Source organism: Muntiacus reevesi, unplaced genomic scaffold, assembly GCF_963930625.1.
Source record: "Muntiacus reevesi unplaced genomic scaffold, mMunRee1.1 SCAFFOLD_33, whole genome shotgun sequence".
NCBI lineage: Eukaryota > Metazoa > Chordata > Mammalia > Artiodactyla > Cervidae > Muntiacus > Muntiacus reevesi.
The window spans coordinates 2,294,114-2,438,292 of NW_027078014.1; the positions used below are offsets into that span (position 1 = coordinate 2,294,114).

General features: G+C 42.3%; 3 long non-coding RNA genes across 3 annotated transcripts; all 3 read right to left on the reverse strand.

The window, feature by feature from the left end:
• Positions 1 to 21,700: 21,700 nt before the first annotated feature.
• On the reverse strand, positions 21,701 to 29,809 carry LOC136155392 (uncharacterized). The gene is made up of 2 exons (XR_010660798.1): positions 29,509 to 29,809; positions 21,701 to 23,047 (listed from the first exon to the last, which is right to left on the reverse strand). It is a non-coding gene; the product is annotated as an uncharacterized lncRNA (long non-coding RNA).
• A 5,852-nt stretch (positions 29,810 to 35,661) lies between these two features.
• Positions 35,662 to 38,966, reverse strand: LOC136155398 (uncharacterized). The gene is made up of 3 exons (XR_010660804.1): positions 38,632 to 38,966; positions 37,276 to 37,329; positions 35,662 to 36,194 (listed from the first exon to the last, which is right to left on the reverse strand). It is a non-coding gene; the product is annotated as an uncharacterized lncRNA (long non-coding RNA).
• Positions 38,967 to 49,733: 10,767 nt separating this feature from the next.
• On the reverse strand, positions 49,734 to 73,557 carry LOC136155397 (uncharacterized). Its single transcript, XR_010660803.1, has 4 exons — positions 73,444 to 73,557; positions 57,802 to 57,880; positions 51,708 to 52,019; positions 49,734 to 49,865 (listed from the first exon to the last, which is right to left on the reverse strand). It is a non-coding gene; the product is annotated as an uncharacterized lncRNA (long non-coding RNA).
• Positions 73,558 to 144,179: the final 70,622 nt, after the last annotated feature.

The following is a 144,179-nucleotide window of genomic DNA, read 5'->3' on the forward strand; positions in this document are numbered from 1 at the left end:
CAGAGTGCGCGGCTTGCGGGAAACGCGGGCCTCCCTCGGTGAGGGAGAAGAGGCCAGGTGGCGAGAGTGCTTGCAAACCGGCATTTGGAATCTGCGGGTGAGGTTCTCCAACGGCACAATGCTGGTTCTGCTCAGAGCCCCAACAGGCCAGGGGCAGGTCCCAGCAAGGACCCTGCCCCAGGCCAGCCTTTCCCAGACCTTCCTGTCCTCCGGGGGTACTGCCCCACGAAGGGGCAGGTGGCAGGGAGTGTGATCAGACATGCCCAGTCCTCTCCCCAGTCTCAATCCATTAGCGCCTTCCCATGATTCCTAGACCTCATTTGAGTCCTACTAGGAGGGGAGGTTTCTGGCAGGGCCTCTCTCCACACTGCAGGGGACTGGAGCCCGGACGGCCTGGTCAGAGGGAAGAGGCCTGCACGGGGGTCGTTGTCCATGGCCTCTTCGTCCCAGCAGCTTCAGGGCAGCAGGGTAAGCAAGTTTCCCTCAGTGTCCCTAGGTCGGCCCTGCGCCATCACACGCAGGTGCTGTTGCTGGGTTTGCCCAGGAGCTGCCTGACAGACTCTGGCTCACCCAAGCTCTCTGACGTTGCAAGGGGCAAGAAGAGACATGTGCATGTGGTTCTGCCTTGGCCTGGGTGTGTGCAGCCGCTAGGTGTCTCCCAGGCTCAGGGGCAAAGGCCTGAGAAAGGAACACCCCGAAGCGCTTTTCTCCAAGTCTTGGGAGCAGAGTGCGCGGATTGCGGGAAACGCGGGTCTACCTCGGGGAAAGTGCTTGCAAACTGGCCTTTGGAGGCTGCTGGTGAGGTCTTCTATCGGCAGAGTGCTAGATTTGCTCTGTGGACCCACAGGCCAAGGGCAGGTCCCAGCATGGACCCTGCCCGAGGCCAGCCTTGCCCAGACATTCCTGGACTCCGGGGGTACTGCCCCACGAAGGAGCAGGCTGCGGGGTGTGTGTCCATACATGCCCAGGCGCCTCCCCAGGCTCATTCCATTAGCGCCTTTTCCCAGGTTCCTAGGCCTCATCTGAGGCCAAATTGGAGGGGAGGGTTCTGGCAGGGGCTCTGTCCACACTGCAAGGGTCTGGAGCATGGATGGCCTGGTCAGAAGGAAGAGGCCAGCAAGGGTATTGATGCCCAAGGCCTCTTCGGCCCAGCAGCCTGAGGGCAGCAGGAAGAGCAAGTGGCCCACTTTGCCCCTAGGCCAGCCCTGCCCCTTCACACACAGGCGCTCCTGCTGGTCTTGCCCAGGAGCTGCCTGACAGACTCTGGCTCACCCGAGCTCTCTGACAGTTCAGGGGGCAGGAAGACTTGTGTGCATGTGGTTGTGCCTTGGCCTGGGTTTGTGTAGCCACTCGCTGTCCCCCAGGCTCAGGGGCAATGCCCTGAGACGGGACCACCCAAGCGCTTTTCTCCTGGGCTTGTGAGTAGAATGCGTGGCTTGCGGGAATCGCGGGCCTCCCTCGGTGAAGGAGAGGTGGCCAGCCGGCGAGAGTGCTTGCAAACCGGCCTTTGGAGGCTGCCGGCGAGGTCTTCCATTGGCACAGTGCTGGTTCTGCTCAGAGACCCCACAGGACCGTGGCAGGTCCCAGCTCGGACCCTGCCCCAGGCCAGCCTTGACCTGACCTTCCTGGACTCCGTGGGTACTGCCTCACGAAGGGGCAGGCGGCGGGGTGTGTGTCCAGGCATGCCCAGGCACCTCCCCAGGTTCAATCCCTGAGCGCCTTTCCCATGGTTCCTAGGCCTCATTTGAGGGTACTTGTAGGGGAGGTTTCTGGCAGGACCTCTCTCCACACTGCAAGGGTCTGGAGCACGGACAGCCTGGTCAGAGGGAAAAGGCCAGCAAGGGGGTCGATGCCCAAGAGCTATTTTTCCCAGCAGTCTCAGGGCAGCAGGGTGAGCAAGCGGCCTTCAGTGCCCCTTGGTCAGCCCTGCCCCATCACACACAGGCACTGCTGCTGGCCTTTCCCAGGAGCTGCCTGACATACTCTGGCTCACGCAAGCTCTCTGACAGAGCAGGGGGCAATATAATACGTGTGCATGTGGCTCTGCATTGGCCTGGGTGTGTGGAGCCCCTAGCTGTCTCCCAGGCTCAGAGGCAAAGGACTGAGAGAGGAACACCCCGAAGCACATTTCTCCCAGGCTTGGGAGCAGAGTGCGCGGCTTGTGGGAAACGCGGGCTTCCCTCGGTGAGGGAGAGGCGGCCAGCCTGGGAGGTGTTTGCAAACCGGCCTTTGGGGGCTGCTGGTGAGGTCTTCCAACGGCACAGTGCTGGTTCTGCTCAGAGGCCCCACATGCCAGGGGCAGGTCCCAGCAAGGACCCTGCCCCAGGCCAGCCTTGAACAGACCTTCCTGGCCTCTTGGGTACTGCCCCACGAAGGGGCAGGTGGCAGGGAGTGTGTCCAGACTTGCCCAGGGGCCTCCCCATTCTCATTCACTTAGCGCCTTTCCCATGATTCCTAGGCCTCATTTGAGGCCTACTTGGAAGGGAGGTTTGGCCCACTGTGCCCCTAGGAAGCCCCTGCCCCTTCACACTCAGGCGCTGCTGCTGGGCTTGCCCAGGTGCTGCCTAACCGACTCTGGCTCACCTGAGCTCTCTGAAAATGCAGGGGGCAGGAAGACTCGTGTGCATGTGGCTCTGCCTTGGCCTGGGAGTTTGGAGCCCCTAGCTGTCCCCCAGGCTCAGGGGCAAGGCCCTTAGAATGGACAACCAAAGCGCTTTTCTCCTGGGCTTGGGAGCAAAGTGTGTGGCTTGCGTAAATCACGGGTGTTCCTAGGTGAGGGAGAGGTGCCTAGCCACCGAGAGTGCTTGCAAACCAGCCTTTGGAGGCTGCCAGTGAGGTCTTCCAGGGGCACACTGCTGGTTCTGCTCAGAAGCCCCACAGGCCAGGGGCAGATCCCAGCACCGACCCTGCCCCAGGCCAGCCTTGACCAGACCTTCCTGGCCTCCGGGGATACTGCTTCACGAAGGGGCAGGCGACGGGTAGTGTGTCCAGACATGCCCAGGGACCTCCCCAGGCTCATTCCCTGAGCGGCTTGCCCATGGTTCCTATGCCTCATTTGAGGCCTACTTGGAGGGGCGGATTCTGGCAGGGCCTCTCTGCACACTGAAAGGGACTGGAGCCGGACGGCCTGGTCAGAGGGAAGAGGCCAGCAAGGGGTTCGATGCCCAAGGCCTCTTTGTCCCAGCAGCTTCAGGGCAGCAGGGTGAGCAAGTGGCCTTCAGTGCCCCTAGGTCGGCCCTGCCACATCACACACAGGCGCTGCTTCTGGGCTTGCCCAGGAGCTGCCTGACAGACTCTGGCTCACCCGAGCTCTCTGACGGTGCAAAGGGCAGGAAAAGACGTGTGCATGTGGTTCTGCCTTGGCCTGGGAGTGTGGAGCCCCTAGCTGGCTCCCAGGCTCAGGGGCAAGGGCCCTGAGAGAGGACCACCCCAAAGCGCTTTTCTCCCGGGCTTGGGAGCAGTGTGCTCAGCTTGCGGGAATCGCGGGCCTTCCTCGGGGAGAGTGCTTGCAAACTGGCCTTTGGAGGCAGCCAGGGAGGTCTTCTAGCGGCAGAGTGCTGGATTTGCTCTGGGGCCCCACAGGACACGCGCAGGTTCCAGCATGGACCCTGCCCCAGGAGAGCCTTGCCCAGACCGTCCTGGCCTCCGAGGGTACTGCCCCACGAAGGAGCAGGCTGCGGAGGTGTGTCCAGTCATGCTCAGGCACCTTCCCAGGCTCATTCCATTAGCATTTTTTCCCTGGTGCCTAGGCCTCATTTGAGGCCTACTTGGAGGGGAGGTTTCTGGCATGGGCTATCTCCACACTGCAAGGGCCTGGAGCCCGGAGGGCTTGGTCAGAGGAAAGAGGCCAGCAAGGGGGACGATGCCCAAGGCCTCTTTGGCCCAGCAGCGTCATGGCAGCAGGATGAGCAAGTGGCCCAATGTGCCCCTTGGTCGGCCCTGCCCCTTCACACACAGGCACTGCTGCTGGGCTTGCCCAGGAGCTGCCTAACAGACTGTGCCTCACTCGAGCTCTCTGACGGTGCAGAGGGCCGGAAGAGACGTGTGCATGTGGATCTGCATTGGCCTGGGTGTGTGGATACCCTAGTTGTCTCCCAGGCTCAGGGGCAAACGCCTGAGAGAGGAACACCCCGAACTGCTATTCTCCTTGGCTTGGAAGCAGAGTGCGCGGCTTGCGGGAAACGCGGGCCTCCCTCGGTGAGGGAGAAGAGGCCAGGTGGCGAGAGTGCTTGCAAACCGGCATTTGGAATCTGCGGGTGAGGTTCTCCAACGGCACAATGCTGGTTCTGCTCAGAGCCCCAACAGGCCAGGGGCAGGTCCCAGCAAGGACCCTGCCCCAGGCCAGCCTTTCCCAGACCTTCCTGTCCTCCGGGGGTACTGCCCCACGAAGGGGCAGGTGGCAGGGAGTGTGATCAGACATGCCCAGTCCTCTCCCCAGTCTCAATCCATTAGCGCCTTCCCATGATTCCTAGACCTCATTTGAGTCCTACTAGGAGGGGAGGTTTCTGGCAGGGCCTCTCTCCACACTGCAGGGGACTGGAGCCCGGACGGCCTGGTCAGAGGGAAGAGGCCTGCACGGGGGTCGTTGTCCATGGCCTCTTCATCCCAGAAGCCTCAGGGCAGCAGGGTAAGCAAGTTTCCCTCAGTGCCCGTAGGTCGGCCCTGCGCCATCACACGCAGGCGCTGTTGCTGGGTTTGCCCAGGAGCTGCCTGACAGACTCTGGCTCACCCGAGCTCTCTGAGAGTTCAGGGGGCAGGAAGACTCGTGTGCATGTGGTTGTCCCTTGGCCTGGGTTTGTGTAGCCACTCGCTGTCCCCAAGGCTCAGGGGCAAGGCCCTGAGACGGGACCACCCAAGCGCTTTTCTCCTGGTCTTGTGAGTAGAGTGCGTGGCTTGCGGGAATCGCGGGCCTCCCTAGGTGAGGGAGAGGTGGCCAGCCGGCGAGAGTGCTTGCAAACCGGCCTTTGGAGGCTGCCGGCGAGGTCTTCCATTGGCACAGCGCTGGTTCTGCTCAGAGACCCCACAGGACCGTGGCAGGTCCCAGCTCGGACCCTGCCCCAGGCCAGCCTTGACCTGACTTTCCTGGACTCCGTGGGTACTGCCTCACGAAGGGGTAGGCTGCGGGGTGTGTGTCCAGACATGCCCAGGCGCCTCCCCAGGCTCTTTCCATTAGCGTCTTTCCCCTGGTGCCTAGGCCTCACTTGAGGCCTACTTGGAGGGGAGGTTTCTGGCAGGGGCTCTCTCCACACTGCAAGGGGCTGGAGCACGGGTTGCCTGGTCAGCGGGAAGACGCCAGCAAGGGGGTCTTTGCCCAGGGCCTTTTTGGCCCAACAACCTCAGGGCAGCAGTGAGAGAAAGTGGCCCACTGAGCCCCTAGGCCGGTCCTGCCCCTTCACAGACAGGCGCTGCTGCTGGGCTTGCCCAGGAGCTGCCTGACAAACTCTAGCTCAGCCGACGGTGCAGAGGGCCGGAAGAGATGTGTGCATGTGGTTCTGCCTTGGCCTGTGTGTGTGGATCCCCTAGCTGTCCCCCAGGATCAGGGGCAAAGGCCTAAGGGAGGAACACCCCGAAATGCTTTTCTCCACGGCTTGGGTACAGAGTGCGCGGATTGCGGGAAACTTGGGCCTCCCTCAGTGAGGGAGAGGTGGCCAGCTGGCGAGAGTGCTTGCAACCGGCCTTTGGAGGCAGCCTGGGAGGTCTTCCCGCGGCAGAATGCTGTTTCTTCTCAGAGGCCCCACAGGCTAGTGGCAGGTCCCAGCAAGGACTCTGCCCCAGGCCAGCCTTGCCCAGACCTTCTTGGACTCCGTGGGTACTGCCTCACGAAGGGGCAGGCGGCGGGGTGTGTGTCCAGGCATGCCCAGGCACCTCCCCAGGTTCAATCCCTGAGCGCCTTTCCCATGGTTCCTAGGCCTCATTTGAGGGTACTTGTAGGGGAGGTTTCTGGCAGGACCTCTCTCCACACTGCAAGGGTCTGGAGCACGGACGGCCTGGTCAGAGGAAAAAGGTCAGCAAGGGGGTCGATGCCCAAGAACTATTTTTCCCAGCAGTCTCAGGGCAGCAGGGTGAGCAAGCGGCCTTCAGTGCCCCTTGGTCAGCCCTGCCCCATCACACACAGGCACTGCTGCTGGGCTTTCCCAGGAGCTGCCTGACATACTCTGGCTCACGCAAGCTCTCTGACGGAGCAGGGGGCAATGTAATACGTGTGCATGTGGCTCTGCATTGGCCTGGGTGTGTGGAGCCCCTAGCTGTCTCCCAGGCTCAGGGGCAAAGGACTGAGAGAAGAACACCCCGAAGCACTTTTCTCCCAGGCTTGGGAGCAGAGTGTGCGGCTTGTGGGAAACGCGGGCTTCCCTCGGTGAGGGAGAGGCGGCCAGCCTGGGAGGTGCTTGCAAACCGGCCTTTGGGGGCTGCTGGTGAGGTCTTCCAACGGCACAGTGCTGGTTCTGCTCAGAGGCCCCACATGCCAGGGGCAGGTCCCAGCAAGGACCCTGCCCCAGGCCAGCCTTGAACAGACCTTCCTGGCCTCTTGGGTACTGCCCCACGAAGGGGCAGGTGGCAGGGAGTGTGTCCAGACTTGCCCAGGGGCCTCCCCATTCTCATTCACTTAGCGCCTTTCCCATGATTCCTAGGCCTCATTTGAGGCCTACTTGGAGGGGAGGTTTGGCCCACTGTGCCCCTAGGTCGCCCCTGCCCCTTCACACTCAGGCGCTGCTGCTGGGCTTGCCCAGGTGCTGCCTAACCGACTCTGGCTCACCTGAGCTCTCTGAAAATGCAGGGGGCAGGAAGACTCGTGTGCATGTGGCTCTGCCTTGGCCTGGGAGTTTGGAGCCCCTAGCTGTCCCCCAGGCTCAGGGGCAAGGCCCTTAGAATGGACAACCAAAGCGCTTTTCTCCTGGGCTTGGGAGCAAAGTGTGTGGCTTGCGTAAATCACGGGTGTTCCTAGGTGAGGGAGAGGTGCCTAGCCACCGAGAGTGCTTGCAAACCAGCCTTTGGAGGCTGCCAGTGAGGTCTTCCAGGGGCACACTGCTGGTTCTGCTCAGAAGCCCCACAGGCCAGGGGCAGATCCCAGCACCGACCCTGCCCCAGGCCAGCCTTGACCAGACCTTCCTGGCCTCCGGGGATACTGCTTCACGAAGGGGCAGGCGACGGGTAGTGTGTCCAGACATGCCCAGGGACCTCCCCAGGCTCATTCCCTGAGCGGCTTGCCCATGGTTCCTATGCCTCATTTGAGGCCTACTTGGAGGGGCGGATTCTGGCAGGGCCTCTCTGCACACTGAAAGGGACTGGAGCCGGACGGCCTGGTCAGAGGGAAGAGGCCAGCAAGGGGTTCGATGCCCAAGGCCTCTTTGTCCCAGCAGCTTCAGGGCAGCAGGGTGAGCAAGTGGCCTTCAGTGCCCCTAGGTCGGCCCTGCCACATCACACACAGGCGCTGCTTCTGGGCTTGCCCAGGAGCTGCCTGACAGACTCTGGCTCACCCGAGCTCTCTGACGGTGCAAAGGGCAGGAAAAGACGTGTGCATGTGGTTCTGCCTTGGCCTGGGAGTGTGGAGCCCCTAGCTGGCTCCCAGGCTCAGGGGCAAGGGCCCTGAGAGAGGACCACCCCAAAGCGCTTTTCTCCCGGGCTTGGGAGCAGTGTGCTCAGCTTGCGGGAATCGCGGGCCTTCCTCGGGGAGAGTGCTTGCAAACTGGCCTTTGGATGCAGCCAGGGAGGTCTTCTAGCGGCAGAGTGCTGGATTTGCTCTGGGGCCCCACAGGACACGCGCAGGTTCCAGCATGGACCCTGCCCCAGGAGAGCCTTGCCCAGACCGTCCTGGCCTCCGAGGGTACTGCCCCACGAAGGAGCAGGCTGCGGAGGTGTGTCCAGTCATGCTCAGGCACCTTCCCAGGCTCATTCCATTAGCGTTTTTTCCCTGGTGCCTAGGCCTCATTTGAGGCCTACTTGGAGGGGAGGTTTCTGGCATGGGCTATCTCCACACTGCAAGGGCCTGGAGCCCGGAGGGCTTGGTCAGAGGAAAGAGGCCAGCAAGGGGGACGATGCCCAAGGCCTCTTTGGCCCAGCAGCGTCATGGCAGCAGGATGAGCAAGTGGCCCAATGTGCCCCTTGGTCGGCCCTGCCCCTTCACACACAGGCACTGCTGCTGGGCTTGCCCAGGAGCTGCCTAACAGACTGTGCCTCACTCGAGCTCTCTGACGGTGCAGAGGGCCGGTAGAGACGTGTGCATGTGGTTCTGCATTGGCCTGGGTGTGTGGATACCCTAGTTGTCTCCCAGGCTCAGGGGCAAACGCCTGAGAGAGGAACACCCCGAACTGCTATTCTCCTTGGCTTGGAAGCAGAGTGCGCGGCTTGCGGGAAACGCGGGCCTCCCTCGGTGAGGGAGAAGAGGCCAGGTGGCGAGAGTGCTTGCAAACCGGCATTTGGAATCTGCGGGTGAGGTTCCCCAACGGCACAATGCTGGTTCTGCTCAGAGCCCCAACAGGCCAGGGGCAGGTCCCAGCAAGGACCCTGCCCCAGGCCAGCCTTTCCCAGACCTTCCTGTCCTCCGGGAGTACTGCCCCACGAAGGGGCAGGTGGCAGGGAGTGTGATCAGACATGCCCAGACCTCTCCCCAGTCTCAATCCATTAGCGCCTTCCCATGATTCCTAGACCTCATTTGAGTCCTACTAGGAGGGGAGGTTTCTGGCAGGGCCTCTCTCCACAGTGCAGGGGACTGGAGCCCGGACGGCCTGGTCAGAGGGAAGAGGCCTGCACGGGGGTCGTTGTCCATGGCCTCTTCGTCCCAGCAGCCTCAGGGCAGCAGGGTAAGCAAGTTTCCCTCAGTGCCCCTAGGTCGGCCCTGCGCCATCACACGCAGGCGCTGTTGCTGGGTTTGCCCAGGAGCTGCCTGACAGACTCTGGCTCACCCAAGCTCTCTGACGTTGCAAGGGGCAAGAAGAGACATGTGCATGTGGTTCTGCCTTGGCCTGGGTGTGTGCAGCCGCTAGGTGTCTCCCAGGCTCAGGGGCAAAGGCCTGAGAAAGGAACACCCCGAAGCGCTTTTCTCCAAGTCTTGGGAGCAGAGTGCGCGGATTGCGGGAAACTCGGGTCTACCTCGGGGAAAGTGCTTGCAAACCGGCCTTTGGACGCTGCTGGTGAGGTCTTCTATCGGCAGAGTGCGAGATTTGCTCTGTGGACCCACAGGCCAAGGGCAGGTCCCAGCATGGACCCTGCCCGAGGCCAGCCTTGCCCAGACATTCCTGGACTCCGGGGGTACTGCCCCACGAAGGAGCAGGCTGCGGGGTGTGTGTCCATACATGCCCAGGCGCCTCCCCAGGCTCATTCCATTAGCGCCTTTTCCCAGGTTCCTAGGCCTCATCTGAGGCCAAATTGGAGGGGAGGGTTCTGGCAGGGGCTCTGTCCACACTGCAAGGGTCTGGAGCATGGATGGCCTGGTCAGAAGGAAGAGGCCAGCAAGGGTATTGATGCCCAAGGCCTCTTCGGCCCAGCAGCCTGAGGGCAGCAGGAAGAGCAAGTGGCCCACTTTGCCCCTAGGCCAGCCCTGCCCCTTCACACACAGGCGCTCCTGCTGGTCTTGCCCAGGAGCTGCCTGACAGACTCTGGCTCACCCGAGCTCTCTGACAGTTCAGGGGGCAGGAAGACTCGTGTGCATGTGGTTGTGACTTGGCCTGGGTTTGTGTAGCCACTCGCTGTCCCCAAGGCTCAGGGGCAAGGCCCTGAGACGGGACCACCCAAGCGCTTTTCTCCTGGGCTTGTGAGTAGAGTGCGTGGCTTGCGGGAATCGCGGGCCTCCCTAGGTGAGGGAGAGGTGGCCAGCCGGCGAGAGTGCTTGCAAACCGGCCTTTGGAGGCTGCCGGCGAGGTCTTCCATTGGCACAGTGCTGGTTCTGCTCAGAGACCCCACAGGACCGTGGCAGGTCCCAGCTCGGACCCTGCCCCAGGTCAGCCTTGACCTGACCTTCCTGGACTCCGTGGGTACTGCCTCACGAAGGTGCAGGCGGCGGGGTGTGTGTCCAGGCAAGCCCAGGCACCTCCCCAGGTTCAATCCCTGAGCGCCTTTCCCATGGTTCCTAGGCCTCATTTGAGGGTACTTGTAGGGGAGGTTTCTGGCAGGACCTCTCTCCACACTGCAAGGGTCTGGAGCACGGACGGCCTGGTCAGAGGGAAAAGGCCAGCAAGGGGGTCGATGCCCAAGAACTATTTTTCCCAGCAGTCTCAGGGCAGCACGGTGAGCAAGCGGCCTTCAGTGTCCCTTGGTCAGCCCTGCCCCATCACACACAGGCACTGCTGCTGGGCTTTCCCAGGAGCTGCCTGACATACTCTGGCTCACGCAAGCTCTCTGACGGAGCAGGGGGCAATGTAATACTTGTGCATGTGGCTCTGCATTGGCCTGGGTGTGTGGAGCCCCTTGCTGTCTCCCAGGCTCAGGGGCACAGGACTGAGAGAAGAACACCCCGAAGCACTTTTCTCCCAGGCTTGGGAGCAGAGTGTGCGGCTTGTGGGAAACGCGGGCTTCCCTCGGTGAGGGAGAGGCGGCCAGCCTGGGAGGTGCTTGCAAACCGGCCTTTGGGGGCTGCTGGTGAGGTCTTCCAACGGCACAGTGCTGGTTCTGCTCAGAGGCCCCACATGCCAGGGGCAGGTCCCAGCAAGGACCCTGCCCCAGGCCAGCCTTGAACAGACCTTCCTGGCCTCTTGGGTACTGCCCCACGAAGGGGCAGGTGGCAGGGAGTGTGTCCAGACTTGCCCAGGGGCCTCCCCATTCTCATTCACTTAGCGCCTTTCCCATGATTCCTAGGCCTCATTTGAGGCCTACTTGGAGGGGAGGTTTGGCCCACTGTGCCCCTAGGTCGCCCCTGCCCCTTCACACTCAGGCGCTGCTGCTGGGCTTGCCCAGGTGCTGCCTAACCGACTCTGGCTCACCTGAGCTCTCTGAAAATGCAGGGGGCAGGAAGACTCGTGTGCATGTGGCTCTGCCTTGGCCTGGGAGTTTGGAGCCCCTAGCTGTCCCCCAGGCTCAGGGGCAAGGCCCTTAGAATGGACAACCAAAGCGCTTTTCTCCTGGGCTTGGGAGCAAAGTGTGTGGCTTGCGTAAATCACGGGTGTTCCTAGGTGAGGGAGAGGTGCCTAGCCACCGAGAGTGCTTGCAAACCAGCCTTTGGAGGCTGCCAGTGAGGTCTTCCAGGGGCACACTGCTGGTTCTGCTCAGAAGCCCCACAGGCCAGGGGCAGATCCCAGCACCGACCCTGCCCCAGGCCAGCCTTGACCAGACCTTCCTGGCCTCCGGGGATACTGCTTCACGAAGGGGCAGGCGACGGGTAGTGTGTCCAGACATGCCCAGGGACCTCCCCAGGCTCATTCCCTGAGCGGCTTGCCCATGGTTCCTATGCCTCATTTGAGGCCTACTTGGAGGGGCGGATTCTGGCAGGGCCTCTCTGCACACTGAAAGGGACTGGAGCCGGACAGCCTGGTCAGAGGGAAGAGGCCAGCAAGGGGTTCGATGCCCAAGGCCTCTTTGTCCCAGCAGCTTCAGGGCAGCAGGGTGAGCAAGTGGCCTTCAGTGCCCCTAGGTCGGCCCTGCCACATCACACACAGGCGCTGCTTCTGGGCTTGCCCAGGAGCTGCCTGACAGACTCTGGCTCACCCGAGCTCTCTGACGGTGCAAAGGGCAGGAAAAGACGTGTGCATGTGGTTCTGCCTTGGCCTGGGAGTGTGGAGCCCCTAGCTGGCTCCCAGGCTCAGGGGCAAGGGCCCTGAGAGAGGACCACCCCGAAGCGCTTTTCTCCCGGGCTTGGGAGCAGTGTGCTCAGCTTGCGGGAATCGCGGGCCTTCCTCGGGGAGAGTGCTTGCAAACTGGCCTTTGGATGCAGCCAGGGAGGTCTTCTAGCGGCAGAGTGCTGGATTTGCTCTGGGGCCCCACAGGACACGCGCAGGTTCCAGCATGGACCCTGCCCCAGGAGAGCCTTGCCCAGACCGTCCTGGCCTCCGAGGGTACTGCCCCACGAAGGAGCAGGCTGCAGAGGTGTGTCCAGTCATGCTCAGGCACCTTCCCAGGCTCATTCCATTAGCGTTTTTTCCCTGGTGCCTAGGCCTCATTTGAGGCCTACTTGGAGGGGAGGTTTCTGGCATGGGCTATCTCCACACTGCAAGGGCCTGGAGCCCGGACGGCTTGGTCAGAGGAAAGAGGCCAGCAAGGGGGACGATGCCCAAGGCCTCTTTGGCCCAGCAGCGTCATGGCAGCAGGATGAGCAAGTGGCCCAATGTGCCCCTTGGTCGGCCCTGCCCCTTCACACACAGGCACTGCTGCTGGGCTTGCCCAGGAGCTGCCTAACAGACTGTGCCTCACTCGAGCTCTCTGACGGTGCAGAGGGCCGGAAGTGACGTGTGCATGTGGTTCTGCATTGGCCTGGGTGTGTGGATACCCTAGTTGTCTCCCAGGCTCAGGGGCAAACGCCTGAGAGAGGAACACCCCGAACTGCTATTCTCCTTGGCTTGGAAGCAGAGTGCGTGGCTTGCGGGAAACGCGGGCCTCCCTCGGTGAGGGAGAAGAGGCCAGGTGGCGAGAGTGCTTGCAAACCGGCATTTGGAATCTGCGGGTGAGGTTCTCCAACGGCACAATGCTGGTTCTGCTCAGAGCCCCATCAGGCCAGGGGCAGGTCCCAGCTCGGACCCTGCCCCAGGCCAGCCTTGACCTGACCTTTCTGGACTCCGTGGGTACTGCCTCACAAAGGGGCAGGCTGCGGGGTGTGTGTCCAGACATGCCCAGGCGCCTCCCCAGGCTCTTTCCATTCGCGTCTTTCCCCTGGTGCCTAGGCCTCACTTGAGGCCTACTTGGAGGGGAGGTTTCTGGCAGGGGTTCTCTCCACACTGCAAGGGGCTGGAGCACGGATTGCCTGGTCAGCGGGAAGAGGCCAGCAAGGGGGTCTTTGCCCAGGGCCTTTTTGGCCCAACAACCTCAGGGCAGCAGTGAGAGAAAGTGGCCCACTGAGCCCCTAGGCCGGTCCTGCCCCTTCACAGACAGGCGCTGCTGCTGGGCTTGCCCAGGAGCTGCCTGACAAACTCTAGCTCAGCCGACGGTGCAGAGGGCCGGAAGAGACGTGTGCATGTGGTTCTGCCTTGGCCTGTGTGTGTGGATCCCCTAGCTGTCCCCCAGGATCAGGGGCAAAGGCCTAAGGGAGGAACACCCCGAAATACTTTTCTCCACGGCTTGGGTACAGAGTGCGCGGATTGCGGGAAACGTGGGCCTCCCTCAGTGAGGGAGAGGTGGCCAGCCGGCGAGAGTGCTTGCAACCGGCCTTTGGAGGCAGCCTGGGAGGTCTTCCAGCGGCAGAATGCTGTTTCTTCTCAGAGGCCCCACAGGCTAGTGGCAGGTCCCAGCAAGGACTCTGCCCCAGGCCAGCCTTGCCCAGACCTTCCTGGCCTCCGGGGCTACTGCCCCACGAAGGAGCACACTGCAGGGAGTGTGTCCAGACATGCACAGGCGCCTCTCCAGGTGCAGCACTCACTCCCTGAGCGCCTTTCCCCTGGTGCCTAGGCCTCATTTGAGGCCTTCGTGGAGGGGAGGTCTCTGGCAGGGGCTCTCTCCACACTGCAAGGGACTTGAGCCAGGAAGGCCTGGTCAGAGGGAAGAGGCCAGCAATGGGTGCGATGCCCAAGGCCTCTTTGGCCCAGCAGCCTCAGGGCAGCAGGGTGAGCACGTGGCCCACCATGCCGCTAGGTTGGCCCAGCCCAATCACACACAGGCGCTCCTGCTGTGCTTGCCCAGGAGCTGCCTGACAGACTCTGTCTCACCTAAGCTCTCTGACAGTGCAGGGGGCAGGAAGAGATGTGTGCATGTGGTTCTGCCTTGACCTGGTGTGTGGAGGCCCTAGCTGTCCCCCAGGGTCTGTGGCAAGGGCCTGAGAGAGGACCACTCCGATGCGCTATTGTCTTGGACTTGGGTACAGAGTGCGTGGCTTGCCAGATTTGTGGGTCTCCCTTGGGAAGAGATCTTGCAAACCGGCCTTTGGAGGCACCTGGGGAGGTCTTCCAGCGGCAGAGTGCTAGCTCTGCTCAGAGGTCCCACAGGCCAGGGTCAGGTTCCAGCTTTGACCCTGCCCCAGGCCAGCCTTGCCCAGACCTTCCTGGCCTCCGGGGGTACTGCCCCATGAAGGGGCAGGCTGTGGGGAGTGTGTCCAGGCATACCAAGGCATCTCCCCAGGCTCACTCCCTGAGCGCCTTTCCCCTGGTGCCTAGGCCTCATTTGAGTCCTACTTGGAGGTGAGGTTTCTGGCAGGGTCTCTCTCCACACTGCAAGGGCCTGGAGCCCGGACGGCCTGGTCAGAGGGAAGAGGCCACAAAGGGGGTCGATGCCCAAGGCCTCTTTGGCCACAGCCTCAGGGCAGCAGGGAGAGCAAGTGGCCCAATATGCCCCTAGGTCGGCCCTGCCCCTTCACACATAGGCGCTGCTGTTGGGCTTGCCCAGGAGCTGCCTGACAGACTGTGGCTCACCCGAGCTCTCTGACGGTGCAGAGGGTCGGAAGAGACGTGGGCATGTGGTTCTGCCTTGGCCTGGGTGTTGGAGCCCCTAGCTGTTCCTCAGGCTCAGGGGCAAAGGCCTGAGAGAGGCACACTCTGAAGTGCTTTTCTCCCAGCCTTGGGAGCAGAGTGCACGGCTTGCGGGAAACGCGGGCCTCCCTCAGTGACGGCGAGGCGGCCAGCCGGTGAGAGTGCTTGCAAACAGGCCTTTGGAGGCAGCCGGGGAGGTCTTCTAGCGGCAGAGTTTTGGTTTTGCTCAGATTACCCAAAGGACAGGGGCAGGTCCCAGCATGGACCCTGCCCCAGTCCAGCCTTGCCCAGACCTTCCTGGCCTCTGGGGGTACTGCCCCACGACGGGGCAGGCTGCGGGGAGTGTTTCCAGACATACCCAAGCACCTCCCCAGGCTCATCCCCTCAGCGCCTTTTCCCTGGTGCCTAGGCCTCATTTGAGGCCTACTTGGAGGGGAGGTTTCTGGCAGGGGCTCTCTCTCCACAATTCAAGGGTCTGGAGCACGGATCGCCTGGTCAGCGGGACGAGGCCAGCAAGGGGGTCTATGCTCAAGGCATCTTTGGCCCAGCAGCCTCATGGCAGCAGGGAGAGCAAGTGGCCCACTGTGCCCCTTGGTCAGCCCTGCCCCTTCACACACAGGTGCTGCTGCTGGGCTTGCCCAGGAGCTGTCTGACAGGCTGTGGCTCACCAGAGCTCTATGATGGTGCAGAGTGCCGGAAGAGACGTGGGCATGTGGTTCTGCCTTGGCCTGGGTGTGTGGATCCCCTAGCTGTCCCCCAGGCTCAGGGGCAAAGGCCTGAGAGAGCAACACCCTGAAGTGCTTTTCTCCCGGGCTTGGGAGCAGAGTGCGCAGCTTGCTGGAAACACGGGCCTCCCTTGGTGAGGGAGAGGTGGCCAGCCAGCGAGAGTGCTTGCAACTGGCCTTTAGAATCAGCCTGGGAGGTCTTCCAGCGGCAGAATGCTGGTTCTTCTCAGAGTCCCCACAGGCTAGGGCCAGGTCCCAGCATGGACCCTGCCAGAGGCCAGCCTTGACCAGACCTTCCTGGACTCCGGGGGTACTGCCACACGAAGGAGCATGCTGCAGCGAGTGTGTCCAGACATGCCCAGGCGCCTCCCCAGGCTCACTCCCTGAGTGCCTTTCCCCTGGTGCCTAGGCCTCATTTGAGGCCTACTTGGAGGGGAGGTCTCTGGCAGGGGCTCTCTCCACACTGCAAGGGACTGGAGCCCGGACGGCCTTGTCAGAGGGAAGAGGCCAGCAAGGGGGTCGATTCCCAAGGCCTCTTTGTTCCAGCAGTCTCAGGGCCGCAGGGTGAGCAAGTGGCCCACAGTGCCACTAGGTCGGCCCTGCCCCATCGCACACAGACGCTGATCCTGGGCTTGCCCAGGAGCTGCCTGACAGACTCTGGCTCACCCGAGCTCTCTGACGGTGCAGGGGGCAGGCAGAGATGTGCGCATGTGGTTCTGCCTTGACCTGGGTGTGTGGAGCCCCTAGCTGTCCCCCAGGGTCTGGGGTAAGCACCTGAGAGAGGACCACCCCTATGCGCTATTGTCCTGGGCTTGAGTGCAGAGTGCGTGGCTTGCCGGAAACGCGGGTCTCCCTCGGGAAGAGATCTTGCAAACCGGCCTTCGGAGGCACCCGGGGAGGTCTTCCAGCGGCAGAATGCTGGTTCTGCTCAGAGGCCCCACAGGCCACGGGCAGGTCCCAGCATGGACCTTGCCCCAGGCCAGCCTTGCACCGACCTTCCTGGCCTCCGGGGGTACTGCCCCAAGAAGTGGCAGGCTGCGGAGATGTGTCCAGACATGCCCAGGCACCTCCCCAGTCTCATTCCCTTAGCGCCTTTCCCATGGTTCCTATGCCTCATTTGAGGTCTACTTTGAGGGGTGGTTTCCGGCAGGGGCTCTCTCCACACTACAATTGTCTGGAGCCCGGACGGCCTGGTCAGATGAAGAGGATAGCAAGGGGGTCTATGCTCAAGGCATCTTTGGCTCAGCAGCCTCATGGCAGCAGGGAGAGCAAGTGGCCCACTGCACCCCTAGGTCGGCCCTGCGCGTTCACACACAGGCGCTGCTGCTGGGCTTGCCCAGTAGATGCCTGACAGACTCTGGCTCACCCGAGTTGTCTGATGGTTCAGACGGCAGTAAGACTCGTGTGCATGTGGCTCTGACATGGCCTGGGAGTTTGGAGCCACTCGCTGACCCCCAGGCTCAGGAACAAGGCCCTGAGTGAGGACCACCCAAGCGCAGTTCTCCCGGGCTTGGGATCAGAATGCGCGGCTTGCGGAAAACACGGGCCTCCGTCGGGGAGGGAGCGGCGGCCAGCTGGCAAGAGTGCTTGCAAACTGGCCTTTGGATGCAGCCGGGGAGGTCGTCCAGCGGCAGAGTGTTGGTCCTGCTCAGAGGACCCACAGGCCACGGGTAGGTCCCAACATGGACCCTGACGCAGGCCAGCCTTGCCCAGTCCTTCCTGGCCTCCGGGGGTACTGCCCCACGAAGGAGCAGGTCGCAGGGAGTGTGTCCAGACATGCCCATGCACCTCCCCAGGCTCATTCCGTTAGCGCCTTTTCCCTGGTGCCTAGGCCTCATTTGAGGCCTACTTGGCGGGGAGGTTTCTGGCAGGGGCTTTCTCCACACTGCAAGGGTCTGGAGCACAGACCGCCTGGTCAGAGGGAAGAGGCCAGCAAGAGGGTCTATGCTCAAGGCCTCTTTGGCCCAGCAGCCTCAGGGCAGCAGGGGGAACAAGTGGCCCACTGTGCCCCTAGGTCGGCCCTGCCCCTTCACAGGCAGGCGCTGCTGCAGGGCTTGCCCAGGAGCTGCCTGACAGACTCTGGCTCAGCCGAGCTCTCTGACAGTGCAGAGGGCAGGAAGAGACGTGTTCATGTGGTTCTGCATTGGCCTGAGTGTGTGGATCCCCTAGCTGTCCCCCAGGCTCAGGGGCAAAGGCCTGAGAGAGGAACACCCCGAAGTGCATTTCTCCCAGGCTTGGGAGCAGAGTTCATGGCTTTAGGGAAACGCGGGCCTCACTCGGTGAGGGAGAGGCGGGCAGCTGGTGAGAGTGCTTGCAAACCGGCCTTTGGAGGCTGCCGGGGAGGTTTTCCAGCGGCACAGTGCTGGTACTGCTCAGAGGACCCACAGGCCAGGGGTAGGTCCCAGCAAGGACACTGCCCCAGGCCAGCCTTGACCATAACTTCCTGGCCTCCGGGGGAACTGCCCAACAAAGGGGCTTGCGGCGTGTAGTGTATCCAGACATGCCCAGACGCCTCCCCAGTCTCATTCCCTTAGCGCCTTTCCCATGGTTCCTAGGGCTCATTTGAGGCCTACATGGAGGGGAGGTTTCTGGCAGGGCCTCTCTCCACACTGGAAGGGACTGGAGCCCGGACGGCCTAGTTACAGGACAGAGGCCAACATGGGGGTCGATGCCCAAGGCCTCTTTGTCCCAGCATCCTCAGGGCAGCAGGGTGAGCAAGTGGCCCACAGTGCCTCTAGGTCGGCCCTGCCCCATCACACACAGGCGCTGCTGCTGGGCTTGCCCAGGAGCTGCCTGACAGACTCTGGCTCACCCAAGCTCTCTGACGGTGCAGGGGGCAGGAAAAGACGTGTGCATGTGGTTCTGCCTTGGCCTGGGAGTGTGAAGCCCCTAGCTGGCCCCCGGCTCAGGGGCAAGGGCCCTGAGAGAGGACCACCACTAATCATATTTCTCCCGTGCTTGGAAGCAGAGTGCGCGGCTTGCGGGAAACGTGGGCTTTCCTCGGGTATAGTGCTTGCAAACATGCCCTCAGGTGTCGGCCGGGGACGTCTTCTAGCGGCAGAGTGCTGGATTTGCTCTGTGGCCCCACAGGCCAGGGGCAGGTCCCAGCATGGACCCTGCTCCAGGCCTGCCTTGTCCAGACCTTCCTGGCCTCCTGGGGTACTGCCCCACGACGGGTCAGGCTGTGGGGAGTGTGTCTCGACATGCCCAGGCGCCTCCCCAGGCTCATTCCCTTAGTGCCTTTACCCTGGTGCCTAGGCCTCATTTGAGGCCTACTTGCAGGGGAGGTTTCTGGCAGGGGCTCTCTCCACACTGTAAGGGCCTGGAGTCCAGACATCCTGGTTAGAGGGAAGAGGCCAGCAAGGGGGTTGATGTCCAAGGCCTCTTTGGCCCAGCAGCCTCAGGGCAGCAGGGAGAGCAAGAGGCCCACTGTGCCCCTAGGTCGGCCCTGCCCCTTCCCACACAGGTGCTGCTGCTGTGCTTGCCCAGGAGCTGCCTGACAGACTCTTGCTCACCCGAGTTCTCTGACGTTGCAGGGGGCAAGAACAGACGTGTCCATTTGATTCTGCCTTGGCCTGGGATTGTGGAGCCTATACCTGTCCCCCAGGCTGTGGGACAAGGGCCCTGAGAGAGGATCACCCCGAAGCACTTTTCTCCCTGGCTTGGGAGCAGAGTTCGTGGCTTATGGGAAACGCGGGCCTCCCTCGGGGAGGGAGCGGCGGCCAGCCAGCGAGAGTGCTTGCAAACCGGCCTTTGGAGGCATCCGGGGAGGTCTTCCAGCGGCGAGGGCCGGTTCTGCTCAGAGGCCCCACAGGCCAGGGGCAGGTCCCAGCATGGACCCTGCCCCAGGCCAGCCTTGTCCAGACGTTCCTGGCCTCCGGGGGTACTGCCCCACAAGGAGGCAGGCTGCGGGAAGTGTGTCCAGGCATGCCCAGATGCCTCCCCAGGCTCATTCCCTTAGCGCCTTTCCCCTGTTGCCTAGGCCTCAGTTGAGGCCTAATTGAAGGGGAGGTTTCTGGCAGGGGCTCTCTCCACACTGCAAGGGCCTGGAGCCTGGACGGCCTGGTCAGAGGGAAGAGGCCAGGAAGGGGGTCGAGGCCCAAGGCCTCTTTGGCCCAGCAGCCTCAGGGCAGCAGGGAGAGCAAGAGGCCCACTGTGCCCCTAGGTCGGCCCTGCCTCTTCACACAGAGGCTGCCGGGGTCCAGCCTCGACATGATCCAGGGGGTACCTCAGGATGAACCGCGTTGGCGAGAGAGAAAGAGACGTGAGACTAGACTTGATAGGCCCAAGTCTGTGTTTTACTTTCTGATAACTGGGTTTATACCCTTTCACAGAATGTTTTTAAGGTACAAGATGTTTACTCATGATTTCACAGGATTAGCATACATCATTTTGATTTTTAGGAAAAGCAGGATTTTTTTGCTTTCTAATTCTATAGTAGTTTTTAGCACATGATCTTCTGGCCTTGAGGCTATTAACATTTTATGCAGGTCAAGTGATTGTAAACCTATTTTCCGTTTTTATGGTGACCTTAACTGAAAGGTAACAGGGTCATAGGGAAACAGTACAGAGTAGAATTATATTCTTGTTAATACAAAAATTAATCTTACCGCAAAAGTTGTCAGTTGCGTTTATCTAAGAAGTTTACCCCATACAGACTCTGCGGCTTCAGTGAGGCAGCTTCTGCCCTAGTACTCCTGACTGACAATTAACAACCGTCTCATTGGTACCACACTAGGGCTAAGTTCTTATTTGTCTAGATCTTTAACTATATTAACAATGGTTTTTATAACACAACCTTAGCACATTAAAGGCAAAAATACAGCAAGCAAAACACAGCAAGCAAATCACAACCCAATAACCACCTATAGAATAATTTTCTTATGTTTTCTAATAGGACTCCTTTACCCCTTAAAAGGGCTCTATGTCTATTAGGGCTTTTATAGAATCAGGTTCTTCATGCTATTTTATGATTAGGATATTATAAGCAATCATGCATATTAGTACCAAGCGCATAAATGCATTTGGCTAACAAAACTACCAGCAGAGGTGTTTGAATTAAAACACTCCTTTCACCCTGAATAATCTCATAAAAAACTACCACCTGGGAAACTTATTGATTAAAGTTCTAAATTGATTCTTATTTGGGAAGAGATCGGGGAAGGCCTTCCTGTCTGTGTCAGAGAAATTAGGGAGTAGTTCATTGAGGCAGGCATCAGAAAGACAGATATCATCTTTAAGGTTAGAGCCGGGGGCAGCTTTTCAAAATCCCTGAAAACCTGATCTGCCTTGCCTGTCAGGCTTTCTCCTCGTGACCTTGTCATGGGTGGGATCTCGTGAGCTAGCCTTTTCAAAAACCCCTGAAAACCTGATTCGTCTTGCCCGTCAGGTTTTCTCCCTTACGGCCTTGTTAGGGGTAGGGTTTCGTGAGCTGACTTTTTCGAAACCCCTGAAAACCTGATTCACCTTGCCTGTCAGGTTATCTCCCTTACGGGCCTTGTTAGGGGTAGGGTTTCGTGAGCTGACTTTTTCGAAACCCCTGAAAACCTGATTCGCCTTGCCCATCAGGTTTTCTCCCCTATGGCCTTTTTAGGGGTAGGGTCTCATGTGTTGGCTCCCGGCATCTCGCCCTTTTTTTACTTTTTAAGACAGCCAGATGGATCTGAGTCGCAAGCTTTTGAGTGCTCTGCCGGAGAGTTCTGACGATGCAAGGAAGGATTATAATGAATAGTAAAACTAGTGCTGCTACAGCTGCATAACTGAAAATAGTTGATAGGATATTTTTTTCAGTAATAAAGTTAGAAAAGTTATGAAAAATATCGTTAGCAGCTCCTGTAGTAATAAAGTCCAGGCGGGAATGTTCTAATGTTTTTATCTGACCGTGAAGCTCTCCAAGATCTAAAGTAATGCTGGAGTTATTCCATATACCCGAAATATGATTTTTAATCTTTTCTCCATTGTAATCCATATCATTTACTTTTGGGGGGCATTACACAGATCTACCGATAATCAGCGTGACAGGATAACGCTAACTTTACCCTTAAAGCCTGTAACTCAGTTCCAATATGCATGACTGCTTCTTCCAGGGCATCTATTTTTACTTCTAATTTCCTATCTATAATCTCTTGCATAGCTAGAGTTAAGGAAACATTTTTTGAAATATCATTGACATATTGAGTGGTATGTACTTGTTGAGTCAAGGATATCGCTGCCACAGTGACAGAGGTAATTGCTGTTATCAAAGCTGAAATCCCTAGAATAAGTAGTCCTACAAACCATTGGGAACACATTAAATCTTGTAGGTGTTGCAGAACGGCTAAACCACAATTGTCATACCAATAGGCGTTCACTCTGACAGGCACCATAAGATAAGGTGGACGTTGCAGTACCACAAAAGAACAAATATTACATTGAGGGGTTAAACAGGATGAAAGCATGCATTGTTCACAGTAGACTATATTTGGTCCACCTGAATGATTCATTTGTATATGAAGTCTTTTTGAATCATTAGTAAACAAAAAAACCTAAGGGGAGGGTAAACAAGCCAGCACAGAATAGGTGGAATTGTTTTCTGGTCGAGTTAAAGTAACAATGGAGGTGGCAGCAAGGGCTCTCCAAATTTCTGGCTGTCAAAAAGTTTTACCCTTAGTTGTATAGGACAACATGGGGGGAACAAATTGATTATAATGCCATCTGCTGGGCACCAATGGCCAAGGGAGGGAATCATTATTTTAATTGCTAAGCCTACTGACAGCTCCTAGATTCTGACTTGGATTTGGATTGCTCCAGTCTTGTACCGAATAGTTTCCACCTCCCGGTATTCTATAATCTATGTTTGAATTATAAGTACAAGATTTCCATACTGGGTATCCCAGGCGGTTGTCTATAGTTTTCCATATGACATCTGACGGAGCAACATCAATACAATTTGGATATTTTGGTGGAGCATTAAGGAACAAAGATTTATAGGGGTCAAGGACCCCAGGCATATGAGCCTGTAATATCCAAACCAGCCGATCTCCTGTATTGTCTGAAAATTTTGATGCTGGAGAATCTGTCAGAATTGTTTTGGAGGCTCCAACACGTCCCTCCTTAGAGGGAGTGATGAGATCACTTGTATGACTATGGGGGAAGTTAAAGCAAAGGGGAAGGTCATCTGTTAATCCCCTAAAAGTATAGTTAAAATTGATGGGATAATGATCTTTATCATAAGAACTATAGGATCCTCCCAAGAGATGAGGCTGGTCTGTGTTGACCCGTATAGGGTCGCTGTTCCAAGTAACTACTTGGAAGGTCAGGGGACCAGGGAAATATGCCCAGTATTTTTCTGAAGTAGAGGAGGTAGCACTTGCCTGACAAGACAGTAAAGCAAGCATAGCAATAAAAACCCTTTCGGGAGAGGCTGAAGATCCCTGCAGGGAAGCTATTCCCTGTGCTTGATGACAGAGTGACTTAATTTGTCCCCATGTGGGTATGGAGGCTTGTTGAGTTGTCCGCGCAGGACGTCCTGGTGGTCTTCTGCGACGTGAAGGAGTAGGAGGTTGGGCGCCATCTTTCATGCAAAGCCATGACATCTGTTTAGTGGGTGGATCCGCCGTTGGTTCCTCCGGGATCTCTGTTGCCGGTCATTTCCAAGTCTGCTGGACTTCCCGGGTGAGTGACCGAGGCGAGGGCAGAGGAGTGCTCTTCCTCTTTTGTGGCTGAGGCTGCGAGGGAACCGGAGGTCTGGGGGACTTCGACATGGCAAATCAGTCTGTCTGGGATCTAAATTGGCGAGTCAGCACCCTGTGGGAAAATACAAGCATACCCTCGCCCACTGGTTAGCAAGGGATCAGGTCCCTTCCATAGTCCGGAAAGGAGGTCTTTCCACTTTACTAAAGGTTTCATATCTTTTTGTTCTGGGTTCCAGTGACGGAACATAGCTGTTAAACCGGCTTGATCAGCGTTAAGGTTATTGAGCACAAAGAGGGCGTGCTGCAAAACGTGGTGTGGAGAACTGTATTTGAACTGCCCTTCTTGTAATTTAGAAATTTGTGTTTTAAGTGTCTGATGTGCCCTTTCTACAATTGCTTGTCCCTGGGGATTGTAAGGAATTCCTGTAGAGTGGGATATACCGAATTGGGCACAGAAATTTTTAAAGGACTTAGATGTATAAACTGGAGCATTGTCTGTCTTAATTGATTTTGGCATTCCTAAATAGGAAAAACAGGCAAAAAGATGTTGAACTACATCTTTATAGGCTTCTCCCATTCTGGCAGTAGCCACAATGACATGGGAGAAGGTATCTACAGTAACATACACAAAGGATAGTTTTCCAAAAGAAGGAACATGTGTTACATCCATCTGCCAAAGCACATTAGGTAGTAAGCCACGGGGATTTACCCCAAAAAGCAAAGCGGGAACTGAAGTAGGGCAAAGTTGACATGTTCTAACAATCTCGAGTGCAGATTCCCTAGGAATGTGGAACTGGTATTGAAGGGCAGTTGCATTTTGATGATGCATAGCATGTGAGGCTTTAGCATCTTCAAAATCACTGGCCACTATGGTTCGGGTTAGCAAATCTGCCTCTTGGTTAAACGTATGGAGGGGTCCAGGTAAATTAGAATGAGCTCTTATATGTCCAACATAGAATTGTTTTGACCTTTTCCAAATTTGCTGTTGAAGGGTAGATAACAATATAAAAATTGTGGTTTTATTTTCCGGTAAAACAGCCGTTTCAATTTGAGGGAACAACCTAACTACATACTGTGAGTCAGAAAATAAATTAAAAGCCTGGTCTAAAAACTCTTTGAACGCCTCTATCACGGCTGTTAATTCTGCTTTCTGGGCTGATGTTTCCCCAGTATTTAAAACCCTTTTTGAAGTCTGGGTGACAATAGCAGCCTTTCCATTAGAAGACCCATCTGTAAACACCAACATTGCCCCCTCGATAGGGGAAACTTGACACCTTTCTTGAAATATCACCGGATGTCGTGAGAGGAAATTTAATAAAGGACTAGCAAGTAAATGGTGTAAAATCTGTCCTGGATAATTACCAATGACAATCGGCCAGTCTTCATTTAATGATAGAAGGGCATTTAGTTGCTCTTTATTATAAGGCACTATGATTTCAGATGGTTCTTTTCCAAACATTTCAATGCTTCTATGTCTCCCTTTAATTATTAAAGTAGCCACTAGTCCTGGATAACAGGCCACAACCTTTTTGGCCGTGACAGGTAAATGCAACCATTCTAGGGGACCCTCTTGCCAAAGCACCCCTGTAGGGGCCACAGCTGTGGGCAACACTATAAATTGCCATGCCATACTATAATCAAGTCTCTTAATATAATTTTTATCTAAAGCTTCTTCTACCTTCATTAAGGCTTCCCTGGCTGCAGGTGTCAGCATTCTAGCAGAGGTGGGGTCTGGATCCCCTTGAAGAATGTCAAAGAAAGGCTTAAGATCAGAAGTAGTCAACTTTAAAAAGGGCCGAATCCAATTTATATCCCCTAACAACTTTTGATAATCATCTAAAGTAACCAAATTATCTTTTCTAAGCTGCAAAGGTACATGAGTAACTGTTTCATTATTTAGGATTCTTCTCACATATGTTATAGGCATATTCACTTGGATTTTTTCAGGGGCCACCTTTAGGCCCCAGCGATTCAAAGTCTCTTGCAATTTAATCAAAACTTACTGTAAATAAACCCTATCCGGGTGTGCTAGCAATATATCATCCATATAGTGGACTAGATAGACATCCCGATGTTTCTCCCTGATACCTTGTAGGGCAGCGTCCACAAACTTTTGACACAATGTGGGACTATTTTTCATACCCTGGGGAAGAACCTTCCATTGAAATCTCTGATGAGGTTGTCTAAAATTTTCTGAGGGAAGACTAAAGGCAAATCTCTTTTTATCTTGAGGGTCTAAGGGAATAGTAAAGAAGCAATCTTGAAGATCAATCACTATAACATTGTAGCCTTGGGGAACAGCCACAGGGGAGGGAAGGCCAGGCTGTAAGGCTCCCATATCTTACATAGTGGCATTTATTGCTCTTAGATCTTGCAAGAGTCTCCATTTCCCCGATTTTTTTTTTATTACAAAAACTGGCATGTTCCATGGACTATTTGAAGACTCTATATGTCCAGCCTTTAATTGTTCTCTCACTAACTGTCGTGCTGCTGAAAGTTTTTCTGAATTTAAGGGCCATTGTTCCACCCACACCGGATCAGGAGATTTCCAGACTATGGGGTCAGCAGCGAGAACAATGGCCTCTCTTATAAATTTGGATATCTTAAGCCTTGTCTCTCTCTTCTTATTTTTGGGACAACTGGCTCAATTTGTCTCTCTTGATCTTTACTCAGACCCATAAAAGGATTATAACTTATCTGCGACATCTGTGCAGCCACCTCTTCATCTGGGCAATACAGCAAAACTCCCATCTGAGCAAAAATCTCTCTCCCAATGAAGGAATTACATAAGGTTGAAAATGTCCCTGGCAGTCTTTACCTACATACCAAAGTAAAATTTGTGAGCTCTTTGTCACTGAAGGTGCTCTACCAATGCCAACCAACTCATTAGCTGTGGTTTGAGTTGGCCAAGCACTGGGCCAGTCACTGCCCGCAATACAGGAAACGTCTGCTCCCGTGTCTAGCAGGCCAGTCACCTTTTTACCATTAACTAGAATTGTCTTCATAGGTCTTTTTTGAGTAACTTGTGTAACCCAAAAGGCATAATCACTTGAATCAGACCCCCTGTCCCAACACTTGGCAGCTGAAGCTGCTTTTCTTGTGTCAGCATGACAAGGTAGCATCAGCAACTGAGCTATTTTCTGTCCTTTATAGATTTGAATAGTCTTAGTGGGGGGAGACACCATTATTTGAATTTCACCAGTATAGTCTGAGTCTATGACTTCTGGAATCACTGTGATCCCATGTAAGGATGTGGGGCTCCTGCCTATTAATAGTCCCATCGTTTCTCTAGGCAAAGGGCCATGAGCACCAGTGGGAACTTTCACAGCGGTGGAGTCAGGTGTTAGTATTGTTGTGACGGTGGAACAGAGGTCCAGTCCTGCACTGCTTGGGGTTGCTCTGATGAGTTCTGTGACGGGACGAAGGGTATGAATGGGTTTAATGTCGTTGCCCCAATATTCAAGCTTGAAAAGGTTTAGAAGTGTAAGCAGGGGCGTTGTCAGTTTTAAGACATTAAGATAGCACAAGTCTAACAGTGAGGGGTTATTTTTGGTAGAAGCAGAATGAGCTTTTATATGTACCATAATCTTAAATAACACTTATTTATTGAAAGATTCATTCTAAGAAAACTTTTTTCTCTTAACATAGAGAGTAGACTAAATTCCAGTCTGTTACCAATTTACTGGATAGCAAACAAACAAATTGTTTTAGTTAATCTTAGAAAAGTCTTTTTATAAATCTTGAAGAACTAGCAGTATTTTTTTAAAAGGCATGAGAGTGAAACCATACAAGGCATGTTTAAAATCTAATTAAATTGTAGCCTGGTCATTGCTGTGACTTCTAACACTTTAACGTGATAGCTAAAATTATAACTGACAATATTTTACCAGGACATATCAGATTTTCATGAATTTCACATAATTTCTAGGATATCTATATAAGTAACATCAACCATACAATATAACCTGAAGATTTATCACTCCTCCAACAGTAATTCCCATGCAATTTAACAGGTCAAATGAACTCAGGTAGTTTAATAGCTCTTTGGGATGTCTCAGGGGCCCTCTGAAGCATCCCAAAGTCAGCTAGAAGTCAAGTTATTTAGGCAGTTTTGTCAATAAATATCAAAAGGGTTTATAGTACTCTGTCAGGTAGAATCATATAGATCACTGTGAAATAATATATTTACTTAGCCAAAGTAAAAAAGATTTTAAAGGTAAACATAGAACAGACCACTTTAGAGGTAAAGAAACTTAAAATCCATTATCAAAGGCAGTTCAACGTCTCAAGAAAACTTGTATTTATGCACAAAACTCTTCCCTTGGAGTGTACTTTCCATCAAGCCTTCTTAACACTTTTTGTACCCATTACTTTGTTCTCCCATCCTGAAACAGCCACCTGTAAGTCAGACTTACTTTCTTTTCCCTTCATAAAATGTAACTTTATTTTTTATACCTTTTTTTACTGAACACACACATCCTACTTTCTTTAAGCAACCAAGAATTTACCTTTATATTAGCACTCTATAGATTGGTGAACATAAATACCAATGATAATTTCTAAAAAATTTCTAATGAACATCTCAGGATGGCATCAAACATTATTTATTAATAGTCTAAAATCTTTAGTTTCTCTGTAAGTTAGTATTCAGTAATGAATGTTTCAGAATCTTATTTTATTTGGAAATGACCAAGCTATTTAATAAACTTCTGCTATTAGTTTAGCACAACTTTAGAAATTTAGGTTACCAAAACCTAGAGAAACTGTTTTAGACAGATATTTTTAATCTTAATAAAGTTTAAAAGCTCATATCTCACTTACCTTCTTTTTTTTTAAGTTTCTTACTTGAGGTACTTTCCTTGCTGACAAACTTGTAACAGATATTACAGTATAACAACATTTAACTTATAATAAACCTAGGCATAATGAAAATATTTTACTAGATGTTAATTACTCTAAGACATGTCTATATTAGATAGGTCAACAAACAAACATTAATATCAGGTATTTAATATTGAATATTTTTTAGTTTACCTGAACCTGGAATTTATTGTTTAATTTAGAATTATTTGATTTGTAAGCACTTACCTTTTTTTTTTAAGCCAATTAAATAGAGCTCTTTTACAAATTAACCTAAAAAATACTACCCAAAGACAAAGATATACCAAGACATATTTAGACAGACACAGTGCGAGATCTAGCTTCATATTTTAAGTTTGGTGATGAATTAGATATTATAATATAAAATTTACTAGTTTATAAAAAAGTTGAAATAAATAAAAATTTTTAAAGGCTTTTCCCCTTTTTCTCTCAGTCTCAGGAGTTAGAGATGGTCTAGATAAGTGTTCCCTGGTCTCAAGGCACAGGGAAAGAAAATCAAGTTCTAACAAAAAGCAAAATAGCCATCATAAATCACAACACAGAACACAGAGTTAAAACACACACATATAAACCTGGCAGTCCTCATCAGACACTCCCTTAAATACAAGAATACAGTCTCTCAGAAAACCTTCTAGATAGACACAGAACTTCAGATGTCTTCAAAGATTTTAAGGAGGAAAGGAAAAGGAGAAGGAGGAGGAGGCGGGAAAGGGGGAGGGGAAAAAAGGGTGGCCTTACAGACGTCTCCTGCCACCTGCAGGTACCCAGGCATCCAGAGAAGGGAGGACTGGAACTCGGCCCTACCGGAATTCGAGTTCTCTGCCAAGAGGAGGTGATCAGTCTCCAATCCTCAGCTCAAGCTGAGGCCCTTCGACCAAATTACTGGGGGATTAGAAAAACGGGAGGGATAGGAAGGGCTAAGGAGAGGACAGAGAGAGGGAAGGGGAAAGAGGTCAATAAAGTCTCTTGTTCCTTACTAGTCAGGGCACTCTGGCCAGTTGTCTGTGTCAGGAGGAGACCAGGGACAAAAGGGTCCCAGTTGCGGCTGCTGGGTCTGGTCCATTGGCAGGCAAGCTGGCCTCTGAGTACCCTGAGTGGTCAGGATGTCAGTCTCAGGGAAGAAGAGTTCCCACCAGTTGCAGGAAGGGGACCCCTTCTAGGGCCCGTAACTGAGCTCTTATAAATGAATTGTCGGAGGAGACACATGTGCTGAGAAAGCAAGAGATCTCATTGGAAAGAGCACCGGGGTGGAGGGCAGGAGGGTAAGGGAACCCAGGAGAACTGCTGTCTTCTGGAAAACAAGGACATTGCTCTTGGACAAAGGGGGAAAAGGACTGAACACTGGTCTTTTTAACTTTAATTCCTCTGTAGTTAAGAAGTTGCATTATGATTCCAATAAAAAGTTGTCTTTCTTTTAACTCACTGTTACCCATTTTTGTTGCTAATTAGAAGAAGAAAAAAAGAGAAAAAAGGAAGAGGCTTAATTTAGAGAAGAAGGAAACTGAAAGGTACCCACTTTTCTTACCCTACCTTTCTTATGTAGGGGGGCCTGTAGCGCCCTAGTAGGGTTTTAAAGAAGAAACCTAAAGCCTACCCACTTTCCTCACCCTACCTATCTTATGCAGGGGGCCCTGCAGCACCCTAGTGGGGTCCTAGCCGTCCTGAAAACTGAACAATGGGGGGGGGGCTTACCTTCGGGTTCCCTGTTCGTGGTGCCACTTGCCGGGATCCAGCCTCGACATGATCCAGTGGGTACCCTCAGGATGAACGGCGTCGGCGAGAGAGAGAGAGAGACGTGAGACTAGCCTTGATAGGCCCAAGTCTGTGTTTTACTTTCTGACAACCGGTTTTATACCCTTTCACAGAATGTTTTTAAGGTACAAGATGTTTACTCATGATTTCACAGGATTAGCATTACATCATTTTGAATTTTAGGAAAAGCAGGAATTTTTTGCTTTCTAATGCTATAGTAATTTTTAGCACATGATCTTCTGGCCTTGAGGCTATTAACATTTTATGCAGGTCAAGTGATTGTAAACCTATTTTCCGTTTTTATGGTGACCTTAACTGAAAGGTAACAGGGTCATAGGGAAACAGTACAGAGTAGAATTATATTCTTGTTAATACAAAAATTAATCTTACTGCAAAAGTTGTCAGTTGCGTTTATCTAAGAAGTTTACCCCATACAGACTCTGCGGCTTCAGTGAGGCAGCTTCTGCCTAGTATTCCTGGCTAACAATTAACAACCGTCTCATTGTTACCACACTAGGGCTAAGTTCTTATTTGTCTAGATCTTTAACTATATTAACAATGGTTTTTATAACACAACCTTAGCACATTAAAGGCAAAAATACAGCAAGCAAAACACAGCAAGCAAATCACAACCCAATAACCACCTATAGAATAATTTTCTTATGTTTTCTAATAGGACTCCTTTACCCCTTAAAAGGGCTCTATGTCTATTAGGGCTTTTATAGAATCAGGTTCTTCATGCTATTTTATGATTAGGATATTATAAGCAATCATGCATATTAGTACCAAGCGCATAAATGCATTTGGCTAACAAAACTACCAGCAGAGGTGTTTGAATTAAAACACTCCTTTCACCCTGAATAATCTCATAAAAAACTACCACCTGGGAAACTTATTGATTAAAGTTCTAAATTGATTCTTATTTGGGAAGAGATCGGGGAAGGCCTTCCTGTCTGTGTCAGAGAAATTAGGGAGTAGTCCATTGAGGCAGGCATCAGAAAGACAGATATCATCTTTAAGGTTAGAGCCGGGGGTAGCTTTTCAAAATTCCTGAAAACCTGATCTGCCTTGCCTGTCAGGCTTTCTCCTCGTGACCTTGTCATGGGTGGGATCTTGTGAACTAGCCTTTTCGAAAACCCCTGAAAACCTGATTCGTCTTGCCCGTCAGGTTTTCTCCCTCATGGCCTTGTTAGGGGTAGGGTTTCGTGAGCTGACTTTTTCGAAACCCCTGAAAACCTGATTCGCCTTGCCTGTCAGGATTTCTCCCCTATGGCCTTTTTAGGGGTAGGGTCTCATGTGTTGGCTCCCGGCAACAGGCGGTGCTGCTGGGCTTGCCCAGGAGCTGCCTGACAGACTCTGGCTCACCCGAGCTCTCTGACGGTGCAGGGGGCAGGAACAGACGTGTGCATGTGGTTCTGCCTTGGCCTGGGAGTGTGGAGCCCCTCGCTGGCCCCCAGGCTCAGGGGCAAGGACCCTGAGAGAGGACCACCCTGAGGCGTTTTTTCTTAATAGAAAAATACTGCAAAAATTGTTTAAAGTATCTAGAAATATAGGCAGGGCCAGTGTCTGTTTTAACAGAACTAGGAGTTTATGGTGGAGGTTTCTGTATCTAGGAATACAAAAACTCAATATTTAGAATCAGAGACTATATTAATGGGGTAAGGATATAGGCAAATAACTTGAATAAGAGCATATAATTTATTTCATTGAGCAGAATGAAATTTAGTGTAAAAGACTTGTATTTTTCAACAGACCAGAAAGAAGCTTCGGCGTTTTTTAGTCCCATTTATATAAAAATCCTCAGCTTGTGGTATAGGCTGTGAGTTGATAATGCGAGAAATAATAAATCTAGTGTTTTTGAAGAAATTTCACAGCTTACCAGAAGGATAATGATATGAAATTTTTCTACAGTATTTTAGAAAAGTTATTTGGAAACCAGTATATGTTGGTAATGTGTTCTCAAATCGAGACTTATTCGTAATAAGGTTTTATTAAAGTATAAAGGAGATAGAGAAAGCCTCTGACATAGGCATCAGAAGGGGGCGGAAAGAGTGTCCCCATGCTAGTCTTTGGCCAGATGTCATATAACTACCAGCAGTCTGTTAATTAGAGAAAGGAAATGTCTCAAAACTGAAGAGAATAGCACCAGGCCCCTCACCTACAACATGTACTCTGCGAAAACCTAAGCACTGGGTGAGTTGTCTCTGGCCACAAAATGATTGACATGAATCTTGAAGAAAGGCAGGTTTTCTAGCAAATACACTTTCATTCACATAACTTAAGAGAACATTTGCATGAGTAAACATACCAGTTTGTCAAGTCTGAATATGAGTCTTAGGCAGAACCAACTTGAAGACAGAGTCTGGGGTAAATGTATAGCACATTAACACAGTATTTTAAGAGAAACCTCTTTGCAAATTCATAGAGAGAAGAAGAAAAATTATACATACATACATACATATATATATATATATATATATATATATATACACTTACTACAACTGACTTCCAGTTAGCTGTGGTAGAACAGGAAAAAGAATATCCAACTCTGTATTCTTAACATTATGAAAATATTATTCGTTTTATTGTTTACAGTCATCCAATTCTAACTTTCTGAAGTAAGCATTCAGAAAAATCAAAAAACTGTCTAACTACTAGGCGGTCTCCCATCCAAGTACTAACCAGGCCCGAACCTGCTCAGCTTCCCAGATCAGAGGAGACAGGGCACGTTCAGGGTGGTATGTCCTTAGAGCGAGGCAGCTGCCAGGCGCCCTAAGAGCCCTGCATTGCACCTCCCTTTTTGTTCTGACCTGCTGGTCGGGCCTTGAACCGCAGCTCTCCACGGGGGGCGCGCGCTGCACTTGAGCCAGCCGCACAACCCGTGACTGGACTCCGGCCGGCCAGGCCCTGCAGCTCGGAGAGCAGCCGACGCCGCCCCAGCCCCGCACACCGCCACCCCCAGCCAGCACCCGCCTGGCCCGGCCTGGGGCGCTTCTGGGAACCTGAGCGGCCTTGCGAGCCTGCGGGAGCTGGGTGGGGCAGCGAGCGGCGCCGCACCGCTCCCCCCCCACCGCCCCCCACCATCCCGTTTGCTACTCAGGGTTCACGTGGCTCCGGAGGTGTGTCGCTTTGGCCCGGGGCCGCGGTCCTCGGAGCCTACTGCGGGACACCTTTTCGGGATGGGTAGAAGCATTTTCCACTACAGACAAAAGAGCCCACACAGTGGCCCAAATCCTCCTCACAGAAATTATCCCCAGGTTTGGCCTGCCTTCATCCCTACAGTCTGATAATGGCCCAGAATTTACATCCAAGGGCACCCAACAACTTCCTCAATTCTTACAGACACCCTGGAAATTTCACATTCCATACCCTCCCCGGTCCTCAGGAAAGGTAGAAAGGATGAGTAGAACAATCAAAAAAACCCTTACCAAACTAACCCTCGAGGTACATCTGAATTGGAGTAAACTTTTACCAATTGTTTTCCTCAGAATACAGGCTTTGCCCAGAAAGCCCCTGGGGCTGAGCCCCTTTGAGGTGATGTATGGAAGGCCCATGCTCCCTCCTGGACTCCCCCCTGAGCCTCCTCCCATACCAAGCTTCCTACACTCCCCCCTCTGCTGACGCAACTCCGCAATGCCCTCTGGAAATACATCAGTCACAATCTGCCTGCCCCTGACCCCCAAGCCTCCCTGCCCCCTTTACAAATTGGGGACATGGTCTATCTGTCTGATCATCCCCAGGGTGACCTAACCCCACAGTGGCAGGGACCATTCAAAGTCATCCTCCTTGCCCCAACTGCAGCTAAACTCAAAAAGGTCGCCTCCTGGGTACACCTCTCTCGTCTAAAATGGGTCACCTCCAATCCTGCGCTGCCCTCCTTAAATGACACCTATCAGGTCTCCCGCACAGCACCCACCTCCTTAAAATTCACCCAGCGACAACCCCTGCCAACTATCGGAGAGGACACTGAATGACCTGGACTCTCTTCAACCTACAACTGCTCCTGACCCAACTACTACAAGACCTCTGGATCAGCGCCCCAACAGGAACTTCCTTCAAAGACCTGACTGCACTGGTGTCTCAACTGTGGCTCCAGGGAACCTTCTACAACCTGACTCCAGACGAAATTGATTTCTTTACTCTCATTCTCTACATCATTCTACATCCTAATGAGCACTGTTCCTCCTCAGATTCAAATCACCACCAACTTGGGGCCTTCTGCCCCTCACCCTGACTGACCTCTCCCTGTCTCTCTAACTATAGCTGCACTCCTAATCTTAATCCTTGCTGTAGGCCTAGTAACTGTCTCCCCTCAGGACTGGCCACCTATTCTTCATCTTTCCGTGGGTATCACCTACATTGCTAGCTGGGTTCTACTCCTAGGGTGCTATTTCCTCTGTACTGTCTAACTAACAGCCCCATGACTCCCCTGCTCCTTATCCTTGCTGCACTCCCCAGCCTCCTGGCTACTCCCTGCCCCTGCTCAGACATTTATTCCTACCTACATTCCTCATGTTACAATACAGCTCCAAAACCATGCACCATGACATGAACCTCAGGGGCGGGAAGTCCAAATCCCTACTCACTGTCAAAGTACAAAAGAGAGGGAGTTTCATGAGTACCTGCCATAAGCCAAATGGAAGAAACATATGTTTCTATCCCATTACCCACTGGGGGTACTCAGACGGGGGTGGGGTACTAGATCAAAATCGGGAAAAGAAACAAGAACAAGTTACAAAGAACATAATTTCCCGGTTACAGTTGACCCCTGAGCCTTACAAACACCTAGACCTCCTTTCCCAATTACGGCCTCTCCTAAAACCTACCTCTGGCAACCAACACCTTCCCCGCCTTCTCAACTCTTCCTTTCAATTCTTCCAGTACACACCACACACATCCCAGTGTTGGATATGCATGTCACTGTCTCCCTCACCACACAGAGCCATTCCCTTACCCTCAACCTGGCTGTCACAGGGCAACTGTACTTCCCCTTCCCAACAGAAAACTACACAACTCATTGGGCCAGTCTCTGACAATGTCCTTACTCTCAGCCTCTTCAAACCTAACCTGTATTGACTACTCTAGTCCCAACTGCACTGGTCTTACAAACTCCACTCCCTCCTTCTGTTCCACTTGGGTTCTCTGGAACAGCACAAATAATTGCACCAATCCAGGAATCTTCATTCTCTGTGGGACCTATGCATATTCATGCCTCCCCTTAGACCCCCCTGGACCCTGCATCTTGGTCTTCCTGACCCCAGGCCTAACATTCCTCGAAGAGGGAGAGCTAGAACAAAGAGTTTACCCCCCAAGGGGAACTTTCCCACAGAAAAAGATGAGCTGTCATCGCCCCCCCCCCTCCTGGTTGGGACTGGCATAGATAGCAGCAGCCCTAAGGCACCGGGATGGGAGGCATCTCGACCTCTGCCCATTTCTATTACAAGCTGTCCCAAGAACTTAATGAAGACATGGAGCAGGTAGTAGAGTCCTTCGTTTCAATCCCAAAACAAATTAACTCATTGGCTTCTGTGGCCCTACAAAATAGGCGAGCCCTGGACCTTCTCACTGCAGAAAAGGGAGGGACCTGCCTTTTCCTAGGAGAGGACTGCTGCTATTTTGCTAATGAAACGGGGATAGTCCAGGGTCGAGTCAGAGAACTTAGAGACAGAATTGAATGCCGCAGAAAGAGTTAGAAAACCTTTACATTCCCCAAAACCTGTTCCCACAGATCCTCCCTTGGCTGCTCCCTTTCTGGGGCCATTAGTATTTATCATTCTATTCCTCTTATCTGGACCCTGTCTCTTTAATCTCTTTCAAAGGTTTCTCCAAGAACGGATTCGGGCCATCTCTTGAGATCAGGTCAAGACTGTTTTCTTCTTCTCGAGAGCCTCACCTCAAGCTCAGAAAAAAGGAGACTGTGGGCCCTAGGACGATCCTCCATTCCAGACCCAAAACCGTCGCACCATCCGGCAGGAAGTAGCCAGAGAGATAAGGCGCCCTTCTCCCCCCCCCCCTTTTTTTTTTTTATGATTTCAGGGTCTGGAATGAAGGAGTCTTTTCGGCCTAGAAAAGAGAGCACCAGTCTCAAAGGCCCCTTGCTGAATCATCTAACTTTGGAGAAAACAAAGCATAATTTTAGTTCCATCCTGATGCTCCAGGCCAGTTGCATCTATCTGGGACTTATCACCCCCTGTCCGGAAACCTACCACCCCCTACACCCGCCCAGAAGACTTATCACCCTCTGCCCAACTATAGAGTGTCATCTCAACAAAAGAATACTTAAAATATCCCGCCTGATTGACGTTTCCCTTATTGCTTCCACAAACCTCCCTATAAGTATGAAGCCTCCCTGATCCCTCTCGGTGCTCAGCCTTGTCGTTAGGCCGACTGTCGCCCCTCCTTGCCTGAACAAAGGCAACCTACTTCTGTTGAGGTCGGCTCTCCTTTTCTGCCTGGCCGGAACTATGCCTTACAGATGTCACTGAGGGTGGTGCTTTCTGGAGATCTTTAGCGCAGCCATGGCCTGTATTGGAACGTCTTCCTCTTGGAGCTTTTGTTGTTTCCATTTTGAATGTCGGGGGCCCCCTTGGGTCGAATTTTCCGAGGAAAAAGTTTGTTGGATCCACCTGGGGAAATACAAGCATATCCTTTTCCCTGTAAGATTAGTTTCCCAGATTTCCATTGTTTCATTAACCCGTCTTGGTACCAAATGGGCAGGGGAAGAGACGTGTCCTTCAGTTCCTCGAAATGCCTTTCTGCCCTGGTTAAAATATTTCCCTGTGGCAGGTTTAAAAACTTTAAAACGAATAAAGCTGTATTAACAATAGTGATGGGTTGAGAAAATATCTTATGTTGGAATCTAGTAAAGTCTGCTCTGGATAAGGAAGACAGCAGTGTTCCTGTGTATTCCCCTTTCTTTAAGTTCTTTTTATTTGTAACTTTAGTGTGTGAGGTGCTCGTTCGACTATGTCTCGTGTCTGTGGATTATAAGGAACACTTATAATATGTTTAATAGAAAAAGATTGTAAAAATTGTTTAAAGTATCTAGAAATATAGGCAGGGCCAGTGTCTGTTTTAATAGAACTAGGAGTTTATGGTGGAGGTTTCTGTATCTAGTAAAACAAAAACTGAATATTTAGCACCAGAGACTCTATTAATCGGGTAAGGATATAAGCAAATAACTTGAATAAGAGCATATAATTTATTTTGTTGAGCAGAATGAAATTTAGTGTAAAAGACTTTGTATTTTTTAAGAGGCCAGAAAGAGAGAAGCTTTGGCATTTTTAGTCCCATAAGAATCACCTGGGCCACTTACTGGATTTCATTTTGTTATCTAGTGCCTAGCACAGTTTCTAGGACAGAGTTGGAAATTAATAAATGTGTACATTCCTGGTATTATAGTCTAAAACTTGCAACACTAATAGTTGCAAACTTAAATGACCCTAATGGTTGTAGAATTTTCTTGCATCTACAAAAGACAGTCCTAGCTGACTGGGCTTAGGAATTTTTCTTCATCTACTTGGGACTTCTTTCCTCCTATCCCTCACTGTCAGATCCCTTGTGCTACCTGACTGCATCTATCCACAGTCTACACACCTAGTTTCTTCTTTGGCTCCAACGCAAAGTCAGAGGCTAGGAGTGAGAAGGTAATCCCCTGTGGCTACATCCCCACAGTAACACCCCCATAGGCCCCATCCTGCTCCTCACCTGAAAGCCCCTGCCATAGCTCCTGGGATGAAATGCCCCGGGTAGCCTTCCTACCTGAAGAAGGAAGAGGAACAAATACTGAGTCTAGATTTCACTTGGAAATTCAGATGATTAATGTGGGTCAGTCCTAGTCTACAGTTCATTGGAACACAGGGACATTTAGAGAAAACATTTGTGGGAGCTTAAAACTGGATTAGTTTTCCTGTTTGTTCATTATTTTTCTCATTATTATGAGTGTTAAAAAAAACCAAAAAAACCACCCAAACTTGAAATTTCACCAATGCTGGATTGTATTGAGGAGGGGAGAACTCACAAGTGCATACTCAATTTCACAGGAACCTGGGGAGCAAGGGAAGAGAATCAAGTGGGCTAGGGCCTGTGGGGAGAAACGTGCAGCTGGGGGCCGGCGGAGACCAAGTACACACAGCCTCCCAAAATGACGGTCTCAAGGGGACAGCACTCATTCTCAGCCGTTCAGGTTCTCTGCGTCTTAAGAAACTCACAACTTTGTCACTTTTAAGATAAATGATGAATGAAAATGGTAAGGGTGGCAGAGATGCAAAGCGGGGCCTGGAATGAAAGGTAACATAAACAGCACAGAAAGCAAGGGCACAGCTACACCAAGATGGAGACTCAGTGCGTGCTTCTTGCTTGTGGCACGACTACAGCTATCCAGGTTCACATGAGATGGCTCAGCATGATGCAACTTACAAATACCACATGTGCAAAATGAACCTAGAAACCAAAGAGAAACCATCACATGAAAAATGGGGGCCACAGAGGCAGGTTCTGTAAGGTTCAGAGTATGTGAGAATACATACTGAGAGTAATCCTTCCAAAATTAATGGAATGCTTTCTAACATAAATTAGAGAATAATGCTTTTTCCATTATTGACGAGTTTCAGAGATACCAAACACACTGCTTATCATGAAAATCCAGTAAAGTACGGATGACCATGAAGATAAATGAGAATCTTAATAATAATTCCTTCCTGTGTCCATCAGAAGTGACTGAGTTCAAAAATAATTACAAAGCTCCACATCATCACATCTCAAAACGATTCAAATTACCCTCCCACCAACTGTCACCCAGAGTCTACCTTGACAATATTGGCAGGAGTGGCCCATTTATTTAATTATTTTCACCCATCTCTGGCTAAGATTTTAAAAACCCAAGTTAGGCTATAAAAGGGTAGCAGTTTCTGTCACTTAGGACATTGTCTTCTCTTGAAACCAGTCACTTGCTACAAGGAAGAAACAGATGGTAATAGAAGTTAGTGACCTTATATCCTAATTCAACAATGACAAAAAATCTTCAGGATTCTTCTATGGCATTAAGAAACATTTTTATCTTACCGAGTTCATTCATTGCATGTCTATGCTCTTCATCAAATGAAAGTTTCATTAGAACACACACAGCAGGACAGATCTGATGTTCAACAGGAGCTGGCACTGAAAAATAAAGTTGACATAAACCATAATGCTTTGTTTTCTCAAAGTAGTGATGTTTATTATACCTAAAAAATACTGAGTTTGCAGATATACTTCTCATGCATGGTAGCTTAGTGAATCAACAAGTATTTGCTGAAGAGATGAATAACTACTATACACATGGAAAGGAAAATACAGGTAAAGGGCTTTCCTTGGTTCTGTAAAAATGTTTACCCCTCACCAGCCTTTCACCAAGTCTGCTGGACTAACTCCCATGTAGGTTTATGCTATAATTCAACTAATAACTTAAAAATTATACTGGTTATTTGAAATAATAAAAACATTTTGGTATAAAACTATTTATTTATAATTTATATTTTCAAAGCTGAAAGGCACATGGCTGTATAGAAATGTATAGAGAAACCTAGTGCAACTCTAGTAGAGAAAGTTTATTATATAGACACCAGATAGTAAATAAAAATTTAAAGGAAAAGTGACTAAGAAAATGTACTTACACATTTAGTGCTATACATAAAGTTTCAAAACTGTTACTTGAAATAAAAATTGAAACACCAAGTCTATTTTTCAGAAGTAATAGTATTTATTCTATTTAACTTGTCTGAGAACAGGTATTAAGAGCACACAATACAAGTCATTACATAATTGTGGACAGCCAAAGAAAACAATCCAGAAAGATAATGTTCTCCCAGTAAAGCAACTTATTAATTCTCCCTAGCCCTAGGACAAACAGAAAGGACATTTCTGCTATATTCTTACTGTTGAAAATATTTTAATTTTAAATAAATTCACCTTTATACCTAACCCTAAGAGAAATCTACTAAATCTTTATAGATCAAGTTCTCATCATCAGTCTTTCTCCTGCTCCCCCAATCAAGATACTGACTCGATAGTCCTTTGCTGTGTGTATGTCTATGTGTGGGTTCTTACCAGGTGAAAGGAGGTCTTCCCTTATATACTTACTGCTTTTGGTTCTTCCTATAGGAATGAAGTAACTTATCTCCTCAAGGGTCCCAACTCCCATGATCCCTGCTCCTGGGGGAGAGGGTTTCTCCCTGAGAAAAGAGCTGGGTGGCTGATCACCCCAGCAGCTGGGGCCCCAAGGCCTGAAGACAGGCAGTGAAGTGGGAAGGACACTGGGCTGAGGGTCAGGGGGTCTGGCCTCTGGCTCTGGATCCCCCACCCACTACCTGTGAAGCCACAGGCAAGTCTTTTGGCCTCTCTGAACCTCAGTCTCTTCATCTGTAAAATGAAGATGATAATATCTTCTCTTCCTACTTCACAAGGCTGTTCTAAGGATCAAATAACAGATATAACACAGCTCTGCATCCACTGAGTAAAGCGATATGCAAATATAAGAGAATGGCTTGGTCACTCACAGCTGAAGGAACTTACGTAAAGTCACTTTCCTGAGCTTAATCTCAAGAGAAGGAGAACATAATCGCTCAAGTTCTTTCTAGATCAACTATGCTATGACTGTTTAAGTCTACTTTGATTTTCTGTTATTTTCTGGTTGTACTGTAGTGCACACAACATTTCCCTTTGCTAACTTTTTTTCCTAGGGAAATAGAGAAATTAAGCTTTAAACTATGTGAGCGGTGCAGGTGGCTAATATGAATTTCCCACTCTGATTCATAAAGACACCGTCCTAATTAAAAAACTTTTCATTTCAAAAACTTTTACATTTGCTTTGTCACATGCACCATATGGAACATACTTGGATTTTTGTCCTGGTCCATGCCTTGTTCATGGGCTTCTTGCCACTCCCAACAGGTTTCACAGTAAGCTCGTATCTGTTCCAAAAGATGAAGGACTCGGATTTCACGCCTGCCTCTCTTGTCATCAGGCTGTGAGTGAATGATGTTGTGGAGTGCTGCACTGGCCCTGGCCAGAGCCTCTTTACCGCCCCAGGAATTGCTCAACAACACAGAGTCTTTGTCATTGCCATGTAAAAGCTGGATGAGGAGAGGAAGACATCCAGACTGTCGCATGGATATACAGCTGTCTTGGGAGCTAGACATAGCTAGCAAAGTTCATGACATATCATCCTTATCATGAGTACCAAGCATTGACAACAATGAATACACCATTTCCACCTGTGGGCCAAATGAGTTTAGAAACAAAATTATGACTTTAATAGCCAGAAGCCAACACCAATGAAGTGATGAATGGGATATTAGCTGTAACTCAAACAAAAACAGAAACAAAAACAAAAATCTCTTTCCAGGATGAAGTAATGAGCGTTATTTCAAAATCCATATTGCTATAATCATTATCACCATCTTCTTTATGAGTAAATATTAGTAGTGGTAGTATATAGTCATAAGGAGACAGTAGGTTCTTGCATACCTAAACTGCTATTATCTGGATCAGTGGGTGAAAATCTGTTATCATAATGAAAGACAATCAACTGATTTTTCTCTTTCTCACATCTCCCCCACCCACCACACACACACACACCTACCAACACATACAGAGCAAGAAATGTGGTTTATCTAAAATTCTTTACACAATTAAAAATTTTACTTTTTAAAATCTACAACCATAATCAGTAAAGAGAAAATGTTTTTTAGCAATTACTATTTACTAAGTACTGGTTCTAAGCAATTGCTAACCGTCACCAGATTATAATATTGTTAAAATTATGATATCTCCCTTATACATGTAAAAGTATTTTGTCATAAAGGGATCATATAGGGATGATCCCTGATCATATAGAGATACAAAGTCAATATTCTTATTTAATTTTTTTTTAAGCAGCTGGTAAGCATCATTACTCCCTTCCTGTAAATTCCAAGAATTTACTCAGAAGCAGATCAGAAACAGGAAATAGCACCCAGTCATCCTGTCCTGTGATCAACCGCATTTTTTAAAAGCAAGAGCTACTGTGTGAAAGTTGAGGCTATTATAGAAATGCATCATATCTATAAATTAGTGGTTCCAAACCAGGGGCAACTTTAGCCACCTTGAGACTCTTCTGGTAATGTCCTACTATTTGCAAGTGAGCTGTGTGACACAAGCAAGTTACCAGAGTTCTCTGAGGTCCAGCTGTCTCAGCTGCCAAACGGAGTAATTTACCTAATAGGGTTTTCTTTGTGAAGATTAACTAAAGTCACACATGTATACAGGACAGTAGCTGGCATTCAAAAATGTAGTAAGGTCTTAATATTATCATGCAAAAATCACTCCAAAAGGAAATGGTATTCAAGCTGCCAGTTTTCAAGCAATAGTATTCTTATATATTAAAGGTTTTCTTTACAGTAAAAACTACTCATGTTGGACAGACTGGGGTGGAATTCTAATTTAATTACCATCTTTTTGGCTTTAGTATTCTCACTTAAAAGAGGGGCAAGAATAATACATTCAAAGGGTTTTGGAAAAGATCAGAGATAGTTTACGTACAAGTCTTAGCAGTTACTGGCATATTAGTGATCCCAAGTAGTAACTATTGTGAGTTACTAAAAGGATTAAGTTTTATATTAATAATATCACTGCTACTCTAAAATTCATTTCTTATATCGACATTAGTTATGTAATGCTTTTCCTCAGAGCCATTATATTACTAAAGTAAAGAAAGAGTATGTAGAATATGCTATGAAAACAAGGAAGTATTTAGATGTAATGGAAAATATACTGTTTAAAAAATAGTCCCCGTGCTCCAAATGTAGTGCTTCAAAGGAGGCAGACACAGACTGCATGGGCAGGCGCGAGGGCCCTGGGTCAGAAAACGCTCTGTAAAGAAGGAAAGCCCAAGAAGAGCTCTGCAGGCTGGCGAGGACCCTGAGGGTCACTGTGCAGCAGGGTGGGAAGTGGAGGGCTGCACCACTGCAGCCAGGGCAGCCAGGCAGAAAGTCACGGGGAGGGGAGAGCTCAGGGGGGCGAGCCAGCTGTGGGCTGCACCTCAGGATGCTTGCAGAGACCTGGCTGTCATTTCTTTAAGAGACTGCGATGATGGAAACAAAAGAATACTTAAGCCAAAATTAAAAGAAGCATGAAGAATGTTTTAGTAGAGCACTCAGAGTTCTAGCGACAAGACTCTATAATCCGTTACCTTGGTTCCCAGATGACTGGTCAGCCTTCAAGGAGCTTAATGTGTGCTACTAGAGCTCAAAACACTGGCTGTTTCATGATCTATTCGTGTACTTGACCCCTAGAAATTAAGCAAATTATAGACAGTATAATTTAGATTATAGATAAATATAGCTAGCTTCATGCTAAGATACTCCAAATGAACTGTCTTTAGGGTAAATAGCTAAATATACCATTAAAGTGTGAACATTTATAACTGCTCAAAATGAGTATTTTTATCTATAAACTTGAGTAGAATTTTAGAAAGACTGAAGGAGGAAAAAAAAAAACTGTTGTAAAAGACAAAGTACAATGTAGAAGAAACCAAACACTGAAGACATTCTAAGAGTAATATTCTTTCCCAAATCAAAAGGCATGAAACCATATTCAGCTAAATATACACTGGCTGGAAGAAAGCCCCATTGAGTGATGAAATGCTTCCCAAGGCCCACTAGACTTCACACTCCAGGATGTCTGGCTCTAGGTGAGTGACCACACCATCGTGGTCATCTAGGTCATGAAGGTCTTTTTTGTGCACTTCTTCTGTGTATTCTTGCCACCTCTTCTTAGCATCTTCTGCTTGTTATGTCCATACCATTTCTGTCCTTTCTTGGTGCAATGCTAGTCTGTAGGAATGTAAGTGAGTAAGACACCCCCACCCTCGCTGCATATGGAGCCTGGACAGGTTGCTCAACATGTAAACACACAGTGCCGTGACGAGCGCAGGTGTGCAGACAGGAGTGGCGGGCACTCAGCTCGGGATTGTAGAGTAAAGGGCTGTCTGACTGTGAACGACAGAGAGGTGTCTCCTTAAAAAAGAGGAGGGTCAGCCACACAGCAGCTCAGATGAGGCAGAGGCCCTAAGCACAGGTCACAAAGAATGTGTACGTGTGTGTGTGCCTGTGAGAGAGAGAGAGAGAGAGAGAGAAAGACACACACACACAGAGAAACTGACTCACTTGGAGATTAAGAGCTTCTTCTGATTGCAATAAGGAGGATGGAGTTGAGGGACCAAGACTCAAGATAAAGAGAGCAGGTGGGAGACTTTTAAGGAAATTTTGGCAAAGGGCTGCTTTTGATCTACAGGAGGAAATGAATGACTCCTTATGCTGAAGCAAGCATACTGTCTTTAAGGATATCTAAATACTTTGACTGTTTCTGGTAGTGAGGATGTAACACAACCCGTAAGGAGCCTTGTCTTCTAGAATTCACCACCTTGTGAACTACTCCTGTGGTTAAGTGTAGGCCAGATTTTGTGTAAGGCTTTTAGCGAACAGACTGCTATAGATATGATGAGAAGTCACTCTCAAGATAAGTTTACAAAAACTGTGGCTTCCATCCTGGACACCCTCTCTTGTTCTTCTCTGAGGGATTGCCAGATACTACACTATGAACTGCTCTTTGCAGAGGCCTTGGTGGCAAGAAATGATACCACTGGCCGACAGCCTGGACATCTCAGGCCTGCTAACAGTCATATGGTGAGTTTAGAAGCAGATCCTCCCATCATCAAATCTTGAAATGACTGTGGCCCCAGCCAACATGGCGACTGCAGCCTATGAGAGACCCTGAACCAGAGGCACTCAGCTAAGCTGCACCAGGATTCCTGACCTACAAAGACAATAAATGGTTGCTGATTTAAGCTGCTAAATTTGTCAGGCAGCAATAGATAACTAACATATTGTTTGAAACAGAAGAGAAACAAGAGGTTACATTACAAAGCAAGGAAAAACCCATGTCTACGATGAAACATGCTCTGACATTCATTTCAGTGTAGACATCAATCACCTTTAAGCTTCAGACTTAGTATCTTTCTATATAGATTCTTGATTTTGGGACACTCTCCACTCTGCTCTCCCAAACTCTCTAGCTAGAAACCTAGATGGATTTATTATAAGGAGATTCCAAGAGAACATTCCCATACCCATACTACCTATAAGCCAGAACTTGAGTCTTGAGAATCTTTCCTGGGCCTTTTTATTATGATTAAGTCTGCACCAACATCCTTCAGAGGGACCAGAGAAGCAGTAACCTGTAAGAAATGGTTATCATTGTTCGGTCGCTAAGCCAAGTCTGACTCTCTGTGACCCCATGGACTGCAGCATGCCAAGCTGTCCTTCACTATCTCCTGGAGTTTACTCAAACTCATGTCCTTTGAGTTGGTGATGCCATCCAACAATCTCATCCTCCTTTGCCCCCTTCTCCTCTTGCGCTCAATCTTTCCCAGCATCAGGGTCTTTTTCAATGACTTGCCTCTTTGCATCAGGTGGCCAAAGTACTGGAGCTTCCGGATCAGTTCTTCCAATGAATATTCAGGGTTGATTTCATTTACTATTGACTGGTTTGATCTCCCTGTAGTCCATGGGACTCTCAAGAGTCCTCTCCAACACCACAGTTCAAAAGCATCAATTCTTCACTGCTCAGCCTTCTTTACAGTCCAAATCTCTCATCCATATATGACTACTAGAAAAACCATAGCTTTGACTATATGAACCTTTGTCAGCAAAGTGACGCCTCTGCTTTTTAATATGCTGTCTAGGTTGGTCATAGCTTTTCACCCAAGGAGCAAGTGTCTTTTAATTTCATGGCTGCAGTCACCATTCGCAGTGATTCTGGAACCCAAGAAAATAACATCTGCCACTGTTCCCACTTTTCCCATCGACTTGCCATGAAATGATAAGACAGGATGCCATGATCTTCATTCTTTGAATGTTGAATTTTAAGCCAGCCTTTTCACTCTCCTCTTTCACCCTCATCAAGCGGTTCTTTAGTTCCTCTTCACTTTCAGCCATTAGAGTGGTATCATCTGCATATCTGAGGTTGCTGATATTCCTTCCAACAATCCTGATTCCAGCTTGTGAGTCTCCTAGCCTGGCATTTCTCATGATGTACTCTGCATATAAGTTAAATAAGCAGGGTGACAATATACAGCCTTGATGTACTCTTTTCTAGATTTTTAACCAGTCTGTTGTTTCATGTCTGGTTCTAACTGTTGCTTCTGACCTGCATCTCCTTTTCAACACACATTAGAATCAAGCACTTCTCTATCTTCTGGTCCTCCTTTATCCACCTTTCAATATCCACTGCCATCAGAGGCACTCAAATGTGTGCCGAGGGGCCCAAGAAGGACTATGCCTGGCAGTTCAATCAGTACAGCTGGGACACAGTCAATTTCAACTACACTTGCTGGGTACAAATCCCTCTTCTATTATCTACTTGCTCACTTTAGGAAGGGACTCAAAAAACAGTATTTTTCTGAGAAAACAAAACAAAACAAAGTGACTCTAAGAAGTTCACCATAAAGGTAGCAACAGTCTCCAACTCTCTGTGAAACTGTGTAAGAGGGAGAAGAAGCAAAAGAAGCAAGCACCCTCCTCACCTTGCCTTTTTTCATACAGATGGTACACGGAAGTGGCCCAACAGTAGATGAGAAGTTTCTCTTTATTAAAGTACTACAGCTAATTCTACAACCCTTAGTGAATTAATAAAGGTAGACATTAAGTATAAATGCTGTGAATATCACAAAAAGATGTTATGTGCTTTCTGGTGGAAGACCACTATGCTACCTATGAAAGTCTCAGGCATAGAATGAGGGCCTGAGACCAAATCTGATCACATTGCTAGACCCAATACCAATTTACAGGGAATACAGAAGACAGAGAGATAGGTCAAACTTCACCATGCAGATGTTCCTAGCAAAATTCAGACTATGGAAAACTTGAGAAGACAAATAACTTTGGTTAGTCAACAAATATACAGCAAAAATCTAAGAGACAAAGAAGAAATCTATAGATTAAAAGAAACTTCAAAGACACACTAACCAATCTCTGTGCATGAACTTTATCTGGCCCTTGTGTCAAATAAATTTAAAAATTATGACATTTACAAAGCAACTGCAAATTTGAAATCTGATGCTATCGAGGAACTACTGTTAGTTTCTTTGGGAGTGTAATAATGGCATAATAGTTATGTATTCTAGGTGTCCTCTGGCTGCAGGACTGCTTTAGCAATTCTGGGCCTTTTGTAGTTCCATAGAAATTTTAGTATTATTTGTTCTAGTTCTGTGAAAAATGTCATAGGCATCTTGACAGGAATTGCATTAAATCTGCAGAGTGCTTTGGGACTTCGGACAATACTACCAAGCTACAGTAATCAAAACAGCATGGCATTTGTACAGAAACATGACAGATAGACACACAGACCAAAAGAACAGGATAGAGAACCCAGAAGTAAACCCACATACCTACAGTCAGTTAATCCTTGACAAAGGAGATAAGAACACACAACGGAGAAGAGACGGTCTTTTCAGCCAGTGACACTAGGAAAGCTGGAAAGCTACATGTAAATCAGTGAAGTCAGCACACACCCTCACACCATAAACAAACAAGCCCCCAAAATCCCTCAAATTGTTTTAAAGACATAAGTATAAGACATGATACCATAAAACATCTGGAAGAAAACATAGGCAAAATAGTCTCATAGTCTCAAATTATAGCAATATTTTCTTAGATCAGTCTCCCAAGGGAAAACAAATAAAAGCAAAAATAAATAAACGGGACCTAGTCAAACTTAAAAGATTTTTTTCCAGTAAAGAAAACTATCAACAAAACAGAAACACAGCCTACAGACTGGGAGAAAATATTTGATTGACAGTCAATATCCAAAATGTACAAACAGCTCATACAACTCAGTATCAAAAAAATAAAAATAAAAAATAAAAGCAACAAAAATCAAAGGATGGACAGAAGACCTAAACAGACATTCCTTCAAAAGGCATACAGATAGCCAACAAATCATGAAAAGATGCTCAACATCACTGATTACTGAGAAATTCAAATTAAAAATGGCCACCATCAAAGCAAAAAGTCTGGAGAGCATGTGGAGAAAAGGAAATCCTTCTACACTGTTCGTGGGAATATAAATTGGTACAGCCACAATGAAAACCGGTATGGAGGTTTCTTAAAAAACTAAAAATAGAGTTACCACATGATCCAGCAATCTCACTCCTGGGCATAAATCCAAAAAACATGAAAACTCTAATCTGAAAAGATAAATGCACCCAAATGTTCACAGCAACACTATTTATATTAACCAAGACATGGAAAGAACCCAAGTACCCATCAACAGATGATGGTTTTAAGAAGATACAATGGTTTAAGAAGTCACAAAAAAGAATGAAATACTGCCACTTGCAGCACCATGGATGGAGCTAGAGAATGCCATACTAAGTGAGGGAGTCAGACAAAGACAGACATTATATGAGATCACTTATATGTACAGTCTAAAAAATAATACAAATATATCTACACACAAAACAGAAATAGACTCACAGACACAGAAAACAAACTTACGGTTACCACAGATGACAGAGAAGGACAAATTAAAGGTATGGGATCAACAGATATAAATAATCCAAAAAATATGTATATGTTACTGAATCACTTTGCTGTAGAGCTAAAACTAACACAATAATGTAAATCAACTGTATTTTCAATTTAAAAGAAAGTATTCTTAGACACAGAAAACAAACTTATAGTTATCAAAGGGGAAATGGGAGGAGGGATAAATTAGGAGTATGGGATTAACAGATACATACACTTTGATATATATAAAATAAACAAGGATTTACTTTATAGTATGTGCATGTGTGCATGCTAAGTCGCTTCAGTCACATCCAACTCTTTGTGACCCTATGGACCATAGCCCGCCAGGCTCCTCTGTCCGTGGGATTCTCTAAGCAACAACACTGAAGTGGGTTGCCATGCCCAACCCAGGGATCAAACCCGCAGCTCTTTTGTCTCCTGCACTGGCAGGCAAGTTCTTTACCACTAGCACCACCTGGGAAGCCCTAGGGAATTTTATTCAATATCTTGTAATAACCTAAAATGGAAAAGAATTGGAAAAATACAATATAACTGAATCACTTTGCTGTATACCTGAAACTAACAATGTTAGGAATCAACTACATTTCAATTAAAAAAATGTTATATTCTGTAAATACACAGTGAAGTATTTAATATTTAAGCAAAAAATGATGATGTCTGGGATCTTTTCCAAAAATAAAATCAGAGGACAAAGTATATAGGGTACCTGCAGATTACTCTATTACTCTGTTTGCCTCTGTATATATTTGAAATTTTCCATAATAACAGGTTTAATAACATATTATTGGCAGTGGAAAAGGTTCTCCTACCATTTCATCTCTTTCCCAGTCTTGTTTGAACTTCATCACTACTTACTGGTTGTCTCACTAGAGATCTGGTTCTAAACATTAAATGGAAAAGCTGAGATCGATTCATAAATGAATTACACATAAAGTTATATACTAAGCAAGTAGGGATCTAGCCCATATAATTTATTTCTAGCTTTCTCTTTTCATTTAACATTCAAGGGAGATTAATCACAGATCAAAAATCCCTCTTTCTAGAAGGGATGTTAGTTATCCCTTCCAACCTACATATATTCATTGCTATTATCTACTATTTATTTATCAGGGACTGTGGGGATATAAAAATGAATAAAACTGGAAAGAATCTTTGTCTTTCTGGAGCTTACAATTTAGTAGGGAGAACAGAAATAACCACATAAATAAATATAAAACTGCAAATGTGGTCTTCAAGGTGAGAAGAACAAGCGAGGACAGCCTGTAATGGGATGTGAACAGTTCAAGCCTCTTGAGAGAAATCACGCTAAAGTTCAGACACACACAAACTGCTGTTAACTGAGTGAAGTGGGATGAGAAGGCACAAGAGGGAACGGGCAGATGGTGTGCAGGCTGCAGCAGAGGAAGCCGTCAAGGGGAAGTCCTGAAGGGCCAGTGTGGCAGGCGTGCTGAGAGCAAAGGGTGACAGACCGCTGGTAAGTTTAGGCAGGAGCCAGGTTATACAGGTCGTAGTAAGGCTTGTCTTTTTCTGAGAATCAATGGATGCCAACAAAGGATTTTACCAAGAGGGTGATTTACTCGTGAAAGATCATTCTGGCAGAGTGGCTGTGGGCAGGAAACCAGGTGAGGTACAATGAACTTCCTTCCCCAAGGGCACTAGGGCAGGAGCTTGATGGATCATATTACTGTGATTCTGAGAAAGTCAAAGAGATTATTTTCAGTTTTGTTAGTGTCAACTGTTATGTCTCTGGAGCAAATAACAAAAGAAATGAACAAACCCCAAGCGTCTGACAGGTAAAGGGATTTTGGCATAACTGGATCACAGTCTCACAGACACACCTCTTATCTACATTAAGATCTGGAAGTAGCTGTAGCGTCATTAATGTGATTTTGGTTTTTGTCTTGTAAGTTTGTTATGATTTTATCGCACACTAAAGTCTTACATTTTTAAATGAAGCCTATGGTTCTTTTATGGTTTCCTACTCACTTCATGATTATAAAAACTCTATGCTCATTTCCTTAACTTTTAATATTTCTAACAGTTTTCATTTGGGGGACTTCCCTGGTGATTCAGTGATTAAGAATCTGCCTTCTAATGCAGGGGATGCGAGTTTGACCCCTGGTCTGGGAACTAAGATCCCACATACTGCAAGGCAACTAAGTCCGAGGGCCACGACTTCTGGGCCTGCACGGCGTAACAGAAGATCCCGCATGCCGCAGGGAAGAAGATCTCACATGCCACGACTAAGACACAACATAGGTAAATAAGTAAACTGTTTTTAAAGTTTTCATCTTTGACATTAAATCTAATATATTCAGAGTTAAATTCTGATATAAGAAATGAGATAAGAATTCAATTAAAAAAATAAATATTGAGCTTATTGGCTAGGTGAGGCTTTAAAGGATATAATAATTGAAATATGACCCCAAAGTATTAATAGTGGGTCTTAATCCTAAAGCAAAAAAAAAAGATTTTTGTCAAGAAGACAGAACTTCTTTCTACATATGTGTAGGAACACATGATATTCCCAGAGAACTCCCTAAGTAGTAGACAAAGAACCCAAATGTACTATTGGAATATAATTTTTTTTGCCCTAATTTACCATCTGTAGAGTATTATCCAGTACAATGTGGACCAGTAATATTAAAATGAAGTATATTTTTGTTTAAATGTGGTAAATTTAAATATTTAAATTAAGTATGAGACATTTTAAGCTTTAAATTTTAATGAACTAATAGAACAAATAAATAGTATCATTAAAAGTAATCTATAGGCACTAAAGGAATATTTTATATCAACAGTAAGAAAATTTCCTTAAAATCAACTTAGTTGAAACTGTATTTTAAAAAATCATTCATTTAAAACATAAAATATTGCTTGAAAAAATGTGGAGAATACAGAACACTCCAAAGAAAAATACTCATTAGGATACATTCCAATCAAACTCTAATAGAAAACTGATGGCAGCACAACAAGATAATGTTCTACATTTTAAAAAATTGTCTTCCATAATTTTGCTAAAGATGATAATAGTAAATATGACTAGGGTATTTATTTACTTTTATTTTAATGGGCATTAGAATTGTTTATTTAAATGCTAGGTTTCTATAATCCTGGAATACAACTGAAGATGAAAATATTAACTCTTTATGATTTTTTAAAAAAACACAAAAATATCTTAGAATGCCACAGAGAAAGAGCAAATCTATTCAATGCAAGCAGTAATAACTAGGTCAAATCACATATGACCAAAATGCAGCTTAGTATTTATTTTTCAAAGAAACTCTACTCACATTAATCATTTTAGGCTAAAACAGAGACACATACTTTAGAGCTATAAAATATACTTGGAAATTTGAAAGCTTCATAGTTAAATATAATAAAGAAAAATGACATAGCATTTTAGTACTGAATTCTTCTGGAGATATCCATTTAGGAAGGAAACAGGTCATGTGAGAATCATCTCACTCAGTATTTCTTTTAAAATATTTAAATAGTTAACTAGAAAAGAAATTAATAAAATAATCTATTTACCTGACTGCTACCCGCAGTTGCCATGTTGATTTCTGCCACTCCTTGACCTTCATTCTGCCGTTCGGCTTCATGTGAGCCAGCTTCATGCTTGCTCTGAGATGACCTCTGTTAATATGGAGTTAACATCAATACATACAAAAACGGTGCATGCTTTCTCAGCCCACAGCTTTCCTTCTTTCTTGCTCTAAAGCTCTGAAGGCCTCAATGACACAGGTTCACAAAAGCACGGAGCTGCACTCCATAGCCTCCAGCGGGCTGTCAGCTGCCTGTCTCGGTCACAGCAAAGTGAAGTGTGTCCCTCGAACACTAGGGCTGCACAAGACAAAGGGTTTTCTGAGACCCACAGAAACACCATCCTCCACCAGCTGTGCTCACATCACTATCGGGGACATAACCCAACTAGAGCAAATAACTGTCTTTTCCGCAAGGTCACATGGTCCTGGTATTTAATAGAGCTGCAAATATAGCAGTTACTATAGCTTATAAATACCTTCTATGTGAGTATATTTATACTTACACACACATATATTTTTATATACATCTGCTAATAAAAGTAATATGAAACCAACAGATAAGCTCTTAGATTCTAATATGAATAAAACCAAAACCTTTTCTAATGTAACCACCATCTGTTAGGTAAAGTGAAAGGGCAAGATTATATCCAGTAAAAGCAGTAATTTCAAGACAGATTATATCTAGTACAAAGCAGTCACTTTGAAAACTATCACCACAGAATCAAAGAAAGAAAATAATCAAGTATCTTTTATAGAAACAATTACCAGTGTGCCTCCTCTAGGAACATTATAGGCAAAATTAAAAATTACACATTAAAAATTGTGACATAATAATGGAAAACTATGTTACAAAATGGCTTCCACTGGAATTTATTTAAACATAAAGCTTTCCTAGACCATTTAAAATGTGACTTTAAAATAATTTACATATACTATTTCCATCAATAAACAAGTGTAAGTTATACATAGGCAAAAGAGAAGTAGTCCCAATAATTCAGAAACAAGAAAAAACAGTACCTTGGGAAAGTGATACCATAAAATTCAACAAAATCATCTAAAGCAGAGAATACAAAGTCAGTGAAGAGAAAAAATGAATCAACGAGCACTAAATCTACAAAGATTTGACACTGACATCACTGAAGATGTCAATATAAAAGTAATTATTGAGTATGTGCTATGTCAGTTACTTGCAATAGGGCTGGAGAACACAGTACTGACAAACCCAGGCATCGTTCAACGCACTCTTCCAGATTTAGTCTAGTCAGGGATGCTATCAAATAATGAAAGAAACAACAGTAAAGTTAAACACTTCGACAAGCACTCTGAAAAAAGAGCACAAGTTGCTTATAAGGATATATAACAGAGGGACATCAGACATTGTGGGAGTCGGGGGAAGTGCTCTCTTAGGAAGTATTGTTTGGACTGAGATCTAAAATATAAACAGGAGTTCTAGGAAACGGGATATGGCAGAGGATGAAGGAAACAGAGACCACATGCAAAAATTTAGGGAAATAGAGACCATATGCAAAGGAGCTGTGATGGGAGAAACGTGGTTTGCTCTAGGATATCAAAGAATTACAGTGTGAAGAGTAGAACAGAGAGATGGTTAAAAAAAGGAACTTAATGATTTTGTTGAATTTTAGTGTGATTCTCAGATGGCACTCATGCCCCCACATAACCAATACTCTAAAGGAAAAAGGTGCATGTATTCTGATCGTTTAAACTCAAATTTTGAATGGTCTAAGAAGATGGGAAACACAAGAGATCAACTTGCAGACTAAATATTAAAGTAAGTGGGAGATGACAGTCCTTTACACCCAGGGAAGCACTGATGCTTGGAGACAGAGGTCAACCTGAAGGACTGCACGACAGACTGGATACAGTGAGTGGAAGAAGAGATCTGGGGTCACAAACTACTCTTCTGTTTCTTAGCTCACACAGCTGAATAATGGTGGTACCATTCATGGAGACAGATAATACTAAAGGAGAAGGAGGATTTGGAGGATGTGGGGGTCACAAGGAGGACTTAGGAGGAGACCATCATTAGTTGTGCTTTGGTTACGTTGGATTTAAAATGCCTTTAAGACAATTCACCCACTTTAAGTGTACAACTCAATGACATTGAATAAACTTACCAAGAATCACTATATTTCAGTTTTAGACCATTTTCATCATTCTAAAAAGATCCTTCATGCTCATTTACAGGTAATCCCCATTCCCACTCACAGCTCCAAGTAACTATGACTCTGCTCTGTAAACTCGTCTTTTCTGTACGTTTATTGTAAATGGAATATACGGACTTACATGTCTAGCTACTTTTACTCAGTATAATGTTTTTGAGGTTCACCTCAGTTATAGTGTGTGTCAACAATTTGTTCCTTTTAATTGCCGAGTAGTATTACATTGTAACGGTATACATTTTATTTATTGATTTACCAGTTGATACACTTTTGCATTTTTCTACTTTTGGGCTACTGTGAATAATACTTCCATGAATATTCAAATTAAAGTCTCTGTGTGGACATATGTGCTCATTTCTCTTAGATAGCTAGAAGTGGAATTGCTGGGTCATATGGTAACTATACCTTTAATACTTTAGATAACTGCCAAACTTTTCCAAGTGGCTGAACCATTTTACATTCCCATCAGCAACATATGACAGCTTCTATTTATCCACATCCGTACCAATGCTTATTGTTTTCCTCATGATTACAGCCATCCTAGTGAGTATAGAGTGATATAGCATTGTGGTTTTCACTTGACTTCCTTAACATCCAATGATGTCGAGCCTATTTTCATGTGCTTATTAGCCATTCCTATGAATTTTTCTGGTGAAATGTGTATTCAAATCTTTAGCCCATTTGTAAGTTGGGTTGTCTCTTTATTAATGAGTTATAAGAGTACTCTGCATGGGATTTTAAAAACTATTTCTCATTGGCTATTTTCTAGAGACTATTAAATCATGCCACAATTTTCCTTATAGCTCCCATCTTTTGGGGCCCCTCCCCCCCAAATGGTATACAGTTGTCAGTAAATAACCTATAGAATACAAAAGAAAGTGGTAGGACTGGTTGCCTCATGTACCCTCTTGGAACTTCTGAGATTTGAATCAAGTGCAATAGTTATATCATCTGAGTTATATCCTGCATCTAGATCTTAAACCAGAATTGTTAGCAGGTAGGGCAAAGATAGTGTTATAAGATGCTTCATGGTGGAGAAATGATTTGGCAGACATCTTTTCTTCTCAGTACTGTATGTGAACTAATTTATGAGTATCTGATCCCCAGTTTTCTCCATTTTCTAGCTTCTCCTTCTGATAGTAATAAAGAAACAGCAAACAGTAAAATTAAAAACCTTTCTTTCTTAAATAAGACATGATACCTTCTTTTAGTTTATATTCACTGAATAAATGTAACGACTTAAGGCTATGAAAAATATGGCCATTTTTATAACAAAAAGAAACAAGAATAGACTAGGTTATGGTGGTAGACAGTTGGTCCCAAATCCAATGATATAAATGAAATCTTGAACAGATAAAAAAACACAAACAAGCCCCCAACCTGCAATAAACTTATAATTGTACTGATAATGAGAACTATTATTAACAAATGACAATTTTTCTTAGGAATTTCTAGAGGCCAGAATGTTGGTAACGTTTGGAAATGTACTGACAGTGAGTATATTATACCAGGCAAATGATGACTAAAAGAAGCCCCGTGCAGCAATACTAACAGCAAAGAAGGCTATTTAACACACATGAAAGAGTCAATCAAGTAGAAAAAATAAGTGTAAATATTGATTTAGAAATTAAAAAAAAAAACAACCCTGTTGATGCAGCCAAACAGTAAAAATCATAATACAAGAAAGATGGTGAATAAAAGCTGACTATAACTAAAGAAGCTAGAAAAACAACAGCAAACACTCAAAGCAGAAAAAATATATATAAAAAGAAAATATAAATGCAGTGCTGCTCAATAAAAAACAAAAGTTGCCTCTCTAAAAACAGTTTTAAAAATAGAGTATAGTAATTTTGATCAAGGGGAAAAAAAAACAAAACACCACAGATAAACTACCCTGGAAACCCAAAGGGGCCATAATAACCAGAATGCCACATACAGCAATGCCAATGACATTGAAAAAGGAGTAAAGAGATAGTTTTGTTTTATTTTGGAAAGAAAAAAACAGTACTGAAGAGTTAATATTGCAAAAAGGACACAGTCTGTATATTACAAATATTTGGTTCATACTGACTTAAAACATCCAGATTAAACTACTTTTAGCAATATGACTATTACACTGAACTTGACTACTTAGCAAGTACATGTTTCTACATATTTCAAATTCAAATGTACTGAAGCCAAAGCTTCTAAGAGATTTAAAAAGCAAGGCATGCATGACCAGAGTCTTAAAAGACACTGTTTTCAAAATTATACTTTTTGACATTAGAATTAGTTGTCTTCTCTGTGTGTAAATGGGCTTGCACTAAGTTTCTGCCTCCAAACAGAACTGTTCATTATCCGGTCAGATTCTCGGGGCTGGCAGTAAGTGCTGTTGCTGTGGTTTACTTGCCAAGTCATGTCCGACTCTTTTGCAACCCCATGGACAGTAGTCCACCAGGTGTCTCTTTCTACTGGATTTACTAGGGAAGACTACTGGGGTGGGTTGCCATTTCGTTCTCCAGGGAATCTTCCCGACCCAGTGATAGAACCTGCGTCTCCTGGGCTGGCAGGCGGATTCTTTACCATCGAGCTACTTGGGAAGCATGCTGGTGATGAAAGGACACGTCAGATTTGTTTCGCATACAAAAGTTTTCTCTCACTCTAAAAGCTGTGCAGCTACTATAAAAACATTACAAAACTGGCCAAACTAAGAAAACAAGGAGGTATTAGCAGTGGTTACCTGCCTTTTCATATTATTTCTGAAAGACTGTTTGTGCATATTAAAAAATGGGATCAAAGTGTACATACTATTTTGTATCTCATAAACATTTTAAAATATCAACAGGAACTTCATCATGTTTTTAGTAATTACAGTTAGAAAAAAGCACTAGGTTGATATTTCATTCTTTGCATTCTCTTCTTTTTTCCTGTATGATCTGGAATGTGAGTCTCAATCTGGCTGCATATTAGAAACTTTGCATTGGTATATCCCCAAATACTGAGCCAATTTTTCCTAGCAACAATTCTGTATTGTTCAATGAGGACTTTTATTCAACACTTTTTGCTCTTATTGCAGAGAGACAGGTCATCCTGTAGTTGACTTAAGAAGAAATACTTTATTTTCTCTGAGCCTCCCACATGCTATTTTTCCTTATTCAGCAATAGTTCATTTAAGTTCCATGTAGGTTTTCTTTCTATTTACCCATAAACAAAGTGACAAGTGCCCAAATTCAGGGGCTATAAACAGATAGCTGAAGGGATGGTTTTTTATACCCCATCCTTCTGTGTAGTGATCAAAACCAAATTTCAGCTGAAGAGCTGACAAATATGGTTTTAACCCCCTTTTTAATCCTCATTTCCAGAAGTACCTAGTGTAACCAACTCTGGAAACTTTCAGGACTCCACAGTGTAAAATGAGTTGCTTTGTGACCTCCTACTGCTCACTCTGGGGTCAGCTCTCTACCATAATCTAGAAGAATTATTTGTTTATCTGCTTTGCAGTTCTCCAAATTTTATTGTCACCTTCCCTGGTATTTGTGCTTTTTCATTTTACCCTTTTACTGTCATTTTAATGAAGTTTGTAAAGTAAGCACAGATAAATGTATATGATCAACTTTTACTATGGATTACACAAGGAGATAGCTTATTTACAAACTGTTAGTAGCCAAATTATATGTAAACAGATAACTGAAGTAAGGTATCTATTTATGGCTCTATAAGCTTTAATTGCATAAAAGTTATGAAGAAATCATACTAGTATAGATTTTTGAAATCTATACTTAATTTAATGAAAAAGCTTATCAAGTGTCTCAATTCTCTAGAGCATCTATTTCAATGACGCCATGCTAATTATACATATTTTCTTTTCTTAGAACAACCACCTATCATTATAACTACAAACAAAAGAGACAATTCACTAACCTTCGGTTGCTTGGGACTGTAAAAGCTGTCGTATACGAAGTATGTCCTTTTCTATTTGTTGAATTCTGGTTATTCTTCGCTAAAATAAAATAAGTAACCAAGTTAGATCTATTTTTATTAAAAAAAAACATTAGTTTTTAATATTAATTTAACATTAACCATTCTATGGTTACCATTTAAAAGTAGGATTATATCAAATCATTCTTTTTTCTATGCCAAGTCATTCTTATGTGAGAATTAGATACATATACATATACATATTCATATACTGAGGACATCAGTGCATCAGTTCAACTTTTTAACATATCTAACTTTATAAAACAGATCCCTAAATTTAGGAAAACTGCACAAATGCAAGTTATGTATCTACTTGGACCATAAAGAAAGGTGAGGGCTGAAGAACTGATGCTTCTGAACTGTGGTGTTGGAGAAGACTCTTGAGAGTCCAGTGGACCGCAAGGAGATCCAACCAGCCCATCCTAAAGTCCTGAATATTCACTGGAAGGACTAATGCTGAAACTGAAGCTCCAATACTGTGGCCACCTGATGCGAAGAGCCAACTCACTGGAAAAGATCTTGATGCTGAGAAACATTGAAGGCAGAAGGAGAAGGGGACAACAGAGGATAAGATGGTTAGATGGTATCATGGATTTCAATGGACATGAGTTTGAGCAAACTCAGGGAGACAGTGAAGGACAGGAAAGCCTGGCAATGCTGCAGTTCACAGAGTAGCAAAGACCTGGACATGACTGAGCAACTGAACAACACATGATACATAACAGTGTGAAACTGGTATATAAAAGCTGTTCTCAAAAACTTTCAAAAAGAAAATTACATCTGAATTTAAACTTTTATATTAATTCAGATGTCAGTACAGTATAATGAGTTTATGTAAAGTATGGCATCCTGTAAAGAGAAAGAGCATCTGATTTTTTTTTAAGAAGCACCAGTACGTAAACAATAAGAACAATCTTCCCTAAAGTTATTCCTATTACAGGTCAGCAGTACCTTTCAGAGTTAGCTTTCCCAAATACTTCAGCTAAACATTACTCCAAACACTAAAGATCACAATGATGGTAGGAGTTATTGCTTCCCCCATATACTGAGATCTTCAAGTGAACACAAAGCAGTAACTACAGATCAAACAATGTGGAAGTGAAAAATGTGGGAAATGTTTTAAAAATAAGTACTGCCAATATTTTATCATCAACTGCCAGAATTCCATAGTTGACACTGTAACATTGGTATAAGAAACTCTATTGTAAGAGTAATTGTTTCAATGAGGAAAAAGTGTCAGAAAATAGATGGAGTGATTTGCAAACTTTTTATGATTATGCACCCATCAATGAAAGATTTTTGAGCATGTATACTTCAATAGATAATTAAAGTATTATAACGAATAGCTTTAAGTATATACAGCTAAAAAGCTTACATACAAAACTTACCCTTGAATCATACATAGTTTTGTTTAAATACAATGTCCTTATGATTTTATTGCCATAGTAGGAATCATTATTGTTGCTGTTTTTTGGAAAAGTTCAAAACAGATGTGCTCACCAAAAAAGAAAACTTCCTCTCTCAGTCCCTCAGTTGTATCACTACAACTATGCTAATTCTCTATCACAATTCTGAAAATAGTGAACTTAAGGTAAATAATCACACTCCTCTCTCACGCTAGTAAAGTAATGCTCAAAATTCTCCAAGCCAGGCTTCAGTAATACATAAACTGTGAACTTCCAGATGTTCCAGCTGGTTTCAGAAAAGGCAGAGGAACCAGAGATCAACCTGCCAACATCCGCTGGAACATCGAGAAAGCAAGAGAGTTCCAGAAAAACATCTATTTCTGCTTTATTGACTATGCCAAAGCCTCTGACCGTGTGGATCACAAAAAACTGTGGAAAATTCTGAAACAGATGGTCACACCAGGCCACCTGACCCACCTCTTGAGAAACCTATATGTAGGTCAGGAAACAACAGTTAGAACTGAACATGGAACAACAGACTGGCTCCAAATAGGAAAAGGAGTACATCAAGGCTGTATATTGTCACTGTGCTTATTTAACTTATATGAAGAGTACATCATGAGAAATGCTGGGCTTGAAGAATCACAAGCGGGAATCCAGATTGCTGGGAGAAATATCAATAACCTCAGACACGGAGATGACACCACCCTTACGGCAGAAAGTGAAGAACTAAAGAGCCTCTTGATGAAAGTGGAAGAGGAGAGTGAAAAAGTTGGCTTAAAGCTCAACATTCAGAAAACTAAGATCATGGCATCTGGTCCCATTACTTCATGGCAAATAGATGGGGAAACAGTGAAAACAGTGGCTGACTTTATTTTCCTGGGCTCCAAAATCACTGCAGATGGTGATTGCAGCCATGAAATTAAAAGACGCTCACTCCTTGGAAGGAAAGTTATGACCAACCTAGATAGCATATTAAAAAGCAGAGACATTACTTTGTCAACAAAGGTCCGTCTAGTCAAGCTTATGGTTTTTCCAGTGGTCGTGTATGGATGTGAGAGTTGAACTGTGAAGAAAGCTGAGCACCGAAGAATTGATGCTTTTGAACTGTGGTACTGGAGCAGACTCGAGAGTCCCTTGGACTGCAAGGAGATCCAACCAGTCCATCCTAAAGGAGATCAGTCCTGAATATTCATTGAAGGACTGATGCTGAAGCTGAAACTCCAATACTTTTGCCACCTCATGCGAAGAGTTGACTCACTGGAAAAGACCCTGATGTTGGGAGGAATTGGGGGCAGGAGGAGAAGGGGATGACAGAGGATGAGATGGCTGGATGGCATCACCGACTCGCTGGACATGAATGTGGGTAAACTCCGGGAGCTGGTGATGGACAGGAAGGCCTGGTGATCTGTGATTCATGGGGTCGCAAAGAGTTGGACATGACTGAGCGACTGAACTGAACTGAAGGTAAATAATATTTTCTATTTAAGACATTTTACCATGTCCAATTTTCACCATGAAAACATGCTGAAGAAGAAATACTTTTAGTAGCTCTCTAAAGATTCTGCAGAGATGAGTGATTACTTCTACATCAGACACCAAATACATCCTGGCATTACAGAAACAACAAAACTATCTACACTTATTAGTTTCATAATATTTCATTGTTTTCCTCTCTCTATATAACCAGCTCCCCCTCACCAATAAAGTCCCAAGTCAAAATTTTTAATATTTAGAGGGTGAAAACAGGAAAATATACCTAACATTCCTCTTCACAGAACTGTATTTCTGTATTGCTATTAGGTCACTAGACCCTGTAATCAAGTCTGCACCTTGATGACTGCTTCCACAATAACATTTGTGCTTTCGTTACTCAACATAAAATGGAAGAAGTCAGTAGCACTTCTTTCCATTCTCTGTATGACAATCTTGAATATTTATGAAATTAAATAAAATGCAACATGCTTAATTGTTCAGGCATATAGACATGGTATGACTTTTGAAAAACTGATATAAAAATTATTTAGTAATATAGTTTGATATATATATTGAAATACCATGTAGAATCAAACCCCATACTCGCCAGAGACACTCAGAGGGCTCAAACAAACTTTATGTGCACCAGGACCCAGAGACTCCACAGAGACGGAGACAGAACTGTGTTTGGGTGTCTCCTGTGAACATGTGGGTCAGCAGTGGACTGCTGCAGAGGCAGGGGCTCTGAGTACAGTAGACCTGAGTATGGCATAAGCTGTCTCAGAGGAGGTCACCATTAACCCAACATAGAGCTGCCAGAACTCACACAGGACTGGGGAAACAGACTCTGGGAGGGCACAAATAGAACCTCGTGTGCACTAGGACCCAGGAGAAAGGAGCAGTGACCCCACAAGAGACTGACCCAGACTTGCCCATGAGTGTCCAGGAGTCTCTGGCAGAGGCAGGGGTCGGCGGTGGCCTGCTGCAGGGTCAGGGGCACTGGATGTAGCAGTGCAGGCATGTGACCTTTTGAGGGAGGTCGCCATTATCTTCACTACCTCCACCATACTTTGGCCTCAGATAAATAACAGGGAGGGAACATAGCCCTGCCCTTCAACAGAGGATTGGATTAAAGGTTCACAGAGCATGGCCCCGCCAAACAGAACAAGACCCAGTTTCCCCCTCAGTCAGTCTCTCCCATCAGGAAGCTTCATAAGCCTCTTATCCTGATCCATCAGAGGGCAAACAGACTCAAAACCACAATCACAGAAAACTAACCAAACTGATCACATGGACCACAGCCTTGTCTAACTCAATCTAACTATGAGCATGCCTTGTAGGGTCAACCAAGATGGATGGGTCATGGTGGAGAGTTCTGACAAAACATGGCCCATTGGAGAAGGGAAAGGCAAACCACTTCACTATTCTTGCCTTGAGAACCCCAACAACAACATGAAAATGCAAAAAGACAGGGCACTGAAAGATGCACTCCCTGGGTTGGTAGGTGCCCACTATGCTCCTGGAAATAACTCCACAAAGACTGACGAGATGGAGCCAAGCAAAAACAACATTCAGTTGTGGATGTGATGGTGACGGAAGCAAAGTCCAATGCTGATAGAGCAATACTGCATAGGAATGCTAGGTCCATGAATCAAGGCAAACTGGAAGTGGTCAAACAGGAGATGGCAAGAGTGAACGTCAATATTTTAGGAATCAGCAAACTAAAATGGATTGGAATGGGTGAATTTCATTCAGATGACCATTATTACTACTGTGGGAAAGAATCCCTTAGAAGAAATGTCATAAGTCAACAAAAGCACTCGAAATGCTTGGGTGCAGTCTCAAAAATGACAGAATGATCTCTGTTCATTTCCAAGGCAAACCATTCAGTATCATGGTAATCCAAGCTTGTGCCCCGACCGGTAATGCTGAGGAAGCTGAAGTTGAACGGTTCTGTGAAGACCTACAAGACCTTCTAGAACTAACACCCAAAAAAAGATGTCCTTTTCATTACATGGGACTAGAATGCAAAGTAGGAAGTCAAGAAACACCTGGAGTAACAGGCAAACTTGGCCTTGGAGTACAGAATGAAGCAGGGCAAAGGCTAATAGAGTTTTGCCAAGAGAACACACTGGTCATAGCAAACACCCTCTTCCAGTAACACAAGAGAAGACTCTACACATGGTTTTCACCAGACGGTCCACACTGAAATCAGACTAATTATATTCTTTGCATCCAAAGATGGAGAAGCTCTATAGAGTCAGCAAAAACAAGACCGGAAGCTGACTGTGGCTTAGATCATGAACTCCTTATTGCCAAATTCAGACTTAAACTGAAGAAAGTAGGGAAAAACTACCAGACCAATCAGATATGACCTAAATCAAATCCCTTATGACGATGCAGTGGAAGTGAGAAATAGATTCAAGAGATTAGATCTGATAGACAAGACTGCCTGAGGAACTATGGACGGAGGTTCGTGACATTATACAGGAGACAGGGAGCAAGACCATCCCCAAGAAAAAGAAATGCAAAAAGGCAAAATGGTTGTCTGAGAAGGCCTTACAAATAGCTGTGAAGAGAAGTGAAAGGCAAAGGAGAAAAGGAAAGATACACTCATTTGAATGCAGAGTGACCAATGCAAAGAAATAGAGGAAAACAACAGAAAGGGAAAGATGAGATTTCGTCAAGAAAATTAGAGATACCAAGGGAATATTTCATGCAAAGATGGGCACAATAAAGGACAGAAATGGTATGGACCAACAGAGGCAGAATGTATTAAGAAGAGGTGGCAAGAATACACAGAAGAACTGTACAAAAAGATCTTCACAAACCAGATGATCAAAATGATATGATCACTCACCTAGAGCAGACATCCTGGAATGCGAAGTCAAGTGGGCCCTAGGAAGCATCATTACGAACAAAGCTAGTGGAGGTGATGGAATTCCAGTTAAGCTATTTCAAATCCTCAAAGACGATGCTATGCAAGTGTTGCACTCAATATGGTAGCAAATTTGGAAAACTCAGCAATGACTGCAGGACTGGAAAGGGTCAGTTTTCATTCCAATCCCAAAGAAAGGCAATGCTGAAGAATGCTCAAACTACCACACAATTGCACTCATCTCACATGCTAGCAAGGTAATGCTCAAAATTCTCCAAACCAGACTTCAACAGTATGTGAACCATGAACTTCCAGATGTTCAAACTGGATTTAGAAAAGGCAGAGGAACCAGAGATCAAATTGCCAACGCCTGCTGACTCATCAAAAAAGCAAGAGAGTTCCAGAAAAAAAACATTTATTTCTGCTTTATTGACTATGCCAAAGCCTTTGACTGTGTGGATCACAACAAACTGTGGAAAATTCTGAGAGACGGGAATACCAGACCACCTGATCTGCCTCTTGAGAAATCTGTATACAGGTCAGGAAGCAACAGTTAGAACTGGACATGGAACAACAGACTGGTTCCAAATAGGAAAAGGAGTACGTCAAGGCTGTATATTGTCACCCTGCTTATTTAACTAATGTGCAGTGTACATCATGAGAAATGCTGGGCTGGATGAAGCACAAGCTGGAATCAAGACTGCTGGGAGAAATATCAATAACCTCAGATATGCAGATGACACCACCCTTATGGCACAAAGTGAAGAAGAACTAAAAAGCCTGTTAATAAAAGTGAAAGAGGAGAGCGAGACAGTTGGCTTTAAACTCAACATCAAAATTAAGATCATGGCATCTGGTCCCATCACTTCATGGCAAATAGATGGGGGAAACAATGGAAACAGTGACAGACTTTATTTTTTGGGACTCCAAAATCACTGCAGATGGTGACTGCAGCCGTGAAAGGAAAGACGCTTGCTCCTTGGAAGAAAATTTATGACCCACCTAGACAGCACATTAAAAAGCAGAAACATCACTTTTCCAACAAAGGCCCGTCTAGTCAAAGCTATGGCTTTTCCAGTAGTCATGCATGGATATGAGAGTAGGACTTAAAGAAAGCTGAGTGCCGAAGCATAGATGCTTTTGAACTGTGGTGTTGGAGAAGACTCTTGAGAGTCCCTTGGACTGCAAGGAGATCCAACCAGTCCATCCTAAAGGAAATCAGTCCTGAATATTCATTGGAAGGACTGACGCTGAAGATTCAACTCCAAGACTTTGGCCACCTGATGCGAAGAACTGACTCATTTAAAGACCCTGATGCTGGAAAGACTGAAGGCGGGAGGAGAAGGGGACGGCAGAGGATGAGATGGTTGGATGGCAACACTGACTTAATGGACATGAGCTTGAGTAAACTCCGGGAGCTGGTGATGGACAGGGAGGCCTGGTGTGCTGCAGTCCATGGGGTTGCAGAGTCCGACATAACTGAGCCACTGAACAGAAGTGAACTGAATAGTTCAGTATGAATTCAGGACAGCTCTCAAGAAATTAGGAATAGAAGGTAAATTCCTTAACGTGATAAATGGTATCAAAAACCTTAAGTAAACAGCATACTTAATCGTGAAATTTCAGAATTCTCTTTAAAGCCAAGGTGAGATGAAGAAGACCAATTATCATTGCTTTATTCAAAGATGTATTACATTTCTTATATAATACAAAGAGGGAAAAAAGGACTGGAAAAGACAAAACTGTCATTACTTGGAGACAATTTAACATCTAAATGAAAAAATCCAAGAAAATCTTAAACTACTGAGACAATCTAACAAAAGAGTTCAGGAAGACTCCTGGATACATCAAATTTAGTAATGTAAACTAGAGAAAATTCCATTCACAATAGCAACAAAAACTAAGATATCTAGGAATAAATGAAAAAAAAAAAAAGATGTGTAAGAGGATCATGAAGAATATGGACTACAGAGAATGAGATGTTTGGATAGCATCACAGACTCACTGGACATGAATTTGAGCAAACTGTGGGAGAAAGTGAAGGACAGGGAAGTCTGGTATGCTGTAGACCATGAGGCTGTAAAGAGTTGGACATGACTTAACAATTGAACAACAAGGGTTTTATGAAGAATGTTATAAAGCTTTTCTGAAGGGCATAGAATAAGACCCAAATGAATGAGATACAAAACGAGTAACAGTACCTAATATTTACTTGGAATTTGCTAAACTCCAAGGGTTTTATGCATATTAACTCATTTAATCCTTACATTTTTTACAGGGAATCATTTTCTACATTTTACCAATGAGAAAACTGAGGCAGAGTTTAAACAAGATCACTGTGCTGATAAGTGACACGGAATTAGAATCCAGAGACCAATCTTTCAACCAAGATCCAATCTTCATACTGTAAAGATATAAATTCTCCTGAAATTAATTTATAAATTCAATGTATAACTAATCAAAAGTCAATAAGGTTTTTCCTTGAAGAAAATAAGCTGATAACTAAATTTCAAATAAAAGAGTAATGAAACAGAATATAAACACATTTTTACAGACGTAAATAAGTAGGACTCATACTACAAGACTTAAGATTAATAAAATTATAGCAAATAAAACAAGTGTGGTATCCAGAGAAGCTAAAACAGACTAATGGAACAGAGTTCACAAATATTCAGCAAATACAACTTCTCAAATGCCCAAAACAGCATTACTAATCCATGGGGAAACAGAGATGCATCCAATAAATGTTAATGGAAAATTCTGTTAACAACATAAATATATATCTATCTGTGTGTATCTGTATGTCGGTATATATCACTAATTATATAATTATTGAATAGAAATTATACTGCATATAACATATACTATATACACACATTTAAAAATCATATGCATGAGTGTTTATATATATATATATACATAAAATTAGATTCCTACCTCTAAAACTAAAAGATGATGCTATGAAAGTGCTGCACTCAATATGTCAGCAAATCTGGAAAACTCAGCAGTGGCCATCGGACTGGAAAAGGTCAGTTTTCATTCCAATCCCAAAGAAAGGCAATGCCAAAGAATGCTCAAACTACCTCACAATTGCACTCATCTCAAACGTTGGTAAAGTAATGCTCAAAATTCTCCAAGCCAGGCTTCAACAATACATAAACTGTGAACTTCCAGATGTTCAAGCTGGTTTTAGAAAAGGCAGAGGAACCAGAGATCAAATCGCCAACATCCGCTGGAACATCGAGAAAGCAAGAGAGTTCCAGAAAATCATCTATTTCTGCTTTATTGACTATGCCAAAGCCTCTGACTGTGTAGATCACCACAAACTGAGGAAAATTCTGAAAGAGATGGGAATACCAGACCACCTGACCTGCCTCTTGAGAAACCTGTATACAGGTCAGGAAACAACAGTTAGAACTGAACATGGAACAACACACTGGTTCCAAATAGGAAAAGGAGTACGTCAAGGCTGTATATTGTCACCCTACTTATTTAACTAAAGTGCAGTGCTCGCTTTGGCAGCACATATGCTAAAATTAACTAATGTGCAGAGTACATCATGAGAAACGCTGGGCTGGATGAAGCACAAGCTGGAATCAAGACTGCCAGGAGAAATATCAATAACCTCAGATATGCAGATGACAGCACCCTTATGGCAGAAAGTGAAGAACTAAAGAGCCTCTTGATGAAAGTGAAAGAGGGCAGTGAAAAAGTTGGCTTAAAGCTTAACATTCAGAAAACTTAAGATCATGGCAACTGGTCCCATCACTTCATGGAAAATAGTTGGGGAAACAGTGGCTGAGTTTATTTTTTTGGGCTCCAAAATCACTGCAGATGGTGATTGCAGCCATGAAATTAAAAGACACTTACTCCTTAGAAGGAAAGTTATGACCAACCTAGACAGCATATTAAAAAGCAGAGACATTACTTTGCCAACAAACATCCGTCTAGTCAAGGCTATGGTTTTTCCAATGGTCATGTATGGATTGTTGGATTATAAAGAAAGTTGAGTGCCGAAGAATTGATGCTTTTGAACTGTGGTGTTCAAAAGAGAAGACTCTTTTTTTTTTTTTTTATTCCCCATCCCGATCCCCTCTCCCACCTCCCTGGAGAAGACTCTTGAGAGTCCCTTGGACTGCAAGGAGATCCAACCAGTCCATCCTAAAGGAGAGCAGTCCTGTGTATTCATTGGAAGGACTGATATTGAAGCTGAAACTCCAATACTTTGGCCACCTGATGTGAAGAAATGAGTCATTTGAAATGACCCTGATGCTGGGAAAGATTGAGGGCGGGAGGAGAAGGGGATGACAGAGGATGAGATGGCTGGATGGCATCACCGACTCAATGGACATGGGTTTGGGTGGACTCCGGGAGTTGGTGATGGACAGGGAGGCCTGGCGTGCTGCGGTTCATGGGGTCGCAAAGAGTCGGACATCACTGAGCAACTGAACTGACTTACTGACCTCTAAAACATATATAATAGCAAATCTGAGATGAATTAACGATCTAATTGAAAAATAAAACATTAGACTTACTAGAAAAAAATAGGGTATATTTAAAGATAGGAAAAGATGTAAAAATAGGTTGAAGAAAGCACAAATACGACAATATAACTAATTTAGCATTACAATAAAAAATAATTTTTTGTTATCATTAAGCAAAAGTAGGTAACAGATTTGGCAGGGAACAGTTATGAAATACATCATGTATAACAGATGGGTATTAAGAGTATATTAAAATATCTCTCAAATATAAATGAATAAGACATCTAACAATATGAAAAAAACAGCAAAAAGAAAATCTTAAAAGTCTAATACATATATGAAAAGATATTCAACTTCAGTAGTACTCATGAAAGTATAAACTAAATGACAAGATAATGTTTCATATGCTCATTGATTGTTAATTATAAAGTTTGACTCACAATTTCTGAAGGAAAAAAAGAAAACAAGAGTCAAAGGAAACAGAATTCTCATATACTCCTGGGAGAAACGCAAACTGATAAAATCATTTTGAGGGCAATCTGGCCAACACTATTCAGAACACTCCTACCTTAGGACCAGCAATTATGCTTTCAGGTATGTGTACCAGCAAGTTAAGGCTTGCCAGTCATCTGTTTATGAATCATGTTTTACTGAAACACAGTCATGCTCATTTGCTCATATACTGTTGTCTATGGTTGCTTTCTTGCTACAAAGGCAGAGTTGAGTAGTTGCAACAGACCACATGGCTGACAAAGTCTAAGCTACTTACCATACAGCCCTCTAAGAAAAAGACTCTTGACCTAGAAAAACTTTTGTGCACGTTTATAGGATATGGATAAGTATGTTTATCAGAGTTGTTTCAACAGTGAGAAATTATAAATCACCTAAATATATGTCAAGCAGAAAACAGGTAAAGCTACACAGAACTATGTCATCCATGTATTTATAAAACATTACAGCAGCACAGAAGGATAAGTAACTTTCGTTCTACCAATCCCCAACTCCCAGAAAAAGCTCTTATGAATAAGCTGATGTACATTTATCCAACCTTTTCTTACACGCATAGAGGAGAGTAGGGAGCACCATACTATGAGCCCAAATTTGTGTTGAACAAATAAAGAAACAAATAAATAAATAACCAAACTGTTAATGGAGACAGGCAGAGACTAATTCAAATAGGCATGGGCAAGAGTGGATTTTGTTTCAATTTCCCCAAAACTGTTCCACAGTCATTTGTATGTGTTTTATTGGTCATCTGCATTTTCTTTTCAATAAACTGAATGATTACATCCTCTGCCCATATAAAAAGTTGTCTTTTTCTTCTTAGTTTGTAGAATTCTTACAGTACAGGGATATTAAACCTTTCCCCCTTGATGTGTCACAAATAGTTTCCCGTATTTTTTTTTCCTGCAGGATGAATGCTTTAAAATTTTACAAAATAAATCCTGTCCCCTCCTATTGCTTTTGAGTTTCCATTCTTAATTAAGATCTCTCTTGTCCTATATTTTCTTCTATTAATTTTATTTTTTACATTTAGATATTTAACTCACCTGTAACTCTTCATGTACAAGATGTGAGGTAGGGATCTAATTTAATTTCTCTACTACTAGATAGGGCTTCCTTGGTGGCTCAGTGGTAAAGAATCTGCCTGCCAATGAAGGAGATGTGGGTTCAATCCCTGGGTCAGGAAGATCCCCTGGAGAAGGAAATGGCGACCCATTCCAGTATTCTTGCCTGAGAAATCCCATGGACAGAGAAGGCTGACGGCCTACAGTTCACAGGGTCACGAAAGAATCGGACACGACTTAGTGACTAAAAAACAACCACCACCAGAAAGGTTCCCAGTTATCATCTATGTTCTCACTGAGTTATTTACCATTCCTCCCCACCCAAACTTGCAACTTCTATCATTAAAAGATTCCAGATTTTCTTACATCTTTTTCTAGTCTCTATTCTGTTCTATTTGCCTATGTCTATTCCTGTGCTATTAATATCATACTGTGATTACTGCAACACCTTTACAGCAAATTTTACCAAATGGTAAGGCAAATCCTCACTCACTATAATTTTCTTAAATACTTTTGGAAATTCTTACTTTACAAACTTAAAAATCATTTTTCTGGGCTCTAAAAAAATTAAGATTATGACTAGAATCATATTATATTTCTATATCAACTTTTTAAAGAAAGACATTATTAGGATATTAAAATCTTCTCACCCAGGGATCTTATTTATTTTTAGCAACAGAGACATCAGTGGTTTAATGGAAGGGGGATCTTACACACCTGAAACAAAGTCCTGGAGTGATACCCTACCATGTGTGACGGATGGCAGGCAGGACACGCAGCAGGCTTCCCTCTTGGGTGGAAGGGGAGAGTGCCAGTTACACAGTGATGTCAGGCTGGCTCATCAGTTACCAGGGAAAGCCACAGAGGAGGAATGCCCTTCACTGCCCCAGTGATCAGCACAGACAATAGCTGGGGCCAGGGGCAAGTGTGTGGGAAGGTCAGGCTTGTATGCAGGGTGCAGGGGAAGCAGGCATTCACAGGATGTACAGACAGCAAGAGTGGTCTGACTACTCACTTCACTCCTCCATACCCTGCAGGACCTTACAATCTTAGTTGGCCCCTCTTCTGTGATATCCCTGGCATCGCTGCAACCAGATAACACAAATACAATGCAGAGAGCCACACAGGCTTTTCTACTTCTAGGGCCCCATAGTGTGTCCTTTAGCAATTTTATATTTTTCTTCATGTGGTCTGTGTTTGGTATTTTAAAATTTCCTGTCATTATGAAGAGATCATTCTACCCAATTTCCATTTCCAAATGGTAGTCATTGCTAATAGAGAAACCCTAATGTATCTTAACTCCAGCCACCCTACTGAGTTCTCTCATTAGCTGAAAAACTTTTTGGCTCTTCACCATGGTTTTTCTAGGTAGACAACAATGTAGTTTACAAATGACAATTATTTGCTCTCTTCCCTTCTAGTTGGAAAATAGTGCAGTAGTTAAACAATTTGCTTTCTTTCTACCTGAATTAGTGGAACCTCCAAACAAAGTTAAGTAATAGTGATGAGAGCAAGCGGCAAACCATGTTAATGACTGCAAAGGTAATAATCTAATTATTTCTCTATTTTCTCAATCTAATATAATGTTGGCTTCTGTTTCTGGTACATAATTGTTTTTTAAAAAAACTTTCACTCTATTTTTATTTTACTTGGAATTTTTATCCATCTTTTCCTTGCAAAGGAGGTAACACATTTTTTTCTCATGGCCTCAGGCCTTCTTGGAATTCACTTTCATGTTCGTTAGCTGACCATTCTAGTCTTACGTGCTGAGTCACTCAAGCAGAGTTATGAGGGAGAGAATTACTATGGACAATTATTTTCATTATTCCCATTACCTAATTATTAGTGTTTGTAAGAGTTGCATACTACTAATGTAATAATTTAATAACTACCCAAATGGTGGACACTGCAATCGTCTCTCTCTCTCTGTCTTACAGTGTTGTGATGAATAGCATAAAATCCATACTTATATTCTTGCTGCTTTAACTCGACATTCCTGGAGGACATATTCTGAGAGTCTTACAGAATTACTATGTCAGAGGGTACAAACATTTTAACTTTGACAGGTAGTGCTACAGAGTCCTTCAGGACTGTACTAGTTTATTCTTACAACAGGCAGACAACGATGCTTCATATTACAATCTCTCAAAATCTCACCAGTATTACATGACACTAAACTTTAAAGCTTTTGCCAGCCTGATAGGCAGAAAATTAACCAACCAAACAAGAAACCACCACCACAAACAAAAAACAACATTATTGTATGTTACTTTTCCCTGATAACTAGTGACGTTTAAGTATATTTTAACAATGATTTATTAACCACTTGTACTTTTGTGATGGGACTACTCATACCTTCTGATTATTTTCCTCTTTGGTTGTCTTGTTTTCAATTGATTTGTCGGTGCTCCCTGTATATTAGGGATAGTAACTCCTCATATGTACTGCAAATACTTCCATTTTTGCTTTGTGTACAATATCTCTTTAGCCCTAAGCTTAATATATTTCCAGAATAAATGAATGTTTGCTATATTTATAAAATATGGACTAAAAATTCCTTAGAATATTAACTAGCAAAAGAACACTATATTCCAGAACAAAATTAAAATGAATACATCTGCACATATCTGGACAAAATGGCCAAGAAAGAACTCAAGTTAACCTGTTCTAGAGTAAGCTGTCTGGAATATACTTATTTATATTTATACATTAACACAGACATTTTCATATCAACATCTCATTTCTTAAGAACCTCTAAAAGCAAACACATTAACAGATATAGAAAAACATGTATACAGTATTCCATAAATTCACATTCTAAAAACGTAAATTCATATAAACCAGAGTAAAATTTCTCATAGTTTTTCTATCAACAAACAAAATCTGCCTGGTATTTTAAAATAATTTCATGAAAACACCAACTGTTACAAATACTAAATCTGTATTAATTGTATCATATAATTTAAAGTATCTTTGGAAATTCATTATATATTCTTGATTCCATACCACTTATATGGTGATAAATACCTTCTCCCAATATGTAACTTATCTTTTCACCTTTTTATTTTCTTCTTTTGGCCGTGCCATTTTGGCTTGCGGGATCTTAGTTCTCTGACCACAGACTGAACTCAGGGCCTGGCAGTAACAGCACTGAGTCCAAACAAATGGACAGACAGGGAATTCCCAAACATGCTTTTTCCCCTTTTCATTTTCTTTAAGGTACCTAATATAAGATAAATTCTTAATTTTAAAATAGTAGAATTTTACCAGTCTTTATAATTAGTCTAATGTCTTAAGAAATCCTTTCTTATGCCAATATTCTTTCTTTACATAGTTGAGGGTAGAAACATGAGAATGTTCTCCATTCAATTTGTTTCTCTTCCCAAGGTTCTTTTTATATGTTTCTCTCCTCGAATGAGACTTTCCTTTTTTCATTACACAAACACAGAAGTAAAAATCTCAAAGGATAACTGAAGTTAGCTAGCAACTAATAAGATGACCAGAATTGAATTCTTCTTCCCTCTTATAATTCCAAGGCATAGCAGAACAGTATCCGAGAATTGAAATATGAAGGCAGAATTATGTGAATACTGGTTATGCTTCCCAGCAGCCATAGTAAACTATTCTTATTTTGAACTAGTGCCAAAGTAAAGATAGACTTTAAAAAATCTTTAAGAATAAAACTTAACCAAAGTTAACAGAGCTGTAATTCATTAGATTCTTCATAGAAATCTACCTACTACTGTTTCATAGTTTAATAATAAATATGTTACCTGTGCTCGTTTTTCCATATCCTGGCAACTACCTAGTTGTTCTTCCATTGCAACTCTGATTTGCCTTGCCTCGTATTCCAACTGCCTTCTGGTCATATCTGTTTGTAAGGAAAACTAAAACCACAAGTAAAATGGAAATGTTAATATCTTGTGTTTATCAGTAAAAATAAAAAAGCATATAAGTATCCATAAAGAAAATGAATAAACAAATACATAAGTTATCATAAGAAAGTTATTTTTTACTCTAAGAAGTCCTAAAACTTGATGATCACTGCTAGGCTCAGCCTGGCTTTCTGATGTGAAGTCAAGAGTTGAAACACTTTTACTGCCCCACAGTCACAAATAGTTTTAATTAAATTGTACTAGCTCTTTAAAATATATATATTTATCCAGTTAAGGTAAGCCTATTTTCAGTTACCTTACAATTCTTCTGCCCTGAAGAAGCACTACTTTGAACTGTTAAAAATTAGAATATTAATGTGGACAAAATAGAAAAATCAAGGATCAGGTCCATCATCCTTAAGTTTATACCTCACTTCAGGATTCTTATGTACATGGAGACTAAATAGAGAGAACTTTCCCACATGTAAAGTAAAGAAGACAGAATAAAGAAAAGCTTTTATATAAAAATAAATTGCAAGATAGCACAAACTTTTTGGTAAAAATATAAATATGAACCAAAGTTGAAACAAACCAAAAAAAGTACTTCTTCATGGAGTGGGTGTTAGTGCATTCAAAACTTTATTAGCCCTCTTAACTACAATTCCAGATGTTGTGGTAACTGCTAGGTATAAAAAATGAAAAAAGGAGAAGGCAAAGAAACTTACAAAGACATGCTCCAAGGCTAAAAGAACAGCTGGACAAAATAATGAGTGACAGTTATAACAGACCACGAAGGGAATAAGGAAGTGCTGTAGATTCTTCATGCTCTGTAAGTCCAATAAAAAGCTGCATGTGGGCAATTCCCTGGAGGTCCAGGGGTTAGGACTCCACACACTCACTGTCAAGGGTGAAGGTCTGATCCCTGATCAGAAACTAAGATCCTACATACACACACACACACACACACACACACACACACACACACAGACAGACAAAAGCTGCATGTGTATGTGTCTGACTCAGAATAGCATTCTGTAGGCCTAAGAATCCCAAAATGTGTTGTCAGGTTAAGTTAGAGAAGCTTTCACCCTTTCCCCTTGCAATATACAGACGACATATGCAGGATGCGTTCCTATAGGCATATCCACATTATGTGTTGCAACACAGTTGAAATAGTCTCCATGCTGTGAGTCATGTTATAACTACACTTATTTGTCCTCCACTTCCAAAAATCCCTTGCGCAAAAGGTTGAAGATGACACATTATATTACAATAACGTGGTTTATATTTGATGTTTTAAGCAATGCCTGGTAACCTGATAAGTATTTCTATATGAAAGCATTCTTAACCTGCCTTCCCAATATAAAATAAAAATTTTGTGAATTTAAAAATATTTATGAAATATAAGCAATTTACATTTGCTAATGTTGCCTAATGGTCTATAATGTCTTACATATCCTCTTAAATAAATGTGACTGACTATTTGGTAAATTAATATGGGAATGAGCTGACAACTGATCTTTGTTTCAGGTATTAACCAATTGCTCTTGAACTGTTTCATACACAACTGCATGCAGACAGCTAGACTCTAAATACTGTACATTTTAATTACCAAAGTGAATGTTAAGCAAAACAGTGCTTTAATATTAAGAGCAACGATCCCTTCAAACCCTACTGAGTTCCTAATCCTCATACGTCCACACTCTCTATGAACTGTTCTTTCACTTGTGGTGTCTCCTTAGCTCCCAAAATGATGTTAACGACATTGTCAGGAAGGGAGATTCTTTCCCTCTCACAACCTGGATAAGTTTGTGCTCAGGAGGCTGACCACTGAAGTTTCTAGTTCTAGCTCCCGCCAGACAATGCCCACCCACGCAGGAATGTGATTAACTGCGTGTTCTGGAAAAGGTTTTTCCTTCATTGTCACTTCTTCTTTTATAATGTCCTCTCAAAACTATTAGAAAATGAAAAATCTAAGCTAAGAGTTGAAGATTAATTTTAACTGGCCTATTTCTAAAAAATTGTTTTAAAATTTATGGGTAACAGTTAAAATAAAGTCTTATTTAAAATTATTAATGTATTTCAGAAATGTTCTTATACGTGTCACCCCATGAATAGAACAGTTGACTTGGAGAGCTTGGGTGGGGAGGGAGAGGCTGACAGAATTAAGTTATTTTTTACATAGTTATATTAGCAAAACAAACAACTTTTAGTGCTTGCAAAAAGCTCTAACATCTGTGCCAACAGCTACTGTCATTTACAATAACTAGAATAGGACTCAGGTTATCTCAAAGATACTTTCACTGCAAAAACCATCTGGCACAAGTCCTGTAATATAGTTCAAAAAACAGACAGATGGTAGTAAACATTTCTACAGAGTATCTTTGGTAATTCAACACGTCAAATAATAAAACACCTAGTTGAATCCTGAATCTTTTAGTTTTATCATCTCTACATACAAAATTCATTGACTATATATTTATGTTGAAGTTGGATAAAACATATTACAGTTTACAAATAACTATATAGTTATAAACTTATATACACTTTCAGATATAAAAATAAGTTATTTTGTCAAGTTACTTACATTTTCAGTTAAAGGAAGGCTATCTGTTCTTTTAGTGAGATTCTGAAGTTGAGCATAATACCAGTCTTTTTCCTTTTCTTCTTTGTCAAGGTCAGCAAGAAGCAATGATCTGTTTTTCAAAAAAAAGTTAAGTTTACACAATGCTAATATGGAGCACATAACAGCAACTCTCATAAGCTATAACTGTAATGTTTTCTATTTAAAGTAATATAATAAATAAGTGAGAATTTGACTAATTTTAGATTTCTGAAGGTGGGACTTAGATTACAGTCATTAAAATTTGAATATTAAAAGTTTTAAACTTTTTCAGCTAAATAAGATGGCAACCATTCTTCCTAGAATATTTACATTTCAACCAAATGCTTTCTTCACATTTAGAGTCTACGAATTTGATGTTGGTATACAGTTAAAAGTATAGATTTAATAAAACTCAAATATAAGAATAAAAAGTATAATAAAGGAGCAAAGAAAAGCAGTAATTATGCAAAAAATAAATTTAGAGTATAGGGAACTATTGCACGTAGCTTTCAGCTTCTTATTAGTCAAAATAAGAAATATATTATCACTGTGTGGTAACAGGAGGTTGTTCTGAGGGAGAGAGACATTTTCTTAGGCTTGGAATCTGAAGATGAACTTGTTACATAATTTCTGACAACCCAATCGATGATGTCCTCAATAACAACCTATATCAATATTCTATATCAATACTCCGTATCTGATCAATATAAACATAAATGCAAAATAAAGGGTTAAGAGGAAAAAATCAGTAGGTACAAGAAGTATATGATCTATGTCCTTTTTTGTGACTCCTTCCCTAAGCGACCACTATTATTCTCTTATATTTATTTCCAGAGACATTCTATAAAAATGAAAGAATATATGTGTACATATGTACATGTACATTTTAAAACATAAATAATAGCATATTATTATCTGTGCTGTCTTACAACTTTTTACCACTTAAAAGTCTATCTTGGAGATCATTCTTGTACCAGAATATAAAAAGGTCCTATGTGGTTTTTTGCTAGCTGCAAAGATATTTATGAATCCATAAAAGAATAAATAATAACTGGTTCTATGTTAGAGGGCATTTAGGGTCTTTCTAATCTTTTGCTATTATAAACAGTGCTTCATTGAATATACTTATATATAACTTCATTGTACAAATATGCAAGCATGTGTAGATGACAAATTCCTAGGATATGTAAACTTTTAACTTACTGTCCTTACTAGATATTGTACCAATTTATGCTTCTGCCACCTTTGACAATATAAATGCTTCATCAAACCTTTTAGATTCTTTTACATTTCTAGGGTTTAAAAAATGGTATATCATTATGGACTTCCTTGTTTTCAGCCACACTGCACAGCTTGTGGGATCTTAGTTTCCAGACCATGGATGGAACCCCAGCTCATGGCATTAGAAGTGCGGAGTCCTAACCACTGGACCAAAAGGGAATTCCCTATCACTATGGGTTTGTTTGTTGTTGTTTTTTTTTTTCACTATGGTTTTAATTTGATTTCTTTTAGTATAGGTAAGTGTAAGCATTTTTCCAAGTTTAAAACCCATTTTTATTTCCTTTTCTGTGACTTTTTCTTATTTATAGGACCTCTTCTGTATTAAGAATGATAGTACTCTGTCAGTTATAAATATATTTTCTCAGTGACTCACTTGAATATGAGGATATTTTTTATTACAGCTTCTGGGCTTCACTCTTACCGAGTCATTCCCCACTCTGACTCTGTTATTAATACTTTAAAATTCTATTTGATTGTATTTTCTTGATGAATAAGTATGCATGTATGTGGAAGGTTCTACTCTTGCTAAACTTTCCATTCTTTACTGAGAAGCAACTTAAAAAATAAGAATAAGCCTTCACTTTTTGCTGCGGCAACCTCAGTAGTGGGGGAATTCATGGGAAGAAGCCAGCTCCTGGTTACGATGTGCCAACCTGGGGCAGAGGTGCTGACCAATGAGAAGCTGCCCTCTCCCTTCCATTTTTGACAACAGGAGCAGGAGAAAGCAGTGCAGAAACCCTGAACCCCTTCCACAGGCTGGGTATTACCACTAGCAAAAACATGAGATCTGATCCTATTTTTTTAATGATCCCTGGTGAGCACCTGCAGGACCCACCAGGACCAAGGCAAGGGAACAAGGGACAGAGGGAGATGCTATTTCTTCTGATTAATCTTCAATAAATTGGCCTATTTAATCAAGATCTGGTGCTAAAAGTGCTCAAATGAATAATTTTAGTGATGGTACTGGAGTGAGAAAAACGTTAAGGAGAATAGGGCCAAGTTGTTGCTATCAAGTTTTAAGACTGAACTCTGGCAAAATACTCTTGGGAAGCCAAAGTCAAGAGCCAACATGGTAACAAGTGGCTAACTGATAGGAACTGATCTTATAACTCAAATCACTGTATTTAAGGCTCAAAACTGAAACAAGGCACAGACTCAGAAGCTGGTGGGTCTTTGTTGTTTAGCATATTGAAGGCGTATTTAGTGACTGTCAACAGTCTTCTTTAAAATGTAAATGTTAGCTAGGAAGTTAGACATAAACAAGGGGAGGCCTGGCTGAAAGGGATGCAAACTGATCTCTGACCTCCATCCCAGACACACCCATGAGAGCTCACAGATGCTACAAAATAACCACAGAGACTTTTCAACACATGGGCCCTGGGCACACAGTGGACAGAAAACCACCATAGGGACTTCTCCAAGTAACTTTAGGCAGTTAGGGGACCATTAAGGGCTCATGAATATTCTACATCTAATTATAAGATGGCATTAGGCGAAGACACATGGGAAGGCATAAACAACACAGCCTGCTGTTATATAACTTGAAACTGTCAATCGGCCTTGAATGTTTGACCATTTGCATTCCTCTCATTGATTGGTGGCGGGTACAAGCCCTACTCTGCACCAGGCATGTCCAAAAGGAGGAGACTGGACACATAAAAGAGGACCAAGAGGGATCCACAGGGAAGATGAGGAGGGCTCCTTTGGGAGTATCTTACTAATAAAAGGTCTGTCCGCTTGAGCTGAACTGAGCTGTAACTTGCCTGATGTTCTATACCTTTTGGTCCATTGCTCCAAATTTTTGCTGCAATGAGACAAGAACCAAGGAAGATAAATAAACTCATCTGACATAAATTTCATGTCTTCTTAGTCCTCTAGCTAACTCAGGATCATCTAGAAGAACATGGCACATGTATCAGGCATTTAAATATTTGTTAAAAAGTATTACTGGCTAATGTGACAATAACTATTTGGGTGTATCAGACAAGAGTACTAAGGAGTTTTTAAAAAATATCTAATTTCATCCTCACAACATCTTTTAACTGGAAAACTGAGGTTCAAAAAGGTCATGGAGCTTCCCTGGCTGCAGAGCGGTTAAGAATCCTCCTGCCAGCGCAGGGACTCAGGTCTGACCCCTGGTCCTGGAAGATCCCACATGCCCAGAGGGTAACTAAGCCCACGCGTCACAACCACTGAAGCCTGTGCTCCCTAGAGCCCGTGTGGCAGAACAAGACCCCATTCTCTGCAACTAGAGAAAGCACCTGTGCAGCAAGGAATACCCAACACAGTCAAAAACAAAAATAAATTAAGAAAAAAAAAAAGGGTATGCATCTGGGCTTGAGTTCTGGCTTGAGTGTTTTCTAACACTTACGTCACTTAAACTTACTGTGTCTATAGGTAATACAGAGAACAAGGAAAAAAAGATACAGAGATAGTTCTCTGACTTAAGGGATGTCTAGAAAGAAAGAACAGAAAAACAGAGGGGGTAAAATCATCAAAGAAATAACAGAATTTTCAAAAGTTGAAGAAAATAAATTTCCAGATCAAAAGGGCACAGTGAGTAGTATCCAGTATGATGAATCAAGAAAACACATATCAAGGTACTCTAAAAACTTCAGAAAAATGACTTCCTGCAAAGGAACGTGAATTAAGACTGATATGCAATTTCTCATCAGTGACACTGATTATAAAGAAGGAAAATGAGTTTGAGCCTAGACCTAGCCAAACTATCATTCAAGTACAAGAGCAAAACACAGATTTTGTCCCATAAACAAGGGCTAAATCTACCTTCAAACAACAGTGGGAGCCAGGAGGACACAGGGTATTGACAACTACATACACACACACTCTTTGTGAATAAAATTAGGCCTTTATCACATAAAGCAAAGTAAGTTCTTAGGAAAACTGGCATGCTCACATGCCTCTTGACAGAGTTCAAAGGGGACAAAGCGATGGAAGAATGTACACTCCAATTAGCTTCTGGTTTTTCAGGACACTGTTTCCTAGACTCTCAGAAAGAGTCCTGGTTCAAGATATGAAACAGAGATTCACTGAAACTCAAGAGATTAAAGAAAGCTTAACACTATTTCTGGCCCATGATTATTGTTATTTTTAGAGATGTACACATCTAAAACCAGAGAGAAAGTAGTAAAAGGTCTTTTGACTCTCAATGAGATATGCTGGGTATTTTCCATATGTTAATATCCATTGTTCATAACTCCACAAGGTAGAACCATATTCCTATTTTACAGAAGGAAATGACACAAAAATTTAAAGACTTGACCAAGATCCCAGAGAATTTATACATTTGGACATTTATGCAAATTAACATTTATACATTTGAGTATTTCTTGAAAGTCTAATAGAACTTTTAGGAATATCAATATAATATGGTATTAATCATGCAAAAGGAATTTATAATCTCATAGGACGTACAAAAATACTTGACCAAGTGCTTGGTAACTATATATTCTGATACTTGTAGTGTGATGATTTTAACTTCAAGAAGAAAAGAATTAACACACTAGCTCTTAGAAAGGAGAACTGATTCTCTATCAGGCAACATTTTTTTAAGAAACCAAAACTGATAAACTGCTTCATTTGTGACTCCTTGAAATAGGTCTTTAATAATGGAAACCAGTCACCTTATACTGAATCTGGTAGTCATTTAATTCATTTGAAAAGATAACCAAAAAGTCAATCAAAACGCATTACATATTTTAGCCACTGTGATTATGCATACTATTCGTACATTATTCACTGTACAGAGCATCTGAGCACTGGAGTCCCAAGAAGCTGCCTCCTTCACGTTTTCAGGTGTAAGGTAAGGACGCCCAGTAATTCATCACTCTGAGACAATGAATGGAAAATGCTCTCTAAGTGCTGCTTGTGATCCTCCAACACACGCTTCATAACTCCTATTCTGTATTGCCACAAAACGACAAAATCTAGCAAAAATTGGAGCATAAAAGTTTACTACTTAATGAAGAAATGTTACCTCTCTTTTTCAAGTTCTTCTAAATAACCGGTATTTTCTCTGCTTCCATTTACAAACCCTCTTCATGGAAATGAACCCATAGGAACGGGACTGCACTCTCCTGAGCGACTAGATACAGATCCTTCTCGGCTTCTGTAAGAATGGAGGGACATTTTTGGACCGTAGTTTCACTCCAGGGAAATTACTGCTATCTAAGTTAAGTTCTAAATAAAATACAGACAAGTTTTTATAAAACAACTGCTTTAAGTGATCTAAAATATTGCTAATGTATTATATTATCTTTTAATAATGAAACCTTAGGTTCACATTTAGCCCTCAAATTTTAAACCATTTTATAATTGAAATACATTATATATATATCACATAAAGTATGCAGGAGTACTAAATTATTGCAGTTATTGAGCAGCAGATCTATACAGGGACAGAAGAAATCCTTATCTCAAATGCTGATGACCAGAAAAATTCACTGACTACTGGTTCTAAAACAGAAACGTCCTGGAAAAAAAAAAAAAAAAAACACCAGGTCAAAGCACTTATAAAAGGGTACATTTGTGGTGGTGACCATCTTGCAATATACACAAATATTGGGTCATTAAAAAATAAAAAGTGTTCACCTTTTGGTTTAGAGGCCTGCAACTATAGATTTCTATCAGAGAAAGCCACAAATGTATATGAGTGAATGAACAATTATTTATGAACAGAATAGCTAAACTTTCCCTCCAAGATAGCTTGAGTCAGTCTGGTGGGGAAAAAGTATGTTAAAGAAAAATTAGACAGAATGTGCTTTCTTAGATTCCTACTAAGTAATAATATATTTGGGGATCCAAAAGTAATTTCTCTGCCCATCTTCAATTACAATTAAAACTTACTGATTTGACATTTGAATTTTTAAGTGATAAAACAAGAAAGACATTCTTTTAAAATTCTATTTAAAATGGCTTAAAATCAGTGTTGTGTGTATATAAGTGCAAAGATAAAGCACTTCTATTCTGAATGGAACAAAGAAGGGCACTGACTCCTTCAAATGAAGCAATGGGTCCAGTCTATAGCATAAAGCTTAATAAAGGCCTACTTAATGACTGGCAAAAGAGCAATGCGTTTTAGAAAGAGCTGAAAATTGTCAAGAAAGGTATCTAAAATAGTTTATTTAAAGGCAGTTAAATGTTATAACTGAAAAAATGACAAGCAAATAGACTTTTTACGTATTTGTACTTTAAAAATTACATCCTAATGCATGAGGCTAAGAAAATCCAACACCAACATTCTAATCAAGAGAAGCTGTATTTGGACACACACACCTAAAGCTGACAACTGGAGCTTAAAAAAATTACTTTAAAACACTTTTTAAAAATTTACCTTTAAGACGCTCTAATAAATCAATCTGTCCAGAAGAAGCCATAGCTTCATCTTCAATACTTCCTTGTAGTTGTTTAAGTACTTCCTGTAAAAAAGAACACAGTATCTCAATATGACGAAATTCTAAATGACTTTTTGAAGATATGATTTTAACTTTCTTGGCATTTAGGTCTGCTGGGGGAAAAAAGTTATTTCAGATCTATCTGAAAACATATAAAATGCAAAGTACTTTACATATATTACCTATTACTAATTATAAATAATAAATTACAGCCCAACAACAACAGTGATACTTTGTGGTGATGGTGATTACAAATAGTCTCCATACAGTATACACGGAATAGTTAAGATATTTGTAACTTCTGAAATAACATAACAAGGTGGATTACTCTCATTTTTCAGACAGACCAACTGAGACTCAAAAGATTTGCTGAAGACAGAAAAACTAAGCTTGTACCAACATGGCCATGAAAGACAGCAAATTAACACATTTAACACCCCAATAAATACCAAGCAGTTATATACTAAATTTATATACATTCTACTACATTGATTTATACTCAGCAGTTAAGTGACTGTATGCTGTCTCCTGACTTTTGGTCCATTGCTTCCTTTCCCATCTAAAGCCTTCTCTCAACAAATTTTTGTCAGAGGAGGTCAAAAACTTTCACTTTCTACTAGTTTTTCTGTATATTCCTTAACAATAATTTATACATATTTTTACATTTTACATATTCTGAGGCATCCCACTCTAGTTCACAGCAAAATCTTTGCTGGCCAAGTAGGATTCCAAATGCAAAACAATGTATTTGAACAGTTACAATCCTATAGCTATGGGCAGTGTTCCTCTATGTGAAAAAGGATCCATAAATAGATTGAAAAGAAAATCTGTCAAAAAGAGTAAATATAGTAAAGACTATGTCAGTGGTTTACCTTGATAGTGACATTAGAAGCATTAAGAAAAGAATTCCTATGTTAACAATAAGAAATAGCCTGTGACCTTAATGATCTGACCTTCAAATAAAGACCATGTTGGAAGTTAAAAGGCTTAGATAAGTAGATGTGGGAACGTGGAGGTGACTGTTATTTATAGTCAGAAATTGTGTCAGTGTATCACAACTGTGGGATAGGAAATAAATTTGCACAGGGATGTCTTTCTTGAATGAATGTAGATTACTATAAACATCAGGACACAATTCTCTTCCACAAAGTTTGAGAATTACCACTGAAAACTACCTGCAGTTTTCAGGATCCTGGGTCTCCTTCCATCCACTGCAGCTTGTAATTCAAAGATCTTTTAATCTTATCCTATTTCTTACAATTCGCAGGCTCACAATTCAACAGCTACCTTTCTCAAGGAACTATCAGTGGTATGCATTCTAGGCTTAATATCTCTTATTAGCCATCTCTTCTCTATTTTTATGTCATTATCCTGACTATTGACCCCACCAAAACTACTAAAATAATCTCCTAAATGGTCCTACCTTGCATAGAACTAACAGATTAATAAGACTTTTAAAGCACAGCTCTGATCAGGTCTTTCTTTATAGATGATCCTTCTCTACAGCCTATCATCAAGGTGTTAACAGTGAGTATTCTATAGAAGTTGGGATTACAAGCAATTTTTGGTTTTGGTTTCCTCATTTTAAAACAACAGATATTATCAAAACAAATACTGTTTTCAGAAAAAGTACAAGCATTTAAGAATTCAAAAGCAACAATTAAAAGAAATCCCTGTATATGTCATAGGACATATACTTAATTTTTGAAAATTATATGTCATAGTATATATGTCATAGGACATATACTTAATTTTTGAAAATTAATGGCACATTATTGGTTTTTAAAAAACATATTAAAAAGAAGGAAAAATTAAAATAACACCAACAACAGAAATGAAAAGGCGATGTACAACAATAAAGGATTAAATAAATTTATGGCATTAGCCGAACAACGGCATATTATACATCTGTGAAAATACTATAAAATACTTAATGACATGAAATGATAGCTATATTAAATTAAAAAGCATGCTGCAAAATATGATCCCATTGAATGCATGCTTGCATAAAATGCAGAGAGAAAAATATACACATTATCAAAGGTTACCAACATTAAAAAAATGTTTTTAAATGGGTGAGCTTGATCTCTTTCTGTCTGTATTTCCTAAATTTTAAAGATAGTGAATATACATAACTTGTAAGTTTTAAGTTTCTGTGCATATGGCTAGAAGTCTATTGATAAAAGCAATTACCATAAAGTAAATAAAATTATGGAAATTTATAAAGTTTAGAAAATTAAAATTTCAAAGCATCTATCTTGGAAAAGCTACTTATTCCAATGTGTTCTCTTAAATTATTCTTGTAAATTCTGAGTTATGAATCTCAAAAATACGCAGTTAATTTATAGATCCAGTTACTTTGTCTCAAGATGACACCACCCAGCATGACTACATTACTATTTTCTTGTGAACAGTTTGTGTCTATTCCATAATAAAAATTAAGCTCACTTCTTTTCTGTTTTACTGAGACAGAACATACATGTGAAAAGCACGCCAATCTTAAATTTCTTATATAATCCAAGTATCCATGTAATTGCCACCCAGGGAAGACACAAAACATTTCCAGTATCACAGAAGGTTCCCTTTTGCCCCTTATCAATCAGTATTCATTCTCCAGAAGTAATCAGTACTCTGATTTTTGTTATCAGTTAGTTGGCCTCCTTGTGAATTGCATATAAATGAAATTATACAGTATACAGCCTTTTGTGTCTCGTGGTTTTTGCTCATCAAAATCTCTATGACACTCATCCATGCTGTTGTATGTATCAGTTATTTAATACTGTGTAGTTGTCCACTGTATGAATAGATCTCCACTGATACATCCCTTATCCTTTTGATGGGCATTTGGGTTGTTGCCAGTTTGGAGGCTATTGTGAAGAATGCTACCATGTACGTTCTTGCACTTATCTCCAGGTGGACACACGTACTCACTTCTCTTGAATATATATCTGGAGGTTTAAACCCTGAGTCACAGTGATTAAAAGAAACTGCTGAGTGGTTTTTCAAAGTGTTTGTGCCATTTTATACTCCTACCAGCAAGGTTTAAGTTTGAGTCTTCTTAATTATAGGTTCCAATTCTCTGTTGAGATTTTCTGACTCTTTATCCACTTAATCCATCATTTTTATCAAAACATTTAAAATAATTATGTTAAAATCCTTGACTGTTACTTGCTTACAACATGTGGATCATCTTGGGATTTGCTTCTATTAACTATTTGTTCTGTTGGTTATCAGTCATTTTCCTATTTCTTTGTATTTCTTGTAACTTTTAACCGTATGCCAGTCATTATACATACAAGAGCAGGAAAGACTTGAGATTAGAGTTTCCCTTACAGAGTTTGCCCTTTCCACCACTGGGGTCTGATTTCCTTCAACCAATAACTGAAAATGGGTTGCAGATGCAGTTTAAGTGAAATTCATATGAGATTCCCTAATAGCTCAGTTGGTGAAGAATCTGCCTGCAATGTGGGAGACCTGGGTTCGATCCCTGGGTTGGGAAGATCCCCTGGAGAAGGGAAAGGTTACCCACTCCAGTATTCTGGCCTGGAGAATTCCATGGACTGGATAGTCCATGGGGTTGCAAAGGGTTGGACATGACTGAACGACTTTCGCTTTCACATCTGATTTGGTTTGCTGAGTTCTCTGAATGTATCTCTTCTCTTACACTGAGGCTGAGACCTGCTTTAGCAGGACACTGCCTCTTAATGATCTGCTTCCTAGCCCTCCCGGGCATCTTCCCCCCAACAAGACTCAGCTAACACCCCATGCATTTGGAGAGAATGTGAGACACTAGTCATACACTTGGAGCCCTGCTAAATGTCAATGCTTTGCACATGTCCACGTCTTTGCCCAACGGTTTCCTTCCTCCAGTGGAGTCTCAATGCCTGTGCCAATGATTAATTATCGGTGTGTTACAGAATCAGTAAATACCCCTGGGGAAGAAAATTACTGGTGATCTCAGCTCATCTAGAAAGGACTCTTTCCTCTTAGGAATTTTAGTTAGTATAGTTCTTGATGATTTCACAGTTCTCCAATGTCCTTAAAAGAATGGTTTTTGTTTTTATCCAGTGTTTTCTAATTGCTGCGGTAGGGCTGATCAATTGCTTGGGGTTGCATACTTAATACAGCCTAAAAAGAAGTCCTTAATTTCAAAGAGGTTTTTAAAAGATGCAGCACAACTACAAAGCAATTCCAAACAAACAAAATATTTCAAAAAATGTTTTGAGAAATGACAGTTTTTAAAATAAATATGTAATTTTAAAGGAGAGAATATTCATTTGTATTTATAAATTCTGGAAGTTTGGTTTTAAAAAATTAATCATATAATCAAACATTATTTTTAAAAAGTTAAGATTTTAGAAACATGAGAGAATTAATTATTACAGACAAATATACTGTGGTCATATAAGTGAATAGAAAATATGAATGAGTAACTGTGTCATTTCAAGGGAGTTTTCAACTTGATCCACTTCTGTTTTCCTCACTATGTCACAGTTACTGATATTTTTTATTACTAGATAAAAGTATACTTGGTAATTAAATCTTCAAAATAAATTATGAACTGTGCCAATTTGAATTTTTACTTCTCATTTTTTTCTTACACTCTGAAAATACAAGATACTCTCCATATACATGGTTTTATAGTTAAAACAATTTATAAATACTTCATTTTGCTAAAATACAAGAGATATAAATGGTTGGTTAATATTTTACCTAGATATATTTTTCTACACCATGCCATCTTTCAATTTAAATGCTTCATACTTCACCATATTTTGGAGAAGAAAATGGCAACCAATCCAGTCCTCCTGCCTGAAGAATTCCATGGACAGAGGAGCGGGACAGGTGCAGTCCATGGAGTCACAGAGAGTCGGATACGACCGTGCAACTAACTTAATTTTTCACCATATTTATCATGCTGCGATGCTCAGCATTTTAAAGTAAATCACATTGACTTCCTGCCCTGGAGTAAGAAGTATACTATATAATTTCCCTTAAGTTTAGCTATAATTGCTGCATTCTTATTCTAAATCCCACAAAATCTGCAGTTTATTTTAATCACAGAAGCATCAAGTATATCCATAAATGTAGAGAATAATGTAATGAACTCCTATGTATCCTCATGTTAGTTCAAACATTATCAACTCATGGGCTTCTTTCATCTATGCTTATAACCACTTCGTCCATTCCCCCTCAACCCAAATTTATTTGAAAAACAAATCTCAGTCATCATACTGTTTCTTCTCTAAAAAAATTCTACATGTATATTTAAAAAGGGATTCTTCCTAAACACAACCACAATGCCATCATTAGAACTACAAAATAAACATTTTCTTAATATTCTCAAATACAGTCAATGCTCACATTTCCTTAACTGCTGTACACATATTTCCCTGACTGTCACACACACACAGAATATTTTTATACTATCAATGACATGTAATCAATAACAAAGCAGTATTCTCTTTTGCCACTAGATGGCACTACTGTATAAATTTCAGAAATCCTGAAATAATGTAGTTGAAAGAGACACACCTTGCCATCCACAGGGTGAACACATTACACAGGAACGATCAGCAAACATAATACAAGATCATATGATGTATTACAAAGTCTAAAAAGTTATTTTTTTGAAAAATAACCATTGTTTTGGATTAACTTTAATCCAATGTAGTAAGTTCCAATGTTTCCAAGTGTCTTCATTCACACATCAGTATTTTAAGACAAAATAAACAGAGCATGGTTTCCTGTTAGTACTATAAAGCTGCTGCTGCTTCTTTTTTTTTCAAAAAGCTTCTTGAAAGGAGATACATAAATAACTTCAGTATAAGGGCATAACTGCTATGATACCATACACTAAATCCTGAGGAAATATGTGGATGGCTTTGCAAGGATGTCTGTAAAAACACTCACTGAGCAGTAATCAATTCATGGTTGAATTCAGACATATCTTAAATACTAATATTCATGATGTATATTCATGACCTCATTCCTAAGAGGCCAACCTGGTATTCCATTGCAGAAATTTAAGGATCTGCCTTATAGTGTTACTCTGAGAGACATTCCACATTTCAGCATTTCCATCCATGGAGATAGATCTAAAGGTATGTTAAAATGTTTCACCAAAATGAAGTTTCAATTTGCTCAAGTAGTTTATAAAAATAAAAAACTTGAAAAAGGGACTCAGAATTCTGCACAAGAGACATTCAGATAGGTATGCTAGGAAGAATTCTCTACAAAATATACTTCTGAAGCAGATAAACCATTAGTCTTGCTGGGGAATTTAAATTTTGTATCTTTAAACTTTTAAAACCACGTGTCATGAACAATAATTTTAGATACATTATGCTGATCAGTGTTAAAATATCAAGCTACGCTTTTTTAACCTAGTAGGTAATTGATTCACAGCTGTTTTCATGGTTTGCAGTGAGAAAAAAAAATGCTTCTTTATAGTCTATAGAAAAAAATATTTCTTTATGAAGGATCTGAGATCAGTATCTTGGAGATCTGTCACTGCTACTGCCACAGAAATAGGCAACAGAGTAGAAAAGATTTATGCATAGAAGAGAAAGAGAGAGAGAAAAAGAAAGAAAGGTTCAAATGAGTAAAAGGCTAAACTGCTTTGATAGTGAATAAAAAGGCAAAAGAGGAGCAGCTCAATAGTTCAGTAATACACAGAAGCTTGAAGAATAAGAGAGACCTCAAAATGCATGGAAAAAGAAATAGAAGAGAATAATAAATGAATAAGGAATAAGAGTAGTAAGCAGACAGGAAGAAGAGGGTCAGAAACCCAGATGGTAAAATGGCCAAGGCGCAGAAAAAACACGTAGCAAGAAGGATTTTTTTAAAAGAGAAGGAGGTAACAGTTTTGTTGATGACCTCCAGTTCTATTAAATTCAGTGAGAGGAAAATCTGCCTAACTGGAAATTAAAACAGTTAAAGTTTTGACTGCAATTATTTTGAAATAAGAACATATTTTCCCAGTGAACACTGAATATTTTATAACTTTTCATGGAGGTTATCACAGCTTTGCAATGCTATACAGCAAACCAATTTCAGGGCTTGAGTGTCGTGGACATCTTCTGTTAGTGCAATGACTACTTTTTCAAATAAAGCAATTTAATTCCAGAAGGGCACCCGACAGTCTGTAGCTCAGCTTATGGCAAAACCAGAAATAGAATCAGGTACTAATCTTCACTTCGGGACTCTTCTCATTAGGTCACCCCAAATTTCTTGACGATCTATCACTGCAGCACTTAAGTGATGACAAGATCTGAGGGGGTTGGGGATGATGACTATGCTTTGTTTTAATCCTTAAGATAAATTTGGCAGCTGTGAGGCTAGTTTCTGTGAATTACATAGAATGCTCAGCCTCACTATAGTGATGGTAAAGTTGGTCTCTCATTTTTAAGCTTAAAAATAACTAAGGACTAACTACTTAGTCACTGTGGTTTTATAATCATTTTCTTTATATGATTTGCTGGATGAGTTAAAAACATCTGGACTGAAAATATCAATGTTAACTTTTGCAAGAAAGAGTTTACAGATTACTGCTTAACTTAAAAAATACACTTCTAAGTAAGTGAAGTGTCTAACCCAAAGTTTACAGGAAGAAACATGGAATAAAAATGGATAAACTACAATTTAAAGTCACAGTCTTGATACCTTCATATTAGATGCCTCAGTTTCCAGTTTTGTAAGATGATTGAAATTATCTTCTAGCTCTTGTCAAAGATTTGAGTTCTCCATCTTCAGGGCCTCAACTTGCTTTAACAACTGATCATAGGAAGCTGCAGCCATCCTTGGCTACCCCTGGACCTATAAGGTTAAAAAGGATTTTGAAATTCACTACTGAAAAAATAGAGTGGCTGCTTGTTACAAAGAAAGGGATAAAGAAATAAAACCTCAGAGACATTTAACAAGAACTGTGTTAATGTAGCAGTTTCAGTACCAAAACAACACTGTGTGAGTGGCAGGGCCTTTCTGAGAAGCCGAAATACCGGGGTTTAATGAAAGACAAATAAGAGTTAACATAGAAGAGAACGTCAGTAGTGTTTGAAAAACACCTGCCTTTTCACAGGTGGGTAAGATTTCTATCAGGTTAGAATTTTTTTGAGGTTTCAGAGATATTTTAAATGGTCTTACAGACAAGATTTGGGAAATGCAGTTATTGATAAGAAATATATTTATATTGGTCATATTAATTTATTTCTGGATTTTGCCCAACAGTCACATAATTTTATAGCCCAAATGGATTAATGAGATTAGGTATTGCAGTCTACCACTTTTCATTTGATAAAAGGCTAGTCTTAAACATTATCCATGGGGAAATATGAAGTTCCAAAAAGGCCTCATTAAAAAGGCGGTCATTAAACAAAACAGACACAAGGGAGAGGATTGGATTGAGACTTCAACTCTTTTGGAAAGAAAGATGATAAAAACTGCTAATATAAATTATATTACATTTATCCAAAAGGATGAATACAATAGGCCATGTTATGGCATACGTATCACAGGACCCACTGTGCTCACATTGAGGCTGAAAGACACTTGAAGAAAACAGATGATTTTAGGAGTAGAGACTGTCAAAGAGAAGCGAAGCACAGCCTTGCTATTAATTACATTACCATGAAAGAAAAGGGGAGAAAAGAAAGATACAGATGATAGTCAGGTAATAAGAGGTCCTTGGCCTGAAGAATTAGAGAATGTTAGAAATTATGTTCAGACTACCGAAGTTCCAAAGACCCAGATCCTCTTTGTAGTTTAATTTCTATGGAATAAAATTCTACCTATCTCTTAAGAGTTAAAAAGTATAACAGAGTCTGTACTCAAGCAATACTTAATAGATCTGGACATAAAAAAAATGTTTCTGCAGTAAAAATCCACTATACGAAATAAGGCAGACAAATTACAACACTGGCTAGTCATGACAATATTGTAGTTCAGCAACTGGAAGGGATACCCTAACAAGGGAAATCAAGTGACACAGGTCTCCGTCTGTTCTCCAACAGCTAGGGACAATAAATCTGGAAGGAAACAAGAGTCCTGGGTGGTGGGGATCACCCTCAAAAACCTTCATGACTGAAAAGAGTGAGCGCTAGACTAGTATTTGGGGATCCGGGTCTCAGTTTCAGTCTTGGTCGTGCCTTCACCTTTGCCCCTGAATTTTAACTCATTTCACCATTCGTAAAATGGACATTTACTACCTTTTCTAATATAATTTACAGGGATATTGTTAGAATTGAGAAACAAAAGGATGGTCTAAAAATAAAAGTCCTGTGTAAGTTATATCATGAAAATACACTTACTATGTAACTTCCTTAGTAAGACCTAAAGTTAATCTACTGTTAAAAGCCTTAGTCCTCTGACCAATCGACAAGAGGTGAAGAAGTAATTCACTCTTTTGAAAAAGGACTGAGAAGGTACATGAGAAACAAAGGAGAAATTCATAGGTGGGATCACTTATCTGTTTTGTGTGCATGCATGCTCAGTTGGGTTTGACTCTTTGCAACTCCATGGACTGCAGCCGATCAGGCTCCTCTGTCCATGGGATGATCCAGGCAAAAATACTGGTGTGGGTTGTCATTTCCTCCTCCAGGGCATCTTCCTGACCCAGGGATTGAACCCCAGTCTCCTGTGCTGGCAAGCGGTTTCTCTACTACTGAGCCACCTGGGAAGCCCTATCTATTTTATACCATACCACTAAGAAGCAGCTCTACCTACAAAGAGGCAGTACATTAAAAATCATGTGACAAAGGTGGGAATCTGACAGCATTTAGTAACATAAGACCTAAAATTCCTCACTCCAAATAAAATCCTAACAGGCAATTTTCCACTAAAATAGTATAAATAAGAGAAAAAGTAATAATACAGGGAAAGAGAAAATTACTGGAATTATGTTTAGACACAGAGGCTATAACCACATACAATCACAAAAAGAGCCAGATGGACAAAATGAGCAAGAGACTACTAAAAGTGCTTTTTACTGGAACAAAAAAGAATTCAACCCTTTAGGTGGACAATTAAAACATACCATTATTTTTTTTCTCTCTCCCTCCAGAATCAAAACATTTAAGTCATTTCTGCTTTAGAAAACAGGATGTTCTCATATAATTTTATGAGAAAAATACGATGTTTCGAGGTAATACTTTGCCTTATGTCCTTTTAATATGTTGCCGCCATACCTAAGTCAAAATTGCTTAATGCAAAATTTAAAAAATCATAAATTTGTTTTAGAAAGCCTTTTAAACAATCACAAGAATTTCATACCAAATATATCGTAAATGCAACTCACCCAGCATCATTTAAAAAAAAAAAAAAAACCTCAAAATTTATCTGATGAAATGGGAAAAATCTTTGAATCTTTAAAACATGCTTCTCAGTAAGCGAAAGGGTTAGCTGCTCAGTCCTGTCCAACTCTTTGAGCGCCATGGATTGGAGCACGCCAGGCTCCTCTGTCGACGGAATTCTCTAGGCAAGCATACTGGAGAAGGGAGTCAATCTCTTTTTCAATGGATGTTCCTGATCCAGGGACAGAACTCAGGTCTCCAGCATTGGATTCTTTCTGAGTCACCAGGGAGACAGGGTGTGCACTAAAAGGATTCTCACCCCTTAAGAGCAGGGTAGGGGAGAAGAGAGTTTTATAAAAGGACTGTTATCTAGACTTTTATCCAAATGGTCACTAGAAACAAATCTACAAGGACCCTAAGATATTAACGCAAGGAGGCAGAAAAGTTTAGGTAGGTAAGGGATACACAATTAGAATTAAATCTGAAAGATTCTTTATTATAAATTAAGAAGTTTGGGATTTTAAAAAAATTAGTTAAACTGCTTTTATTCTTTTGGTTTAATGAATTTTAAAAAAGATGTATTTGTCAGAACTATCAGATGGTAATAAAAAAAAAAAAAAGAAAATATCAATACAAAAAGAAACCAAAAGAATCATAGAAGACTACTTTGCTCAAGTCTATGTAAGCAAACTTGAAAACCAAATGAAATAGATAATTTACTAGAAAGTGTACTTTTGATACAAACTACTTTGATAAAAACTAACCGCAAGAGATGGAAAATCTAAAATTTACAACAAAAGTCACTGTTGTAAAACTGATATCACCCAACACATTAATAGAGCTACATAGAAGAAAAATATTATCATGCCGAAGGTGATGAAAAGACGCCTTAAAAACTCAATGCCCATTCTTATTGAAAATACTGGATATAAAAGCACACTTTTTAAACACAATATATTTCAGACCCACAATAAGCCAGCACCACCCGATGAGGAAATACTAGATATACTATATTACTAGAGTCAGGGAAAGCCCCATTTTTACCACTGTTACTCATTTTTATCAGTCAACACAGAGAATGAAATTAGAAAGGAATACTACTGGTAGGGGTACAATTAAATAACTAGAATATCCAAAAGAACCAACTAAATATTACTACAACAAGATAATCTAGTAGTTTAGTCAAGTGCAAAACATAAAGAAATCTTTCCTTTATATGTACAAAGAGAAACCAGATAAACGATAAAATGAAAGAAAAGATCTTATCTATAATTTTAAAAAAACAGGCATAAACTGAATAAAGAGTTCAAAACATGTATGAGAAAAACTATGGAACACTTCTGAGAGACACAAAGGTAGATTTCAACAAATGGAAAGACATATCTTGTTTCTGTACTAAAGATTCAGTAGCATAATGATGTCCTTTCTCCCTGAGTTAATTTTACATGGTCCCCAAATAAATACTATATAAATTTTTTTTTTTATTTTGTTTGCTACAGCTAGACAACTGGAAAGAAAAAACAAGCAAAAAAAAGGGAAAATATGAAGGGAAGAGCAAGAGTATTCCTATGACATATTAAATAATTGCTGCAAAGCCATTATAAGTAAAAGAGTACGAAGTCAAATGTACTGTATCAGTAAGCTAATTTCTTAGCTCTTATCATTATACTATGGATATATAAGATGTTAACATTAGGAGAAACTAACTGAAGGGTACATAGGAACTCTCTTATTTTTCTCTTTTATAAGTACAAAGTCATTTAAAAATAAAAAGACTTTAAAAAGCTAGGATACTGGCAGATCAACCAAGGGAACACATTTTTTTAAATTCCAGAAGTATATGAAAAGTTAGTCATAGTAAAGGTAGCATCTCAAAGACATGTAAGAAGATGAACTTGAAATAAGCGGCAAGCATATGACCCAGCAATCCCACTTCTGGGCATACACACCGAGGAAACCAGATCTGAAAGAGACACGTGCACCCCAATGTTCATCGCAGCACTGTTTATAATAGCCAGGACATGGAAGCAACCTAGATGCCCATCAGCAGACGAACGGATAAGGAAGCTGTGGTCCATATACACCATGGAATATTACTCAGCCATTAAAAAGAATTCATTTGAATCAGTTCTAATGAGATGGATGAAATTGGAGCCCATTATACAGAATGAAGTAAGACAGAGAGATAAAGAACATTGCAGCATACTAACACATATATATGGAATTTAGAAAGATGGTAATGATAACCCTATACGCAAAACAGAAAAAGAGACACAGATGTACAGAACAGACTTTTGGACTCTGTGGGAGAAGGCGAGGGTGGGATGTTTCGAGAGAACAGCATCGACACATGTATATTATCTATGGTGAAAGAGATCACCAGCCCAGGTTGCATGCATGAGACAAGTGCTCGGGGCTGGTGCACTGGGAAGACCCAGAGGGATCGGGTGGAGAGGGAGGTGGGAGGGGGGATCGAGATGGGGAACACATGTGTATCCATGGCTGATTCATGTCAATGTATGACAAAACCCACTACAATACTGTAAAGTAATTAGCCTCCAACTAATAAAAATAAATGAAAAATAAATAAATAAATAAGTGGCAAGGGCAGCAGGGCAGCCATGAGGAAGCATAAGACGGCACCTATCTCTCAAACTGCACATTAGGGTAAGTTATAGAAGAAACAGGGGTTCAAGTGCTAACAACATCACATGGCATTTAAATTACAGAAGAGAGTTGTGTTTGTAATTAAAAATACTTAAATGGAACATACCCTCTTCCAAGGAGGCTATTATAGAGCAACGAACATTTTAATTTCAACTTATTTGTGAAAGGGTAAGGCACATGGAAGCCTTGTTGGACCTCTGAAATGATTATGTCTATTACTACAATAGGGTTAATAAATCAAGTTCTTAGGTTATATCAAACAAATGGGACAGGTTTTTACTGGGAAAAAAGCATAACTACTTTTAATTAAACAGGATACATCCATGAAGTGGAATATTACACTGGCATTAAAAATGAGGTTGATGTACAAACAAACAAAAAGAAGAGAGAAAACAAGAGAGTATAGATCACTACGTCTCATACTGTTCATCCTGTTTTAGTAAAAAATAAAAGGGTTGTAAAAAGATAAAAATGTCATTGAGAAAAAGTACACTGACTGCCTCTGGAAAGGTCTCAGCTCTGCTGAGAAGATGCCTTCCTTTTCATTGTGTACGTTTTTGTAAAGTTTGAAGATCAGAGCAAAAGGTTAGTTTCTTTAAAAGATTGAATATTAGAGACAGACAAGATCCCAAATATATAAAGTGAACACAGTTTAAAGGTGGGGGGAATTGACTCAAGAAAGAAATAGATAATCTTAATAGTTCTACAACTACTGAAAGCTAGAGGAGTTTAAATGTTTCCCCTTTCCTCTGTCCAACACACACAAAAATACCAGATTCAAATGGCTTTATAAACACCTTCTACCAAACATTTGAGAAATGCATCATTCCAACCTTAACAAAATTAAATTATGTCATAGAAGATAATTAGATACAATTGTATTATGTAATTCATGTGGCATTAAGTGAAAATGCAGAATTATCAAATTATTAATACACAAATATTTATAACTAGATAACATATACTATAAATATTTTGTTAAATTATATAAATTATGATAGTTGTATAATTTATATAATCTAATAATTATATAAATTTATTAAATTACAGTGATCATAATAATTATGAATTAAAGTTAAATACATACTGTATTTGTAATATGATACTATCTAGCCAACTAGCCTTGTCTTTTTTTAAATGAACTATGTATGTGCACAGAGAAGACTGAAAGATCACTAAAATGTCAAGGGTCTTCCCTGGGTGTAGAAATGATAAAAATCGTGATTTTTCTAAATTTTATAACACTTCTACCAACTAACACACATTATTTCTGTATTTTTTCCTCCAAAAGTTAAGTACCTCTAGTTTGGACACAATTTGAAATCATCACATTTGAAGGAGAAGAAAAGTAAGGGAGCCAAAGGCAGATTCAGGTACATATATAAATTGTGGGGGAGCCTTTCTTAATACAAATTAATTCAAAATTGCTAGTGCTACTGCAAAAGGGCACAGGAACTCCAATTAAAGATTACTATTCACATACATAGAAAACTGAGGCTCAGAGAAATTTCAAGGTTAATTCAGGTCCACCCACAGTGAAGTGGCAAGCCAGTGTTGGTCAAATCCTCATGAGCAGATCATGCTAGACCACCTACCTAGATATACGTACAGTAGGTGCTCTGTATCCTTGGGTTCTCCATTCAACCACTGTGGATTCAACCAGCCACGGGTCAAAAATATACAGAAAAGATCTGGGGAAAGTTCCAAAAGACAAAACTTGCATTTGCCAAGCAGCCTGGCAACTACTTACATAGCACTTACAAGGTTATTATAACAAACCTAGAGACGACTTAAAGTATAATGGGAGGGATATATGTAGACTATATGTAAATACTATACTGTTTTATATTAATAAAAGGGACTTGAGCATCTCTGGGTTTTGATATCCTCCAAGGTCTCAGAACCAACCACTCACAGTTACTAAACGATGACTGTGTTATCTCCCAGAGCAGCTTGTTTCTCCTTCAGAGTCTCATGATTCCTAAAAAGTTACGTGTTCAGTTTGCATTCCCACCAACAGTGTAAGAGGGTTCCCTTTCCTCCACACTCTCTCCAGCACTTATTGCCTGCAGACTCTTGGATAGCACCCATTCTGACTAGCGTGACATGGTACCTCATTGTGGTTTTGATTTGCATTTCTCTGATAATGAGTGATGTTGAGCATCTTTTCATGTGTCTGTTAGCCATCTGTATGTCTTCTTTGGAGAAATGTCTGTTTAGTTCTTTGGCCCATTTATTGATTGGGTCTTTTATTGTTCTGGAACTGAGCTGCAGGAGTTGCTTGTATGTTTTTGAGATTGATTCTTTGCGAGTTGCTTTGTTTGCTATTATTTTCTCTCATTCTGAAGGCTGTCTTTTCACTGTTGGTGGGAATGCAAACTAGTACAGCCACCGTGGAGAACAGTGTGGAGATTCCTTAAAAAACAGGAAATAGAACTGCCATACGACCGAGCAATCCCACTGCTAGGCATACACACCAAGGAAACCAGAATTGAAGGAGACATATGTACTCCAATGTTCATCGCAGCACTGTTTACAATAGCCAGGACATGGAAGCAACCTAGATGTCCATCGGCAGACGAACGGATAAGAAAGCTGTGGTACATATATACAGTGGAATGTTACTCAGCCATTAAAAAGAATGCATTTGAATCAGTTCTAATGAGGTGGATGAAACTGGAGCCTATTTATACAGAGTGAAGATAGAAAAACACCAATACAGTGTACTAACGCATATACATGGAATTTAGAAAGACGGTAACGATGACCCTATCTATATGCGAGACAGCCAAAGAGACACATGTGTGAAGAACAGACTTTTGGACTCTGGGGGAGAAGGCGAGGGTGGGATGATTTGAGAGAATAGCATTGAAACATGTATATTATCATATGTGAAACAGATCACCCGGACAGGCTTGATGCATGAGGCACGGTGCTCAGGGCTGGTGCACTGGGATGACCCAGAGGGATGGGATGGGGAGGGAGGTGGGAGGGGGGTTCAGGATGGGGGACACATGTACACCCATGACTGATTCATGTCAATGTGCTGCAAAACACACTACAACACTGTAAAGTAATTAGCTTCCAATTGAAATAAATTAATTAATTACCAAAAGAAGTTACGTGTTCAGTTATTATCATCCTAGCACCTAGCGCTGCTCAATAAACATTTATTGAGTGAATACATTTCTTAAATAATCAGAATAAGTGAAAACAAAAAATCTCAAACAGCTTAGACAGTATCAATAAATTCTCTTGACCCACAACTTTTTATCAATGAGTAACCACAGCTTTCTCTGGAAGATATCTAGAACAAAATCTCTTTAAATGCAAGAGGCATTTCCACATTTTTATGTTCAGTTAGTTAAATAACTAAAACTAAAGATAAACAGTTTCGGGTTGTCTTATGGAGTATGGCTAATCTATCAGGCGTCACTATCAAGGTAATCCTTGAAGGCAGGCATATAAGTAAAGGTAAAAGAAATTTAAAAACTGGAATGACTCAAAAATTAACTCTGTCAGAGTTAATTCTGCTTCACTGCTCTTATATGATATTAAAGACGTCAAACATGTATTCCCTGGTGTTACGGTAGTGAATACGCTATATTACATGGTAAGAAGGACTTGGCAGATGTAACTAAAGTTATTAATTAGCAGACTTTAAAAAAAGGAGACAAGATTCACTGTCACTCGTTTGGCACTTTCTCTGCATGCCATATGGTAGCCTGCAACCCTAAAGAAGGAACACACTCTAAAGAATGAGCTTACATGGGGAAGATGAGCCCCAGAGCACTGTGACCCCTGCCCTAAAGCTCAGAACAATGGCAAAGTTTGTTTTGGCTCTGTTTGGCTGACATTTATCCAATGCTGGCATTGAAAATATCTGCTTTAGTTAAGACCAGTATGGATGCAATAAAGAACCATGTAGTGACATGAGAAAAAAGATCTTCATAACCCACATAATCACGATGGTGTGATCACTCACCTAGAGCCAGACATCCTGGAGTCCGAAGTCAAATGGGCCTGAGGAAGTCTCACTATGAACAAAGCTAGTGGAGGTGATGGAATTCCAGTTGAGCTGTTCCAAATCCTAAGAGATGATGCTTGATGTCAAAGTGCAGCACTCAGTATGCCAGCAAATTTGGAAAACTCAGCAGTGGCCACAGGACTGGAAAAGGTCAGTTTTCATTCCAACCCCAAAGAAAGGCAATGCCAAAGAATGCTCAAACACCACACAATTGCACTCATCTCACACGCTAGTAAAGTAATGCTCAAAATTCTCCAAGCCAGGCTTCAGCAATACGTGAACCGTGAACTTCCAGATGTTCAAGCTGGTTTTAGAAAAGGCAGAGGAACCAGAGATCAAATTGCCAACATCTGCTGGATCACCGAAAAAGCAAGAGAGTCCCAGAAAAACATCTATTTCTGCTTTGTTGACTTGCCAAAGCCTTTGACTGTGTGGATCACAACAAACAGGAAAATTCTGAAAGAGACGGGAATACCAGACCACCTGACCTGCCTGTTGAGAAACCTGTATGCAGGTCAGGAAGCAACAGTTAGAACTGGACATGGAAAGAACCAAAAAACAACAAACAAACAAAAAATGAACTGGACATGGAACAACAGACTGGTTCCAAATAGGAAAAGGAGTATGTCAAAGCTGTACATTGTCACCCTGCTTATTTAACTTATGTGCAGAGTACATCATGAGAAATGCTGGGCTGGAGGAAGCACAAGCTGGAATCAAGACTGCCGGGAGAAATATCAATAACCTCAGATATGCAGATGATACCACCCTTATGACAGAAAGTGAAGAAGAACTAAAGAGTCTCTTGATGAAAGTGAAATAGAGGAGAGTGAAAAAGCTGGCTTAAAGCTCAACATTCAGAAAACGAAGATCATGGCATCCGGTCCCATCACATCATGACAAACAGATGAGGAAACAGTGGCTGACTTTATTTTTCTGGGCTCCAAAGTCACTGCAGATGGTGATGGCAGCCATGAAATTGAAAGACGCTCACTCCTTGGGAGGAAAGTTATGACCAACCTATACAGCATATTAAAAAGCAGAGACATTACTTTGTCAACAAAGGTCCGTCTAGTCAAGGCTATGGTTTTTCCAGTGGTCATGTACGGATGTGAGAGTTGGACTATAAAGCAAGCTGGGCACCGAAGAATTGATGCTTTTGAACTGTGGTACTGGAGGAGACTCGAGAGTCCCTTGGACTGCAAGGAGATCCAACCAGTCCATCCTAAAGGAGATCAGTCCTGGGTGTTCATTGGAAGGACTGATGCTGAAGCTGAAACTCCAATACTTTGGCCACCTGATGTGAAGAGCTGACTCATTTGAAAAGACCCTGATGTTGGGAAAGACTGAGGGCAGGAGGAGAAGGGGACGATGGAGGATGAGATGGTTGGATGGCATCACCAACTCGATGGACATGGGTTTGGATGGACTCTGGGATTTGGGGATGGACAGGAAGGCCTGGTGTGCTGCAGTTCATGGGGTCGCACAGAGTCAGACACGACCGAGTGACTGAACTGAGCTGAACTGAGAGACATGAGAAAGTTACCTTGTAACTTGTAAGGAATAACTCTTACAACCACAGTCAAACTCCTATGATTCAAGTAGGCCAATTCCAGAGCACTATGGTCCTGGACATTTTGACATGGACTTTCCTTGAGAATGGAGGTCACTTCCGTCTTGTTTGTATGTGGCTTTTGGATTAAAATCTTTGCTTGCTCAGCAATACACATCAGTGCCTAGTACTGTGCTGGTTGTATAGTACACTCTCAATAAAGGAGGGGGAGGGTGGCCCTGAGTGGGCCCAATGTAATCACATGAACCCGTAAATGCGGGGCTTCCCTGGTGGCTCAGTAGTAAAGAACTCGCCTGCCAATGTAGGAGATGCAGGTTTGATCCCTGTGTGGGGAAGATGCCCTGGAGAAGGAAATGGCAAGCCACTTCAGTAGCCTTGCCTGGGAAATCCCACAGACAGAGGAGCCTGATGGGCTACAGTCTATGGGGTTGCAAAGTCAAACACAACTTATCGACTAAACAACAATTCTCAGGCTTCGAAATTAAATTAGAATACATTTCAAATCCCTTACCTCTGCTTACAAGACTGTATAACCTACCTCCTGCTTCCATTCCCACCCTCTTCCCCCACCTCCCCCGTTCTTTCCTCTCTCTAATGCCTTTGCACTGTCTGTCTTTCAGTTCGAGAACTCTGCTCCCAAATCTTCAAATGACTGCTCCACTGTTATCGTTCAGCTTTGGCATAAATGTCACATCTTCAAAGAGATCTTCCATCGCCATCAAATCAACACTGGTACTGTCCTTAAACCTTCTATCATATACACTGTTTTCTCCTCAAAACATTTAACATCTAAAAGGCTCTAGGCATCTATCTGTTTATTTAATTTTGTCTCCCTCATTATCATTCCCAAACTAGAACATAAATTTCATGAGGATAGGGACCTGGATTCTCATGCACTGCTGTTGCCTTCACACCTACAACAGTGTTTGGGGCACAGCAGACATCCAATAACACTGCTGAATGTATGAATGTAGATGATACAAAGAGGAGTAAGATATCAACTTACAAATGTGCACAAGAAAAGTTTTAATACGAGGTAACATCTGTACCAAAGGATGAGAGATTTGATAATTTCTGGCTAGGCAATCAAGAATGAGTTCAGAGAGAAAGTAGCAAGAGAAGTAGCCTTTAAAGATATTTAGGAATTTTAGGGCAGTTTTACATTTTGTCTGGTAGGCTAAAACCTTTAGACATCTTCTTATAGGCAATGAAAAATACAGACATTTCAAATAAGGAAGGATACATGATTATGGCAAGATTTACAAAAGTTAATAGAACCAGTTGATATTTCTTACTTTAGAGAAGAAATAACCAAGCATTATATGCATATACTACTAATTTATAGTTAAAACTAATGACCAAAGACTTTTTCAATTGAAAAACATAACAACAGGAAAAAAAAACACAAAATTTTACACTCTATAATAAACTTAATTGTTTTAATTAGTCTTATTTTGACAATTTTGACAGCATACTTACTAATTTATGTTTTTAATAAGACAAAGAACTAAAAAATCACCTCTGACAATCATTTTACCAAATTAAAAAATATTCAAACATCTCCTCGTTAGTAAAGGAAACGTTTTTTCTAAATTCTTAATGTGCTCTAATCTGATAAAATTCCACTTTCTGGTCATCCAATGTTTTAAGCAATCTTTCGTCTGGGGAAAAAAAAAATCAAATTCTGATTAATTTTTTTCTAATAAATGTTTAAAGCAGAATTTTATGTCTCCCCATGTGTCTTTTTAAAATCATGTCTTGTTGTCTTGTTTAATGTTTTCAGCTTTGATCTTTACTAAAAACCTAAAACAGCTATAACACTGCTCCCAAAGGTACAATTTACAATACAAACTTAGAAACCTTCCTCCATAAAGATGAGATGTCAACACTAAAGAGTTCAGGGACTTAAATTACCAAAACAGCACCAAATGTTTATGGTATCACTGTGAATTCAAGAAAAAGGAGCACACAGAATGAGTTTTTAAAAAATAGCCTTTTTTCCAAAACACAATTAAAACTACCATCACCTTAACATTTAAAATACTTAGATCACTTGGCCAATCATTTTATCAGTTTATAGCACACAAAAGAGCCCTGGAAATACATTTGATTTGATAAGAAAAAGTCCAATTTTTAAGTTGACATTAAAGACAAAATCTACTGTATATGCAAGAATAAATTTATGGCGTAACAATGATGTGTATTTATTAGAACCTCAAACCAAACACTTGGGTCAAGACTTTTATTCTTACACGGTATCCTCAAGTTCTTACCTTGGATGAGAAAACAATGACCTTTTCAATACCCGATATACTGAAGATAGCATTGCCTAATTCTATACTACCATTTCCTGCTTTTTTTAATGTCGTCCCTCCCTCCTGCTTTATGCTGAATTTTAGCATGTAAGGCAATGTATAGCCTATAAAATTATTTCATTTCTGAGTATCTGAAGATAAATGTTTTCTATTACAGGGTAAACAATCCAAATTTATTCTTAAGTAAAATGACAAAACCAAATCTACCTGGCATTACTGGATTGTGTCAATCAAATCAGAAACCTCTGGGTCACTTGCACTACTCAGAGTAGATCTAATACACAGATTCATTTTAGGGGTTGAGAGAATGAATCACAGTAAGAGTTCAACACGAACACTTAACACTATAAAAGTGAAAGAGAGAAAGGAAAATCAAGGCAAACTAACAAATTTAATTCCTTCTTTCAATATAGATAAATATTTTTAAAACTGAAACTTATATTTACTTCATAAATCTTTAAAAAAACTTTCTTTGCCAAGTCCCGTAAGATCGGTAGAATTGTAGTGCTTCTACACTGCTTCTCTTCTATTAAAATAGAAAAAGCAGCACTGCTTCTATCAAAGATCAATACCCTAACGTGGGCATGGAGTCCAACTACTCCTGTCTTTGCAAGAAAACCACTGACTAACCTCTCTCTCTCCCGTATAGTCAGTTTCTCCTCTTCTACTGAACCACTATCATGAACAAATGTGCTCTATTATTACACATCTTAAGAAATTCCTCAGGACTTCCCGATAGCTCAGATGGTAAAGAATCTGACTGCAATGCAGGAGACCTGGTTTCGATCTCTGGGCCAGGAAATTCCTCTCCTGACCTCAGCTCCCCTTCACCTCCCCCGCCCCACCAATTAGATATGACCATTTCTTTGTTCTACTCACAGCAAAACTTCTTCATCTAGTGGCCTTCATTTCCTATCTCTATTTTCTCACCTTTAATTTACTCTTTAACCCACCCTAATCCTAAACAATCTCCTGAAACTCAATTGTCAAGGTCACTAATGACTACCCAGCGGCCTAATTCCATTGCCTCATCTTAGTACAGTAACCTCTTCAGGAACATTAGACCAAGCAGACCACTCTCTTCTACTTGAAGTAGATGTCTTCTCTTGTCCTCTACTTGTTCTTCTGGCTTTCCTCCTCCCTCTGATTTCCTCTATTGGTTTGTTTTGTCTCTTCAGGCGTCTTCTAAAACATGAGTGCCTGAGGACTTGTACCAGGACTGCTTTCTCTCCTGTTTTCTCACCTACTCCCAAGGCTTTAACGTCAATAACCTCAGACATGCAGATGACACCACCCTTATGGCAGAAAGTGAGGAAGAACTAAAGAGCCTCTTGATGAAAGTGAAAAAGTTGGCTTAAAGCTCAACATTCAGAAAACTAAGATCATGGCATCTGGTCCCATCACTTCATGGCAAATAGATGGGGGAGCAGTGGAAACAGTGGCTGACTTTATTTTTGGGGGCTCCAAAATCACTGCAGATGGTGATTGCAGCCATGAAATTAAAAGACGCTTGCGCCTTGGAAGGAAAGTTATGGCCAACCTAGACAGCCTATTAAAAAGAAGACATTATTTTGCCAACAAAGGTCCGCGTAGTCAAGGCTATGGTTTCTCCAGTGGTCATGTATGGATGTGAGAGTCGGACTATAAAGCAAGCTGAGCGCCGAAAAATTGATGCTTTTGAACTGTGGTGTTGGAGAAGACTCCTGAAGAGCCCCTTGGACTGCAAGGAGATCCAACCAGGTCATCCTAAAGGAGATCAGCCCTGGCTGTTCATTGGCAGGACTGATGCTGAAGTTGAAACTCCAGTACTTTGGCCACCTCATGCAAAGAGTTGACTCATTGGAAAAGACCCTGATGCTGGGAGGGATTGGGGGCAGGGGGAGAAGGGGAAGACAGAGGATGGGATGGTTGGATGGCATCACTGACTCGATGGACATGGGTTTGGGTGGACTCCAGGAGTTGGCGATGGACAGGGAGGCCTGGCGTGCTGCAGTTCATGGGGTCGCAAAGAGTCGGACACGACTGAGTGACTGAACTGAACTGAATGATGTTATTAAATCTCGAATTTAAATCCTAACCCTCTTCTGTGAATATCCAACTATCTATCTGATATTTCACTTGGATACATTTAAAATAAACAGATACCTGATTCACAAATTTCCTGGCCCTCTCCCTATGAGACTTAAATCTTCAAATACCTACTCCTCTGAAGATTTCTGTCACAAAGAATACAGGGACAATTTTTTTTTTCTTCTCTTACAGGGGCAGCCTTGCTCTTCCACACTATTACAGCAGTCTGAGTATGTATGTGCTAAGTCACTTCAGTCGCATCTGACTCTTTCGACCCTATGGACAGTAACCCACCAGGCTCCTCTGTCCATTGGATTCTCCAGGCAAGAATGCTGGAGTGGGTTGCCATGTCCTCCTCCAGGGGATCTTCCCAACCCAGGGATTGAACCTACGTATCTTACATATCCTGCCCTGGCAGGTGGGTTCTTTACCACTCACACCACCTTATTTTGTGAAGAGTATAGTCAGAATTCATTATTTTCTGAATAAAAACGCCCTATATACAGTGAGGGTTCTGAATGACACCTGGATCCAATGGCTAGATTAAAGCAGTAACATCAATAGATAAGGCAGGCAAGATCTCAGCACCACATTAAAGCTCGAGGATGTATTCTACAATTTCTAAGAGGATGCCAGAATACTAATTCTTTAGATATTCCCAGATTATGTGAATGTTGTTCTTATCAGGCATCAAATACAACAAAAAATAAATCACTGTGAAAACGTTGGCAATCAAACAGGCATTTTCCTGAGCAATGCATAATAGAAAAGTATGCAGCACCCGAAAAGCATTACTTTTTTGAATAAATTCACCTTGAGATTACCAAAAACACCAGCTGTAAGATCGCTGATCCAATGCTTATTTAAATGGGGAGTGGCACCAGAGCCACTTTCAAAGACTATCCTTAAAAATCTTTAAATTCTGATATGCAAGCTTTAGCACAGTGTTCACCTATGCTGAACAGAGCTGACCTGAGTGACCAGTGGCTTCCCAGTGGCTCAGCGGTGAAGAATCCACCTGCCAATGCAGGAGACGCAGGAGACTCGAATTCAGTCCCTGGGTCAGAAGATCCCCTGGAAGAGGACATGGCAACCCACTCCAGTATTCTTGCCTGGAGAATCCCAAGAGCAAAGGAGCCTGCTGGGCTACTGTTCACAGGGTCACAAAGAATTGAACATGACTAAGCACACATGAGTGACCAATAAAACATTGCAGAAGCGTGTGACTTCTGAGGCTACGTCACTGTAAGACACTGTGGCTTCTACCCTGGTCCCTTGGATTGCTTACTGTGGAGCCAGCCTCTGGGTTATCAGGCCACTCAGGCCACTCAGGTAACCTTATGGAAAGGTCAACCTTTGGGTCCCAGGATGGCCTTTCCATAAGGTTACCTGAGTGTCCTTACAATGACTACCAACTTGCCAGCCAGATGAGTGAGTGAATGACCCCGGAAGCCGATCCTCTAGCCCTACTCAGCACTTCTTGCTCATGTAGACAGAGAATAAGCAAAATACACAGATTCTTTCACCTTACTGTAATCCATAACAGAAATTCCTCCTAACCACCCCCTTGAATAACTAGCAAATGAGCCATCCTTGTCAGAATTTCCCCAATTATCTTAACCACGGGACCACTTCTGTTAAAGCCCAAACCAGTAGGATTTCGAAACTGAAGGACTGGCTAATCAGACTGAAGCAGAAAGCTGTTTATCCTCTTCCAGTATCTGCTTTGTAACTTTTCAAGTAAAAAAAACTGTTCTGGAGCTTGAATGAGAGTTATCATTATGATTTAAAATGCATGTTCTAGAATGCTACCTTGTGATGAAGACACAAATTAGAGTTTACCACAGTAGTGTATATATTTGCCCACCTAACAAGCTGAATTTGCAAAACTTGGGTTTCTGTAGACTACAGTGTGAAAAGCTAATCAAGAAACTGGTCACAGTGATTACACTGTTACCTGTGTTAATCACACAGTGATTGCTTCTGTGGAGGGGACATGTGTAACTAAGAGACAGGGATGAAAAGTCAAAGTGTGAGTCATTCAGTTGTGTCTGATTCTGTGACCCCCATGGACTATAGCCCACCAGACTCCTCTGTGCAGGAAATTCTCCAGACAAGAATACTGGAGTGGGTTGCCATTCCTTTTCCAGGGTGTCTTCCCAACCCAGGAACTGAAGCAGGGTCTCCTGCATTGCAGGCAGGTTCTTTTCCGTCTAAGCCACCAGGGAAGAGACAGGGACAGCATATTTATTTTCATTTCGTTTTTTCTTGCAGGTTTTGATATGTATACTGCACGCCGGTAATATCTGCTCAAGAATATAAATCTTTAAGTCTCTTCCTGACAAAAGTACATTTTTTAACGTTTAAAATAAGAGAAACCTAAAACAACTTCAGTACTTATTCAAAATCATGCTCATTACTTTTTAAATTCAACCAAGTAAGACATTATCTCAGTATCTTATTAGTGCCTACTTTTGAAGCAAGTTACATGTTACAGTGCTAGAAACACCCAAGATGATACGACAAGAAACAATCAGGCTTTGATAACATAAAAGCAGAATATGATTTTTTAAAACCACGTATGTAGATCAGCCTTAGAAAACAATAAAAAGAAAACTGGTGTTGTTATATCAATCCCAGACAAACTAGACCTTCATGCAAAAAGCACTTTCAGAATAAAAGTGGAATACTTCGTAACACTAAGTCACTAAGCAGATATAACTATTACACATTTCTATCCAAATACTAGGCTTCCCTGATGGCTCAGCAGGGGAAGAATCTGCTGGCAACGCATGAGACACAGGAGATGTGGGTTCAATCCCTGGGTCGAGAAGATCCCCTGGAGAAGGAAATGGCAACCCACTCCAGTATTCTTGCCTAAAAAATCCCAAGGACAGGGGAGTTCGGAGGGCTACAGTCTAAAGGGTTGCAAAGCGTCAGACATGACTGAGCAACCAAGCACAGTGTATATATATATGTTCATCTACTAGCAATGTCTCAAATAAATAAAGCAAAAGCTGAGAGAATACAAGGGGAAATATCTACAGTGGTAAACGGGATATTTTAATACACTCTTGTCTGTGTAATTGATACAAGCAAACAGAAGGTCACTTATGACCCTGAAGATTTGAAATACGGGATTAACCAGCAAGATCCAATGTAAATATATTAGAACACCACATTCAATAGCTATAGGGAAAAAATAATATACTGGGGCCACAGTGCAGATCTCAAATGTTAAAGGTCTGAAATCACAGACCTTTGAAACACTGAGATTGTTCTCTGATGACATTGCTATGTTGTTAAGAGTTCTCTGATGACATATCTTATGTTGTTAGAAATAAAAGACATTTGAAAACAACTAGAAAATCTCCATGTGTTCAGAAATCGAGAAATATAATACATTCAACTTATCCAAGTGTTAAAGTAGATACCAGTGAAAATTAGAAACCATTTTAAAGTGAATTATAAAAGTACTATATATTAAAATTTGAGTAATGTTGCTAGCTGAAACAGTACTTAGAGGGAAATGCTCAGCCTTAAATGCATATATTTAAAAGGGAGAAATGCTGAAAAGTAGTGATCTACAAGAAGTTAGCAAAAGAACAAAAAAGTAAATCCCAAACAGTAGAAGGAAGGAAATAAAGAGCGGAAATCAATGCAATAGAGAACAAATATGTAATAAAAAGAAAAGGAATCAGCAAGATTCAAAATTTGGTTCCTTTGAATGACTACTAAATTCCCAGGGAGACTGAATGAGGAAAAACAGAAGGTAGTTTTAGCCTATAACAGATACAATAAGATAATTCTTTACTGCAACCATTAAACGGATACTAATATTTATTATAAATAATTTTATGCTAGTAAATTTAAAAAGTTTAGATGAAAAGGACAACTTCTTAGGGGGAAAACTACCAAAATAATCAACAGAAAATCTGAGAAGGTTAAAAATTAAAAATCAAAGGAGTAATTAAAAATCTTTCTACAAAGAAAATTACCAGCCCAGATGGCTTCTCGGCCAGATTCTCACAGAAATTTAATGGAACAATTCAGTCCTACTTAAACTTTTTCAGAATAGAAAATGAGGGTCAGCTCATTTTATAAGGCTAGTATGAGATAACCGCTGATTTCAAATCCTGACAAGGACAATATAGGCCACCTCACTGATACAAAACTATTAACAGAATATCAAACTGAATCCAGAAATACATAAAAAGAGTAATACTGTAAAACCAAATTAGGTTTACCTCAGAAATCAGGTTAGGTTTAAGATTTTAAATAATATGTAATTCAATATATTAACATAGTGAAGGAGAAAAGTCATACAGTAATGAAAAGCTGCAACAACAACAAAAAAAGCATTAAATTCGAACAAAACACAAAATTCTTAGTAAACCGGTACAGAAGGGAACTTCTTTAAACATGATGAAGGGTTTCACAGAAACAAAACAAAACGAACTTGAGCAAACAGGCCTGGAGGGAAATGCTGAAAGCTTCCTCTTGGAGACCGGGAACCAGAAGGGCAGGAGCTCTGGGGTGGCGGCAGCGCTGTGCGTCTTGACCTGAGCAATAAGTTCATGTGTGTTTGTGTGTTTGCAGTAACATGTAAAGTTCTCCATGGTGCTTTTATATACACCTTGAAATATATATTAAAGATAAAAAAGAAAGAAATATTTGGAAATAAAAGGCTAACCTAGCCTATCACTCAAGCTTGGCAACTCCGTAGGTCCTCACCTCCCCACCACCACCCAGCTACCGTTACTTTCAAACCAGTTAACATTTATTGGGCTTACAAGACATGGTACAATGTGGCAACATGTATCATGAACCTTAACAATGTCTAAGATGAAACCTTATTCCATTACATTACTCCAGTGCCAATCATTCCATTCTAAGGAAAAAGACAAAGAGAAAAAAATCCATGTGTTAAGACATTCACTGCCCACATGATGATAAAATAGAAAACCTAAACTAAATAACCAACTCCAGGAAACAATTAAGAAAAATAATTTTTACAATGGGATTATACAGTCAATAAAAATAAGATTTATCAAATATTCCAAGAAATGAATATAACCTAATTTTTAAAAAATTAGACATATACACATGTTTACACTGTAACAGGGGGAACAAGTCATAGGCACAAAGAAGAAAGTGAAAGACAGAGGGAAGAAGAGAGGGACAGAGGGTACTGAAAGCGGGAGGGAAGGGTTGGGAGAGACGAAAACTCAACTGGTTTTCTTCATATGTTGAGCTTATGAATGTCATCTGTACTTCTGTATTTCCTGAATTTTCTTTAATGACTACAGAAAACTTTAGTAATGGGGTACATAAGAGCTGAAGAAAATAATCACAAACCTAAGTAAAGTATCCTAAATATTTTAAAAAGTTCCTTCAAAGGGTAACTTTAAAATTTCAACTTTTATCTCAGTACCATTTTATTCAGATAAATTATTTAACATTTAAATTGTGTTAAGTCTATCATATGCTAGTTTCTTAGCACAGAGAGAACTTCTAATCATAATTAGTACTTAAAATAATATAACTTAAAAATAATAATTAGATTTCCAAAGATATATCATCTCCAATTTTCTAGCTAGAAAGTGAAAAGTGAAAGTGAAGCCCCTCAGCTGTGTCCAGCTCTTTGCGACCCCATGGACTGTAGCCTACGAGGCTCCTCCATCCACGGAATTTTCCAGGCACGAGTACTGGAGAGAGTTGCTGTTTCTTTCTCCAGAGGATCTTCCCCACCCAGGGATCAAAGCCGGGTCTCCTGCATTGCAAGAAGATGCTTTTACCATCTGAGCCACCAGGGAAGTTCCCTTGAGGCTTCCCTGTGGCTCAGCTGATAAAGAATCCGCCTGCAATGTGGGAGACCTGGTACAGTCCATGGGGTCACAAAGGTCAGACACGACTGAGTGACTTTCTAGCTAGCTGCTGCTGCTGCTAAGTCGCTTCAGTCGTGTCCAACTCTGTGCAACCCCATAGACGGCAGCCCACCAGGCTCCCCCATCCCTGGGATTCTCCAGGCAAGAACACTGGAGTGGGTTACCATTTCCTTCTCCAAAGCACAAAAGTGAAAAGTGAAAGAGCAGTCGCTCAGTCGTGTCTGACTCTTCACGACCCCATGGACTGCAGCCCACCAGGCTCCTCCATCCATGGGATTTTCCAGGCAAGAGTAATGGAGTGGGGTGCCATTGCCTTCTCCAGACTTTCTAGCTAATAAAATCAAGTCTTTAAATGACCTTCAGAACTGCCCTTGGTCTACCCTGCCCACACCTACCCTCTGACCTGCCCTGCCACACACCCCCCACCCCCGCTTCAGCCACGGCCTCCCACATGCTGCTCTTCCAACATGCCAAGGACATTTCCACGTTAGAAGCTGCTGCTTGCTCTACCCGAACATTTCCTTCCAGATAGTTCCATGGCTTAATCCACTTCACTCAGAAAAGGGCTTCTCAAAAAGCCTTTTCTCACCAAACTACCTGAAGTGTTACAGTATCCTGTTACTTTTTAATCCCCTGAATCTATCTTATTCTGCTTCAAAACCTGTGAGCTACCTGACGTGTGTGTGCGACTGAGTGTGCACACATGAATAATGTCTATGCCCCTCGCTGATATTTAAGCTCAGGAAGCACAGCTCTACTTTGTTTACCATTGTGTCACATGACCTGCCAATAGCAGGCTTTCAAAAATACTTGTTGAAAGAACAAAAGATGGTAACTGGTTTTAGTTTTGCTGAGAAAATAATGATGGAACACTACTAGAATTCAGTAAAGCTTTCAAATGAATTCATTCTCAATCACAAGAGCATTACACACATACTTTGGTGGTAGGAGTACAACGTTCACAATTCAGGGTTGAGTAACAGGAAGGAATGGGGACTTCTTATGTTTCCCTGCCCCTTTCCATATCCTTCCTTCCTCTCATTCATCCATAAATGGTTACTGTGTACCACTAAGTCAGAGAGTATTCTACACATTAAGAACACACAGACAATTAAGGCAAGTTAATGCATGAGACATATGAGCATAATAACCATAGAACATGGCATGCAACAGAGTTCTGTGAAGTTGTAACATAACAGAGGAAGTAATCCACTTTTAGGGGCAGGTGTTCAGGGAAGTTTCAACAGTGATGACATTCAACAAACACTTGCAAAACCAAATAACAAAAGATATGCTTCATTTTACTTTACATATGAAATGAGAGTATTAAGTCTGAAAGTGCTACAGTAATTTGCTACCATGAGATAAGCTCACTTGAGAGCGAAACCAAAACAAGAGGAATGCCAGAGCAGGACCAGAGAAACTAAGCCAAGTCCTTGATGATTTCAGACTGGATGAAGCCCCAGATGAAGTTCAAGGACAAGACCTAATCATGCCCTTTACTGTGTAGCCAGTCTGAATTTGGTTTTCTGTCACTTGCAATATAAGTATACAGAGGAATCTCAGCGAATTCTTTGAAAAAAACCAAAGCATTTGTTTTTTCAGTGTACAGGGGCACTATTGGTATTCTGGAAGGGACAATTCTTGTTTTGCGGGCAAACATCACAGGACACTTGGTATATCTCGTCTCTACCAGACCCACAGATTTCCAAACACCACTCATCTTCAAGAAGAACCACAGGTCTATTCCCTGTTAGTTGCTACCTGTATCCATTCCTCACAGTGCACGCGTAAATGTTCTTAACAACAACCTTAAAAGAACTGGGATATACCACTCAAATATACTAATTTTATATAGTAATCCATTTTAATTAGTCATTCATGACTATCTAAATGACTGATTCAGTCCTAAGCACAGCTTATACCTGCTCTTGAGATAAGCAGTGCTTTAAGAATGCCACTACTATCTGAAAATTCTCATTCATTTAAGCTTACTTCTCCATACAATATTATCAATATATGTCACTGACAATGTTGGTTATCTTCCCTGTAGCCATTCATCTAATTTCTTCCTAGACTGAAATGCTAGATATTGGTTTTTCTAGTCCCCTTGCAACTAGGGCATAAGTAATAAGGCCAAAATGAAATCTGATACAGGCTTTCTGTAAAAGGTTTACTTGCTTCATCAAGAGATGAGAGGGCAAACTTCCTCCCGTCTTTGGTGGTTGTGTCAGAATGTGATGCCTGGAGCAGAAAGAGAAACATGCAACTATGAAAGGATAAACCTGAGCACAAAGGTCGCCACACTACAGATAAAGATGGAAAGCACTTGGATTCAATCTAGAGGGGAAGCCAGTCTGAGCAGGAACCCAAATGGGAGGGCAGTTTAGAGGAAACGGAAACACAGAACCTCTGTGCTGACTGAGGACTGAGGACTGAGCAAAGCCAAGCTTATGCACAAACTGCCCTTTAAACTAATCCTACCTATGCCTTTGCCAATTACCTGAGCTAATACACTTCTTCTGTTTTTAAATCCTATTTGCATCCTAACTGATACAGGAAACAGCTATGTTTAGGGGAAACAGCAAAATCGAGACACTGCAGGGAATGTAAAGAAACTTTCAGACATAAGAGAATCAGGAACTATAAAGCCAAGAAACAAGAAATCAGATCATTTCATTCCTATGGAGTATATTTCAGAAGCGGTCTAAGAAAACCTGGATGATTGAGATAAGGCCGTTAGCTTTGGTAATTAGATCATCAAGATGACTTTTTAAAAACCAATTTCGATGCTGCGATGGTAAGGGAAGTCAGAGTGCAAAGGAAAGAATAATTTACACTTTTAAGAACTCCATAATGCACCAAACCCTTGGAAAGACATGTAACGTGTGTTAAACTCCGTCGATTACAACTCTGTGAGGTAAGTATAACATTCTGTGGTGTCCTTAGTCACTCAGTCTTGTCCGACTCTTTGTGACCCCATGGACTATAGCCCACCAAGCTCCTCTGTCCATGCTGACTCTCCAACAAGAATACTGCATTGGGTTGCCATGTCTTCCTCGTATAACATTCTACTTTACAGACAAAGAACACAGCCTGAGTAGTAAGTTGCCCACAGCCACACAGACAGTAACTGGTTTCAGTAGACTTCAAAATCAGATCTTTGAAGCTTAAAAGTAAATGTCCTTCCTACTATACCCCTTCATGGATCACAGACTCGTCGTGGTGAAGGGGATTGTGTAACTCAGTGAAGCCATGGGCCATGCCGTGCAGGGCCAGCCAAGACAGACGGGTCCTGGTGAAGAGTTCCGACAAAACGTGGCCCACTGGAGGAGGGAACGGCAAACCACTCCAGCAGTCCTGCTGCGAGAACCCCACGAACAGCATGAGGCAGAAAAATAAGACACCGAAGATGAGCACCACAATCAAAAGGTGTCCAATATGCTCCTGGGGAAGAGTGGAGGGCAGTCGTTAGTTCCAGAAAGAATGAAGTGGCTGGACCAAAGCGGATATGACGCTCAGTTGTGTGGATGTGTCTGATGGTTAAAGTCAAGTCCGACGCTGTAAAGAGCTATTGCTCTTTTTTTGCATGGGAACCTGGAACGGCAGGTCCGTGAATCAAGGCAAATCGGATGTGGTGAAGCAGATGGCAAGAATGAACATCTTAGGAATCACTGAACTAATATGGATGAGAATGGGCGAATTTAATTCAGATGACTGTTATATCTACTACTGTGGGCTAGAATCCCTTAGGACAAAGGAAGTAGCCCTTAATAGTCAACAAGAGTTCTAAATGCAGTACTTGGGTGCAACCTCAGGAAAAAAAAAATAATCTAAGTTCATTTCCAAGGCAAACTGTTCAATATCAGTGTTACCTTAAGTCTCTGCCCCAACCACTAATGCCAAAGAAGCTGAAGCTGAACAGTTCTATGAAGTAGAACTGCTGTAGTTCTCGAACTACACCTTCTAGAACAAACACCAAAAAAAAAAAAAAAAAAAAAAAAAAGATGTCCTTTTCATCACAGGGGATTGGAATACAAAATAGGAAGCCAAGAGACACCCAGAATAATAGGCAAGTTTTGCCTTGGAGGGCAAAAGCAGGGCAAAGGCTAACAGAGTTTTGTCAAAAGAACACGCTGGTCATAGCAAACACCCTTTTCCAACAACCAAGAGACAGCTATACACACGGACATCACCAGATGGTCAATACCAAAATCAGATTATGTTCTTTGCAGCTGAAGATGGAAAAGCTCTACACAGACAGCAAAAAGAAGACCTGGAGCTGTCTGTGGCTCAGGTCGTGAGCTCCTAATAGCAAAATTCAGGTTTAAAGTGAAGAACGTAGGGAAAACGACTAGGTCATTTAGATACGACCTAAATTAAATCCCTTATGATTATACAGTGGAGGTGACAAATGGATTCGAGATGAGATCTGGTAGAGAAAGTGTCTACCAGATTCGTAAAACTGAAAGAGGTTCATATATGAGTTTATTGAAAGAGATTCATATGTTTTATATGAGTTTATATACGAGGTTCATCACTGGAAAGAGGTTCGTAACATTGTATAGGAGGCAGTGACCAAACTAGTCCAAGAAAAAGAAATGCAAGAAGCTTAAGTGATTGTCTGAGGAGACATTAGAAAGAGCTGAGGAAAGGAGAGAAGTGAAAGGCAAGGGAGAAAGGGAAAGATATACTCAACTGAGTGCAGAGATCCAGAGAATACCAAGAAGAGATAAGAAACCCTTCTTAAGTGAACAATGCAAAGAAAACAACACAATGGGAAAGACTAGAGATCTCTTCAAGAAAACTGGAGGCATCAAGGGAACATTTCATGCAAGGATGGACACCATAAAGGACAGAAATGGTACGCACCTAATAGAAGGAGAAGATATCAAGAAGAGGTGGCACGAATACACAGAGAACAGTACACCAGTCACTGTGGTCACTCACCCAGAGCCAGACATCCTGGAGCGTGAAGTCAAGGGGGCCTTAGGGAACATTACTACCAACAAAGCTAGTGGAGGTGACGGAATCCCAGTTGAGCTATTTGAAATTCTAAAGGATGATGCTGTTAAAGTGTTGCACTCAATATGTCAACAAATTTGGAAAACTCAGTAGTGGCTACAAGACTGAAAAAGGTCACAGTTTTCATTCCAATCCCAAAGAAAGGTAATGTCAAAGAATGTTCAAACTACCATACAACGGCACTCATTTCACATGCTAACAAGGTTACGCTCAAAATCCTTCAAGCTAGGCTTCAAAAGAATGTGAACCTAGAACTTTCAGATGTACAAGCTAGGTTTTGAAAATGCAGAGGAACCAGGGAGCAAACTGCCAACATTTGTTCGATTATAGAGAAAGCAACAGAATTCCAGAAAAACGTCTGCTTCTGCTTCATTGACTGCGCTAAAGCCTTTGAATGTGTGGATCATAACAAACTGTGGAAAATTCTTAAAGAAACACCAGTACCAGACCACCTTACCTGCCTCCTGAGAAACCTGTATGCAGGTCAAGAAGCAAGTTAGAATCGGACATTGAACAACTGACTGGGAAAGAGTTATAATAAAGCTGTATCTTGTCACCCTGCTTATTTAACTTCTATGCAGAGTACATCATGAGAAACACTGGGTTGGATGAAGCACAAGCTGGAATCAAGACTGCTGGGAGAAATATCAATAACCTCAGATATGAAGATGATATCACTCTAAGGGCAGAAAGTGAAGAGAAACTAACGAGCCTTTTGATAAGGGTTAAAGAAGAGCATGACAAAGTTGGCTTGAAACTCAGCATTCAGAAAACTAAGATCATGGCATCTGGTCCCATCACTTCATGGGAAATAGATGGGGAAACAGTGGAAACAGTGTCAGGCCTTTATTTTTTGGGGCTCCAAAATCACTGTGGATGGTGACTGCAGCCATGGAATTAAAAGATGCTTGCTCCTTGGAAGAAATGCTATGACAAACCTCAACAACATACTAAAAAGCAGAGACATCACTTTGCCGACAAAGGTCCGTCGAGTCGAGGCTATGGTTTTTCCAGTGGTCATGTATGGATGTGAGAGTTGGACCATAAAGACTGAGTGTCAAAGAATTGAGAATTGTGGTGCTGGGGAAGGCTCTTAAGCATCCTGGGACTGCAAGAAGATCAACCAATCCTAAAGGAAATCAACCCTGAATATTCACTGGAAGCACTGATGCTGAAGCTGAAGCGCCAATACTTTGGCCACCTGATGTGAAAAGCCAACTCACTGGAAAAGACCCTGATGCTAGGAAAGACTGAAGGCAAAAGGAGAAGGAGGTGGTAGAGGATGAGATGGCTAGGTAGTGTCACCGACTCAATGAACATAAATTTGAGCAAACCCCAGGAGGTAATGGAGGACAGAGGAGCCTGCCATGCTGCAGTTCTTGGTGTTGCAAAGAGTTGGACACAACTGAGCGACTGAACAACAACTACACCAGGCTCCTAGGATTAAAGAATAAAAATACAGTGGCACAGCAGGCTCAAAATTCAGACTGGCTTCTGTGAGCTGCACGGCACACAGCACGGTGTTTGGCAGCCCTGGCAAAGGTATATTTAAGCATGCATGGAGGCTAGAGAGGGCAAAACTTAAAAAGGAGTGATCATGGATAATTACTGAGAAAGAAAGATAAAGAGGGATGATCATGGACACATCTGGAGAAGGTTGCTCTTGAAGAAAAGGAAGGACAATTCCTTCATTTCAGAGAAGAGTAAATAAAGAAATGATATCAGGATAGAAAAGATTATACCTCAGATGCTTGAGATTTTTCTCAGGAAAGGAAAAGATCAAGTTATTTGCTATAAACACTTTCATGAAGTAAGACAAAAAAAAAACCCCTCACAATCGACATTATAGATCTGGAGGATAACAGAACACTAACTGGTATGAAAACAATCCAAAATCCTCACACAACTGTCTCTTGTATCCTTCAGGGATCAAGATAGTGATTAGGCCTGTTCAGAACTGGGCACTAGAAAGATAAATTGACATAAAGTTAAGTATTCTAAGGTATCAATGATGGGCTGGTATAAACTGATGACCATGGGATCCTGGTGACTAGGGGAGGCAAATGAAAAGAGCAGTAGGCTAAAGAATTGAATGAATAGACACAAAGACGGGAGGGTTCCTAAAGACAGGAAGAGGGGAAGAAAGAGAGAGAGAAAACAGGTTCCATAAGTGTGGAAGAGTGCTTGTTTGTGGTCAGACAGGTCTTGACACAATGCCTCAGGCAATGAGCTACTACCTAGGGCTGAGCACTACCCCGTCAGCTAAAAGCACAGAATTGAGAGACAAGTGCCTGTAAAAACACGCAGTCCTCGGGTGCAGGAAACAAACAGGCTTACCTGGTGGCGCTAATGGTAAAGAACCCACCTGCCAACGCAGGAGACAGAAGAGATGTGGCTCTGATCCCTAGGTCGGGAAGGTCCTGTGGAGGAGGAAATGGCAATCTGCTCCAATATTCGTGCCTGGAGAAGTCCCATGGACAGAGGAGTCTGGCTGTCCTGTGGAGACTGCAAGGAGATGGACGTGACTGAAGCGACTTAGCATAGCACAGCAACAAACAAGTGAATGAATCTGCCCGTACAGGAATCAAACACTTAAAATATCTCCTCTCCTTTTAAAATGAACAATTCTATCTCCAAATTTAAGAAATTCATCAAGAGGCTAAAAGTCTACAATAAAGGTTAAGGCAGATGTGTGTCAGGAGGTAGAACAAAAAGTTAAATCTCTCAGGCCAATTGTAACCCACCTGTTAAAAGACTTTTAGCATAAATTTCCAATAAGGCAACAACAGTTTGTGCTTTAGAAACTCTGGAGAGCACCTAGCATGGCTTCAAAAAAAAGGATATCACTCAATTTAATTTTAAAAGCTCCACCCATTGCAATCTCAGTGGACACACTACCATTTATACTCATAGCTTCATTTTTCACCATTCTGCTGCTCTTGACACATTATCCAATTACAGGAAAAAATTGGGAAAAATCAGACATGGCAACCTCCACTACCACATCCCTCCTTCAGTTTGCACTTTTTACACCATTAATTCTGACTACTCTTGCCCTAGTAATAAATGAAGAAGAAATGACACTGGCACAATCTAAATTTTGCAGAAAATATCAAGTACAAGAAAGATTGCCAAGTAGTACTAATAACAATTGAGAACCCAAGAAATTTGAGAAGTTTCAAGTTTAAAAAGCGTTTTCTCCATTTCAGTCCTTTCCAAATAAAACAAAGCGCTTGGACAACACAAGATTGTGAAGCTTCAACGGACGATTTAGCCTAACAGTGAATAAAAGAATCACTAAAATTGCTTATCCTTTCTTGGGCTATTACATTTCTTACCCTCACAAAGCCTTCTTTTAAAACCAGGACCACTTCTCAATTCTTTCCCTGGATCTAGTATACATATTACCCTCCGTCCGCCCCCCCCCCCTCCAAAAAAAGTTTAGAGACCGAAGACTCGCTGTAGTCAGAAAAGGATTAATTTAGATGAAGAATCACTTGCCGTCACTGGCACCATTCCTCAAAACCATCAAAGTCTCCTGGGGGCTGGATCCCCCCGACAAGATGAACAAAATCCACTGGCGTCTGGATAGCAAGCTTTTCTTTGTAAGTCTATAAGCCTGGGAAAGCTTTCCAGACAGTTAAAACGACTTCTCAAGGAAGCAAAAGGTCGAGACCAGGAAGATGGGGAGGTGACTTGCCCCAAGAGGAGACACCGAAGCTTGCAGCTTCACCCACCTGCCAGACGCTCGCCCCGCGGACAGAAGCACGGACGCAGCCCGGGCGCTTCCTCTCCTGCCGGACACAGCCCCTGCCGCCGCCGGAGCTCCGGACCCGACAGCACAGGGCGGTAGCGAAGTAGGCAAAGCGGCGACCGCACTCGAGCAGACGGGGGTGTACGTAGGGGGCGCCGGGGGGCTCGGGAAGGCAGCTCTGTGCTTGACCTTCCTCACCGGTGGCCAACGGCGCTCCCTGGGAACAGCATCCCGCCTCGGCCCGCTGCAGCGGCCGGGCTTCCTGCGGCCACAACCCGCCCCCGCGCTACTCGGCCGCCGCCATCTTGTCGGAGGCGGGAAAGACCGCACTGCGCAGGCGCGCGCCGACGCTGCCGGCTCCCCGCCATAACGCGCAGGCGCGGGGGGCGCTTCCCACCCCACCCCCCACCCCCACCCGCCGAGGCCGTCTTCCGCAAAGCCGTCTGCTCCCTCGCGCGGGTGCTGCCAGGCTTAGTGGCCAGCCACAAACTGCACCGCAGCCGAGTTAATAGACCCTTCTGCGCACCTCACAGTCAGTCATTGTGTAAAACCCTATCTGTGTGCCAGGTCCCGGGACAGGCGCTGGTGAAAGATTAGTAAAACGCGGCTTCAGCGCTAACTGCCACTGCTGCTAAATCGCTTCAGTTGTGTCCGACTCTGTGCCACCCCATAGGTGGCAGGTCACCAGGCTCCCCGGTCCCTGGGATTCTCCAGGCAAGAACACTGGAGTGGGTTGCCATTTCCTTCTCCAATGCATGAAACTGAAAGTGAACTCGCTCAGCCCTGTTCGACTCTTAGCAACCCCATGCAATGCAGCCCACCAGGTTCCTCCGTCCATGGGATTTTCCAGATGAGAGTATTGGAGTGGGGTGCCATCACCTTCTCCGTCCAGTGCTAAAGGTGTTCCTAATCTAGTGAAAAAGGACGGGGATGAACGAGTGATTTCCACAATTCTTGTTTGTTATCTGCACCCCACCTTCGCTCTCTTGCCCCTTTGATTTTAATAACTGAAAACATACCTCTTCCAGGAAGTCCTTACTCTCACACAATTTGGTTAGTTCTTTTCTAATACCTCGCCTTACCTCTTTAAGCTTAATTTCATTCATTGTAAATTCAACAAGTAATATTTGAGTTTCATTTATATTCTAGATATGATTCTAGGTTATAGCAATAAGAAATATAAACTCATGGGACTTCTATTTTAGGGGAGAGTATAAAACAGACAAACAAAAAAAACAAACTTCAAAAAATCAACGAAATAACATTTGATAGTGGTGAGGGATGGGAAGAGGAAAATACCACCAAAGTTAATGTTGGGTGAGGGGTGGTAATTAGCAATCTCTCTCCAGAGATGACACTTGATCTGAGGCCTGACTGACCACGGGGGCCAGAAGCTATGAGAATCATCCAGGCAGAGCGTTCTAGACAGAAGAACAGCAAATGCAGCACACCTCTCATTCTTGAGGTGGCAGTGAGACCAGCACATAAAGGACAGAAAGACTAGGTGATGTGGACACCTGGGGAGGATATGTGGGGGGGCGGGGGGAGGACAGGGGCAGTTTAGGTGGGACATTGAGGCAATGGTAAGAAACTGGATTTTTACCCGATGGCAGCCCCTCCATCTTGCTGACACTGCCAGAACTCCTCCTCAAACACTTCTAGCTCCTGACTGCCTCGCTGGACATGCTGATTCCACTGTCTTGAAGACACTTGCTCTTGTTCTTTACACATCTAGCTTCTCATCTTTCAGGTTTCAGTTTAAATGTCACCTCAGAAAGGCCATCCTTCCTAAACTAAGTATCCCACCTGCCCTTTCATTAGTCTCCATCATTGCACCTGATCATTTCTTTATGGGCACCGAACATATTTTTCAATTATATATTCATTGCTTCTTCACCATTCAGTTCACTAAACTGAACTCCACCAGGGAGGGAAGATGTTTCACTTACTAGTGAATACTCCATGCCTAGCAACATGCCTGGCATTAATGATCACTCAATATGTGTTTGCTGTTCTTAGGAATGTCGAGTTTGTCAGCACTTAAGTAGCCAGGGGTATACTACATTGTTTTACACTGGTTTTTAAAAATAAATGCAAGTCATTTCCTGTTTATATACCCTCTGCTAGACTATAAATAAGAACTTTGGCAGAGAGAGAGAGGAAGAGAATGAGATGAAGAGTAGGTGAGGGGTAGTGGGCAAAGATTGTATTTTGCATATATTTGCAGGGCTGGGAGGTGGAAGGCTTCGATTTAGTGAAGCACGTGTTACATGTGTCCTGCGTTTGGCTTAATGGTCACTACAGCCTTGCTAGGTAGTTATCCTTAGTTTTATACATAGCAAACTTGAGAGAGATTAAGTAACTTGCCTAAGGTCCTACATTAAGAGACAGTGCCAACCATAAAGTTCATGCCCTTCCCTTCGAGAGAAACTGGATTTTGAGATGGGTTTGTTTGGTGATTTGCTTCTGTGTCATTAGCAGGCTTTTATTAGCCATTTCAGCCACTGTCATTAAAGAATCCCAGTCATCCTGCTGTTCTTGTATAGGATCTCAACAGAGGGCCTGATGTGAAATTGCTGTCATTTTTGTTTCTCTTTTGCACTATGGCAGGGTTCATTTTACCATTCCCTCTTCATGTCTTTTTTAAAATTTGTATTTCTTTTTATTAATAATGTGTACACATTTGATCAAAGGAAAAGAGGAGATACAGAAAAATGGGTGCATTTCCTAAATGCTAGCTACATCCCCTTGGTTAGGCTTGTTATTTTATGACTCTTTCATCTAGGTCCCAAGTAATCCTTTAGACATCAAAGACAGTTCTCTGGCAAAGAGTGACAGCCTCATCACAACAATCACTTATCCCATTTGCTCATCAAAATTATACACCAACATTTCCCTCCAAACCGGATAGCAGGGGGAAACTACGAGAAAGCATAGGGCCGCTATCCTGTATCCAGGGCCATTCAGCCTTTATATGAAGGCATTCAGTATTTTTATTATCATTAACTCATGATAGCATACACCTGTCAATCAAACCCAGTTAGTCCATAAGCAAACCAAATAGTAGGTGGGAATACATACTTAACAAGATTCTTTGATCTTCTACCCCCACTGTAGTAGGACTCCTTCTTGGAATAAATTCTGGAATCAAGGCAATGTCTTTGGTTTCTGTGGGATGCTCTCCTCATGGTTACCATCTGTTGTTGGTTGAATATTCTCCCACTCCTCAAAAGATATTTTGAATTCCTAACCTCAAGTACTCAACAATATGAGCTTATTTGGGAACAGGATCATTGCCGATGTAATTAAGTTCAAATGAGGCCATACTGGAGTAGGTGGACCCCTAATCCAATAACTAGGGTCCTTCTAAGAGGTCAGCCAAATGGAGGAAGAGACACACGGGGAGAAGGCTGTTTGTTGGCAAAGGCAAAGATTGGTGTCGTGCACCTGCAAGCCAAGGAACAACAAAGACTGCTGGCCAGCCACCAAAACTGAGGAAGAGGCAAGTGAGGATTTCTCTACAGATTTCAGGGGAAACACAGTCGTGTCAACAACTTGATATCAGATGTAGAGGCTCCAAAACTGTGAGACAATAAATACCCATTGTTTTAAGCTACTCAGTTCATGGCAATTTGTTACAGCGGCCTTAAAATCTAATACACCCCACTCTCTCCTCGTGTGTGTCTGTGTGTGTGTGTTGTGTGTGTGTGTTTGTGTGTGTGTGTGTGTGTGTGTGTGTGTGTGTGTGAGGATGTGAAGTAAAGGACAGAGACTGTCAGGGCTTGAAGAAGAGGAAAGAGATGGGGATGGGCTGCCCACTCCACTATTCTTTCTGGCAAAATCCCATGGGCAAAGGAGCGTGATGGGCAATAGCCCATGGGGTACCAAAGAGCCTGAGATGTCTGCTAAGTGATTATTTAGCAGGCACACATGCATCCAAAATATCATTTAAGCCTGTGGCGCTGAAATGCAGCTAGTGATGCATTACTGGAGTGGGTTGCCATGACCTCCTCCAAGGGATCTTCCAACCCAGGGATCAAACCCAGGTCTCTTGCATTACAGGCGGATTCTTTACCATCTGAGCCACCCAGGAAGCACTCAGTTCAGTTCAATTCAGTTGCTCAGTCATGTCCGAATCTTTGCTACCCCATGGACTGCAGCCCACCAGGTTCCTCCGTCCATGGGATTTTCCAGATGAGAGTATTGGAGTGGGGTGCCATCACCTTCTCCGTCCAGTGCTAAAGGTGTTCCTAATCTAGTGAAAAAGGACGGGGATGAACGAGTGATTTCCACAATTCTTGTTTGTTACCTGCACGCCACCTTCGCTCTCTTGCCCCTTTGATTTTAATAACTGAAAACATACCTCTTCCAGGAAGTCCTTACTCTCACACAATTTGGTTAGTTCTTTTCTAATACCTTGCCTTACCTCTTTAAGCTTTATTTCATTCATTGTAAATTCAACAAGTAATATTTGAGTTTCCTTTATATTCTAGATATGATTCTAGGTTATAGCAATAAGAAATATAAACTCATGGGACTTCTATTTTAGGGGAGAGTATAAAGCAAACAAACAAAAAAAACAAACTTCAAACAATCAACAAAATAACGTTTGATAGTGGTGAGGGATGGGAAGAGGAAAAACCCACCAAAAGTTAATGTTGGGTGAGGGGGTGGTAATTAGCGATCTCTCTCCAGAGATGACACTTGATCTGAGGCCTTACTGACCACTGGGGCCAGAAGCTATGAGAATCATCCAGGCAGAGCGTTCTAGACAGAAGAACAGCAAATGCAGCAAACCTCTCATTCTTGAGGTGGGAGTGAGACCAGCACATAAAGGACAGAAAGACTAGGTGATGTGGACACCTGGGGAGGATATGTGGAGGGGCGGGGTGGGGTCCGGGGCAGTTTAGGTGGGACATTGAGGCCATGGTAAGAACTGGATTTTTACCTCATGGCAGCCCCTCCATCTTCCTCCTCAAACACTTCTAGCTCCTGACTGCCTCACTGGACATGCTGATTCCACTGTCTTGAAGACACTTGCTCTTGTTCTTTACACATCTAGCTTCTCATCTTTCAGGTTTCAGTTTTAATGTCACCTCAGAAAGGCCATCCTTCCTAAACTAAGTATCCCACCTGCCCTTTCATTAGTCTCCATCATTGCACCTGATCATTTCTTTATGGGCACTGAACATATTTTTCAATTATATATTCATTGCTTCTTCACCATTCAGTTCACTAAACTGAACTCCACCAGGGAGGGAAGATGTTTCACTTACTAGTGAATACTCCTTGCCTAGCACCATGCCTGGCATGAATGATCACTCAATATGTGTTTGCTGTTTTTAGGAATGGCGAGTTTGTCAGCACTTAAGTAGTCAGTGGTATACTACATTGTTTTACACTGGTTTTTAAAAATAAATGCAAGTCATCTCCTGTTTATATACCCTCTGCTAGACTATAAATAAGAACTTTGGCAGAGAGAGAGAGAGAGAGGAAGAGAATGAGATGAAGAGTAGGTGAGGGGTAGTGGGCCAAGATTGTATTTTGCATATATTTGCAGGGCTGGGAGGTGGAAGGCTTCGATTTAGTGAAGCACCTGTTACATGTGTCCTGCGTTTGGCTTAATGGTCACTACAGCCTTGCTAGGTAGTTATCCTTAGTTTTATACATAGCAAACTTGAGAGAGATTAAGTAACTTGCCTAAGGTCCTACATTAAGAGACAGTGCCAACCATAAAGTTCATGCCCTTCCCTTCAAGAGAAACTGGATTTTGTGATGGGTTTGTTTGGTGATTTGCTTCTGTGTCATTAGCAGGCTTTTATTAGCCATTTCAGCCACTGTCATTTAAGAATCCCAATCATCCTGCTGTTCTTGTATAGGATCTCAACAGAGGGCCTGATGTGAAATTGCTGTGATTTTTGTTTCTCTTTTGCACTATGGCAGGGTTCATTTTACCATTCACTCTTCATGTCTTTTTAAAATTTGTATTTCTTTTTATTAATAATGTGTACATGTTTGATCAAAGGAAAAGAGGAGATACAGAAAAATGGGTGCATTTCCTAAATGCTAGCTGCATCCCCTTGGTTAGGCTTGTTATTTTATGACTCTTTCATCTAGGTCCCAAGTAATACTTTAGACATCAAAGACAGTTCTCTGGCAAAGAGTGACAGCCTCATCACAACAATCACTTCTCCCATTTGCTCATCAAAATTATACACCATCATTTCCCTCCAAACAGGATAGCTGGGGGAAACTACGAGAAAGGATAGGGCTGGTATCCTGTATCCAGGGTCATTCAGCCTTTATATGAAGGCATTCAGTTTTTTTAATATCATTAACTCATGATAGCATACACCTGTCAATCAAACCCAGTTAGTCCATAAGCAAACCAAATAGTAGGTGGGAATACATACTTCAAAAGTTTTTCGATCTTCTACCCCCACTGTAGTAGGACCCCTTCTTGGAATAAATTCTGGAATCAAGGCAATGTCTTTGATTTCTGTGGGATGCTCTCCTCATGGTTACCATCTTTTGTTGGTTGAATATTCTCCCACTCCTCAGAAGATATGTTGAATTCCTAACCTCAAGTACTCAACAATATGAGCTTATTTGGGAATAGGATCATTGCCGATGTAATTAAGTTCAAATGAGGCCATACTGGAGTAGGTGGACCCCTAATCCAATAACTAGGGTCCTTATAAGAAGACAGCCAAACGGAGGAAGAGACACACGGGGAGAAGGCTGTTTGTTGGCAAAGGCAAAGATTGGTGTCGTGCACCTGCAAGCCAAGGAACACTAAAGACTGCTGGCCAGCCACCAAAACTGAGGAAGAGGCAATTGAGGATTTCTCTACAGATTTGAGGGGAAACACAGTCGTGTCAACAACTTGATATCAGATGTAGAGGCTCCAAAACTGTGAGACAATAAATATCCATTGTTTTAAGCTACTCAGTTCATGGCAATTTGTTATAGCGGCCTTAAAGTCTAATACACCCCACTCTCTCTTCGTGTCTGTGTGTGTGTGTGTGTGTGTGTGTGTGTGTGTGTGTGTGTGTGTGAGGCCGTGAAGTAAAGGAAAGAAACTGTCAGTGCTTGAAGCAGAGGAAAGAGATGAGGATGGGCTGCCCACTCCAGTATTTTTTCTGGCAAAACCCCATGGGTAAAGGAGCGTGATGGGCAATAGCCCATGGCGTACAAAAGCGTCTGAGATGTCTGCTAAGTGATGACTTAGCAGGTACACTTGCATCCAAAATATCATTTAAGCCTGTGGCGCTGAAATGCAGCTAGTGATGCATTACTGGAGTGGGTTGCCATGCCCTCCTCCAAGGGATCTTCCCAACCCAGGGATCAAACCCAGGTCTCTTGCATTACAGGCTGATTCTTTACCATCTCAGCCACCAAGGAAGCACTCAGTTCAGTTCAATTCAGTTGCTCAGTCATGTCTGAATCTTTGCTACCCCATGGACTGCAGCATGCTTGTCCATCATCAAGTCCTGCAGTTTTCTCAAACTCATCTCCACTGAGTCGGTCATGCCATCCAACCATCTCATACTCTGTTATCCCCTTCTCTTCCTGCCTTCAACCTTTGCCAGCACCAGGGTCTTTTCAAATAAGTCAGCTCTTCACATCAGGTGGCCAAAATATTGGAGTTTGAGCTTCAACATCAGCCCTTCCAATGAATATTCAGGACTGATTTCCTTTAGGATGGACTAGTTGGATCTCCTTGCAGTCCAAGTGACTCTCAAGAGTCTTCTCCAACATCACAGTTCCAAAGCATCAATTCTTTGGTGCTAAACTTTCTTTATAGTCCAACTCTCACATCCATACATGACTACTGGGAAAACCATAGCCTTGGCTAGACAGACCTTTGCTGGCAAAGTAATGTCTCTGTTTTATAATATGCTGTCTAGGTTGGTCATAATTTTCATCCAAGGAGTAAGCATCTTTTAGTTTCTTGGCTGTAGTCACCATCTGCAGTGATTTTGGAGCCCAGAAAAATAAAGTCTACCACTGATTCCACTGTTTCCCCATCTGTTTGCCATGAAATGATGGGACCAGATGCCATGAACTTTGTTTTCTGAGTGTTGAGCATTAAGCCACCTTTTTCACTCTCCTCTTTCACTTTCATCAAGAGGCTCTTTAGTTCTTCTTCACTTTCTGCCACAAGGAGGGTGTCATCTGCATATCTGATGTTATTGATATTTCTCCCAGGAATCTGGATTCCAGCTTATGCTTCATCTAGCCCAGGGTTTCTCATGATGTACTCTGCATATAAGTTAAATAAGGAGGGTGACAAGATACAGCCTTGACGTACTCCTATTCCTATTTGGAACCAGTCTGTTGTTCCATGTCCAGTTCTAACTGTTGCTTCCTGACCTGCATACAGGTTTCTCAACAGGCAAGTCAAGTGGTCTGGCATTCCCGTCTCTTTCAGAATTTTCCAGTTTGTTGTGGTCCACACTGTCAGAGGCTTTGGCATAGTCAGTAGAGCAGAAATAGATGTTTTTCTGGAACCCTCTTGCTTCTGTGATGATCCAGCAGATGTTGGCAATTTGATCTCTGGTTCCTCTGCCATTTCTAAAACCAGCTTGAACATCTGGAAGTTCATGGTTCACATATTGTTGAAGCCTGGCTTGGAGAATTTTGAGCATTACTTTACTAGTGTGTGAGATGAGTGCAATTGTGCAGTACTTTGAGCATTCTTTGGCATTGCCTTTCTTAAGGATTGGAATGAAAACTGACCTTCTTCAGTCCTGTGGCCACTCAATTTGCTGGCCTACTGAGTGCAACACTTTGACAGCATCATCTTTTAGGATTTGAAGTAGCTCAGCTGGAATTCCATCACCTCCACTAGCTCTGTTCATAGTGATGCTTCCTAAGGCCCACTTGACTTCACATTCCAGGATGTCTGGCTCTAGGTGAGTGAGCACACCAAGGTGGTTATCTGTGTTGTGAAGATCTTTTTTTGTACAATTCTTCTGTGTATTCTCGCCACCTCTTCTTAACATCTTCTGCTTCTGTTAGGTCCATACCATTTCTGTCCTTTATTGAGCCCATCTTTGCAAGAAATATTCCCTTGGTATCTCTGATTTTCTTGAAGTCATCTCTAGTCTTTCCCATTCTATTGTTTCCCTCTGTTTCTGTGCACTGATCATTGAGGAAGACTGCCTTATCTCTCTTTGCTATTCTTTGGAACTCTGCATTCAAATTGGTGTATCTTTCCTTTTCTTGTTTGCTTGTGGCTTCTCTTCTTTTCTCAGCTATTTGTAAGGCCTCCTCAGACAGCTATTTTGCCTTTTTGCATTTCTTTTTCTTGGGGATGGTCTTGATCCCTGTCTTCTGTACAATGTCATGAACTTCCGTCCATAGTTCATGAGGCACTCTGTCTGTCAGATCTAGCTCCTTAAATCTATTTCTCACATCCACTCTATAGTCATAAGCGATTTGATTTAGGTCATACCTGAATGGTCTAATGATTTTCCCTACTTCCTTCAACTTAAGTCTGAATTTGGCAATAAGGAGATCATGATCTGAGCCACAGTCAGCTCCCAGTCTTGTTTTTGCTAACTGTATAGAGCTTCTCCATGTTTGGTTGCCAAGAATATAATCAATCTGATTTCGGTGTTGACTATCTGGTGATGTCCATGTGTAGAGTCTCCTCTTGTGTTGTTGGAAGAGGGTGTTTGCTATGACCAGTGCTTTCTCTTGGCAGATCTCTATTAACCTTTGCCCTGCTTCATTCTGTACTCCAAGGCCAAATTTGCCTGTTACTCCAGGTGTAACTTGGAGTAACTTGCTCCTTTTGCATTCCAGTCCCCTATAATGAAATGGACATCTTTTTTGGGTGTTAGTTCTAGAAGGTCTTGTAGGTCTTCATAGAGCCGTTCACCTTCAGCTTCTTCAGCATTCCTGGTTGGGGTATAGACTTGGATTACTGTGATGTTGAATGGTTTGCCTTGGAAATGAACAGAGATCATTCTGTCATTTTTGAGAGTGCGCCCAAACATTTCGGGTGCTTTTGTTGACTATGACATTTCTTCTAAGGGATTCCTGCCCACAGTAGTAGATATCATGGGCATCTGAGTTAAATTCACCCATTCCAGTCCATTTTAGTTTGCTGATTCTTAAAATGTCGATGTTCAGTTTTGCCATCTCCTGTTTGACTACTTCCAATTTGCCTTGATTCATGGACCTAAGATTCCAGGTTCCTATGCAATATTGCTCTTTACAGCATCGGACCTTGCTTCCATCACCAGTCACATCCATAACAGGGTGTTGCTTTTGTTTTAGCTCCGTCTCTTCATTCTTTCTGAAGTTATTTCTCTACTGATCTCCAGGAGCATATTGGGCACCTACCAACTCAGTGACTTCATCTTTCAGTGTCCTATCTTTTTGCCTTTTCACACTGTTCATGGGGTTCTCGAGGCAGGAATACTGAAATGGTTTGTCATTCCTTTCTCCAGTGGACCACGTTTTGTCAGAACTCTCCATCATGAATGGTCCTGCATGGCTCATAGTTTCATTGAGTTAGACAAGGCTGTGGTCCATGTGATTAAATTAGTTAGTTTTCTGTGATTGTGGTTTTCAGTCTCTGCCCTCTGATGGAGAAGGATAAGAGGCTTATGAACACTTCCTGATGGGATAGACTGACTGAGAGGGTGCTAGGTCTTGTTCTGATGGCCAGGGCCATGCTCAATAGATCTTTAATCCAATTTTCTGTTGATGGGTGGAGCTGTGTTCCCTCCCTGCTATTTACCTGGGGCCAAACTATGGTGGAGGTAATGAAGATAATGGTGACCTCCCTCAAAAAATCTCATGCATGCACTGCTGCAGTCCATGCCCCTAGCCCTGCAGCAGGCCACCGCCAACCCATGCCTCTGTCAGAGACTCCGGGACACCCAGAGGAGAGTCTCCTGTGGGGTTACTGTTCCCTCCTCCTGGTTTCTAGTGCACAAGGCTCTATTTTGCCCGCCAAGAGTCTGTTTCCCAGTCCTGTGTGAGTTCTGACAGCTCTGTGGTGGGGTCAATGCTGACTTCCTCCAAGAGGGCTTACACCACACCCACACCCAGAGCCCCTGTCCCTGCGGCAGACCACTGCCGACCCGTACCTCCACAGGAGACGCCCAAACACAGTTCTGGCTCAGTCTCTGTGGGATCCCTGTATCCTGGTGTGCACAAGGTTTGTTTGAGCCCTCTGAGCATCTCTGGCAGGAACGGGGTTTGATTCTAAACGTGAATTTGCCCCTCCTACTGTCTTGCTAGGGCTTCTCCTTTGCCCTTCGACGTGAGGTATCTCCTCATAGCCGCTCCAGCGCCTACTGTCTTATGGGGATTTCTCTGACCCTGGACGTGGTGTATCTCCTTGCAGCCGCTCCTGTGACCTAAATCAAATCTCTTACGATTATACAGTGGAAGTGAGAAATAGATTCTAGGCATTAGATCTGATAGAGTGCCTGAAGAACTATGGACACAGGTTCATGACATTGTACAGGAGGCAGGGAGCAAGACCATTCCCAAGAAAAAGAAATGCAAAAAGGCAAAATGGTTGTCCAAGGAGGCCTTACAAATACCTGTGACTAGAACAGAAGCTAAAGGCAAAGAAGAAGAAGAAAGAGATACCCATTTGAATGCAGAGTTCCAAAGAATAAAGGAGAGATAAGAAAGCCTTCTTCAGTGACCAGTGCAAAGAAATAGAGGAAAACAAAAGAATGGGAAAGACGAGAAATGTGTTCAAGAAAATCAGAGATACCAAGGGAACATTTCTTGCAAAGATGGGCACAATAAAGGAAAAATTGTATGGACCTAACAGAAGCAGAAGATATTAAGAAGAGGTGGCAAGAATACACAGAAGGAAAAAAAAAGAATACAAAGAAGAACAAAAAAGATTTTCACAACCCAGATAATCAGGATGGTATGCTTACTCACCTAGAGCCAGACATCCTGGAATGTGAAGTCAAGAGGGCCTTAGGAAGCATCACTACAAACAAAGCTAGTGGAGGTGATGGAATTCCAGTTGAGCTATTTCAAATCCTAAGAGATGATGCTGTCAAAGTGCTGCCCTCAATATGCCAGCAAATTTGGAAAACTCAGCATTGGCCACAGGACTGGAAAAGGTCAGTTTTCATTCCAATCCCTAAGAAAGGCAATGCCAAAGAATGCTCAAAGTACTGCACAATTGCACTCATCTCACACGTTAGTAAAGTAATGCTCAAAATTCTCCAAGCCAGGCTTCAACAATATGTGAACTGTGAACTTCCAGATGTTCAAGCTGGTTTTAGAAATGGCAGAGGAACCAGAGATCAAATTGCCAACATCCACTGGATCATCGAAAAAGCAAGAGAATACCAGAAAATTGTCTACTTCTGCTTTATTAACTATGACAAAGCGTTTCACTCTGTGGATCACAACAAACTGTGGAAAATTCTGAAAGAGACCGGAATACCAGACCACCTGACCTGCCTGTTGAGAAATCTGTATGCAGGTCAGGAAGCAACAGTTAGAACTGGACATGGAACAACAGACTGATTCCAAATAGTGAAACGAATACATCAAGGCTATACATTGTCACTGCACTTATTTAACTTATATGCACAGTACATCATGAGAAACACTGGGCTGGATGAAGCACAAGCTGGAATCAAGATTGCTGGGAGAAATATCAATAACATCAGACATGCAGTTGACACTACCCTTATGGCAGAAAGCAAAGAAGAACTTAAGAGCCTCTTGATGAAAGTGAAAGGGAAGTTCTACATCTGAATAAATTTGAGTATTAAAGATTTAGGTAAATAGCAAAGAGATTGAACTTTTTCTCCAAAGCTGAGAGGAAGATTGTAGAGTGAAAACCAGAATATGTATTTCAGATATTTCAATTCTGTTTCAGCTTGGTACTTGTTTGCTAAGTAGCTTATTTCCTCCTCAAATCCATTACTGGTCATTCCTGGTTGAGGGTGTTCTCTCCTTCCCAGATCCGAGGTCTCCCGTGGGCAGTGACAGGGTTTGCTGGACTCATGCCACATCTTCCTCATCAGATACATACATGAGGGCAGAGCCTGTGACTCATTCTTCTTTGTATCTATCCCCTAAAAATTTCTGGAACTGGACACACCCAAGTAAACAAGATCAGCAAAATCTGATCATTTTAGAACTTGATGTAAACCATGAATATCTGTTATACCATTCTCACTGCTTTGGTGTATAATTGGAAATTTTCATAATAAAAAGTGTTATAAAGGACATCCAAGAAACTTCTGCTTCAAGATAGCCAACTAAGTACAAGTGTTTACATCCTTCTCTATGCATCCCAGTAAAATGTCAGCAGCAGGGCTTAATTTTCAATGAAACTAATGAGGGTTAAGCTTCAAAGCCCCCCATTTACACACGCCCTTTCCAAGGCCCTGGAAGGTGCCTTAGTAATATGTTCATGTGTTTGTATTGTTCTCCTTTATCACAGTTCTCCTTGTGTCTGATAGTATTAGAGTGGTTGGAGTAATTTTGAGGTTCCAGTTAAAGGGAAGTTTAGTTTGAAATACAAGTTGTTGGAATTGAGTAGGAGGATATTTATATGATTCACAGTCACTTATGTAAGTAGCATTTTATTGTTAACCATTGCTGTAGAAGAATAGCTTCCAGCTATCTGCCTCCAGCCCACTGTCTGCTCTCCCAGGATTGTAACACCAAGGTGCAGGGCCAGAGGTTCTGTGGCAATACGAACACAGCCTATGTTATCTGTACCAGAAGTATGTATAGAGCCAGAAGCTATTTGTGGGAAATTATTCCAAATTTTATAATTCCTATAAATGAAACCTAATAGAAGCATCCCCAAATGTGACTACAATCTTAAAAAAAAATTACAAGTTGTCAAGCTGGGGGGAAAAATGAAAACTATCAGCAATAAAAATTTTTTTGATCAACCATAGTTGAAGAAAAACTGAATGATCTGTTCAGTTGATACAAATACGATAAAATAACTGTCACATGCAAAGAAAAGAAAAGAGCATCTAGACAAAAAGTGTAAGAAAAAAGTATTATAGAAATTGTATCAGGTAGTAAAATAATAAACCTATTATGTTCTTTCTTGGGTTTTGTGATGTTTGTTGATTTTCTGTTAGCATTCCAAGATGTGTAATTTGTTGTGGTTCTTTCCTCATTCTAAAGAAATACTTAACTTTCATACTTAAATTTGTATTCACATTTTATATTTTTTCTCTTAATAGGGACAGAAAAATTCATCTCCCATAAGGCATGGACCCCTGAAATTATAACTGGGGACTTCAAAATCCCTCTCTCAGCAACTGATAGAACTAAAAATCATAAAATGAGCAAAGATATAGAAGACCTAAGCAGTACAATCAAACAGTAGGATCTAAAGGACATTTATAGAACACTCTACCCACAACAGCAGAATGCACATGTTTTTTCTTCAAGCACCAATAATAGACCAAATGCTAGGTCAGAAAACAAATGTTAACACATTTAAGAATTGACATAAGTATGTTCTCTGACCCTTATGGAATTGAATTAAAAATCAATGAAAGGCAACTGGAAATTTTCCAAATACTTGGAAATTAAACACCACACTTTAAAATCATACCTTGTTTGAATTTCCTGGCAGTCTCTTGGTTAGGACTCCACTTTCACTGCCAAGGGCCTAGGTGCAATCCTTGGTTGGGGAATTAAGATCCCACAAACCACACCGAAACACACACACACACACACACACACACACACACACACACACATATACCTTGTCAAAGAAGACCGAAAGAAAATTTTTAAAAATAAACAAAAAATAAAAACCCACAGAACTGAATGAAAACAAAAATACAACATATCAAAATTTCTGGGTTATTGCTAAAGTAGTACTAAGAAGGTAATTTACACATTAAATATTGCTCAGAAAAATGTGACATATTACATTAGGAAAGTCTCATATCAATAACCTCAAGAAGTTAGGGGAAAAGAGCAGAAATCAATGACATTAGAAAACAAAATAAAACAAACAAATGCAATAAAACACTAGTTAATAGACTTCTAGCAAGACTGCAAAATAGAAAATAAAAAGACATAAATCATCAATATCAGTAATGAAATGGCTTATCATTATAATTTCTGCAATCTTTAATAAGGGAATATCATAAACTTATAATTCAACAACTTAGAATAGACCAATTCTACAAACTACCAAAGCTCAAACAAGATGAAATAGAGTAGCCCTATAACCATTGAAGAAATTGAACTTGTCACTGTAATTCCCTGGGAAAAGAAAGGGAGAAGACTTCTTTGGTGGTCCAGTAGTTAAGAATCTGCCTGCCAATGCAGAGGACACAGGTTCGATCCCTGGTCCAGGAAGATCCCACATGTATGGAGCAACTAAGCCTGCGTGCCAGAACTACTGAAGCCTGTGACCCCTAGAGCCTGTGCTCTGCAAAGAGAGAAACCATCGTGAAGAGGAGCCCCTGCTCACTGCAACTAGATAAAGCCTGGGGCCAATAAGTGTTCATAAAAGGGAGTACATCCATGAATGTTAAGAATGGGAGAGTGTTCCATCAGTTTGTGAGAGATGTTGACAGATACCTGTAAGACAAGAAGTGAGAGAAGAACAAGGTGGAGCAAACACTCCAGCCCAGAACAGAAAGACAGGAAGACTGCGGTGAAGGATCACAGCAGAGGTAGTTGCTAGTGCTTCCTGGAGAAGTCTAGCAAAGATACAGGTTTGCTAGTCATAGTTACAAGAAATGGGAGATGCAGCACTGTCAACACTAGTGTTTCCCAACCATTTTTTTTTCCCCAACCATTTTTATGTCATGGCACATGTGGGAAATAATAGTATATGTAAGGCATGGTTTTAAGAAACTGATTCTCAGATCACCAAATTTCATGACTTTCTCTCTAAAACTGATTTACCTGAGAAGGCATCCTGACTTATACATACTGGTTCTTGGTCAACTTTATTTTCACAATAGCTCTCTCACCACTTTACCAAAGAGGAACAAGCATTTCTCAGAGATTCATTGCCCTGAATGCCAAGCAAAAGAATAATTTAACATTTATTAATGCTCTGTTAATGTCCCCAGTCTGTCTCATTTCAACATTGATTTCTAACAAATGTGACTTTTTGTGCTAGTAATTTTTCTTTAATCAATAAGAATAATTTTAAAACATTACCTTATGCTTATGAAAATAAAAGTATGAGACATTAACTTTGTTTCTAGCGGAGAACTATGATAGAATTATCCGTGATTTTCAGACGCTTCCACTTCTGGATAAGATGAAGTAGCAAGTAGCAGGCACACCCTCCAGCTTTAAACAGCCCCGAGCTGGGGAAGTGTGTGAAGCGATGGTTTTGGCCTTTCGCTTGTTTTGAGGTGCTGGACACCTGGCGGTGGAGGACAATGAGCCTGAAAGGTAGGAAGCAAGTGCCTTAGACGTTTCTCTGGCTTGTTTGCTCCAAGGAGGCCAGCTGCCACGCTGCGAGAGGCTCTATGCAGGGGTCTGTATAGCGAAGAACAGAGGAGGCTCCTGGCCAAAGCCAGCAAAGAACTGAGGCTCTTAGTGCAACAGGTCACAGGGAATGTAATCCCTCCAGCAATCATGTGAGTGAGCCTGGAAATGGATCTTCTCCCATCAAGCCTTCAGATGCTACCACAGCCCTGGTCTTCACAGAAAGACCCTGAATAATAGTGAAAGTAAAGTCGTTCAGTCGTGTCTGACTATTTGGGACCCTATAGACTATACAGTCCATGGAATTTTCCAGGCCAGAATACTGGAGTGGGTAGCCTTTTCCTTCTCCAGGGGATTTTCCCAACCCAGGGATCGAACCTGGTCTCCTGCATTGCAGGCAGATTCTTCACCAGCTGAGCCACAAGGGAAGCCCCCTGAGTCATAGGCAGCCAACTAATTCATAAACCATGCTCAACTTCCCAACCTATCAGTTCCATTCAGTTCAGTTTGGTCACTCAGTCATGTCCAACTCTTTGCAACCACATGAATCGCAGCATGCCAGGCCTCCCTGTCCATCACCAACACCCGGAGTCTACCCAAACCTATGTCCATCGAGTTGGTGATGCCATCCAGCCATCTCATCCTCTGTCATCCCCTTCTCCTCCTGCCCCCAATCCCTCCCAGCATCAGGGTCCTTTCCAATGAACCAACTCTTTGCATGAGGTGGCTAAAGTACTGGAGTTTCAGCTTCAGCATCAGTCCTTCCAATGAACATCCAGGACTGATCTCCTTTAGGATGGACTGGTTGGATCTCCTTGCAGTCCAAGGGGCTCTCAAGAGTCTTCTCCAACACCACAGTTCAAAAGCATCAGTTCTTCAGCGCTCAGCTTTCTTCACTGTCCAACTCTCACATCTGTACATGACCACTGGAATAACCATAGCATTGACTAGACGGACCTTTGTTGGCAAAGTAATGTCTCTGCTTTTAAATATGCTATCTAGGTTGGTCATAATTTTCCTGACCTACAGAAGTTGTGAAATAATCGCTATTGTTTTTAGCTGATAAGTCTTAGAGTAATTTGTTACACAGCAATAGATTAATTCAGGAAGACCAACCCCAAAAGAGATGGGATCAATTTCATTTCTAACACTGCTGGAATTGGCCAAAGAACAAGCTTAAAATTCTTTATCACATAGCTAATTACACATTTTAATTCTTTTTCTTCTATTTCTTGTACCCATTTCAACTTTTCATTCATGATAGAATAAACTGCCCTTTTTCTAAGCTGCATCTATTCTTTAAAGTTTTCCAACTAAAGTGATTAAATGTAATAAAGTAAGCAGCTAGAGATACTTGCTTTTCCATCTGATGATTAAAAAAAAAGAAAAGAAAACACTCCATCTGGGTAGAATTTGATAATTAGCCATATCCAATTCCTGGACATCTGGCTTTCAAATGAAACTGAACATAGTAATGTCTGTTTCCCAGGGCATTCTTTTTACTGAAAATGCGATTTATTGTTTTGGTCTTTAAAAGGATAACATCAATGCACTTTAGCATATCAAGTTAACAAAGATTTGTCTCAGTTCTTTTTACATATTACCATCGTGTTACATATTTATTATAGAAAATTTGTAAACTACAGAAAATCACAAGAAGGAAAAATAAAATCTCACCATCCAAGATAACTGTTCACATTTTGATGAAAATCTTTTCAGATTTGGCTTTAAAAATAAGAGGAATTTCAGAATAACAATATTTTCCTTCAACAACAAGTTCTCATTAAGGACACAATATTTTAATGGATGAAATTTAATGAAGAATGTCAAACCATTATTCCACTGAAATTCATATCCATTTTTCATATAAAGTGTAGCTTATGACAATGGATATTTTAGCCCTGACAATCAGTCTGAGTAGCTCAGGAAAATATCACATAAGGCTGGAGCAGCCCTGGCAGCACATTGAGGGTAGCAGGGCTCAGAGAAGCAACATATGTCTGCACGCGCTCTCCCTTCACGCTGCCTCTGCTGCTGTGGAATCTGTGTGTGTGTGGTAGGGGGGTGGCGGGGGGCTCGTGGCCTTGCACTTGAATCCTTAATGAACTGGAGCCAACTCAAAGAAGTGCCAGAGAACTGATTGTTAAATTTCAGGAGTTTTGTGAGCTAGCTCTAAAACAAAGTCATTATTAAAAATTAAAGGATGTACGCTTTCAGTTAAATAAATTCTATTCAAAGCAAAGGTCATAAATACATACAAGTCATCATTTTTAATCATTTACATTTTGCTGGCGTCTGTGTTCCTGATGCTGTTTCTGTCTACTGCATCTACATTGCAGAAATGGGGTATAATGGTGTGCTGGAGGACGTCTCTTCATCCAGTGTTTTCACCTTGGTAGTCTGGAATCCTTCAGGGTGAGAGTATTTAAATCATGGAAACAGAAGAAAGCTCCAAATTTGGGCTCACATATTTTTGTTGATTGTATAGTGACAGAGAAAATGTTAACAATGTAGAATAAAATTCTTAAAATGTTGTGTCTATAACTGTTGCACTGTGACCAGCACAAAGTTCAAGGAACTATTCCTCCAGTACTCAAAAACTATCATCAAATGAATCCAAGTCACTCAGGTCACTGATTAATGACCTGATTAAGTCAGGATCCAACACATATCTCTTGTTGTTTCACTTTCATCTCAATCATTAATGTTAATGAAAATATCAGCCAAGATTCTTGCAAAACCACATTTGTTTATTATTTACAATGGCATGTTGGCTACAGACAAGAAAGGGAAAGTTGCTCAGTCGTGTCCAGCTCTTTGCGGCCCCGTGGATTTCCCCCATGGGATTCTCCAGGCCAGAATACTGGACTGGGTACCTATCCCTTCTCCAGCAGATCTTCCCGACCCAGCAATCAAACCAGGGTCTCTTGCATTGCAGGCAGATTCTTTACCAAGTGAGCTACTAGGGAAACCTACAGATACCAAAGTTCAGCAAAAATCAGTGAAACATTTGATGGAAATCAACTGGTTATATGGAATTGACACTAAAGAATGATGTAAATTTTATTAGGATTTGCAAACTATGTGTTCTATACCCTTTATATCAGTAGAGTTTAAAATAAATCTGCATGTGTGTTAATATGTGTGCTTCACAAAGCTGGTTGTTAATCATTTACTAATACACTTTTGACCAGAGCAAATGCTTCCATTTGTCCCACTCACCATAGCCTCTAGCAGATCCCTTTCAGCTACACACAGACTGATAAATAGGGAAAAGAAGTGAAGGAAAAGAGCTAGTGGAAAGCAGAAAATGGAGGAAGAAAAAGAAGGGAAAGAAAGAAAAAAAGAAAGTTCTCCCTGTCTTGTCTTTCATCATCAGTCAGCAGCTCTCTACAAGATAAGAGACAAACCATTGCACAACTATTGTGACCTGGAGTCACAAATATTCATGGGATTAGCTGGTGACCCTATTTTTAGAGAGCTAAGGAGCCAGAAGTCTTCAGCAACAGTGACCATGCTAACACTCGGTCAGAGGTCATTTTAGGGTTTTTAGCTTGTTTTTCACATTAAAAAAAAAAATAAAGGTATAATTTATATACAGTAAAAGTCACCATAGAGTACAGTTCTATGAGTTTTGATAAATGCATACAGTCACACAACTACCACTGCAATCAAGACATAGAACATTTCCATCATCTCCCCAAATTCACTTGAGCCTGTTTGTGACCAACCCCTCTCCCCATCTCTAGCCACTTTCCTACCCTCTTGTTTTGTTTTCCAGAATGACACTAAGACGGACTCATACAGTATGTAGCCTTTTGAGGCTAGCTACTTTCACTTAACACGGTGTATTAGAGAGCAGAGTTAAGCTCACAACAAAATTAAGAGGACGGTACAGAGATTTCCCATATAACCTCAAGTACTCCCTACATGAATCATCTTGCCCATTATTACCATCACTCATGAAAATGTTACATAAGTTTGTTACCAAGTATGAATCTCCAGTGACACAGCACAGCCACCCAAAGTTGGCATTTACCTTAGGGGTCATTCTTGGTACTGTACATTCTGTGGGTTTGGATCAATGTATAGTGACATACAGCCATAACTAGAAGATCATACGGAGGATTTTCATGGACATTAAAACTCAGTGCTTTGGTTGTACCTCCACCAGGGGCTGTCCTGGTGGCTCAGCTGGTAAAGAATCTGCCTGTAATGTGGGAGACCTGGGTTTGACTCCTGAGTTAGGAAGATCCCCAGGAGGAGGAATTGGCTACCCACTCCAGTATTCACACCTCGGAAATTCCATGGGCAGAAGAACCAAACAGACTATACAGTCCATGGAGTCGAAAAGACTCGGACATGACTGAGTGACTCACACACACACACACCCTCACCGTCCCTCAAGAAACAATGATGTTTCTCAACAGAGTTGCCTTTTCTAGAATGTCATATAGCTGGAATTATATAGTATGAAGCTCTTCCAGATTGTCTTCTTTTACTTCAGTTCAGTTCAGTCTCTCAGTTGTGTCCTAGTTTTTGCAACCCCAGGAACCGCAGCATGCCAGGCCTCCCTGTACATCACCAACTGCCAGAGTCCACCCAAACCCATGTCCATTGAGTTGGTGATGCCATCCAACCATCTCATCTCTTACTTAGTTATAAGCATAATGTTTCTTTCGTGTCTGTTAATGATTTGGTAGTTTGTTTCTTTTAGTGCTGAATAGTATTCCTTTATATGAATTATTACAATTAATTTATTCATTCATTTACTGAAGTACTTCTTGGTTTCTTCCAAGTTTTGGCAACTATGAATAAAACTGCTATAAACATCTGTGTGCAGATTTTTCTGTGGATTTAAGTTTTTAACTCTGCTGAGTAAATACCAATATGACTGATGGATTGTATAGTAAGAGTATGTTAAGCTTTGTAGGAACCTGCCAAGCTGTCTTCCAAAGTGGCTGCACCATTTTGTATTCCCATCAAGAATAAATGACAGTTCCTATTGTTCTACATCCTTGCCAAAATTTGGGGTTTTCAGTGCTCCAGATTTGGTCCTTTTAATAACTATATGGTGGCACTTGTATCTTTTGTTTTTAAGTTTAGAGAATTCTTTACATATCCTGGATACAAATCTTTTAATTGATGTGCATTTAACAAATACTTTCTCCCAGTCCGTATCTTGTATTTTCATTTTAACAGTCTCTTTTGAAGAGAAGTTTAACATTTTGAAGTCTAAATGATCAGATGTTGTTTTTTTTTTTTTAATAAAATATGATTTTGGTGCTCTATCTAAAAAAAACTTGCCGGTGAAATGACAGCCTTCAGAATGGGAGAATATAATAGCAAATGAAGCAACTCAGAAAGAATTAATCTCAAAAATATACAAGCAGCTCCTGCAGCTCAATTCCAGAAAAATAAACGACCCAATCAAAAAATGGGCCAAAGAACTACACAGGCATTTCTCTAAAGAAGACATACAGATGGCTAACAAACACATGAAAAGATGCTCAACATCACTCATTATCAGAGAAATGCAAATCAAAACCACAATGGGGTATCATTACACACCAATCAGGATGGCTGCTATCCAAAGGTCTACAAGCAATAAATGCTGGAGAGGGTGTGGAGAAAAGGAACCCTCTTACACTGTTGGTGGGAATGCAAACTAGTACAGCCACTATGGATAACAGTGTGGAGATTCCTTAAAAAACTGGAAATAGGACTGCCATATGACCCAGCAATCCCATTCCTGGGCATACACACCAAGGAAACCAGAATTGAAAGAGACACATGTACCCCAATATTCATCACAGCACTGTTTATAATAGCTAGGACATGAAGCAACCTAGATGTCCATCAGCAGATGATAGGATAAGAAAGCTATGGTACATATACACAATGGAATATTACTCAGCCATTAAAAAGAATGCATTTGAATCAGCTCTAATGAGGTGGATGATACTGGAGCCTATTATACAGAGTGAAGTTAGAAAGAAAAACACCAAATACAGGATATGAATGCATATATATGGAATTTAGAAAGATGGTAATGATAAACTTGTATATGAGACAGCAAAAGAGACAGAGATGTATAGAACAGTCTTTTGGACTCTGTGGGAGAGGGCGAGGGTGGGATGATTTGAGAGAATAGCATTGAAACATGTATATTATCAAGCGTGAAACAGATCCCCAGTCCAGGTTCAATGAATGCATGAGACAAGGTGCTCAGTGCTGGTGCCCTGGGATGACCCTGAGGGATGGGGAGGGAGGTGTGAGGGGAGTTCAGGATGGGGGACACATGTACACCCAAGGCTGATTCATGTCAATGTATGGCAAAACCACCACAATAATGTAAAGTAATTAGCCTCCAATTAAAATAAATAAATTAATTTAAAAAATCAAAAAGCTTGCCTCACTCAAGGTCACAAAATGGTTTTCCTATGAATTCTTCTAGAAGTTTTATAGTTTATAAGTTGTATAATACATTTATGTCTACCATCTATTTTTGCTTATAGGACAAGAGAAGAGTAGACTTTCCTTTTTTGTTATTGTTATTCGACATGAATGTTGTAAACTACTCACTGCTTTCCAGGGTTTAGTAAATTCGTGAGGCAAGAAGCTTGGAGGAAGGCTCAGGTCCAGTCTTGTTCGACTTGAACTAGAGGGAATGGGAAGGCAGGCTAAGGGAATGATGCCAAGGAAGAGAGGCGTTGCTTCCTTTCACTCTAGTTGCAGGAATAAAAGGCTTTAAGAAAACTATTAAAGCAAGAAAAGTCTTCTATAACAGGACTCTGTCTTTCCTCCTATACTAGTTCACCCTCCCCTCTTTTAATGATTTGGTAGTTTATTTCCTTTAGTGCTGAATACTAAACTAACACACACACACACACACACACACAAACAAGTGTTAATAATCTAGTATTCTGAGGCAGAAGAGAGATTAATTATCTTTGTCAAAACATTTTATCCTGGGACATAGATTGGAGGCCACTTTAAAATACAATAGCTTCATCTTTTCTTTTGTTGGCAATTTCATTTCCCAAGTAATAGGTTGTTTCCTTTTTAACAGAATTTTCTTTCACCTAATCCTTTAAATTGTACCTGCAACCAAATAGTATGTGAGTACAAAGGTGAGCACATATTAATTCTAAAATTGATTCCATTCATTGAATGTTTCACTTTTCTCAAATGCTTACTATAGTTTATGTTTCAAACCCTTTTACTGATCCATGCTGTCTCAGTAAAACATTGAGAGCATAGCATTACATTAATTTCGACAG